The sequence below is a fragment of the Leptidea sinapis genome, chromosome 4, assembly GCF_905404315.1.
Source record: "Leptidea sinapis chromosome 4, ilLepSina1.1, whole genome shotgun sequence".
NCBI classification, from domain to species: Eukaryota; Metazoa; Arthropoda; class Insecta; order Lepidoptera; family Pieridae; genus Leptidea; species Leptidea sinapis.
In genome coordinates, this window is record NC_066268.1 from 7,918,135 (window position 1) to 8,031,995 (window position 113,861).

Consider the following 113,861-nt stretch of genomic DNA (forward strand, 5'->3'; position numbering starts at 1 on the left):
ATAGAGACGTAAAGGACTTGGCTTGGGAACAAATAATATGCAGAATGGTTTTTAATAACTCTTAACTTCTTATTAACACTTACGTGTGCTTTAACAAGCGACTCTATTCGTACCGGTCGTAAAAAAATCCGAACAAAAAAACCGGACGTTTGCGCTAGTCTCGCGGAATTCCGAATCTAAATTCCTGATCAGGAAACCTAATCCGGTTTCCGAACGTTTGCGACCAGCCGCAAGCAGTTTTCGTCAACTGGATTATGTTTTTCTTCTATGTGCAACAAAACACCACATGTCAATTCATTAATTTCGGTTACTCGATTCTGGACAAAGGTATTGAGTATTTGAGTGAGTTTTGTAATGTACTTAACCAATCTATAATAAAGTTTGAGATGGTATAAAAATAAACAGCATCGAATTTTAAACTGAATGATGCAATAATAATTTTATCTAATTTGGCACCAATCACATCACACGGGGACTACTAATATCCTAAACACAGGGAAACTTAGGAGTTAGAGCACAGCCATGTACTAGTAGATTGTTGTCATAATGTACATACCTACTCTCCAGCAATATAGAAAATTTCTGGAAAGGCACCAGCTATATGTCTGTTTCACATAAACCTACTGTCTGTATGTGCATATTTTATTTAAAAAGTCCTAGCAATAAAATCTTCGCACCTACTTGTCTAAATGCATTTACCAAACTTAAATAAGTAGAATTCTTCATAATGTTTGTTCCTTAAGGTTGTGATGTATAATGTTGTGTAGTAGGTATTATGAGTATGTAGTAACTTGTACATTTTTGAGACAAAATAAAATATTTGTATTTGTAATCAATACACCACAAAGTTCTAATTTGGGAATACAAATCGTTTTCACTGGCGCCACTCGACTCTGCACAATGCAATCTAACCTGAACCGATTTATTGCATATAGATCATACATATGCACAGGTACAAATGGCGACAACAGTAGTTACTTGGCGTATAGATTTCTGTAACTTTTCATGATACATTCATTACGTCTATGGCTATAGGCCTCGCCACCCCTGTTTATAAGATCTACTTTTAGTGACGTCATGGCCTCGAGTAGATTCTTTGTGCAGTCATGGCCTTTGACACAACACTTTATGCATAATTATAAATACATACATGCAAAGTCATGTATGTATTTTCTAAGTCTTTATTTGCTAAGTGACCGTCTGTCCATTCTTATTCACTTTTTGTTCGTTAAGAGAAACGTTATTTACTTGAAACCAATTGACCACCCTAGAAATTGCTTCATCCACCTTGTCAAAATACAATTGCCTGCGATTAACTTTAAAAAGTAAAGATGTGTCACCAGCAAACAATACAAGTTCATGATTGTCAATATGAGGTTATTAATAGAAATAAGAAAGGGTAATTTAATTAATCATCTCGGCTTTCACATGGTTACCATCACATAGGACGATGACATCAGCAATATCATTGTGCAGATTTATTGCTTTATACTAAATTCTAGACACATTGAATAAATGAAAATACTAGTAATCATAACATTTTATTGCCGTTTATATTTATATAATTACACAACAGTTTCTATTCCCAGTATCTTAATACAATATTCCTAAATTTTATTTAAATTCCAAACACCGCCGGTAAATATATAGCCCCACGCATACACTAATACAAGCCGAACGGCTGCCATTATGATATTTGCCATCGTCTGTGACAGATCAGTTTGCGTCGCAATAAAATATTTTAAGAATGCCGTCGAGCGTTGTAATAATGTCTAAAAACAATACTATAAAAGTATTTGTGGATATATGGTTATTTAAGTGGGAAAAAATTGTGTATCTGGTATACCCCGTAACCGCACAAACACTAGCATAAAGGTGCTTCACTTGCTAATAACACGGCACGGAGTCCTTCTTTTTCTACTAGTCCGTGTTTAAATTTAGATATTTTCTCAATTACAAATTATAACAATGGCTTCTATTTTATGTTTATTCATTAGCTAGTAATTATTTAGTTTAGCAATCTACCAATATTCTTTAATATAAACGTGCCAATACTGGAAGTGACAAAGCTTGATTTGCTTTTGCTTATTCCACTCAAGTGTAAGACACTTAGTCCTACTTGGTGGCGCTTCTAGCTCTTTAACCCGACTTATTTTTACGATTGCTCAGAACTTCGCGTCTGAACGCTAAATGAGAGTCGTTCAACAGTCCCAAGGGTTTACCGAGTCACCTATTAAGAGAACAGTCCCGTTGAGAGAAGGCTTGGTTCTGGAAGAAGGCGATAAACTAAGCCACAACTAAGAGACAAGCATTGAATGACCGCAAACATCGTAAAAAACTGGAAGAAGTAATTAACGTGGAAATTAGTAGACAGAAGCAAGCTCTTTCAAGGTATCATGGACTCAAAAAGACTGGGATGAAGTACAGCTACACTTAACTCTAATGAAGCCAGCATATCACAAATAATCTTATTTCAATAACATTGTTTTAATATGATATTTGTCTTTACTTATTTATAAATGAAAACTAAGTGTCAACAGTGGTACCCTGTCTCCGTGCGTTTATATATCTTTCCTTTTTATATATATTTTTTCAGTTTTGTTAATATTCAGTTCTATAAAAAACTATCTTGATTCAGCCTCTGAAATTCATCTTTATAGAAGGATAAATCACAATTACGTTATAAATAAAGTATTTGTATAAAAGTTTTAACAAAAATCAATCTACTTAAAAAAAACTATTCCAAAACAATATGATATGCACTAAAACAGTTAAAAAACCAAAAAAAGTTAAAAAATAATTGCGTATCCTTCTACAGCTGAACAATCAACTTATTTTTTGAATTGTAATCGGTGTCCTCCCGCCGCGGCCTCATTTCGCCTCATTACGTCGCACGATCGACACAAGCACATCTCACCTATCGACGACGACTCCGAAAATAACAATTTAATTGTAACTACATTATATTGTCCTAATAATTTGATTGACTTTAAGTTAGTCTAACTAATTTGTCAGAAAATATATAGAGACCTACTAACCGTGCTGTTCATATGAGACAGCGCCGTTTTAAATGAAACAAACAAAGTCGGGGAGTAACGCCTATCTCAACAGAGGAAATCTGTCATAATTGCAGTCATTAAAACAATCATCTGTCGTTGAGTCGTGAACCGTATTATTTGTTTTACGTGCTATGGTAGCTATTATTAGTAGTTAGCTTATTCAAATTTGTTTGCAAAATATTTTTAACAAGTTTCTTATAAAAAATGTGATTAAATATATTATATTTGAATATTTACAATAAGAAATACACATAACGACCACGGGAAACTATCTCGTAGCGTCAAGTAATCTCCTCATATCTAAGATGTCGTACTTTCATGCAAAATCCTTAGCTTGTAATGTTTTCCTTTGCATCTTTTTTACCCAAAGCTTTTTGAATTTCCGCAAAAGTCTTCCCCTTAGTTTCAGGAAGAAATATTGCAATAACCACCGCAATGATGACGCAATTGGTTCCGTAAAACCAATAAGTAGGCGCGGGTCCGAGAGCATTAGTCATTGTAGAGAAATATTTTGTTATAAAGAACATAGCTATTTGGCAGAAAGTGAGGCCAATTGAAACCCCAAAAGCTCTTGCTTGGCCTTCAAATAATTCTGTTGTAGCCGGCCATACTATTGCTCCAATGCCTGAAAATAAATACGAGAGTTTAAGAAAATTAATAACTACGGTTTTACGTAATTGGTTGACAAATAACACTAATCTATATATATAAAAGAAAGTCGTGTTAGTTACACCATTTATAACTCAAGAACGGCTAGACCATTTTTTCTGTTGTTTGATTTTTTGGGTTACTCTTAGTCCGGAATAGGATAATAAGTAATAAAATATCGAAAAAATCACAAAAAAATATTATTATAAAAACATTTATTTTCTCATACATTTTCATGACATCTCGAGAATAGAAAGAATTCAATGAAGTTTTTTGTTAGTTTCACGCTACATGAGTAATAAAATTAAACTGACAGTGCACGTCATGTTATTCAAGTTGACTGGTGACAATGACGTAATATAACATTCTATACATAAGATGTATAGAATGTCATTGGGTGGGTGTGTTTGTTTCGAGTTTTTATTAGCTTATTGTGCCATCTTTCCCGACATAGACGTAATACAACTAGGATTCGAAACATTGCGAATTGGACTGACGAAGAATAAGAAATTGCAGGTAAAAAGCACCGCGTTAGTATGGGCTCGAAGTTGTGTTTCTGAATCACAAGAGCAAAGCGAGGCAGCCAGTAAACCTCAGAGATCAACAACTAGATAATTTTCGACGCACAAGAAGAAATTTATGAAGTACTGATTTGAATTGAACTGCTTCTATTGAGTAGTGTACTAATTTAAGTAAAGATTTGGAATATTTTCCAAAAAATTAAACAATAAGACAATATGGGACTCCTCTAGCAATGTAAAAACAAGTAATTTAACATGTACTAGAATAAGTAATTATTGTAAAATTGCAAACCTGATGCACCAAAACATGCAAGGATTATTTGGTAAAGAACTTGAACTGGAGTTATTTATGGATCATATAGATATACATATTTTATGTTTAACAGAGCACTGGCTCAGAAAATATGAGCTCATCTTTAACTTCAGTGGTCATCAGGTGGCAAGTGCGTTTTGCAGAGAAAAGGCTACACGTGGACACTACATTCAAAGAACGTGAAGATATTGTAGGCCTCCCTGTTGAACGTACTATTGAAATAGCCTGTGCAGAGCTCGATCCCGCCATTGTTGTTAGTATATACAGACCCCCAGATGCAGTATATGAATTATTTGAAAGTGTATTGGAGGAGATTTTATTAAAATTATGTAAGTAGAAGAAGTATATCATGATATGTGGTGATTTTAATATTAATTTATTAGGAAAATCCACCACCAGTATTAGATTCAGATCTTTGTTCAAATCATATGATTTAACCAATATTTTCTTAAGAGCCTACTAGAGTAACCGGCACATCCAAAAGTTGTATTGATAATATATTTTCAAATTATAAACCCATTTCTCAGGCAATAATAAACCAACTGAGTTCAGACCACTTTGGCCAGTTAGCCTCTTTTAATATTGAGGTCAATAAATGTTCTAAAATTAAAAAGTTTACGTTTGTTCCTGTGAATAATAGGCGCATGGAGAAATATAGAGGTAATGTGTCAGGTAAACTCTCAAATATGGATTTATTGAAACATAATATTAATCCTAATGAAATGTATGATATGTTATTTAAAATAATTTAAACAGAGTTTGCTTCTATATTTACTTCTAAGACAGTCAAATCAGGTGGTCTCTTGTCATTTAATGATTGGGCAACAGCTGGCATTTATAGGAGCAAACAAAGGCTATATGAACTATATAGTGAGAGATCATTATATAATCATGATGCATCTTTTCTCGAGTCTGATAAAAAATACTCTAAATTATTTAAATGTGTTTGTTCTATTGCAAAGTCTAAAAAATATAGATCGACCATGGGAAATGGATTTTCTAGATTCAGACCACAAACTTTCAAGAATTGGCCTTGAGATTTGTTAATGGTCATGGCGAATGCAAGACGGATCGGAAATTAAAGATTTGCGGGCTAACTCGACATTCAAAATGTTCATGAAGTAGTTGCTGCAGAGAGTCGTTGTTCCTCCATGGTGCCCATGAAATATAATTGTTAAAATTTATGGTGTGCACCTTCGAGATATTGCAATGATCCAATTCGATGGTGAAACTGTCCTTGTACCTACAAAATCAAAAGCAAAGTCCGTATTACTGATTTGTAAAGACTTATTTTTAGAATTAGCATACATAATACATAGGAATAAGTATAGTAGGTATGTTATTCTTCTACTGTTTTGTGTGTAAGAATATAATTTAATTAATACCCTGAATATCGGATTAAATCGTCGTTCTTAGACAATGTCTGCCCCAAATGAGGACATTTGGAAACAAACATTGTATGTTTGAGTGTTTGCTAGAAAATGTCGTGAGTGTGAGAAAGTGTCGGTAGTTTCCCACTAAGGCAGCACAATCCTGGCATATCTCCGGAAAATACTTGCAAACAACGTCCATCGACCCAATGTGTACGCTAGTGTGCAAGCAGTAATCAGTACTGCAATCGTATCGAAACGCTGCTGGATTCAAATCAGTACTTCATAAATTTCTTCTTGTGCGTCGAAAATTATCTAGTTGTTGATCTCTGAGGTTTACTGGCTGCCTCGCTTTGCTCTTGTGATTCAGAAACACAACTTCGAGCCCATACTAACGCGGTGATTTTTACCTGCAATTTCTTGTTCTTCGTCAGTCCAATTCGCAATGTTTCGAATCCTAGTTGTATTACGTCTATGCCGGGAAAGATGGCACAATAAGCTAATAAAAACACGAAACAAACACACCCACCCAATGAAATTCATTTCAGGCTACATTACTCATGTAGCGTGAAACTAACAAAAAACTTCATTGAATTCTTTCTATTCTCGAGATGTCATGAAATGTCAATCCATAGAAAATGTATGAGAAAATAAATGTTCTTATAATAATATTTTTTCGATATTTTATTACTTATTATCCTATTCCGGACTAAGAGTAACCCAAAAAATCAAACAACAGAAAAAATGGTCTAGCCGTTCTTGTGTTATAAATGGTGTAACTAACACGACTTTCCTTTATATATAGATAAGAGATTTCCACGTATATAGTCACTCATCACGATATCTCTGGAACCATAAGGCATAGAGACTTGAAATTTGGTAGGAATATTCCTTTCGTCGAGTAGAGGTCAGCTAAGAACGGATTTTACGAAATTCCATCGGCGAGAACTTTTTTTTAACAGAACAACGTCTGTCGGGTCCGCCAGTAAAATATATAGCGCCAAAAATTTCTGAAAAACTTATCATTTACCACCTTGGTACAAAAACGACACTTATGAATGTCAAAGGTTTTCTTTTTTTTACACTTACCACAACTTCAGAAAAGGTTGAACTTCATTTAGAAGAAGTGGCAAGAAACTTCTTACCATCTTTTAAATAGATCATTTACAGCTTCATTTCAATTAAAATATATGTAAAGTAACAAAAATATTCAACCGTCATATACTCAATGCCTTTCAAAAAGTCAAAAATAGTAAATGTAAATTAATACATAAAACAAGTAATTGAGTTAGTTATTGAGTACAGTAAATGAATCAATCCATACACACAATAAATAAATATAGGTATAATGTGAGTAATTTTATTAGCGATTACAAAAACAATAACTGTTTTTTTAAAAGGAAGCTTCTTATCTTTAATTATTTTAATACCCATCATTTCATCCACTGAAACCCATCACTAATTTTCAATAAAATAATAATTAACAGCAAGCAACCCACACTCATTAGTGATAAACAGAATCAATAAAAACTTACCAGCACTATAGCAGACGACAACCAATATTAAAGAGATAATTGGCAAATAATTCATAAAACCAGTGATCTGGTCACCTGGAGTAATCGTTTGAAAGAAACTGCCCAAGGCGAACTAAAACAAGGAAACACAATACCTGATCTTAATGAGGTACGAACAACCTGAGAGTTGAACAAAGCATACAAGATCTTATAACGATACGTCACTAGAACGGTTAGCTCAGTTAGAGCACCGGCACGTAACGCCAGAGGTCGTAGGTTCGAGTCCCGCAACGTTCATAAAATTTTGTTTTTCAAATTTTATTTGAGTATTAGTCCTAGAAGTGAGGGTTCTCACGTTAAAAAACATAACAAATTGTTTAGATTTACAAGAGCGAAATCTCCAGTCAATTTTCTAATATGGAAATATTGGGGTTGAGCAGGTTATCAACTGTAAAGTAGATCCTGTACACGAAGCCACAACCTGAGAGTTGAACAAAGCATACAAGATTTCATGACGATACGTCACTCGAACGGTTAGCTCAGTTGCTTAGAGCACTGGCACAGAACGCCAGAGGTCGTGGGTTCGAGTCCCGCATCGATCATAAAATGTTGTTTTTCCTTTTTTTTTGTGAGTAACCCTAGTTTTTAAAACAGAGATATTATTAAGTTTAATTGTTTTCAAAAAACAAAAGCTGAACGAACGAAACTGGATTGGAGTTTCGTCGTCGTTCGGTTGTCGTCTGTCAAGCAGTTCTATTTTATCTGAGAGTTAAATATTATGATCCAGTAAATTTCAATGTTGTTCTCGTCAATTTTTAATACATCAAAGGTCTAAACATAATAATTTTTCGAAATATCAAATTACCAAATCACGTTCTTCTCTTACGTCTCTTGCAAGTTATATCCATCTACTCCATTATACTTACTACTCTACTACTATATTCTACTACTATACTCTACTCTACTACTCCAATATTATTACTCGCTTGATTTGATACCTTGGATTTATGAAGTAAAATTGCAACTTTATGCATTCATTGAAATAGATTTGTTAAAAAAAGTCTATTTTAAGTTACAGTTTATTATGTATTTAACTATTCCAATATTTCCAATAATCTTTTAATTTTTATATTAACTTTCAATGAAGGTTAAGAATCAAATATATTTATTAATTTATTTTCAAACTTACCATTCCTGCACACATTCCAGCTAACGACACCAATAAAATAGTCTTTCTCCCGAACGTAGACATAATAAAAGTTACAAATAGGCTTGACACTACTTGTATAGCACCTATGATAGCTGAAGCCACTTCCGGCATAACATTAGTGTTAGTTGAAATTAATATAGTTTGTAAGTAAACCGACACAGAATTAAAGCCGACAAATTGTGTGCCTCCAAACAAAAGAAGGGTGATTAGTAAAGCTTTTACGAATATTTTGTCTTTGAAACAAGCCATTTTGTCAAAGGTTTTATCGATTGTTAGTTCGTAGTCTGCCAGTTCTTGTTTTGCTTGTGTATCTGATTCGCGGAGAAGTGTCAGAATTTTTAAGGAATCTCCGGTTTTTCCTGAAATGCATAAAAATATTTTTTTACTGTCCTTACTGTTATATATTAATCACGATTCAGTTAAATTAAAGTGCATTAGGTTGATTGGCATAAGCCGTATTACTATTGCTAGAGATATATATTTCCACAGATATCTTTCGAATTTTATTTCCACATGACGTATATTGAATTACGGTTGGAAACTAATAAAAAAAAAATAATAACTTTCAAACACCCTGAAAATATTGACATATTATATTTAAATATTACGTTCTTGAAAATTATTGATGAAACAATTTAAGAAAAAAAACCTTTGTCATAACCCAATTTGGTGAGCTTGGGTACCAATTAGGAATCTGTTAAAACAATTGCTTTTTCCATATAATAACTCTCTAACTAAAAAAATATAATTTCATTGGTATAGTCATAGATTGTTGACCTGTTTCCACAGTTATGATCGCAAATATACTGAAATTCCACACTTTTGTGTGGAGTGTTTGGAACACTTAAAAACTAACTCACTACTCCCTTACTCCCAGAAGAATTAGGATATGTTTAACGTAGCTGTGTCTTTTCTAGTACATATTTAGATTTCTCTCTAAGACTCTTCAACATCAGTTTGACCTTAAAATCATTAATAAAATTAATAAAAAATTGGATAGAAAGGGATAAGCCTTTGGATGGGCCCGTTCATCTGGTGAGCCCTTGCATCAAAAACATACACCTACGTACGTGACACATGCTCTTTAATTAAGTTACCAATAGCAGCTTACGGCAACACCATTCTTCAACTTGCGTGTTCCAGTCCTTAACTAGAAAGCTGCTCGCAGATTTTGACGACGATTTTGCTTCGATTTCGGATTGGCGATTTGCCGCTTAAAGAATCTGAAGGCACGGTTATATTTCCTCTTTTTAAATTTGCACTTCAGATCCCGACTTTGTACTCGAGGTACCTTAAATGTGATGTATCGCTCGGTCGAGATATGTACGTCGCCGTTAGAAAACACAAGAGCGGCTACGCCTTTTAAGGGTGGTGGTGGTCAGCGTTCAAATTGGAGTGGATTCCCCTGATGTTGCAAAAGTCATCATTAAGCGTGGAGCATAGTGCCGTGGTATTGCTGCCTCGATTGTCTTCGACATGTGCGGTTCTGTACTCTCCTCAGAATAGGACAGGGGGCCCAATCGAGGATGCTCGGTGAGGGATTCTATAACTCTGGTAAAGCGGGTACCCTACCCGCTGACATATTCTGGTGAATCTCCAGTCATCGATACTATGCATGCGAAACATACTTTTGTATTCTATGCCAGTGTAGTAATTAATCCGGACGAGTCTAGCCCGTTTGTGCTGACGTCATAAGACGGTAGCGTCACTCTCCCACTTCTAAAAGCCCTTAGCCGCCTATTACGACATCCTTGGGCCTGGGACTCCCAGATTCCTTTATGCCCCGGGGAAGCGCAGGGCAGACACTCGTCACGCTACAAATACACGAAAGAACATAATACAGAAAAGAACAGGACAGCTTCAAAAAGTTAACTTACCATCAGAATGAAGATAATATGGGCTTTCTGGTATAAAAATGACTGGTACAGTCACTAATATAATTAGTCCAAGTAAAATGTAACTCAAAACGTGGTATGAAACATTTGGACCAATTGCTAAAGATATCACTATTCCCAAAGATGAAAATACTTGAAGTAAAGTACCGAGAGCTCCTCGTTGGTCCTTCTGGAAAGACATAACAATATGTTTTTAGTACGATTAAAATAATTGTTTTTTTGGAATTTTTAATATTATTATAAGGTTTACCAAACCTCTGCTGTGGATTCGTCTGTATTTCTGACAGCATCCTGATTCTCACAACGCGCAATAAATACAAAAGAAATACTTTGTCTTAAATTAAAAAAGCGGTCATGAACAAATCCGTTATTCGATGAGTTACGGACTAGGGTATAATGACATAAGATTATAATATAGTTTTTAAATACTTTCGTAAGAGACCAATTATGACCATTTTTGTTCTTCGCTTGATTGTTATTGTGGCAATATTAAAACACACACAACAGTAATAGGCTTACAGTTTGTTTCCATTTGAATACGATTTCTTATAAATACCTTTGTGGGGTAGAGGAACTACTACATAAATAGAAATTCCACATCTTAGGCATGGAGCGATCACCTCCTGACTAATATATGTTTTTTTTTAAATTGGAATAGGTACATATTATGGAAATATATGGAATTTTTAAGTTGTTCAACATTGTTGAAAAGTAATTCGCCATTATATCTATAACATATGACATTTCAATTCAAAATCATTCTTGCTTTTCGTTTGCTATGCCAAAGAAGTGAATTTGCATAAACACTAGCTAGCAAACGAAAAGCAAGAATGATTTTTTTCACTAACAATTATTACTTAACTAAGTCAATATATAATTTTTATTTATTGAAATCTACTTACACTCGCTATTTCTGCTGCATAAATTGGCACAACGACAAGAACAAAGCAATCTGCCATAAACATAACACTTCTTCCGAGAATGACCATCCATAGTTCTGTAGCGCAGATTAGAAGTATTGCTGTCAACAATTTTGGTATTGACACTGCTAGGATACAATATTTTCTTCCTATAAAGTCTATTAAGTATCCTCCCACAAAGTTTGCTGTAATCATAAAACAAAAACAAATTTTCGGTTGTGAATAATTAAAATTTATTCACTAAGACTTAATTCGAAAACACATTTTATGGAAAAGGAGTATGTAATACAAGTGAACGGTTCACCTAATGTCGATTTACTTACTACTTACTATATAACATCGCCTTGTCTGACTCCCTAATTTAAGTTCGCTTGTATTTTTATTCTTAGATACCACAGCATTGACCCAAGCCTGATAGCTCTCCTGCTTCAGCGAGAGTCCATTTTGCAAGAGGGGTCAAACTAAAGTTGAGACCTAATACCGATGGGCTTCGAAAATAACCCAATGAATAGTTCTATACCTTGCAGTACCACATCAGCAACAGTCAGCAGCGGCACATGGATCGTCCAGCGAAAAACGGTCATCGCAGATCAACCGCGAACCTACTCGTCTTTTTTTTATGAAAATAAGTGACGAGACGAGCTTTTAGCTGATGGTTATTGATACGCCCTGTCCATTACAATGCAGTGCCGCTCAGGATTCTTGAAAAGCCCAAAAATTCTGAGTGGCACTAGAATTGCGCTCGTCACAGACATAAGATGTTAAGTCTCATTTGGCCAGTAATTTCACTAGCTACGGCGCCCTTCAGACCGAAAAATAGTAAAGTTTACACGTTACTGCTTCCTGGCAGAAATAGGCGCCGTTGTGGTACCCATAATCTAGCCGGCATCCTGTACTGTGTTCCGTATTTTCATAAAAAAAAAATTAACAAGTAAGGCTGTATGGGCTCGAACCCTTTGTATGTCCTAATAATGGACGAAGAAAACAAACCAAATAAACGAATGTCACAAATGTCAGAAAATTTCTGAAAACTTATTTTATATTTATAACAAAAGTTTAACAAAAGTGTATAAATAAAAAAATTATACACTTGAAGATTTACAAAAAATAATACTGAGAAATATTTTTTTAAAACCATAACATTATAACGGTTTAAAATATTGTTTCAATTGACGTTTTTTATTAAGCGTTACTTCCGTCGGAAAAAAATTCTAAGTTAGTTAGTTAGCCGCGCCTAAAGAAGTTTTGCCCTGTACTTTCCCCGGGGTCGTAAGAAGAATAGGGGAGTCCCAGGCCCATGGGTGTCGTAAAAGGCGACTAAGGGCTTTTTAGAAGTGGGAGAGTCACGCTGCCGTCTTATGACGTCAGCACAATCGGGCCAGACTCGTCCGGGTTAATTACCACACTCGCACAGAATACCGGCGTGAAGTAGCGGCCCAGTGCCGCTATGTTTCGCATAGGTTAGTATCGAGGACCGGAAGCTATCCCTCCCCTCCCCCCTCCCCCCAACAAAATATGAGAGCGGTCTTAAAAAAGAAATTACCCCAGGAGGGTACCGGCTCAACCAGAGCCGGAGAATCCCTCCCCGAGAACTCTCGCTCGGCCTGCCCTTCGTATTCTGGGGAGGGCACAAATTCAAATTCAAAATCCAATTCAAATATTTTTATTCAAAATAGGATTTATAATCACTTATTGAACGTCAAAATCTACCACCCATTCAAAAGAGACTGCCTCAGACCTGAGAAGAATGGGCGCAAGAAACTCAGCGGGCTTTTTTTTTATGTAAAATATGGATTACAATGTAATATCGTACAAGAAACATTTATAATTAAAGAGCCTGAGGGTGTTCGCTTTAATCCCAGTCCGTGGTGTCATTAAGAAAATCGTTAATGCTATATTAACCTTTCCCACACAAACGTTTTACAACACTTCTTTTAAATTTTGTAACACATTTGTTTTGTACATTTTCTGGGATCATATTGTAGAAGCATATACATCGCCCAACAAAAGACTTACTAACTCAACCCAACCGAGTAGTAGGCATAACAAGTTTATGTTTGTTCCTCGTGTTAACAATATGAATGTCACAGTTTCAAGAAAATTCCTCAATGTGCTTATGAACATACAAAACATTGTCAAAAATGTATTGAGAAGCAACAGTCAAAATGTTTATTTCTTAAAATTTTTCTCTTAATGATTCTTTACGTTATAACCTAGGTTTATAAATCGCGCGAATAGCCCTCTTCTGCAGCACAAAGGTAGTATTAATATCGGCCGCACTGCCCCATAACAATATACCATAGGACATAATACTATGAAAATAACTAAAGTATACTAATCTCGCCGTATCTATGTCAGTTACCTGTCTGATTTTCTTAACCGCATATGCTGCAGAACTAAGCCTATTCACCAATCCTTCAATATGGGGGCCCCACTGCAATTTGGAATCAAGGGTAATGCCAAGAAATATAGCAGATTCCACTGGTTTTACCACCTCTCCATTCAATAAAATATTCGCATCTACATTTTTGACATTTGGCGCGGTGAATTTAATATATTTGGTTTTATGATTATTTAACAATAAGTTATTGGCGCTAAACCAGTACACGATGTCAGATAGAGCATTGTTTACTTCGTCATATCAAACTTGGCTTCGTTTCACTTTGAATATAAGTGAAGTGTCATCCGCAAACAATACCACCTTGTGTTTTTTTTCTACAAGGTTAGGTAGATCATTTATATAAATTAGGAAGAGGAAGGGTCCAAGAATAGACCCTTGTGGTACCCCCATACCGAGAGGAGTCCTAGGAGATCTCCTGCCATTCACCTCGACCCTCTGAATCCTATTATTTAAATATGAGATCAGAAGATCGAGTGCAGATCCTCTTATACCATAGTGGCATAGCTTCCTGACCAGCGTTGAATGTTGAACACAATCAAAAGCCTTAGATAAATCACAGAAGTTACCAAGTGCATTCTGTGATTCCTCCCAGGCCTCAAAAATATTCCTGATGAGTTCAACACCTGCATCCGTAGTCGAGCGTCCCCTAGTAAAGCCAAATTGTTTTATATGAAGTAACTTATAAGTGTTAAAGTGAGTAAGCTAATGGCTTAAAATTATTTTTTCAAAAATTTTACTAAGGGTCGGCAACACCGAAACAGGGTGATAGTTATTCGGGTCAGAAGTGAGTCCCGATTTAAATATTGGTGTAATTTTACTATACTTTAGAAGGTCAGGAAACACGCCATGTTCAATACAGCTATTAAAAACTAGTGCTAGATATGGTGCTATGACGTCAATAACAGAACTTATTATTTTTACAGATATGCCCCATATATCAGCAGTTTTTTTTTTTCTAAGGATCTGAAAGTTTTAATTATTTCTGCTGGGCTAACAACACTGAATTTGAAATTTTGTTTACATTCCTTAACATTTTCCAAAAGAAGTGACTCGGCAACACTGGCGGAGGAGACAAGGGTGCTTGAGATGGAAACTAGAATGTCAGAAAAAAAATTCTCAAAAGCAGATGCTACTTCCTGCTCAGAGTGGATTTTTGTATTGTTTATTATTAGATTATATTCAAACTTGCAGTCTTTCGCTCTTCCAGATTCCCAGTTAATAACTTTCCAAGTAATTTTTATTTTATTTGAAGCATTTTTAATTATTTCTCTAATATGCATTGACTTAGCAATAGTACATACTTTCTTAAATAATTTTGAATAATTTTTCACATATACAAGGAAAGATGCATCATGATTACATGATGATCTCTCACTATATAGTTCATATAACCGTTGTCTGCTCCTATGAATACCAGCTGTTGACCAGTTGTTAAATGAGAAGAGACCACCCGAGTTGACTGTCTTTGAAGTAAATATAGAAGCAAACTCTGTTTTTATTATTTTAAATAACTTACCATACATCTCATTTGGAGTACTGTTATAATTCAAATACAAGTTTGAGAGTTTTTCTGAAACATTGCCTCAATATTTCTCCATTCGTCTATTGTTTACCGGAACAAACATAAACTTTTTAGCTGAAGTACATTTGTTCCCTTCAATATTAAAAGAGGCTAGTTGACCAAAGTAGTCTGAGCTCAGTTTACTAATTATTGATTGAGAAATAGGTTTATAATAAGTAAAAATATTATCAATACAGCTTTTAGAGGTGCTGGTTACTCTAGTAGGTTCTAAGAAAATATTTGATAAATTATATGATTTAAACAAACATTTGAATCTAATACTTGTGGTGGATTTTTCTAATAAGTTAATATTAAAGTCACCACAAATCATAATATATTTCTTAGATTCTGATAATTTTGATAGAACCTCCTCCAATACACTTTCAAATAATTCATATTCTGCATCTGGGGGTCTGTATATACTAGCACCAATGGCGCGCTCGAGCTCTGCACAGGCTATTTCAATGGTACGTTCAACAGAGAGGCCCACAATATCTTTACGGTCTTTGAATTTAAATGATATACTTATAAGTATAAGAGAGCTGCCACGTGTTGCCTTTTCTCTGCTAAACACACTTGCCAACCGATGACCACTGGAGTTAAAAATGAGCTCATATTTTCTAAGCCAGTGTTCAGTAAGATATAAGATATCAATATTTTCATGGTTCATTAGTAACTCCAGTTCCAGTTCTTTACCTAGCAATCCTTGCATATTTTGGTGCATCAGGCTTATAACTTTACAATTATTATGTTTACTATTACTTGTACATTGTGTATTTATATTGTTAGAGGAGTCCCCTATTGTCTTATAAGCGTATATCTCGCACAGAACCGCGCATGACCGAGGACGAGGACAAGGCAGTAACACCACGGCACCCCGCTCCACGCTCAACGTGGACTTTTTTAATATCAGGGGAATTCACTCCAATTTAAACGCCGTTCACCACCACCTTGAGACGGTGAGCCGTTCTTGTGTTTCCTTACGGAGACGCAGATATCTCGTCCTAGCGATACGTCATATTTAACATACCCCGGGTACAATTGAGCAAAATTTTTTTGCCTCATGCCGGGGTATGTGTGTACGTTAGGGAGGATATCTGCTGTCGCCGTCTCGGCAATTTTGAGGGTAGGGCCCTGTCTACTTTCTGGCTGCGCGTAGATTTAGAGGACCGCGTCCGCATCTATGCGTGTGTCTACAGGTCCCATAGTGGTAACGCAGAAACCGATCATCTCATGGGCTGCGTTGCTTGCGTGCTTGCACAGATCCCCTCCGCTGAAATCGTAGTCTTGGGTGATTTCAACGGGCACAATGCCGAATGGCTTGGATCACTCACCACAGACTACGCAGGGCGATCTGTGCATAATTTTGCATTGGCGTATGGTCTGTCCCCATTGGTTGAGTTGCCAACGCAGCTCCCGGATGTGGATAGCCACATGCCGTCCTTATTGGATCTTCTGCTGACTTCACATCCCGATGGTTACCAGGTCTTTGTCGACGCCCCTCTCGGAACGTACGACCATTGCCTGGTCAGGAGTGTAGTGCCTATCCGACGCCAACGTCGCATACCACCAGCGACCGCCGCGTTTGGCACTACAAGTCAGCAGATTGGGATAGGATGCGTTCCTTTTATTCATACTAACCTTGGGGCAAGGTTTGTTTCCCTTCGGATGATCCTAGTGCCTGCGCCGTTGCAGTAGCCGATGTGATACTACAGGGCATGGATATTTTTATACCATTGCTCTGTAGTACCCATCGGTGGCAGATCACAGCCCTGGTTCGATGCGTCAGTTAAAGCAGCATCTGACTGCAAAAAACATCGAACATCAGACGTATCGAACTTGGGTTGCGGCGCTGTGCACAAAGGATCCGACCTGCAAAGTTCTTAAGAGGAAATATAACCATGCCTCCAGATATTTAAGCGGCAAATCACCCGTGTGAAATTGAAGCACGTTGTCAAAATCGGCAAGCAGCTTTCCATTTACCCGACCGGAACACGCAAGTTCTGGTCGTTGTCGAAAGCTGCTCCTGGTAACTTCAACCAGCCGTCCCTGCCGCCGTTGCACATGAGAAATGACACCCTGGCCCATACGGCAAAAGTGAAAACTGATCTCTTGTGCGCTCTTTTTGCCTCCAACTCGACTCTTGACGACGACGGAAAAACACCGCCACCAACCCGCGGTGTCAGAGCTCTATGCCTGAAGTACAGTTCAGACAGAAAACTGTTAGCCGAGCTCTGTTTTCGTTGGACGTCAGGATGTCTAGTGGGCCGGATGGCATTTCTCCAATAGTGCTTAGAACGTGAGCCCCTGAGTTGACGCCGATGCTAACGCGTTTATTCCGGCAATCTTTTTCAAAAGGCGTAGTCCCTGACTCGTGGAAGTCAGCCCTTGTTCATCCGATCCAAAAAAAAGGAGACAGTTTGGATCCGGCAAACTACAGGCCTATTGCTATTACCTCCCTGCTCTCTAAAATCATGAAGAGCATAATCAGCCGCCAGCTCTCGGTATATCTAAAGGGTCACCAGTTGATCAACAACCGACAGTACGGCTTTCGCCATGGTCGATCGGCAGGTGATCTTCTGGTATACCTAACACACGAAAGCAAGGGGGAAGGCCTGGCAGTTAGCCTGGATATAGCGAAGCCCTTTGATCGTGAATGGCACAAGGCACTCCTCTCAAAACTTCCATCATTTGGGCTTCCCGAGAACTTGTGCAAGTGGACTTCCCGAAGCCCGTAAATGCTGCAGTGCCCCAAGGCTGTGTGCTATCTCCCACGCTATTTCTTCTGCATATCAATGATATGTTGGACACCTCCAACATACATTGCTATGCAGACGACAGCACGGGCGATGCCATATACACGGACCAACCAGGTCTCTCTCGGGAAATCGTCGAGTAGTGCCGGGACAAACTTGTGTCTTCTATCGAGGTCGCGGAATGGCCCAAAAAACCCCATTTGTCGTATCACCGCTCTTCGACAGCACTTCCCTTAAAGCCTCGCCTAGTATCGGAATACTGGGTCTCGAAATCTCGAATGATTGCCAATTTCGTGGCCATCTGGAGGGCAAAGCCAAATTGGCTTCGAAGAAGCTGGGCGTCATTAATAGAGCACGGCAATACTTCAAGCCGGCCCACATTCTAGCGCTCTACAAAGCGCAGGTCCGGCCACACATGGAGTATTACTGTCATCTCTGGTCTGGCGCACCCCAGTATCAGCTCGATTCATTCGACCGCGTCTAACGTAGTGCATCTCGAAATGTCGGGGACCCAGTGCTCTGTGAATGTCTGGATCACTTGGCGTTGCGTAGAAATGTCGCTTCATTGTGTGTTTTATACCGCATTTATCACGGGGAGTGTTCCGAAGAGCTGTTTAACCGGATTCCTGCCGCCGAATTCCACCTTCTCACGACATGCCACAAGTTAGGATATCATCCCCACCATCTGAATGTGTGGCGGTCTTCCACAGTGCTGTTTTCAAGGAGTTTTCTCCCACCTACCACAAAACTGTGGAATGAACTTCCTTGTGCGGTGTTTCCGGGACGATACGACATGGGTACCTTCAAAAAAAGCGCGTACATCTTCCTTAAAGGCCGGCAACGTACCCGTGAATCCTCTGGCAAGAGATTGTGGGCGGCGGTGATCACTTAACAACAGGTGACCCGTACGCTCGTTTGTCCTCCTATTCCATAAAAAAATATGTAATTGTTCACGTTCTTGTAAGCTGTTCACATTACACAAAATACAATATTGCCCGATTTTTTGGTAATTAAAAACGTATTTAATAAAAATTTGTATAATAAAATGTAGTAGTCAAGTCTGCAGTATATGCAGCAATGCAACTTACACCCAGCAGCTAAAATAAACCCCAATGAAACGACCCATGAAGCCTCAGCATCCGTCAAAGGTCGTGAGAGTGGCGTTTTCTCTGGATCTTGTAGTTTGACCAGCATGGGTGATGACCATGCCAGACTGACGCCGGTTGCCAATACATTGAGATTCACTGAAAACAAAATATTTTAATGTAAGTCAGTTTCTTATAGTAATTGTAACGAAATAAAAAACAGAAATTACTAGATTAGCTTAAACAGAAACCACAAGATTAGCCTTAAGTTTCAATGGATATTTTATGATAAACAGGAGTATTTGATGATAGCAGCTGGGATACGAATAAAAGTATTTTATTTATATTAAAGGTATGCATAATAGGTGTATTATATTAAATTTTTAGTTATTTGATACTTTTCAATTTTTGAAGTCGATTTTTTAAACGTAGTTTTATTTATTTTTAATTTATTAGAGTCAGTTAATAATAATAATTTATAATCATCCTGAATGAAAACACCTAAAAAAGCCGTACACAAAAACAATTATATCATCCACATAGACAAAAAATTTCATAAAATGAAAACTACTGGGCCAAACTTAGTTTAGTTTAGTCCTAGTTACTAAATGGCATTTATTCTGCATCGAAATAAAGAAGAATTATGTAAATCGGACCATAAATCTCAGAGTGATTGGTCAAAAAATACCGATTGAATTGAGAACCTCCTCCTTCTTGAAGTCGATTAAAAAGCGTTTTAAATATGAAATACTGAATAAAAAGTACCTAATAAAATGTACTTATAAATATATATTAATACATTTTATGCATCAACCTCGTGATCGTGATAGGTCTTTGAAATATTGAGCGGTGGTTGGCAGTTCAAGATGGCGGCGTAGATCTACTTTTCAACAGTGCTACAAAGCCCAGACCCTGACGTGGTCGCTAACTAAGGGCCTTATGAAACAGCTCATGGTTGCTAAGAGGGCAATGGAGAGGGCTTTGCTCGGAGTTTCCCTGCGAGATCGAATCTGAAATGAGAAGATCCGTAGTAGAACCAAAGTTACCGACAAAGGCCAAATGATAGCAAAACTGAAGTGGTACTGGGCAGGACACATAGTTCGATGGACAGATGGCCGTTGGGGCAGTTAACAGCCGAAGACGCAGTGTTGGTAGGCCCCCCACAAGATGGCCGGCGCGACGGTCTGGTCAAGATCACCGGAATACGTTGGATGAGGCTATTTCAGGACCGATCGTCGTGGAAAACTTTGGGGGAGGCCTTTGTCCAACAGTGGACGTCTTCCGGCTGATGATTGATTGATGATGAAGCCCAGTGGCCAAGCGATTGAATTTATTATAAACCCTTTATCTACGCCGACGAAGTCGGGGGCATCAGTTATTATATTATAAAATTGGATTATTAACTAATTTTAATGTCCAAATAGTTGAGCAAATATCATAATCTTTGAATAGTGTAATAAACAGTTATATATAAATAAAATGATTACTAGTGTGATAGATAGGCTAAGCCTTACTACTTTGTATAACTAATGTTATCAAGATAACACATAAGTACGTAAAAATAAACCACAGTTGCATTTCCTTATAACTATACCAGTTTTATTCAGTAAGAACCTTTAAAAATTTAATAACAACTACACAAACAATTGCTTTGATAAAATAATGTGATAAAATTAACAAGAAAACAGCTTATGACTGGATTAAAAGCACCACGCGGTGAGAACGTGCGTTGCGGTGAGGGATTGACAACCAACCACTTAACTAACTCGAGTTTCCGAGCGCATTTCGGTGTTATGTTTTCGTACCAAAAGTACAAAATTACTTTTAAGGGTTCCGTATGCAGATGGCAAAAAACGGAACCTTATAGATTCGTCATGTGTGTCTGTCTGTCGGAGACGATACGACATACCTTCGTACTGATACGGGTACCTTCAAACAAAACGCGTACACCTTCCTTAAAGGCCGGCAACGCTCCTGTGCTTCCTTTGGTGTTTATTGCAACAGAATGTGGGCGACGGTGATCACTTAACACCAGGTGACCCGTACGCTTATCAAGTGTACCGTGTACAAACAAATAACTATCAAAAGCTTTCCAGTGACCGCTTAAACGAAAATGTTCTTATAATATTCATACTTATTTCTGGTGAGTGGTTTCATTTTTCCTTCAAACAATGGCAAAGGGATAGACTGAAAATGGAAATAAAGGAAAGATACAGCCAACGCAGGAAAATTGAAAACTACAAAATATACCAAGCAGAATCTTGGCAAATTATATGTAAAAGTAGAGGAGTAGAAAAATACACATAAGTTTTATTGATTAATTATTAAGTCCTGTATGACTTAATAATTAATCAATGTGTTAATAAAATAAATGTGTTCTGCGTCAGATTTTCTAACGTTACACGAAAATATTTGTATGAAGCTACCATACCTAACCCAAATTTAGTTGTCTGTTACCAGCAAAACAACTGTGCTTTGTTGACGACATTATAGTACGCTAAACAATGCTTTTTAAGATCATAGAGTATAGACTTTTTCAAAGATTCAATAAAGTACTTATTTAACTGATTGTGGCTGTATAAATGATTGATTAATTAAGCCATAAATAAATATTGCTTTTTGAAGCTAAGCTTTTACACGTAGGTTCGGGCCGCTTTGTTGTATACCGTTTTTAATTTTTATTTTATTTTAATTTTTTTGGAAAACTTACAGCTAGGTTAAAAAATATAAGTGACATACATAGTTACAGAAGGACAATTAAAAGTTTTCACAGATAGGAATGGATATATGATGTAAGCTAGCTTAGCGAAAGTCTCTAAGAAAAAACCGATTCACTCGATTGAATGAAACGTACAGTCATTGATAGATTGACAGATGACGGCTATAATCATAAAAAAATAATCATAAATAAGACGAAAAAACTGAAATGTCGAATTATAGACTCATTCGCAAATATGTCGGTCTCAGTGAGTCATACATCTTTGTGCCGTTTGGTGTCGAGACACTTGGCCCGTGGAGCCCAGAGGCGTGGAGAATGTACAAAGTACTATCTTCGCGCCTTAATAAGGCAACTGGAAACCGTAGCGCTGGCAGCTATTTCGGCCAACGGAACAGCCTAGCTATCTATCGCGGAAATGCTGCCAGTATTCTTGATACGCTTCCACGTAATGATAGTTTTAAATTTATGTAGTTATAGTATTGTAAATTTAATTATAAGATTTGTTTTGTTTGAATAAATACTTTTTACACTTAGATAGATATAGAGTTTAGTATGTAATCAGTACAACTAAACAGAAAACATCATTAATATTGCATAAATTATGTAGACGGAAGATTGTAACCGAGGTTTTGGTTATCGTATTTAATCTTCAGCTCCACAAATACTCATCTTAGACAAACAGATTAAATTATTTAACAATGATAAGGTGGTTCGAAAATAAAGATTATGCGCAGCTTTAGGTATTATAAAGTCTTATAATAAATCCTTTTACGGTCCCGGGATAAAAGAGAACGAGAGGTACTTTTACTGCTGTGTTACTATGAAGGGAGTTCCGGAGTTATTATCAGTTTTAGGCAGAGATCTTTAAGAGCGTAGGTACTATTATTACCAGTGGGAGGCTCCTTTGCAGATGATGCCGGCTGGATTATGGGTACCACAACGGCCCTATTTCTGTCGTGAAGCAGTAATGTCTGAGCATTACTGTGTTTCGGTCTGAAGGGCGCCCTAGCTATTGAAATTGCTGGACAAATGAGACCTAACGCCTTATATCCCAAGGTGACGAGCGCAGTTGTAGTGCCATTCTATTATTGTAATGATTGGGAGAAGAGGTAATTTAAATAAAAAAAAATTACAAAAACTATACAGTGACTTAAATAGCTTAAAAATAGAAAATCTTATAATATTCACATTTCCATACATGCCTGATTTGCCACAGGAAAACAAAATAAGATATAATTTGAACAATATGTTAACCCTATTGTCTCATTCTAATTATTTGACATGTAATGATAATAAATTATCTAGTAAAATACAGAGAATAGACATAAATAATATAATTAATTATAAAAAATGTAATATATTGACATCTAATAGGTTACACCTATCTAATTTCTATAAAAGACAGATAGCAAAATCGCTATCATATTATTTATTTTATAACACAGCCAAGTATTTGGCAATCCCGTCTACTGCTTCTTTTGAGCAGGTTAGTTGTAAGTTGATAAGGACTGCTCCTATTGAGCAATGTGATAACTTTTTGGACTCCGCTTCTATTGAGGAGAGTAATAATTTAATAACCACTGCTTCTATTGAGCAGAGTATTAATGTAAGTAAAGATTTGGAATATTTTCCAAAAAATTACAATAAGGGACTCCTCTAGCAGTGTAAAAACAAGAAATTTAACATGTACTAGAATAAGTGATAATTGTAAAATTGCAAATCTGATGCACCAAAACATGCAAGGATTATTTGGTAAAGAACTTGAACTGGAGAGCTCATCTTTAACTTCAGTGGTCATTAGGTGGCAAGTGCGTTTTGCAGAGAAAAGGCTACACGTGGTGGTTCTCTCATACTTGTAAGTAAATTATTTCAATTCAATGAACGCGAAGGTATTGTAGGCCTCTCTGTTGAACGTACCATTGAAATAGCCTGTGCAGAGCTCGAGCGCGCCATTGGTGCTAGTATATACAGACCCCCAGATGCAGTATATGAATTATTTGAAAGTGTATTGGAGAAGGTTTTATTAAAATTATGTAAGTCGAAGAAGTATATCATGATATGTGGTGATTTGAATTTTAATTTGTAAGAAAAATCCACCACCAGTATTAGATTCAGATCTTTGTTCAAATCATATGATTTAACCAATATTTTCTTAAGAGCCTACTAGAGTAACCGGCACATCCAAAAAATGTATTGATAACACATTTTCCAATTATAAACCCATTTCTCAGGCAATAATAAACAAACTGAGTTCAGACCACTTTGGTCAGTTAGCCTCTTTTAATATTGAGGTCAAAAAATGTACCTACTAAAATTAAAAAGTTTATGTTTCTTCCCGTGAATAATAGGCGAATGGAGAAATATAGAGGTAATGTGTCAGTTAAACTCTCAAATTTGGATTTATTGAAATATAATATTAATCCCAATGAAATGTATGTATGTATATATGTTATTTTAAATAATTAAATCAGAGTTTGCTTCTATATTTACTTCTAAGACAGTCAAATCAGGTGGTCTCTTGTCATTTAATGATTGGGCAACAGCTGGCATTTATAGGAGCAAACAAAGGCTATATGAACTATATAGTGAGAGATCAGTATATAATCATGGTGCATCTTTTCTCGAGTATGTTAAAAAATACTCTAAATTATTTAAAAGTGTTTGTTCTATTGCAAAGTCTATGCATGTCATATTATGGGTACCACAACGGCCCCTATTTCTGCCGTGAAGCAGTAATGTGTGAGCATTACTGTGTTTCGGTCTGAAGGGCGCCGTAGCTATTTAAATTGCTGGACAAATGAGACCTAACGCCTTAAATCCCAAGGTGACGAGCGCAGTTGTAGTGCCATTCTATTATTGTAATGATTGGGAGAAGAGGTAATTTAAATAAAAAAAAAATTACAAAAACTATACAGTGACTTAAATAGCTTAAAAATAGAAAATCTTATAATATTCACATTTCCATACATGCCTGATTTGCCACAGGAAAACAAAATAAGATATAATTTGAACAATATGTTAACCCTATTGTCTCATTCTAATTATTTGACATGTAATGATAATAAATTATCTAGTAAAATACAGAGAATAGACATAAATAATATAATTAATTATAAAAAATGTAATATATTGACATCTAATAGGTTACACCTATCTAATTTCTATAAAAGACAGATAGCAAAATCGCTATCATATTATTTATTTTATAACACCGCCAAGTATTTGGCAATCCCGTCTACTTACTGCTTCTTTTGAGCAGGTTAGTTGTAAGTTGATAAGGACTGCTTCTATTGAGCAGTGTGATAACTTTTTGGACTCCGCTTCTATTGAGGAGAGTAATAATTTAATAACCACTGCTTCTATTGAGCAGAGTATTAATGTAGGTAAAGATTTGGAATATTTTCCAAAAAATTAAAGAATAAGACAATAAGGGACTCCTCTAGCAGTGTAAAAACAAGTAATTTAACATGTACTAGAATAAGTGATAATTGTAAAATTGCAAATCTGATGCACCAAAACATGCAAGGATTATTTGGTAAAGAACTTGAACTGGAGTTATTTATGAATCATAAAGATATACATAGATTATGTTTAACAGAGCACTGGCTCAGAAAATATGAGCTCATCTTTAACTTCAGTGGTCATCAGGTGGCAAGTGCGTTTTGCAGAGAAAAGGCTACACGTGGTGGTTCTCTCATACTTGTAAGTAAATTATTTCAATTCAAAGAACGCGAAGGTATTGTAGGCCTCTCTGTTGAACGTACCATTGAAATAGCCTGTGCAGAGCTCGAGCGCGCCATTGGTGCTAGTATATACAGACCCCCAGATGCAGTATATGAATTATTTTAAAGTGTATTGGAGGAGGTTTTATTAAAATTGTGTAAGTCGAAGTAGTATATCATGATATGTGGTGATTTGAATTTTAATTTGTAAGAAAAATCCACCACCAGTATTAGATTCAGATCTTTGTTCAAATCATATGATTTAACCAATATTTTCTTAAGAGCCTACTAGAGTAACCGGCACATCCAAAAAATGTATTGATAACACATTTTCCAATTATAAACCCATTTCTCAGGCAATAATAAACAAACTGAGTTCAGACCACTTTGGTCAGTTAGCCTCTTTTAATATTGAGGTCAAAAAATGTACCTACTAAAATTAAAAAGTTTATGTTTCTTCCCGTGAATAATAGGCGAATGGAGAAATATAGAGGTAATGTGTCAGTTAAACTCTCAAATTTGGATTTATTGAATTATAATATTAATCCCAATGAAATGTATGTATGTATATATGTTATTTAAAATAATTAAAACAGAGTTTGCTTCTATATTTACTTCTAAGACAGTCAAATCAGGTGGTCTCTTGTCATTTAATGATTGGGCAACAGCTGGCATTTACAGGAGCAAACAAAGGCTATATTATAATCATGATGCATCTTTTCTCGAGTATGTTAAAAAATACTCTAAATTATTTAAAAGTGTTTGTTCTATTGCAAAGTCTATGCATGTCATATTGCATATGTCTATATAAGTCTCTGATAATTAAAAATACACCGAATAAAATAAAGATGACTTGGAATGTGTTTAACTGGGAATCTGGAAGAGTGAAAGACCGCAACATTGAATACAATCTATCAATAAACAATACTATAATTCAATTTCAGCAGGAAGTTGCTTCTGCTTTTAAGAATTTTTTTTCGACATTCCAGTTTCTATCACCAGCACTCTTGTTTCCTCCACCAGTGTTGCTGAGTCACTTCTTCTGGAAAATGTTAGAGAATGCCAACAAAATTTAAATTTTAGTTTTGTTAGACCTGGAGAAATAATTATAACTTTTAATTCTCTTGACATGAAAAAAACTGTCGTCCTGTGTTGGTTTTGCCGACACTTAGTAAAATTTTTGAAAAAATAATTTTAAGCCTAATGCTTACTTACTTTAACTCTCATAAGTTACTTCATTTGAAACAATTTGGCTTTACTAGGGGACGTTCAACAAAGGACGCAGGTTTTGAGCTAATCAAGAATATTTTTGATGCCTGGGAGGAATCTCAGAATGCACTTGGCATCTTCTGTGATTTATCTAAGGCTTTTGACTGTGTTTAACATTCAACGCTGGTCAGGAAGCTATACCACCATGGCATAAAAGGAACTGCGCCCGATCTTCTAACTTCATATCTAAACAATAGAATTCAGAAAGTTGACGTGAATGGCAGGAGATCTCCAGGACTCCTCTCAGTATGGAGGTACCACAAGGGTCTATTCTTGGACCGTTCCTCTTCCTTACCTACATAAATGATATTCCTAATCTTATAGAGGAAAAACATAAGGTAGTATTGTTTGCGGACGACACTTCACTAATTTTCAAAGTGAAAAGAAACCTAGCTATGTATGACGAAGTGAACAATATTCTATCTGACATCGTGTACTGGTTTAGCGCTAATAACCTATTGTTAAATAGCAAGAATACTAAATACATTAAATTTACCGTACCAAATGTCAAAAATGTAGATGCAAGTGTTTTGTTAAACGGAGAGGTGATAGAACCGGTGGAATCTGCTATATTTCTTGGCTTAACTCTAGATTCAAAATTACAATGGGGCCCCCATATTGAAGGATTGGCGAGCAGACTTAGTTCTGCAGCATACGCGGTGAAAAAGATTAGACAATTAACTTATTATTATGTCCTATGGTATATTGCTATGGGGCAACGCTGCCGATATTAATACAATATTTGTGCTGCAGAAGAGGGCTATTCGGGCTATTTATAACCTAGGTCCTAAAGAATAATTGAGAGAAACATTCAAAGAAATTAACATCTTGACTGTTGCTTCTCAATATATTCTTGATAATGTAATGTAACATACATTATACATAGGCACATAAGTGAATTTACTAGAAACTGTCATAACCATAATGTTAACACCAGGAACAGACATAAACTTATAATGCCTACTTTTCGGCTAAGTCGTGTTAGTAAGTCTTTTGTGGGGCGATGTATATGCTATATGCTTTTATAACAAGATCCCAGAAAATGTTCAAAACAAAAGTATCACGTTATTCAAAAGAATTATTAAGAAACGTTTCTGTGGTAAAGGTTACTATAACATAAATGACTTTCTTAATGATACCATAGATTGGGAATGGAGTGACCGCCCTCAGGCTATTAAATAATAAGATTAATGGTACAATATTACTTTGTAAACATATTTTTTTGATGAAAAAAAAGCCCGCTGAGTTTGTTGCGCCCGTTCTTCTCAGGTCTGAGGCATTCAATTTGGAATGGGTGGAAGTTTTTGACTTTCAATAAGTGATGTAACATCCAATTTTGAATAAAAATATTTGAATTTGAATTCAGAATTTTTGGGGTTTTTCAAGAATCATGAGCGGCACTGCATTGTAATGGGCAGGGCGTATCAATTACCATAAGCTGAATGACCTGCTCCTCTTGTCCCTTATTATCATAAAAAAAAACTTAGTCTAAAAAACAAAAATTAACCAGTAAGTAGTTATTTAACGAATCTAGTCAGGATGGTGCACTACTTATAAAGATTAATATTAACAAACACCACTGTAACTTTAGCGATATAGCATAGAGTCTTAGATCATCTATACGTCTAGAAATCTATTTATAGACAGTGATCATATTTTATTTGTCTAGACAGACTGTGACAACTGTGAAAACATCAAATAAAAATTGAGGTTAACAGTTACCCTCTTGTTAGAACAAAGCACGCACACAATTTTGTATAACAAAGTGACATATAAATCACGAGTGTATGACGTAGCATGTCACGCACACTAAAGTAATAAACCTGGCCTATTTTCATCGGTTTTGTAGCAACAAGAGGCTCTATTTAAACATATCTAATATCTAAAATTTTCATTTCGCGGTGTTTGTAGTTAAACTCCTTCGAAACGGCTTGACGGATTCTCATGAAATTTTGAGTGCATATTGGGTAGGTCTGAGAATCGGACAACATCTATTTTTCATCCCCCTAAATGTTAAGGGTAGTCCACGCCAATTTTTTTTTTTATTTTTTTTTTACATTTTTTTTTAAATTTGTTTGATTATGAGAAAAATACATAAAACTTCAAATTTTCACCCATCTACGATCAACAGATACTTTTGTATCGCGATTTTAATATCGGCAATACAACGTTTGCTAGGTCAGCTAGTAAATTATATAAGTTTAGAATATAATTTCTTTGTCAGTCTCCGTTTGAAGATCTAAATAGACTTTATTTCCTTGTTATTTGAATAACAATTAAATAGAACATTAAATTTGTTATGTCTTTGTAAGGCTAGTTACACCGGCCTGACGTAATTCTATGTAAATGACAGAATATATCCATGAACATATATAGCCTTGAAATGTCAAGGCATGTGCGATAGCGGGCCGTTTCGTAAAGAAAATAAACAAATATATAAAAAAAATCTTATATTACTACATTTAACGCAATAATTTTTGCAATAAAAAAATTTAAAAATATAAAAATAATTTTAATTACCAACATAATGCTGACTAGACACCATTTTGATTCTTGAATGTTCATATTGTTATTACTTATAAGGTTTCTGTTAACTTTATGAACCAAAACAACCTTTTAATTAGATATTATTATCATAATACAAGAAAAAAAATTTGAAATAAAATGAAAATGAATTTATTCGGAAGAAAAACTTTACCACACATGAATACAAATTCTAGCTTAATCTTAAAAACAAAAGCAAAAAAGAATACAAAAAGAAAACGGTCCGTGTGGCTCTGGTCTTCCAAAACTCGAGTCTACTGGCGTTTATTTCATTGATAATCCGTGAGGCGAATGCCTCCTCCAGAGAATGGCAGTAATCTAACGATACACAATAATACAATGTTAACACGCGGAACAAACGTAAAATAAATAGAGCACGGCAATATTTCAAGCCGGCCCACATTCTAGCGCTCTACAAAGCGCAGGTCCGGCCTCACATGGAGTATTGCTGTCATCTCTGGTCTGGCGCACCCCAGTATCAGCTCGATCCATTTGACCGCGTGCAACGCAGAGCAGCTCGAATTGTCGGGAACCCAGTACTCTGTGAACGGCTGGATCATTTGGCGTTGCGTAGAGACGTCGCTTCATTGTGTGTTTTCTACCGCATCTATCACGGGGAGTGTTCCGAAGAGCTGTTCAACCTGATTCCTGCCGCCGAATTCCACCTTCGCACGACACGCCACAAGTTAGGATTTCATCCCCACCATCTGGATGTGTGGCGGTCCTCCACAGTGCGGTTTTCAAGGAGCTTTCTTCCTCGTACCACGAAGCTGTGGAATGAGCTTCCGTGTGCGGTGTTTCCGGGACGATACGATATGGGTACCTTCAAGAAAAGCGCGTACACCTTCCTTAAAGGCCGGCAACGCTCTTGTGATTCCTCTGGTGTTGCAGGAGAGTGTGGGCGGCGGTGATCACTTAACACCAGGTGACCCGTACGCTCGTTTGTCCTCCTATTCCATAAAAAAAAAAAAAACTTCTTATGCCCGGTTAAATCGAGTTTTACCTTGATTTTTATTGCGCGATGTATATGCTTTTACAACATGAAAAGTTGATAATAACGATTCAAAACCGCTCAGTTTAAGTCTATTTAAATTAAATTTATCTGACTTTGAATCATAGACTTGATTTATTTTATTATTTATTTATTTACTGAGAATATAAAATACATTTTGATCAATATATATTGTCCTACAAAGGCGTCTAGACGGTTTGACTGGGGACTTTTATTTTCCACAAGCCGATTGTTAGTAACTACAATGCACAAGTGGAGTAAGCTATTCCTAACGAAACGAACTCTAGGAGCGCGGATAAGAAATTATATTACTTTTAGCAAATAAATCAAATCAAATCAAAATCAGTTTAGTCACGTAAGTCACGGAAATGACACTTAGAAATGTCAAAAAATAAATAAAATATTTTTCTAATTGAATCTACCGCTACTTCGTAAAGGGTTGAGCTAATGAGAAGAAGTAGCAAGAAACTCATTGCCACTCTTTTATATCAAGATTTACATTTAAGTACATTGATTTACAAATCATTTCAAATTACAATATAATATGTAAAATGTAAAATGATGCAACAGACACACTCAAACGTCAAATAGTCAATGTGTTACACGAGTAAGTCAAAAAAAGTAAATGTAAATTAATAAAAAAGTTATTGATTACAGTAGCTGCATCATCCACATACACCATAAATAAATAAAGGTATTCTGTGAGAATAATTATTAATAATTCTAATGTAAATATGAAATATCTAGTAATAAATGTAATTGAACACAGAGTTATTATTTATTTAGAGCAATGGTAACGCCGACCCTCAGAAATCCATCAAAAATCAAAAGAATAATATATATTTAAGTCATTTTTAAATATTATACTCAATTATTTAAACTAACCCTTTAGGATAATCCGTTAAAAAATTGCGTTTAGAACTAACCTCTATTTTGAGCAATTTACGCACACAAAGTGTCATACAAATCGCGAGTGTAAGACGTAGCTTGTCACGCACACCAGACTAATAATCTAGGTCTGTTTTTATCGATTATCTGACAGCAAGAGACTCTATCTAGACGCATAAATTATCTAGGTCAAAAGGTGTCACACAGTTTGCTTGTAAATTTTAACTTGATTCTAGATTTCACAAGATTCAATTCGACAAACAGAAGCAAAGACAAATCCCGTTAGAAATATTCGTCCACCTACTGAACTACTTAACGTTTGACATATAAATTTTCTACCTTCACATAGTTTAAAGAAACAAATCCTTAAGTGAAGCAAATTCGGCCCAGTTATCACGTCATTAAAAGCATAATATTCAGAGCATCTGCCTTACCTAAGGCATTTTTTTAAGAAAATAAGGTACGAGACTCAGTACTACTCGTAGGACGTTCCGCTGATGGTAATTGATACGCTCTCCCCATTACAATGCAGTGCCACTCAGGATTCTTGATAAAGCCAAAAATTCTGAACGGCACTACAGCTGCGATCGTCACCTTGAGACATAAGATGTTAGGTCTCATTTGCCCAGTAATTTCACTAGCTATGGCGCCCTTCAGACCGAAATACACATTACTGTTGTTTTACCCATAATGTGCCGGTATCCTGTGCAAAGGAGCCTCCCACTGGCTTATGTTAGAATATAAATGATTAACATGAGCCTTTGTAGAACCATTATAAAAGTCTTGCGACACTGAAGACACGAATTGTCACACAATTGTTGTTAAGGTAGCCTTAAAGCATTTTAATATATTTTAAAATTATCGTTTTAATCTTTTTTATTTTTTTCAAGAAATTCGCACCTATTCGAACCCGGTTATAATATGGAACTTGCAACAGGGCCGTAATATCGGCAGCTCATAAGCTGATCACTATGTAGAATATATGATGTATGAATTTAGATTTACTTTTTTGACTTACTCGTGTAAAGCATTCACAATTCGACGTTTGAGTATCTTTGTTGCATCACTTTACATAAATATATTGTAATTGAAATGATTTGTAAAACGATAAAAATGTTAATGTTGATTTACAAGAGTGCCAATGAGTTTCTTGCCACTTCTTCTCATTAACTCAAACCTTTACAAAGTGGCGGTAAATGCACTAATGAAAAATAACTTTTTGACATTCATAAGTGTCATTTCCGTGATCTACATGAATAAAATGATTTTTATTTGACTTGATTTGATTAATACCGAATGTAACTGCGAAGTTAAAATATATGTAAAGCCATATTTAATTTCACTTACCAGATAAAACGATGGCATATTGCCGTAATAACGCTGATGATATTTGTATTTTCATTGTGTATTTTCCCAAATAATAATTAATACAATCACATTTATTACGAAGACACTATAGACGCGGGAACATTTACTCGACGGTTGTTCAAATTATCTTTCTGTGACAAAACTGAATATATTACGACCGAGTACAGAGCTGAAGATTCGATATCACCGGTGTTACCAACACAAGAAATCATCTTAGCCTTCGCCACATATAGAAACGAGATTGTTTTACTGATAACTGAAAGCTATCACAGTTCACAAGTATTTTATAGATTTTAATATAAAATGGTGTATGTTTTATGGCTTAAGTAATTTGGTAGTTTTCTGAATTAAGAATATCGAAATGGCCGGTTTGTATGATATCGTTAACTCGAATGGACATACAAATTTGGTCTCTTTACCGATGTCTTGTCTGTGGGAAGTAAGCACACTCACCGACCAATCACAGCGCGCCAGCTCATTCCACAAATATATAAATGTTCGGTTATAGATTCGTAGATTTCACAAGCAGATCATGCTACACGATATTTAGTTTGGTCAAAATCTTTAGTTCACCGACTCTCTAAATATATTCTTATCTGGTTCCTCACAGCAGCCGTGTTTCTTGATGTCGCGAAAGGTATACAAATATACAGACACATACATACATCACCGCACTCGCCGGCGAGTGCGATGTATCTTCAAACCTACAGTTCAACGGACTAATAATATTTGATTAATTGTTAGTGCAAAATTTCAAACGTGCTAATTCTAATTCCACCAAAAAAAAACTTGAAGTTTAAAAGAAACCATCAAAAATACTTCTTCAATTGTAATAGCTTTTTATCAGTAAAAAACATATGGCTTTTTTGTATTAAGACAAGGCCATAGATAATTTTTTATGTTGGTAACACTGGCATACCGAACCTTCAACTCTGTCGTCATAAATTAAGTCAAAGATAGATAATTTGAACAACTGTTTCTAGTTATATATGTGTACTATCCATGACAACAGCGGAGTAAATATTCTCGTGTCTCTGTGTGATTGTAATTAATTTGTGAAAATACACAAAGTAAATACATATTAGGAGGGGGGGCTCCTTTGTACAGGATACCGGCTAGATTATGGATACCACAACAGCGCCTATTTCTGCCGTGAAGCAGAAATGTGTAAGCATTACTGTGTTTCAGTCTGAAGGCCGCCGTAGCTAGTGAAATTACTGGGCAAATTAGACTTAACATTTGCGCAATTGTAGTGCTACTATTTAATTTTTGTTTTTTTATTCAAGAATCCAGAGCGGCACTGCATTGTAATGAGAGATCGTATCATTACCATCAGCTGAACGTCCTGCACGTCTCGTCCCTTATTTTCATGAAAAAAAAATTATAAACTTCTTTTCAAGAAATAAATCGACAGTTGCAGTTATTTTTTTATTGAGATGTTTTTCTAAAAAATGCGTAAATATTAATATACTTATTTGTTACAGATTGTAGGTACTTCCCAGTGTAAATTAATTTTTATCGGATATATTACGTGAATGTTACTGTAGAAAAACGGGTTTAAGGTAATCCGGCAACCGATCATCTTATGAAGGTGTGAATTTTACTAATTATCAAACACTATTTGCTTTTGTTAAGCAATTCCTGAATGAATTATAGGTATTGTTGTTTCATTTTGAACATTTCTGTTCGCCAAACACTGCCACCTAGTGGCATGCCGGGGAATCTATTAGATACGAGAGACTGCAAACAATGACAAACAAATGCAATACTTATTTAAAATTCTTCGCTAGCACAGATGGCGCTAGATGTAAGAAATGTGTGTAAAATATTATCACGTGTATAAATATTACCAGTTCACCTCTGATATGCCAACACGTCCCGCGCACCCGTAGAAGCCACTTGATGTTTTGGCCCCAAACCCGTCGCCGGCCACTTGAAACATGATACCAACTTGTGTGTATATTACTCGAGGTATCATTATGCGGTTTATGATAGGGGTTGCTAGATAAACAAGCTTGGTTAATGTAAATAAAAACGTCATTTATGATAGATTGGTGCTGTGAATGATGCCGCTCCTTCAGAGTTGTATGAGAAATTCAAAGTCAGAATAAAATTATAGCGATCTATATATGACAGATTACCAGTCTCTCTACAAATGTAAATATGTGTGGGTGTTATTTTTATTCTGAGGAGATAGAATTCCGTATCTTAAGTTGGTGATGGCGATGATCAACTAGATTGGAATAGGTTCGTAAATACTTACTAAAAACCGTCATCGTATATTTCTTCAGACCCCACGGAAATGGCGCATGACGAGATACACGGGGAAGAATCTAGCCTTTAGGATCTACATACACAATCTTATAGTACCTTTGCAGCATATTCGCTCCTTGCTTCCCAAGTCACTGCATAACGAAACAGTAAACTTATAAGATTTTTAAGATTTACATTCTTGAACCGAGCGATTACATACCTGGGGCATTTTGAAATATGAGCTCCATATTTTTAATTACATGCAGCTTTCTGGAAAGTCCAAATGATCAAACCAATTCAGGTGTCGCATTCGTGACCCGAAGCTATCTGGGTTAGGAAGTAAGTAACCTTTCCATGGTTAAACCATCCATGATGCAATTTTGGCTATACATCAGCAGATCCTTTACACTTGAAGTGCTCCAGCGTTCTTCGCATCGTTGCAAACACTTCAGTTTTATTTATTTACAAGTTGTGCTGGAATCTTTGAAGTTTCTGGATTCAGATGGTTTGTGTTGGAACATTGTATTGCGCAACGATCTTCAGCCAGGGTTATGACAGGGTCAACTTTGCCCGAGATGTGATACTAATCGCCAAGTCATATGTAAAGTTCGATATCGAGTGGAAGATCGTATTTTCATAGTCCATCATAGATGGTGTTCTATTGAAGGGGGCCTAAGACAGAATCTTAGGCAAACCTTCGTTGAAATTGGAATGGATCAGACTCCGTCTCATGACCCTTTTTTTACCAAATAGCTCAAAGCCAAGTACAACGGGACATTCAATACAGTTGGCTCGTTATCATCATAATTATCCCAGGCTGATAAAAAGGCATTTTTGATTTAAGTCACAGTATTCCTTGGTTGCTCCTTTCCACTTAGCACCACAGATTGCACTAACATTGTTTTCAGATCGACCCCTACGGAGGCCTTATTGGTTATATCCCAGTTTTGGTTCTAATATGGCATCGATTCTTTCAAAAATGCCGCATTTAGATGATTGTGTTGACACGATTTACTCTACATAATATTATGTTGAATTTTCCTTCTTGTAGGAAACTACACTTAAAAGTTTGAAACGATCGCTTCTTAATATCAAGTATTATGCTGCTAGAAACGCAGTCATTTCAACTACTTTCTTCAACCTATAAACTTTTTTAATGACATAATCTTAGTGTGTTCTCTATGATAGATATTTGTTTATAATCTTATAATTATGATTATTTAATCCATAAAATTGTGTGTTATTTGTTAGCAAAATTCACCATGATTGTTTTATTAATTTAATTTTGAGATTAATATAATTTAGCCTCTTTATTTAGTTCGTTAAGTGTTATTGTAATTTACTTAATGCTGTAATTTTTATATGGATTATAGTCATATGGAAGTAATATTGGAGCCACCAAATAGCACCATTGGATTCGAAATAGTTTGAGAATGGTCGTTTATATAAAGATTATAAAGCAGTGGTCCTAAAATACTGTCTTGGGGCACGCCAAATGTTGATTTCCGGGGGGTCTGATAAATATTTATTTTGGTTGTTGTTATAAGATGTATTTTAGTTATTTCTGTTGATTATTGTCTACCATATAAATAAAATTAAGTACAATGTTTCTTAAGATATGTCTCTATTGAACAGTATTAAATGGTAAAAGTAGTCTAAAGATCTGGTCATGTCCATAATATTATAATATTGCTGCCACTAGTTTTTTTTATTTAAAAAGATAGTCATTACCGTTTCCAAATAACATAAATTGCTTAATTAATAGAATTATTTTTCCTAAGGCCTACATGCTCCTTAGTCAAAGTGTATATCGAAAACTTTTTGATAGAATTGGAATCAAGGCGATAGGCCTTTTAAAATGCGTATCTAGTTTGTCTTTTTTTTTAAATAGTAATTATCATCGAAAGTTTCATGATATCTGGCTATATAAAATATTCGATACATAGGTTCACGATTTAACTTAATACTGACTCTATTGTAGTAGCGATATTTTATTACTTTGGTATTTAAATCATCGTATTCAAGACAATTTGTGTTTTAAACAATAAAGTAATTGTAACCAGGATGTCATCGTTGCATGTTGGGTTCTTTCTCATCCCTAATTCTAATTTAAAAAAAAACATAGGACATTGACCTGAAATATAACAGTGTATAGATTTATTATTTCATCGAACATAATCGACAACAATTATTATTGAACAAATGAAAATATTAGTAAACATAAAATTTTATTATATTGTATAGTTTTTAAAATATTGCCAAATTTTGTCTAAATTTACATATAATTTTCTCAGTTTCAATTCATAATAATGACTTCCAGTTAATTTAATCTAAATTTTGAGAATGTTATAAAACGTTTCTGTTCTTTGGGATTGATTCAAATAATTTTTAAATGAGAGTTCTTCAACAGTAAAGACAGACAGTTCAACAAAGGATTTGGATCATGAGATCAGTTCCGTTAAGAAAAGGCCTGGCTCTGGAAGAAGCCGATAAACTGAAACAGGGGATGAATCAATTTATGTCGAGAATAGCTGTAAGCTTATGCTAATCAATAAAAAACCGCAAATAGTAATAATAATATTAATTTATTTTGACACACACATAAAACATTTAACATTGCATAGGAACAAACATATTATTATAATTAAACAGAACAATTATAACTAAAACTAAATCTTCATGAACAAGCTCAAAGCAGTTAGAAATGTGAAAACTAAGTGATGGACGGTCACGAGGAAATTTATCATTGCGAACATCACGCAGTCGGCTTATAGACCAGTGCTGAAGCCTTTGAAAATAATAAAATGTGAAAAAAAAGTAGGATGAAACCCATTGGATACGGAATAGAATATAACAAAAATGTAAGGAAAAATAAAATAACGGGCGATCAGAGGTCGGAAAGTGGATAAAAATAACAAACCAAGAACTCGGTTTATTGAATTTTTCACATAAAAATTTTGAGGTTATGTCAGAAAATTGTAAACACAAATCTTTTTATAACCTACAACTTTGCCATTTGACTTTTTTCACCCCCCGCTGTGCCACTTCCCGACCTCAGATCGCCCATAATTTATTTTTCCTTTTATATTTGTTATATTCCCTTCCAATTCCAATGGGTTTCATCCAACTATTATTTTTTTTTGGTTTAAAAAATTATCAACACTGGTCTATTATGGCCAATAGATATTTGATCATCATCGAGTTGTCAGGCGTAACTACTCTCGAAATAAGGTGTCATGGACTCAAGAACTCTGATGTGATTAACATTTTACTGTTCTCCAATGAATGTCCAAGGATATCACAGAATGCCAAAGACGTAAGTCGACAAATTTCGGCAAATGCAACACAGTAGTGAAGAGATTTTATTTGCTAAAATTTCTATAAAATTAAACTATTTTGTAGTTTTTATTGTGTTATTATTCAGTGTTTATTTTAACTTATCGTGCAGGTACATTACTAGTCGCTCCAACTTTTACATTATTTCATGCAATTTTTTTTTAAATATTAGATCATTTATACGTCTAGATAGACTATGACTGCTGTGGAAACGTCGAATAAAATGGACATTATAGTTGACATCTGTTTTGAGAAATGCACGCACACTAACACAAAGTGTCATACAATTCGCGAGTGTAACACGTAGCTTGTCACGCACACTAAAGTTTAAACCTGGCCTGTTTTTATCGGTTGTGTAACAGGAAGAGACCTCTATCTAGACGCATAAATTATCTTAGTTCAAAATGTTTTAGTAAAACTAACGAAATAAATATCGAACCTGATTGTCAAATTTTCTGTATAAATAGCAGTCATTAAGACAAATCTGTCATTCAGTCATACAGTTATTTTATTTGGTTTACGCTCGAGAACTTAAATGCTATGGTAGGACTTATTCACAAAATAATATTTGCAAAGTAGTTTTGACACTTCAACAAATAAATAAAGAAGGGTCGATTGTTTTTCTGCGCATATGCGCAAAAGATGTGGATGGGCAGTACCAACAGCATCTTGAAGAAGATTCCGAGAAAGTTTGACAGCGTTTACGTAGGTTATTGCTGCAATATTTCTAACGGAATCGTGCAGCAATGTATCATAATTAATTATAGATTTATAATAAGTATTTACAAAGAAAACAAGCTGTATTACAAGCAAATATGAGTCATGATACTTGAAATAAAGATTATTATTATTATAATAAAGCTCTCAGCACAAATTATATAACTAATATAAAACGTATAGGATTCAATGTACTGCCAAAAACACTATTTTATTTGAATGTCATGATTTTATACAAACTCTTAAGCCGTAATGTTCTGTTTTGTGTCTTTTTTACCCAAAGCTTTTTGAATTTCTGCAAAAGTCTTCCCCTTGGTTTCAGGAAGAAATATTGCAATCACCACCGCAATGATGACGCAATTGGTTCCGAAAAACCAATAAGTAGACGCGGGACCGAAAGCGTTTGTCATTGTGGAGAAATATTTCGTTGTCAGAAACATGATTAACTGGGTGAAAGTGAGGCCAATTGAAACGCCAAAAGCTCTTGCTTGGCCTTCAAATAATTCTGTCGTAGCCGGCCATACTACTGATCCAATGCCTGAAAAAGTTTCGGAAGAAAAATATAGCGTCATAAATTCCTGAAAAACTTATAATTTAATGTCTTGGTATCCTTTAATGTTAGTAACGTTAATTATTTTTATGGTGACAAGAAAACTATTCTTTAACCGCTCTAAACCCCAACACTTCTATTAAATAATCTAAAGATCGAATCAGAAATGAGGAGATCCGTAGGAGAACCAAAGTCACTGACATAGCCGAAATGACGGCAAAACTGAAGTGACAGTGGGCAGGGCACATATTTCGACGGACAAATGGCCGGTGGGGCAGTAAAGTCCTCGAATGGCGACCACGTACCGGAAGACGCAGTGTTGGTAAGCGCCCCACAAGATGGACAGACGATCTGGTCAAGATCGCATAAATCAATATTCATCATTGCGGCATTCTTTTAACTATGTTAGAAGCGCCTGTGTTAGAAGACTCCGCTGTTCCATAAGCATATTCTAACTACTAAGAAGTAAGAAATATGATGTATATATGTGTGCGTTGGGTGTGTGTTAGTGATAAGTAAGTTGTGAGAGTTGTAATGAGGTGTGTGTGAGTCAGTGTGTATGTGATCAAATGAATAAATATTTTATATGTGTATTGTTTGTGCCTCTATAATAAAATGGTTCTTAATACTGTTAAATTAAAATATTAGTGCTAAAATCTCTTCAATAAGGGAGTGAATTTATCCAACTTACAAGCATTTTTTTTTTAATAATTATAAAGTTGTTTTGAATGGATATATATTTCCTTATTTACCCCGTTTTAAAGCATGGCTGAGAGCTTTCTGTACCAGCGAGCGGTTGGCCAATACGACTTTCGTTTTGAATTTTGGCAATATAAATTTAATTCAAAATATATGTAATTGTGCGTTGACTATTATTTTTAAAGCAACATGTCTCAGTATTTGAAAGATCCATCCATGTTTTCTTATTCTTCCAGTGACGTGCTCAATGTGTTGGTACCAGTTAAGATTTTGATCAATAATGACACCTTGGTATTTTATCTGTGAACCTTTTTAAAAATAAGACATGTGTAGTTATTATTTATTTCACAAGAATGTATTTTGATATACAAATTTATTTGGTTTTGAACGTTTGCTTAAACATATACAATTAGTTTTAGCTGTGTTTAAGCTAAGAAAATTGTCTTTAAGCCGATCAGAAATTTTTTGCTTTGTTTCAGACCAAGTCTTCTCGTGAAAGCCAACAGCAGTGTCATCGCCGTAGCAAAAGATTTTTTCCGTTTGTGACTTTAAAGTTACAGAGATCATTAACCAAAAATAATTTTGGGCCCAATACGCTTCCCTGGACTACGCCAAATGAAACATCTGCGTCGCCACTATAGAATGACATTTTAATCCATTGTTTTCTACTACATAGGTAGTCATTAAATTCATTTAAGACATGCTCCTCGTATACCAATTTTTTGTAACTTGGACACAAGGATTGGGACAGAAACAGTGTCGAAGGTTTTTTTTATATTTATGAATACAGTCAGACACTTGCTACTTTCGTCTACATTCTGAGTTATAAGCGAGTTAAGTGCTGTAACTGTATATTCGGTGGCCAATCAACGCAATCTAAACTCAAACTGTGTACTTAGTTGTAATATTTTAACTTTATTAAGAAAATTTACGAGTCTTGAATTATTTATTTTTTTAAGGACTTTAGATATGGGTCGTAAAACCGAAATAGATCTGTAATTATTGACAATATCTCTTGTGCTTCCCTAGTGTACTGTAGTAATAATAACTGTTGCAACGCGGCTGAAAAAATGCTAGTTTTGAAATAATGGTTAGTGTGAGTAATGGTGATACAAGTATAAACTTCACAGCCAGTATTTTTTTTTAAATCTACCCGTGATATTCCCCATCCTGTGATGCTATCGGATTTTAAGTTATTCAAAATTCTTTTCACTACCTTTGGATCAATAACTAATATCGTACAGTACAGGATCGTACAATAGGGAAAGGTTAGCATTTATAGGTTACCAATGTTCACAAAGTACTTATTTACAAAATTCACTGATGTATTTGGAGACTTTATAATAGTTAATAATTCTGTACTTTGATTTTTTACTTTATTTGTGAAAGTTATATATTATGTATTTTTCCACAGTAACTTACGGTTTCTTAATGATTGAGTTAGAACTCATACATCCTTTTTAATTTTTTAATAAGATTATTCCCGGGGTAAACCATGGCTTGGTTACGCATTTGCTATTTAGAATTATGCTAGCTTTACAGTAAGCTTTAACAGCATCAGCTAGTTTCAAAATGAGAAGATCAGTAAGTCAATAAGGATCATCACAGAATATTAATTCAATGACATTCTTTTCTTGTACTACTCTTTTCTTGTATTACTCTTGTAATACTTTAGAGCTTTTTCATAATGTATAGTAGTAATGTTATTAACAGATTCCTCATTTTTATTTTGGATAGTAATAAAAATATTGTGCAGTAATCAGTTATTATTGTTGTTTCTACTGATTTTCGAGATACAGTGATCCAGGTAGTTTCGTTCCCTAGTATTAAGATAGGCTTCAGTTTCTTTGGATTAAATATTGATGTTTATATCTCCAGCTAAAATTAAATTATTTTGTGGCTGTGATATTGTATCTAAATGTGTTCTGAGTGGGTCAATGACGCTTTCAATGTTTGTGTATGACGGAGATACGTATGACAATATTATCAGGAACATTAATTTATAAACAAGATGCTTGAGTAAGCTATATTTCTTGACTTTTTTTTTATTCTTCTGACATGTATAATATATGAGGTATACTCGTAATTATCGACTGCATAATTTGCGTAAGTAAGTTTGTAACTAAAATCTGGAAAGTATGACAGTGATATTGAAAGAAGAGTGAATGCAGGAAACATGGTGAATGGAGCTTTGCACTCCTTCATGAACAGGCAGAAGGTATCTAATAAGGCTCGTTTGGCTTTGCATGAGGTGGTGGTGATTCCAACACTCATGTACGGAAGTGAAAGTTGGGTATAGCAGAAGAAACATGAAAGCAGAATAAATGCAGTTGAGATGAGAGCGTTGAAGTATGACAGGAGTACCACTGAGTGACAGGATAAAAAATAGTGAGATAAGGAGACGTTGTGGCCTGAACGATGTTGTGACAAAAATTAAGAATGGTATGCTGAGATGGTTTGGCCATTGACGAAGAAAGAGTAAAAGGTCAGTGTGAATGAAAGTGTTGGAAGGGGTTGAACTAGGCGGACGTTTCAAGATCAAATCACGGACGTCTTGAAAAAAGGCCAGGTCAAGAGTACCCTTAACCGAAAAGGATGTATGAAAGGAATAATTAAAGTGGATGAAGCGAAACAAGTATGTAAGGATCGTAGCAAGTGGAAAGAAGTGGTCATCGCCTACCCCTACGGGAAAGAGGCGTGATTATATGTTTGTATGTATGTATAATTTGCACATTAAACATTCACAACCCACAGTTTTGAGTAATAATTAGAATCAGATAAGAACTTACCAGCACAATAACAGATGACAACCAACAATAAAGACACAATTGGCAAATAATTCATAAAACCAGTGATTTGGCCATCTAGGGAACTTGTTTGAAAGAAACCGCCCAAGCCAAACTGAAACAAAGAAAAACGATACTTGTTCATACTTAAATTCTCCAGTAGATTCTTAATCTATATATATAAAACAAAGTCGTGTTAGTTACACCATTTATAACTCAAGAACCAATTTTTCTGTTGTTTGTTTTTTTGGATTTTTCTTTGTCCAGAATAGGATAATAAGTAATAAAATATTAAAAAAAAATACGAAAAAATATTAATATAAAAAAGAATCATTTTTTTCTGATACATTTTGTATCGATTGACATTTTGATGACAACTTGAGAATAGAAAGAATTCAATGAAGTTTTTTGTTAGTTTCACGCTACATGAGTAATAAAATACAACTGACAGTGCACGTCATGTTATTCAAGTTGACTGGTTAAGTGGTTGGTGTGTTTGTTTCGAGTGTGCGAGTGAATATTAGCTTATTGTGCCGATATTATCATTAACAATGTCACGACTAAGACGATCAAATTATTCCTGACAAAGACGTAATGCAACTAATTCGAATGCAAGATTCGAAACATTGCGAATGAAAGGACTAAAGAAAAGAACCGTGGGTAAGGATCGACGTCGTGCTATGAATCACAAGAGCAAAGCGTAGCAAGCAGCCCGTAAAACGGATCGGCTGGCAATTCGAAATCGTCCAGTAAAACCTCAGAGATCAACAACTTATAGATAATTTTCGACGCACAAGAAGAAATTTATGAAGTACTGATTTGAATCGAGCAGCGTTTCGATACGATTGCAGTACTTATACTGTGCTGTAGTACTGCTTGCATACTAGCTTTCGCATTGGGCCGATGGACGTTGTTTGCGAGTATTCTGCGGAGAAACGCATTGTGCTGCTTAGTGAACATTTTGCATGTCGAGTTAGCCTGCAAATCTTTAATTTCCGATCTGTGTCGCATTCGCCCTGACCAAGGGCGAATAAAATCTTAAGGCCAATCCTTGAAAGTTTGTGGTCTGAATCAAGACTATCCATTTCCCATGTTCAATCTATATACATATAAGAGATTTCCACGTATATTATATACTCATCACGATAGCTCTGGAACCACTAGAGCTAAAGACTTGAAATTTGGTAGGAATATTCTTTTCAACGAGTAGAGGTCAGCTAAGAACAGAGGTCATGAACAGTACAACGTCTGTCGGGTCAGCTAGTATATGATGAACTTGAATTGTTTCGTTATTCGGTAGATTTGTCGTGGCAGGTATCGTCATGCTCGCTTAAATGCCTCTGCTTGTGGCGGCGACGTGGGGCGGGTCGTTCCCTTCCCTAAAATATGGTCGACGGAGGCGATGGCTGGTCCATGCGTCATGCTCATGAACGGGTGCTACTCGTGGGGGCTGAATGATCTTGTTACCGGGAGGTCTGCTTGATGTGTTTTTTTATTATTATTCTTTCCTTTAAAGTAAAAGTTATTATATATTTTATTTTATGAAATGCTCACATAATGCATACGCGGTTAAAAAAATTAGACAATTAACTGACATAGATACGGCGCGACTAGTATACTTTAGTTATTTCCATAGTATTATGTCCTATGGTATATTGCTATGGGGCAACGCTGTTGATATTAATACAATATTTGTGTACCTAGGTCCTAGAGAATCATTGAGAACAAAATTCAAAGAAATTAACATCTTGACTGTTGCTTCTCAATATATTCTTGATAATGTAATGTATGTTCATAGGCACATAAGTGAATTTGCCAGAAACTGTCATAACCATAATGTTAACACCAGGAACAGACATAAATTGATGATGCCTACTACTCGGCTTAGTCGAGTTAGTAAGTCTTTTGTGGGGCGATGTATATGCTTTTACAGCAAGATCCCAGAAAATGTTCAAAACAAAGGTGTTACGTTATTCAAAAGAATTGTTAAAAAACGTTTGTGTGGTAAAGGTTACTATAACATAAATGACTTTCTTAATGATACCACAGATTGGGAATGGAGCGACCGCCCTCAGGCTATTAAATAATAAGTTTAATTGTACAATGTTACTTTGTAAATGTTACTTTAATTGTAAAACATATTTTTGATGAAAAAAAAAAGCCCGCTGAGTTTGTTGCGCCCATTCTTCTCAGGCCTGAGGCATTCACTTTGGAATGGGTGGTAGTTTTTTTTGACTTTCAATAAGTGATTTCACATCCTATTTTGAATAAAAATATTTTAATTTGAATTTGAATGCCTCTATTTATTTACGGTATGTGTGGATTGATGCATCTACTATACTCAATAACTCTTGTGTTTATAAGTATTAATTTACTTTTTTTTCTTTTTTTTTTGACTTACTCATGTAAGCCTTTCAGTTTTTGACTTTTGAGTATTTTTGTTGCGTCACTTTGCATATATTGTAATTGAAATGATTTGTAAAACAACTAAAATGTAAATCTTGACTTAAAAGAGGTGGCAATGAGTTTCTTGCTACTTCTTCTCATTAGCTCAACCCTTTACAAAGTAGCGGTAAATTCAATAAGAAACAATATTTATATATTTTTTTTTGACATTCATAAGTGTCATTTTTGTGACCTACATGAATAAAGTGTTTTTGAATTTGAATAAATTAAGCTTATTAATGATGATATTAAGAATTTCGAAAACTCTTAACAACGAAGTATTTCTTTAATTAACGCAATTGTTAAATATTTAAATAAAACACATTTTTATGTAAAATAAAAATAAAAAATGTAACTTTTACGCAAAAAAACACAGTTACAATTACACATGTCTTAATCATTTTAAAAGTGTTTCATTTAAATCTTAAAAACATTTCATTTAAATCTAAATGAAACTAAAATGGGGTTTCTTGACGTGTTCTCTGCAACAATAATTCTACTATACTCGTATACATGCAGGGTCGTGCATAATATATAGGCAATTATGCAGTCATTTAAGGCGGTTATTTTATAACCAAACTTCTATTGAAGACCTTAAATTTTTCCTTACTAGATACCTATGGTAAGTAATCTTTGCATATCCCAAAGCTCAACTAAGACTTGTAAGATTCGCTGAACTTGGCCCCATGTACTACTCACCTGACAGACGTTGTTCTGTCCATAAAAAAAATATGATGAGAATTCGGGATTAATGTACTCTAAAGCCATTGCAAATGTGTTTTATTAATAAATAAAAAAAAAAGAAACAAAAACGTGTTATTTTATAATGTAATAAGTACTGTAAATGTATATATGTGTAAATGATAAGGATTAATATCGAATAAACATAAGAAAATAATAATAAAATGTGAAAACAGCTCTTACATTACCGCTTTATAACTACAAATTTTTTTTTAGTTTTAAAATAGATATAGTATGTTATCCTTAAGAGAAGAAGACATATACCATTGCGGACTTTTCTGAAGACGTATATAAGATACACAATAATTCCACCATACATTATTTTGTTATATCTCAAAGAGCTTAGACAACGTTTTCGTTGAAAGCTAATTTTTTCCAACATCTCCAACAACTATCGTTAATGTATACACAAGTATATACAAAAACTTAACAAATTATGTACTAAAACCTTCCTCGACAACCACGCTATCCACTCATGAAAACAGCATGAAAATTGGTGCAGTAACTTTTGAGTTTATGCGAACAGACAGACAGATAGATTAAACATCACTTAAGGCTTGTACGTAACGATTATGTTTTCCTAAACAATATAGTTTCTGAACTTCCATTTTCCTCCACGTTTCTATTAAATTACATTGTATATATTTAACTACTCCAATTAATAATCGTTTAATTTTTTTAATGAAAATAAAGGACGAGACGAGCAGCACGTTCAGCTGATGGTAATTAATACGCCCTGCCCATTACAATGCAGAGCCACTCACGATTCTTGGAAAACCCAAAAATTCTGAGCGGCACTACAACTGCGCTCGTCACCTTTAGATGTAAGATGTTAAGTCTCATTTGCCCAGTAATTTCACTAGCTACGGCGCCCTTCAGACCAAAACACAGTAATGTTTACACATAACTGATTCACGGCAGAAAGAAGCGCCGTTGTGGTACCCATAATCTAGCCGGCATCCTGTGCAAAGGAGCCACTGGTTAACTTTTATGTTACCTTTCATCAAAGGTAGTTGAACATTACAAATCAAAAATATTAATTAATTTATATTCAAACTTACCATTCCTACACACATTCCAGCTAACGACACCAACAAAATCGTCTTTCTCCCGAACGAAGAAATAATCAAGGTTACAAATAGGCTTGACACTACTTGTATAGCACCTATGATAGCTGAAGCCACTCCCGGCACAACATTAGTGTTTGTTGAAATTAATATAGTTTGTAAGTAAAACGATACAGCATTATAGCCTACTAATTGTGTGCCTCCATACAAAACTAGTGCAATTAGTAAAGCTTTCACGAATATTTTGTCTTTAAGACAAGCAATTTTGTCAAAGTTTTTATCGATTGTTAGGTCATAGTCTGCCACTTCTTGTTTTGCTTGTGTCTCGGATCCGCGGAGTAGAGACAGAATTTTTAAAGAATCATCGGTTTTTCCTGAAATATATAAAAATATTTTTTAGTTTCTCATATTGTTATTGTTAATTCACGAAACTTTAAAGTGCCCTTTATGCCATTCATTGTTTTACTAGTTATTGCTAGCAGAGAATTAACAGTTAATTATCTTTCATATATTATTTTACATAAATTTAAACACCTTCATAATTAAACTAGTGAAGTTTCAATATCAAAATTTACACGAGAATTTTGTAAATACAGGTTTATTATCTACAAGTACTATGAGATACGACTGGAAATGAATTTTTAAAATGAATAATAATTACATTCAAACAACCTGTAGATATAGTTATTAACATATTTGTTCATTAAATAATTCAAGAAGGAATTTCTTTTTGGGAATCATCTAGCTTCGTTGAGTTGACTTAGATATATCACCTGTGATCTAATATTTGTCATTTATAGTATCTTCTTATTTACATTTCTATGGAAGACCATATCAAAAATAGACTTTTAATATCAGTTTAATCTAAACATCAGGTGAATGTGAAAGTTGGATAGGATGGAATCGGAACGTACGGTATTTTACTGTGGGGTCATGCTGCTGACATTGATATAGTGTTTGCTCTGCAAAAGAGAGCTGTTCGTGCTATATATCAGCTTGGTTATAGACAGTCTCTCAAAGAAAATTTTAAAGAAATAAATAACATTACGACTTTTCATTGTCAGAACATTTATGAAAATTTAATATACGTTCATAAAAATCGTCACCTTTTTGCTCTTAATAGTGATTTTCATTATTATAACACTAGAAATAAGGGATTGCTTGTAACTAATTCTAGTAGGCTTCATAAGATGCATAATAGCTTTAAGGGTAAATGTATACACTTTTATAATAAAGTCCCAGCCACTGTTCAGGCATTATCTATAAATAAATTTAAAATAAAAATAAATGGCTCTGTCATAAATCCTATTGTATATTTTTATTGAAAAGAGCGCAAAAAAAGAATACTGGGAGAGTTTCTTGCGCCGCTTCTTCTCTCTCAGAGCGCCATTTGTTTCCGAAGCGGTAGTAGTATCTAGTATATTAGAAATGACATCAAAAAGAATTCTAAAGGAATCAATCAATTCTGAGAAAATAAATGCCTTTTATCCCCCGTTCGATGTGATGGTCATTAGTTTCTTGCGCCCGTTCTAATATTCGAATGGGTGGAAGCTATTGACGTTCAATAAGTGATTTTAAATCCTATTTTCAATTTGAATATGAATCTGGTGATCCTTACTTCTCACTGCCCTTTTTTTGATGGCTAATCAAACAATTTATCAGTATCATCGCACACATTCGCCACGCTACAAATACACAAAACAAGAAGTACAGCAACAGTTTCAAAGAGTGAACTCACCATCAAAATGAAGATAATATGGGCTTTCTGGTATAAAAATGCCTGGTAACATCGCTAATATAATTAGTCCAAGTAAAATGTAACTTAATTCGTGATATGATACAATTGGACCAATTGCTAAAGATATTAATATTCCTATAGATGAAAATAGTTGGAGCAGAGTACCGAGAGCACCTCTTTGGTTTTTCTGTAAATAAAATATTACAATATACTATTTAAATTAACCTAATACTTTTTAAGTTTATTGAAGCGAAAACTTCTTTAGCGGCGTTAAGCACCTTTCTTGGGATGTGTACAATATGTTAAACTCGCGTCAGTGAACCCGGGACCTGATCGAAAATTCGTAAGACAGTCGTTGGATGGATGAAAATTGATTTTTCTGAGAGATAAATATTTTAATGTAAAATAATTGTTATTAGTTCTGAAGTGTTACATGTTATGTAATATAAATATCATTTTTGTGTACGATAGGGCAATAAACGAATATTGTATTTAACCACACAATTACTAGTTCCTTTATTCTGATTAATAAATAAATTCATGCGAAATTATTCGTTGACCATTGCAAAATATTCAAAAATGCACAACGCTTTTTGAAAATAAGGGACAAGACGAGCAGGACGTTCAGTTGATGGTAATTAATACGCCATAATAATTAATTATAATTATAATGCAGTGCCACTCAGGATTCTTGAAAAACCCAAATATTCGGACCGGCACTACAATTGCGCTCGTCACCTTGAGACAAGATGTTAAGTATCATTTGCCCAGTAATATCACTAGATACGGCGCCCTTCAGGCTAAAACACAATCATGTTTACACATTACTGCTTCACAGCAGAAATAGGTGTCGTTGTGGTACCCATAATCTAGCTGGCCTCCTGTGCAAAGAAGCCTGCCACTGATGAGAAATGTTCAATTTTCACTTCTGCCGGCACTCTCAGAGTGAAACTCGTATTTTATTTTTATTAAGGTTACGTATTTGAAGGATTATTAAAGAGAATCCGCTGTGCGTCCGTAATAATAGACAATTATGGGATTACAGTTTCTTTCCATTCGTATACGGATTTTTAAAATACCTTTGTAGGGGGAAAGTACTAATTCATGTAACTTGAATGAGAAGTTTTTCAGGGTAATAATATCAGCAGACAAATGCCATCTGATATCCCGTCCAAATACGAAATCTCACGCACATCACATTGAACTATGGCATTCTATAATCGTGTGCTCGAAATTTTTACTCGCATAGTCACTTACGGCAGTTCCAAATATACCTACTTTATACAGATAAAGATAAATTACTACCTTCTACTGTCAGTAATTAGCTGTCAATAATCTAAAGCTGTCCCAATATACCCGATAAGTCATTCTTATCACCTTATATTGGGACGCGTGAATTGCAATTTCCATACAAAGTACTATCGCTCGTAAGCTATACGTCGTCCCAATGATGTACGGATAAGGTGAGTTACCATCGATAACTTTATTGGGAGAGAAAAGTTAACGATAGTTACGATTTTTATCTCAAATAAGAGATAGACTGAATATTGGGAACGGCCGTTAGTGGAACCATCGGCTATTGCTGTGTGAAACTTAATTTTCAGACAATAATAGAGCATCGCGTTCAGTAATACCTATGCATACATAGACCGAGATTCGTCTTTGTATGTGAACACAGCGGAAGAAAAAGTTTAGAGTTCGTTATACTTTGCTATCCATATAGAGAGACACACAAATAATAAAATAATTAACATGTTATAAAACTAATTTAATAAATAAAAAAGTGTGTGCGTGTAATCTTTACGCGTGATTGAAGTAAAACTTAATTATAATTAATTTTAGGAATAATTAACAGCTACATATATACACTTTTTTTGCATAACTGAAAGCTCATAGACAAAATAATATATTATTTTCGTTTGGCCCACCTATATCCAGTAAGTAAATATATAACAAATATTCTTAATATGTTGAAAGACAAGAAGATTTAATTAATACTATTAAATATATACTTACATTAATTAAAACCGTGTTATTAATAAATAATTGAATAAAATAATTAATATCACACATATCAATATAACGTTGTTATTGAATATTAACGAATATGGCTCTGTCCGATGCCGAAAGATCTCTTGCCTGTCCGATGGACGAAGAAAAATTAACGAATGTCGCAGACTGAGAACTTTTAAATTAACCATAATTAAAATAAAAAATAACTTTAAAATGAACCATTAAATTATAATGGTTAACAATTGTTTCAATTGACTTTTTTCTGCCGGAAGTACACACGTTACTTCCATATTCTGGGTTACCCTCAAGTCACGCCTAAGGAAGTTTTGCTACAAAATTCAATCTTTTAACATTATTTCGATTAGTGCGTTATGAAAACAGGACGAACAGGTAATACTGACGAAACCTGGTAAAATTTAAAATCCGTACTCAGTGGGGCATGCATCTATGTTTGACGATATTATTTTATTTTTATTTCAAGAACTGCAAAACAGAAATGTCCAGGTAATTACAAATTTGCAAAATACGGGGATGTCGGAGTATTCGAGTTTGTATTGTATTAAAAATGAGACAAATGTATCTATATAAAAATAGTTGTTAACTGTAATGCTACAACCGTACTGAGGCGATTCGGCTTAGGTTTGCATTGTCATATAGGTCTTAGGGTATGTATATCAAGCAAGTCGTCATGATATGATAAAAATTTAATTTATTTTGGAATTTGGTCTAGTTTGCTATGCCAGTGAAGTAAAATTTTAGTTAACTGTATAGCTATTACATATAATATTATCTTATACAAATGATTTAAGTTTTCTTTAGTGTTCATTCCGCCAATATTTGTCTTTAAAACAATTCGACACGTGTTTCGCCTCTACACGAGGCATCCTCAGGACGTGCCGTCTCGCCAAAATCTGGCACGAGTCTAATTTTTTTTTTTTAATATTATCCTAAGCTAAACTGTATTGTTAAATTTATCTAATTCTACTTACACTCGCTATTTCCGCTGCATAAATTGGCACGATGAGAAAAACCAACATGTCCGACATCAACATAACACTTCTTCCGAGAAGGACCATCCATAGTTCTGTAGCGAATATTAGAAGTATTGCTGATAACAATTTTGGTATTGACACTGCTACAATGCAAAATTTTCTTCCTATTATGTCTATAATGTATCCTGACGCAAAATTTGCTGAAACGTAAAAAAAATTGTTTACCTAAATAAATATTAAAAGAGGGAGTTTGAGAGGTTGTAGCTGGTAATCTCTGGATATATTAAAAAGATTAAAAAAAAATCTCGATCGAAATTTCCAGTTTCTCCCGAACTTTTTGTGGCAAGTGGCAAATAGTTGTTAGTTTACCACTCTGCAGTTGTTAACTGTTTTTCAATCCTCTAAAACAATTTTCTTGTAATGCCCTATCCTTCGGAAAATTGATACCTCTCTCTCTCTTCGCAACTCCTTGGAAGGAAACACCCACTGAGCAGACTGTCTTAGTTTCGGGATCATAACAGTAATCCAACTTATATCACCCGTAAGTTTGTCGAACAAAGCATTTGAGTCACCTCCGTTAAATCTTTCAACCATTTCACGGCAACAATTTTCACGACGGAGTTTTTGGGACTCTGTAAAATTATGCGATCCACTGGGCACAAAGCTTCGTGGAGGACTTTGATTTATGATAGAATCTGAATCCACTAGGTCACATACATCAAAACACTGATGTTAACTTCGAACTTAACTATGAACGTGCTTCTGATGAAGGGCGTCGTAATTAGTAATATTACTGCGCTATTGAGACTTAGGGGCTGTTTCACAATGTCCAAATAAGTTCCTGATAGGCTACTCGCTACATACCTATCGAATAAAGACATCATTTGCGTTTCACAATGTATATGACTTAGTGTCATCTAGCAAGTAAGGGCCATTTAAGTTTCTAGGATGGATGTAGTAGCAGATATTATGATATCTGCTACTACATGGTCCGACAGAGTGACAAGCATTTGACAAGATAATGTAGATTTATACAATGGTAGGGGAGCTAAAGAGACTAAATAGGGAATTACTCGAGCGTCGTGGGCACCTATTGAATTGTGTAGGTTAGATGCTAAAAAGAATAATGTTTAAATGATGTGTTACGTGTGTACAAAAATGTAAAAAAGCAGTCACAAAGAAATACTCAAGCGCTTCACATAATGATAGTGTCGACGAGTTACTGATAACGGAAAAAATAATTATATTAATCTGCCGGTTTGCATGGGGGTGGCCAAACGAAGGGGTAGAAAATAGGAAAAAAATCTTTAACGTCGCTGCATTGAGAGGACATGTTAATATACAGACGGTTCATCTTAATGTCCTTTTCGTCCTGACCTGATAATATTATGACAATTGTGTGAAGGAATTACCTTAACCTGACGGTTTGAAATTTTTGGTTTGGAACTTTGTGACTTGTCGATTTCCTAATGTAACGCTCAAATTGTTAGATTATTGAAATGCACTGCATAATTATAATTAACTTACCTACCTTACCTCAATCTGACGCGCTCGATTTGTTCTAAGGATCTTTTACTTTTTACCAATCTGATCGGTTACTCTAGACGTTCGACCCTATATACAGGTGCAAGTTTGTCCCACTTATGTTATTCTGACGCAGTCGAATAAAGCCCAAAATCTCCGCTTGGGCTCCTCTACTATTATGTTTGGCACATAGTTTGTTTATGTTATGACTTACTGACAATTATGAAAGGCTAATACCAATTGATTAATTGACATTCTCAAATTTCGTTACACGGAAGCTGAATACAATTATGTGATGATTCATTTTATTTTGAAAATAGTACTGAATAATAGTAGTAGTGAAGTGCTATTTAGAAATCTTAATATATATAAATTACGTGACACGTTGTTTGTCCGCGATGGACTCCTAATCTAATGAACGGATTTAAATGGGGATTACTTCATGGAGTTCAGTTTAGTCCAACTTGAGAGATTTAGTTTTAATTTCGATTTGGGACCCATAATTATTCTTATTTCCAATTTTTTTTTTGTATAGACATATTTTCTGTGATAGAATTTATTGACGCACGGTTTGACAGTTCTGCTGTGAAGCAATTTCATTAAAACATCAGGGAGCATTTTTTACGAAATAATTGAATGTCAAATTCCTATAGGAATTAAGTAGTTTGTACTGTTTTATAAAACAGATTTTTTTTATTATCTACAGAACAACGTCTGTCGGAGCAGCTAGTATATATATAAGTAGAAAACTGTCAAATATGCAATAAAATTTTCATTAAAAGCCATTAAGCCTGTGTTACGTTATTTCGTGAAAGAGTTTTTTTAAAATTTTCATTTCGTCAAACGGAACTATTAAGTGCGAGGTTGCCAGACCGATCAAACAGATATTTCATCTAGAAATAAAATAAAGTGATTGTGAAACGCAATCTGTTAAAACTAAAACTTTTACGTAGCCATTAATTTATCTAGCCTATGACAATCTACTACTTTACTTGGACATTGTGAAACAGCCCATTATTATCCCTCATGTTTGGGACGTAATTGCAATACTGTTCAGAATATTGGGCTCAATAGCGGCACTGTAATTTAATGGGCAGGGTTAAATACTTATCATTTACATCGTCACTTTTGCTCATTAAATAAAAATTTATATATGATACATCCAAAATTTCTATAACTGTCCATTATAAAAATAACTGGCTGCAGAGTTTCGAGCTCTTAACTATCCTACATTGCCATACTTTATCAGAAAATCATAAAGAACTGTTATAACAATAAGTATAAGAACTTGTAGCAGACAAGTATGCAGTATATTTTAGAATCCAACTCACACCCGGCTGCTAGAAGGAATCCCAAAGACACGACCCATGAACCCTCAGCATCCGTCAAAGGTCGTGAGAGTGGCGTTTTCTCTGGATCTTGTAGTTTGACCAGCATGGGTGATGGCCATCCCAGACTGACGCCGGTTGCCAAAACATTGAGATTAACTGAAAACAAAACATTTCAATGTAAGTAGGCTGACTTATAGGCTGATCATATCCGTAACTACAGTCAAACTCAGAAATAACCTTTGATGTTTGAGCTAACAAACTAAAAATATTTAAATATTAAAGAAAATTAAAACCTTGGATCATTATACAGTTTTGTCTAGTAAAACTGTGACAGATGTGAAAACGTAATAAAACAATGTATATATATTTATATAGAACAATGCACGCACACTAACACAAAGTTAAAAATTAATCGCGAGTGTTGAGAGAGAGAAGACCTTATGTAGAGTAATGGAGGCTCTCCTCACGCATCAGAAATATTTCAAAACTATGGAAGACTGCTTTAGTGCTACTACTCTAAGAAAGGACACTCAGATCCATCCATATACCGCCCCATTGCCATTACATCCAAAGTTATGAAGTCGATTACAAACTGTCAGCTTATGGCCTACCTACAGGAGCACCAGCTGATCAGCGAACGCTAGTATGGTTTTCTTCAAAATCAGTCAGCTCGTAATCTTCTTGAATATCTTTTTTTAAAGGTACCCATGTCGTATCTTCCCGGAAATACCGCACAAGGAAGCTCATTCCACAGCTTTGCAGTATGTGGAAGAAAGTTCCTTGAAAACTGAACTGGTCAGATCCAGATGGTGGGAATGATATCCTTATTTGTGACGTGCCATGCGAATGCGTTTCCCCCCATTAACAAATTAGGGAGGGGGGAGGGTAGACTTTTATTTTGGTTTTTCTTGAAAACTGTGTATTACGTTGTAATAAGAGTGGTAGCACTTTAATCGTGGACCAAAGCTCTATCAACTACAATTCATTAAAATTGGTTAGGTTAAGTTATGTTAGAACAGTTAAATTTCATTCAATGATGTCTTTTTTCTCTCTAATCCGATAATCGGACGACTAATTAAATTCATTCGTCCAGTTGCCGGACGAATAGCAACAGCCTAATAATAAATTGTTTGTCCAGTACCCGTATTAATAATTATAAATTGTTCGTACGGTACCCGTATTAATAGACTCAGCCTTTGTTTTTTTTTATGGAATAGGAGGACAAACGAGCGTTCTCTTGCAACACCAGAGGAATCACAGGAGCGTTGCCGGCCTTTGTTAATTTGTTATGATCAGTATTAATTTAGATTGCAAATGATATAATCTACCAGAATAAAATAAAATACCGGTTTGTAGCGGGATAGTGTATAAAATATAGAGAATTTAAGGATCTATTTTTGTAGAATGGAAGATATTTTGCATTTTGTTGCGAGTCCAACCAAGCGTAGGCGAAGTGGTTCAACGAGCAGCAGCAGCTCCTCGAGTTCGTCAGCCGTAGGCAATAAAGAGCCTTCTAAAAAGCGATCACGCCTAGCCAAGCATCACCATAAGAAATCTAAGCGCACCCACCGTCACGATCCCAGGATGGATAAGCTGATTCAGGATATGGGTGAGCTATAAAATGTTCTTTCGAATTTTATAAGTGTGAATTCGTGTAATTTTGTTACAACTGATCGCGATGACGTGTTTATATACTCATGGAGAGCTATATAACAATCAATCTATCATCGAAGACCTAGTTTCTGATATTGGAAGTCTGAATACACGTGGAGACTTTACTTTTAACATTATAACGACCTTAAAGGCCCCAGTTGTACCAAATACCTCCAAAAATGATTTGGAGATGCTGGTCGATGTACAGCGGCTAGGTAGTACCAGGTAGTCAGATGTAAGATACGCTGACGCACAAAAACATATAACCATACTCCAGGTTTCATAGACTTGGAAACAAACGACGAGGTAAAAACATGTGACACCTTACGTCACCTAGCCAGTGCTGAAAGAGCCTATGCAGCGGTAACATACTGCGTATTAAAACAAAAGGAAGCCATGCAAGAAAGCATTCGTTGCCTTCTTTCTTGGGCTAAGGATACGGAAATTAGTAATGTTAATTTGAGTGAAAAGATTGATGAGCTTTTCCACAAAGATGAATTGTTGGTAAAAGTATAATTAAATCGTATTCCCCTTTCAATTACACATATATTTTTGAGGCTGAACGCTTTATGACTAATTTGGAAAAAGCGGGAGGAGTTCGAAAGGCTTTTTGGCCTCCAAAAACTGAGGGCTATTCCCAAAGTAAATCCAATTGTTTCAATAACCACCCCTCGCGGGGGCTCGGCCTACGGAGACAAACAGTTCCATCGCGTGGCACTCAGCATTACTTTCCCGAATCAGGTGTACCAGTAGCCAGAAATGTCGGTAACAACCCGCCCACACGGGGTGGATATAATCATGCCTACTATTCAAGTAGAGGTCAATCCGCAAATGTACCAGAACATCAACCTTCTAGAGGCTCAATCGTGAAGGATACCAAGGACACACAAATGCTCCCAAATATACAAAGTTGCGTCAGAAGCGATACATACAATGACTCGAAGCCATTTACGAGCGGGTCAATTAGCGTACACTCAGAATGGAAATAAATGGTCGCACCAGAAATAGTTTTTAAAATTTATTCATGGGTATCGCATACCATTTTTTTTTCAAACCCAAGTGTGTTATCCCAATGTATAAAGAGGCCCATTTCACACTCCAATCATGAAGGAAATGTCATTTATTATAGAAAACATGAAAAAGCCCTGCTTTTTATATTATAGTATTAAAAGTAGCAACAAACACCAGGCTTCATATCTCCATTATTTCTGGTGCCAAAACCGGACGGGTCAGCCTCTTCAACTTAAAAGCGCTAAACGACTATGTATTGGCAAAACCGTTCCGATGGATAAATATGTACAGGATCACAGATAATTTTTTTTACAACCCCATGACTGGCTATGCAAGATAGACTTATCAAAAATCCCCCTTATATATATCATATTCTTACAAAATTTCCCAACTTGAAACAGTTGACGCAGCTACACTACTGGGAATTCATTTAGACTCACATTTGACATGGAAGCCATATCTTCAGAAATTAAAAAGCAAAATGTCTTCTTTTACTTATGTTCTTTACCAACTAAAACTCGTAACAGATTTCAAATCATCCCTTGCTGCTTATTATGCATATGCACATTCTAGATTATCATATGGAATATTAAGATGGGGAAACTATAGTGAAATAAAAGATATATTTATTCAACAGAAAAAATGTATCAGAATTTTAGAAAATATTCAGCAGATGGATTCATGTAGACCATATTTTATTAAACACTAAATTTTAACTCTTACTTCAATTTACATCCTAGAAGCATGTAAATGTGTTTAAAAACATTCAACACTACCAAATAACAAGCGAAATAATAGAAATTTAAACAAATTTAAAAATCCCCAAACAAGTATGTCATTAGTGTCATCAAGCCCTCACCACTTGGCAATAAATATTTATAATCACATCCCAAACGATATTAAAAATAAAGACAAGCCTTCCCTATTTAAAAGACATCTTAAAAATTTCTTAGTTTCAAAATGCTTCTACGATTTACCTGAATTTCTTAATTACACTAACTGTGAGAATTAGTTATAATATGGTCTGTATTTTTAATATCATAAGAATGGTTAAAATGTATGACTTATTTATTTTATGTATAACATTGCTGTGCCCTTGCAGGGCGCCTTATATAGCGCATTATATCTATCCATTAATGTACCTATCACCCTATTGTAAAATGTGACTTGCAATAAAATATTTTGATTTGATTTGACTTGTCCCAGGCCTATTTTCATTTGAACATAAAAAAGTCACATCGGCGCTTTCTACGCCTTATATACCAATACCTTATAAACCAAGAGCTCTTAGAAATGACATGCCTACAGTTCGGGTTAAGCACAGCTCCCGACCTTCTCGACATTTACAAATTGGGTGGCCCAAATGTTGCGAGAACGATGGAAGATACGAATAGTGGCGTATCTCGACGATTATCTTCTTGCAAATCAAAATGTGCACGTGCTTCGCGAGCATGTAAAACTAACATTAACAATCTGTCTTGAACCCCCAAAAAATCATAATATATTAAGGGGTACTATGGGATCCCTGGGACAACTTCAAATCTTTGTCAAGAGAAAAAAAAACCACTGGGTCACAACTAGTCCAATTTCTATTGGACCTATGTTTGATGCGCAAATTATCATATAATACGATCCTTTAACACAAATCGGTGATCTCAACACTCCGTAACACCGAATTATCACACATTTAAGTTCATTCAAAATAAATTGCACTAAGGGCTGCAAAACCTATCAGACAGTTTGGGACGTAAGTAGATTTTTGACTTATCTAAAGAACTACTCAATAGACTTAAATAGTACATTTCAAATTTCGCGGAATACAGCTATTTTATTATTATTATATTCAGCCAGGCGCATACATGATCTAAATCTTCTCACAATAGATGCTGATCACTAGATATTAGATCCCATGATAGTGTTATATTCTGGCCACAGTTTGGTTCAAAAACTGACAGCAGTAACTATACTCAATCTGGTTGGAAAATATATGCCAATAATGAAAATTGTAATCTTAATCCAATATTTTGGATCAACAAGACTACATCAGTTTTGCAGGATAGACGTTGCACTGCAAAATCATTTAATTTATTTATTACAACTCGGGGGAAAGCCAAACCCGCCTCACGCACTATTATAGCTGGCTGGGTAAAGACTTTGTTTAAGGAGACAAATATTGTAGCAAGCAGAGGAAGCGTTCGAGCCGCTGTAGCTTCCATACTTTGGCTGGAAAATAATTCCCTTGAGGATATATTAGCCAGAGGTAATTGGCGATCGGCTAATACATTCCAAAAGTATTATAGACGAGAAATAATGAAAAATAACCATTCAGAAAATATCACACAATTATTTGATTCGATTAATTGATTAAAAGAAATGTTAAATATTCTATGAGATTATAAAATGTTCCAATTATGAAATAAAATATATTTCTTTAGTATCACATTGGCGTTTGCATTTTCAGTCTTTCCGTTTTTAAATTTTAAATAAAGAAATATAAAGATAAAATTGAGAAATAAGCAGAACTTGCGAGCGTTGATTTGTAAGTGCTGCATATGTTACCTACACTATAAGCACTTGGATTGTATACCAGGCAGAATTAATGGGGTTTCTGCTAGCTACCAATGCAATCGTGGCCATTAGAATACTCTCTGATAGCAAATCGGTATAACAAAACCTTAAAAGTAAGGTAGTCAATTCTAGCCTTTAACGTGAATGCCACTCAGCATTATATGAGGTGGCAGACAAAAACAACATCCTAACACTTCAGTGGATCAAGGGTCACAGTGGGATCAGGGGCAACGAGGCAGATAATTGGCTAGATGGGCTTCTGAGACCCAACCGGTTGGACTAGAACCTTTACTGCCTGTGCCACATAACTGGTTAAGGAACCACATAAATAAAAAGATAAAGGCACTACATCAACAATACTGGGATAGCCTTGAGGAGTGCAGGCAAGCTGAAGCAGCTTTATCCTGCGCCGACTTGTGTTTTACCAGGGCAATCTTACAACAACATTTTACAAGATTAACATTATGTGCGGCCACAGGGCATGGTAATTTTAACCGGCATCTTTTTAATATAGGTGTCACAGTCAGCCCCCTGCCTGCCTCATACCCCCTGCCTCATACCTGGGGGCAGAAAAAAAGTCGATCACGTTCTGCTGGAGTGCAGAGAGGTGGCAAACTACGCGGCGAAGCACCTTGACTCACCAAGCGCCCTTCGGGAAGTCTTCGGAAACGTTAAAATTTAGGTGACTTCTTGGAGAAGCTTGGCTAGTGGATGTAGTCTCTACCACCATCGCATGCAAAATAGGTGCATATGACGTCAAGTTGCGCAAACCGCCCGTGTGAAGAAGAAGAAGAAGCACCTGGATTCTTATACATAACACCGGAACAGCACAGGACTGCATCCATATCGCCTTATTGCCTAGTTAAATATTACTACACGGCCACTTTTACTCTGAACCTCTGGAAGGTAACGCCCCCTCTCGGTCCCATTTCAACCCCTTGCGCTCGTCCTGTTACGTCAATACGGTTTGCAGTTTCATTAGCGTTAGGTACGTGATATTTTCATGCTATCACTCGTTTGTTTTTGAAGTTTTCATTGCTACGATTTAACTTTTGCTGTCGATAGTTCTGTAGTTTCTGTTGTTCTGTATAGGTATAATAGTACCTACTGTCATAAAATACTTTTGTACCTAACCCAGATTTTCATTGAATTTTCATCATTAATATAATAATTATCAGAATCACAACACAGCACATAATTTTATTTGTGTAATAGTTATGTAGTTTCTGTTGTTCTGTGTGGCTATAATAGTACTGCCAGAAAAATAAATACTTTTTTACCTAACCCAGATTCTTTCATTGATTTTTCATCATGATTATAATAACAATCAGAATCACAACACAACACCTTAACATCAATCAATAATACTGAAAAAATAAATAGTTGTTTATCTAATATATAAAATTCTCATGTCGCGGTGTTTGTAGTTAAACTCCTTCAAAACGGCTTGGCCGATTCTCATGAAGTTTTGAGTGTATATTGGGTAGGTCTGAGAATCGGACAACATCTATTTTTCATCCCCCTAAATATTAAGGGTGGTCCACGCCAATTTTTTTTTAATTTTTTTGACATTTTTTTTTAAATTTGTTTGATTATGAGTCAACATTACAAGATACATACAACTTCAAATTTTCACCCATTTACGATCAACAATTACTTTTGTATCGCGATTTTAATATCGGCAATGCAACGTTTGCTGGGTCAGCTAGTTAGATATAATAATAGCCTAGTGATGCTTGTTTTGTTCACCGTAACAACGTGACGATTTGACGTCATTGACATCTGGTCTAGAGATAACGACTAACGTAACCGAATTGTAAATAGTAAAAAAACACTAAATCATTGCAAAGTTAAACTAAACATAGTTATCCTTATAATTTTAATATTCATATATTTGTGATAACGCTAAAAAATACATAATCTAAATAGTGTTCGGTGACGCTTCAGTCCCGGACTACTATGACGTTATAGGGAATGAAATAGCGAGTTTCTGGGAAGCCGTCCGTAATTCTAATAATAGGATGATTAAAGTCGTCGCTGAGGCATCCCTTGACAATGTATTTTACAAGTCGACAATCTACAATCGACAACGCTAATAGAAACCTATTCAAATACAAATATTATGGCAATGACGTAACAATAACGCCAAGTTTACATCGTTTAAAATGATACAATAGAAATGTAATCAATTCTACAATGTTGATTGCTACCACAGACTAAAATCGCTTCATCTCATATTTAATCGTAGCCAAGTTACAGTTTTGACAACTTGCTAACGAAACACTATCTAAGTTTTTGTGCGACAACCTAGCGTTCGCCGAGACCCAGTAGAAAACGATATAAAAATGGCGTCATTGACGTTTATTTGATCCAGCTGTGTTGAGACGGAGAAGTGTTTTGTCTGATAGTTGTTATGGTAACTTATGTAGGATTTTATTTACCATTTCGCATTTAAAATGCATAATATGTTACCGGCAATCTGTATAATCAGGTATTTATTGTATACAATACCTAGGCAATGTATAGAATACCTAAAATGTGTAGGTAATGCATGAAATATTATTTATTTTAAACTTTGCTTTGGTATTCTACACAGTACCGAATTCGCAGCCGGTAATTTATGTAAAAGACAAGATCAAAAGTTACATGATTAGAGTTTCGTATCAGAATATGAGAAATCATTGAGTTCTGTACTCGAGTGCTGTGTTTATTCCGAAGACAGTACAGATGCTCATTCGTGTACAATGTGCAATAGACCTATAAAGCTATCTATCTATCTATCGTGCTTCCCCGGAAAAAATATTGCAGGTCTAAAATTGCTTGCCCTTTATGTGCAAAGAACGCCATAGTTCCAAAGATAATTTTATAGAGCAAGCTCAAAAAATGGTTAAAACTTCTGAAAAAATATCCCTCCCTAAGCGTTGGGTACTACTGTACGAATTCCTGTTCCAGAAGGCGATAGAGGTTGCAGTGCTGCTCGCAATATACAAGCTATAGTAATACAAAAAACCGATGATAATCATTATTAACTTGGCACCAAACAAGGTATTGTCAAGACATTGTATTCAAGACGATAGATACAGTTTGTCATCAAGAATTACTTAAAATGGAAGATTACCCTAGTCTAGAAACAACTTGCCGTACAGTTGCGACTTTGCAATCTACAGGGACAGGTCAGGGATTTGTCAAATCTAGTTTCAAAAAATACTGTGATAGTAAAAAGAGTTCTTGTCTTAAAAGTAAGATTTTAAAATAGTGTTATTGAAGTTGGTTGTTTTTTTTGTTAAAAAAAATTGATTACTAACAGTAATCAAAAGCTCTATCCTTAGTCACTTTAATCGGTTTAGCCGGTGGAACGGCAGGTATTGTTTCACTTTGTGTAATGTTCAATCAATCCCTAGAACTTGTATTTATTTCCTAGGTAAAGTATGTAATGGATAATGAATCCATAATATTTCATACATTGCCTGAATAACTCAGGTATTATATATATTGCCTAGGTATTGTATATAATGCCTGAATTATACATATTGCCGGTAACACGTACATGACTTTAGGCACAGTACACATATGTACGGAAACTAAGCCTTGTTCATAAAATTCACACATCAAAAAAGTCTAAGCAACATGCATGATATTACAAATTTACCATTTATATTAATTAATTTTTAAGTCTTTTTACTCAAAGTGCATAGGTATGTAAACTTTTTTGTTATTGATGACATACTGGCTAGTTGTTAAAAAAAATTCGATTATGTTTTGTTTTTTTCATAAAATATAATGAAAGGGAATTTGTTTGAATTTAAGTGCGTTTTTATTGCTACGTTTAGTCTTAATTTTATAATTTTAGCAACCATTTAAATAAAATTAGCGACAAAATTTAATTGTTAGATATTCTTTACGACATGGAGCGACGTCATTTGACAGCAAATCAAATGCAAAGATCTGTAGGGATGTTGCAAGCGGGAAGTAATCAATCTCAGGTATCTCGGCATTTTGGCATTCATAGAAGTGTGATTTGTCCTCTTTGCTAGCGCTACAATAATACAAGGGAACCTGCTGAACAGCATTCAGGCCGTAAAAGGAGTACAACCACTCGGCAAGACCAGTGATACAATACGACTGACTGCAAGACGCCAGCCGATGTTAACCGCTCGAAAGATTAGTTTGAGGCTATAAAATTCAAGTGTGTTGATGTAAGTCCCCAAACTGTGTGAAATCGACTGAATGAGTACGGCCTACGAGCTCGATGCCCACCGATACGTCACGGGAATCACGCTTGTCGAAATGAATGGTGTAGAGAAGGCAGAACATGGACCAAGGAACAATGGGATAAAATTATAATTTCCGATGAGTCGCGATTCGGGTTCAGGCCTGATACAAGAAGGGTGCGAGTGCATTGTCGGCCCGGAAATACTGAAAGGCTCAGGTGCATTCAGGAAGTTCATCCATACAGCGACTCAACAGTTATGGTAGGGGCGGGGAATATGAAGAACAGGCGAACTGAGCTCGTTTTTGTAAATAGAAACATTAACGCTGAGAATTACGTTGAGGATATTCTCAGACTTTATGTCCATCCATTTGCACAAGCGTTTGGCTCCGATTTTACGTTAATGCATGACAATGCGCGTTCACTTACAGCTCGGTGAACCAGTCAATACTTGGCAACGGAGAACGTCCTGGTATTGCCCTGGCCTGCACAATCGCCAGACCTCAACCCCATCGAGCACATGAAACATGCTCCAGAGACGAGTTTTGAAGGACTTGGACGGAGTGACAATAACCCAACAGCTGAAGGATTTGCTACAATTCCATTGGGAGCGAATACCGCAAGATGACATAAACATTCTCATTAATTCAATGAATAAAATCGTTGCCGACAAGTTTTGAATAGCAGAGGAGGCCATACTTTGTATTAAATTATCCTATTGTTTCACAATAAATTCATTTTCTATAGAAATTTCATTTTGTTAAAAAAATTTTTAGTGTACCTTAGTTTCTGCAGTATATTCTAATATTGTTAATTTCTGTTATTAAAAGAACTTATAAAGACAAGTTATTTTTACATCATAGGACCCTAAAAATATTATTTAAAAAAAAATACAACGTTATAATGTGAAAAACCATCCTTAAATATAAATTTGTATATATTGCTTAGTCTTTTTTGATGTGTGTACTTACCTATATGTGCGTACACTCCATTGAAGCAATAGGGTTCTCAGGTTATTTTTCTAATCGACTTTAAAAAAGGAGCTTTGGAACAAAGTTCCTTATGGGGCGTTGTAGAGCGTAAAAAAGTAAAAATCGTAAGATTTTTATGTATAGTGTATGTATGATAGCTATGCAGTGTATAATACAATATTATAGTCTACATGATGACTGTTATGTAATGGTTCACAACATTTTATTGAATGTTTTTCTTGGAATTTTTTTTTTTAATTTTCGTTGAACAATTTTAATTGAAATACTGACGGGAAGCTTTGAAATATGTGTTTTTAAACTTTGTCCGTTGAAGTTTCACTTCTACCACAGTCTTAAGAAACTCTTCCCTACAGTCATCCCACGAACATGTCTAGTCGGGGCAATTATTGTTTTCGTGAGTGTCAATAACGAATATGACATCTATTTTGAGATCCGAGATGGCGGATGTGACTTTTACAACAAAATCAAATTGGGTATTATTTTTGAGATTTTCGGGAGTGTCGGTGAATACACAATTTTATTTTAGTCTTCGTTTCTTTTAAGTCCAGAATTATCGGCTTCAACACCCTCGAGAACCATGAAAACAACAGCCATGATAAAAAAGTTTATAATTTCATGTAGCTCCAACTTGGATTTACATTCGGACACCACTATCTATTTCAGCACTCTCGAAAATCATGATAATTTTTTGAAGCCGCCATCTTGAATTTTCATTTTGGAAGGACTAGCTGGTATTGGTTTCAACACTCACGAAAACTATGACAAAACACATATAGGTAAGCATTTTTGTCCAAAATAAATAAATATAAAAAACATCCTAGAAAACCATTAAACCACACTCACAAAAGAATGATAATAAATATTGCAGTCGCCATCTTAGTGTACATTGTGAATTATGTTCACGAATTTATTATAATCGATCTCACGGACTTATAATTCGAATACCTACTAATTATAATAATAATGTAACAATAAATCATTCTACTATACTGTACTACTTTATAGTTTAAAACCGAAAACTGGCGTTTTGATGGAGCCGAGTTCAAATAGCCGTATACCACGCAATACGCTGGCATTTTTAAAAAGATCGCGGAAACAAATAACAACGTGACACTCGACTCGTTGAAAACAGCTTAGGGCTTCGTCGATGCGCATGTTTGTGTGAGTGTGGCATTACGAACGTTTGTAGGGAGTTTCTGTACTGGTACATATGTCTACTGTGCTTTAGGTATGATTTTTAAAAGTACGCTCACCATAGACTAAAATATAGATGTTTTCTGAAGGTATTGGAGAATGAGCGATTGACTCAGTCGTGTCAACTTGGCTAGCAAGTTAACGTTTTCTACAATCGCTTACTCCGAATCGTTGTCGTTTGGAGAAAGTCAATCGATACAAAGCGTTTGTCACTTGGCTAGGCCTGCAGATAATGTAAAATGACTATTCATTTTTTTAAGTGACTTTCATCATTTTATTTTAAATAACTAGCTGACCCAGCAAACGTTGTATTGCCGATATTAAAACCGCGATACAAAAGTAACTGTTGATCGTAGATGGGTGAAAATTTGAATTTGTATGTATTTTTTAATACTGACTCATAATCAAACAAATTTTAAAAAAATTAAAAAAAAATCGTGTGGACCACCCTTAACATTTAGGGGGATGAGAAATAGATGTTGTCCGATTCTCAAACCTACCCAATATTCACTCAGAATTTCATGAGAATCGGTCAAGCCATTTCGGAGGAGTTCAATGTTTAACACCATGACACGAGAATTTTATATATTAGGTTATCTTTATATATATTTAATTATTTTTATAATATTTTGACTACTTACTTACATGTTAAGATCTTTTATATGGGTCCCTGACCTGCAATAAAATGATTTTATTTAAACCTTATTTTTTTGTAATTTTTATCTAATGCCATGTTCTTTTGTGTGTAACATCAGCGCCAGCCCTGATATTGTTAAGTAGATTGAAAGATATCAATCATAAGATATAATTTTATCTAGTGCAATACCAGACGCTTTTCTTTATCATTAGTAATACTTTAATTAATTTTGACGTCATCAAATTAATCAATTCATAGGTTCCAGCGACAGTGAAGCTCCAGCATTATGAAGAAGAGCTTAAGAAGCCTTATAATTACATTTACCGTACTTTTTATTAAATCTCTATACTTTTAGAGATAAGCGAACTTTCTAACGAAACAAAGAAATTCTGTTGATTAGATCGGTACAAAACTCATAGGACAAATCTAAATATTGCATGAAAATCAAACTCATATCAAAACAAAATAAAAATTGGCATCTGTAGATACTTTAAGTATTAATATTTTAAATTACATAATGTTTAATAACAGTTAAATTATTAATTTTTATTTATTTTTAAAATTCCATTTTAAAAATAATCCTCAAACAAAAACACTATTTCAACAATGCACAGTATATACCTACATACACATTGATCTTTTCACTATATCCAATTTCACTTACAAGATATACACAGCACTAATGTTGGACAATACAGCTACAAATATACTACTACGTGGGCAACACTGCAAATGTTTAGAACTGGCCAGTTAAAAACATTGCTTATGAAAACTTTTATTGAATTTCAATTTAAGAAACTCTTTGATAACCTAATGTAGTATATTGCATTCATTTGTCATTTGTTTTTGTGAATTGGCGGCAAATCTAAAACTCTTGTTACACATGAAAATGAACCTTACGCGAGAAAATTTTCGGTCAATGATTTATTATGACTTTCGTTATGGGCTTACTCAACAAGAAGGCTATTATAGGCTGCGATTAGCATTTCAAAATGAATCCCCACCTCGTGCCACTATTTACAATTGGTTTAACGAGTTCAAGCGTGGACGTAGCAATCTCAATGATGATCCGCGTGAGCAGCGACTACTGAAGATAACATCAGTGCTGTGCGACGCATGATAGAGGAAAATAAGAGAGTGACATATCAGCAGATACGGGCAAGCCTAGGCGTTGGTATGAGTCAAGTTCAAAAACTATTACAACAACATTTAGGAGTCAGGAAGCTTTGTACCAGATGGATTCCCCATACTTTAACCGACGACTAGAAACACCTTCGCATAGTCTGGTGTCGCCATATGTTAGATAGGTTCAACGGCGGTGACTCAAATGCTGTATTTGACAGTGATGAAAGCTAGATATATTGGTACGAACCCGAAACCAAAAGACAATCAGCTCAGTGGGTGTTTCCTTTCGCGGATCGGCCAACTAAGGTAAAGAAAGGTAGGTCTAGGAAAAAAGATAATTGCCTCATTCTTTCGTCGGAAAGGTCGTTTCGCGACAGTTGTGCTAGAAGATGGTAGGACAGTTACTGCAGACTGGTATGTCAATCGCTGTTTGCCTGTTGTATTGGAAAAAGTTCGACAGCAGCGCCCTCGAAGCAGTATCCTCCTTCATCATGACAATGCCTCAGCGCACACCGCAAAACGGACTGTTGAATATTTGACTATGGCAGGTGTCGAGATAATGAGTCATCCACCATACAGTCCTGACTTGGCGCCCTGTGACTTTTATTTATTTCCAAGAACTAAAGATAAAATTCGAGGTATTCGCTTTACGAGCCCTGAAGATGTGGTGAAAGCGTTGGAAAATGCCATAGAAGAGACCCCTAAGGAAGAGTGGGCCCACTGCTTTTCTCAGTAGTATATCGAATGCGACGATGTGTAGAGAGGAACGGAGATTTCTTCAAAAAATACAGTACAATCTTTCTACATTTAGCCGTTTTTCATTTTCTAAACATTTTCAGTGTTACCTAGGTATAAGCATCTCGGTGTCGCGAATTCACGAGATTTCATCCATCGGAAAAGTGTCTAACTATGTATTATGTTTATTTTTTAATCATTTATTTATCGTGTGCGCCAGTCATGAGCATGTTATTGAAGCGAACCCATAATATTTTCCCCTATCAAAAAACCATCTTCCACAAGATAGAAGATCAGTTCTCTGGTAGTAGATCCACCTGCAAGATCTACTCTACAATTCATAACCTGCTCAATCCCATTAATTGCTTAGTACGAAATTGACATAAGAATTATCGCTCCTTCAAATTTAATTTGTACAATTAATCACAGAAGTGAAGGCTATATTTAAAAAATAACAAGTTGTTAAGTGACTATGTTTCACAAGATATCTGAATGATAAAAAAGACCGATCGACAAAAGTTGTATAAGATTAAAAAATCATTCATGACGAGACAGAAATTCGATTGCAATTATCAGATAATGTATCTGACCAGACGATTTATAGATCACATGCGTAGTTGAAAATTTTTGTAATGTTCTATATATTATATTAGAATATTCCTCCAATTATTGATGTGTTTGTTCGTATTTAATGCACTGCCACACAGTTCATCCATTTGCGATGAAATTTTGCAATATTTACTGATGATGATGAGGTTTTGTTGTTGTTGGTTTGGTTTTCTTTCAAATATTGTTTTAGGATATGTAGTAAAAAACCAGTCTCTGCGCATGAAGATTTATTTAACTATTAGCTATATAATCTGGCCCTGAATTAATGGACTTTGTAGCTTGGGTATTTGTGTGACGTGCACACAGCAGGACTGTTTTGAAGACAAACTTATTATAGAATTAAGTAATAATGAATACCTACAATTACGAAAACAACTTGTAGATAGTAAAATATATCTTCATGCAACAGAAAAATTATACGACTCTTTCAATTCAGTTACAACCAGGTTACAACGCATCAAAATTTTACTATATTTCGAGACGACGCGACGCCTGTGCCCGCTTGGGTTGTTTTGTTCCAGACAAAGTTATTTCGCTCAAGGTCACTCGTGGCGAGTGTCGGTAGCAAGTCTTTTTTAACATTTGGCTTGGCACCGTATTCAAACCTATCAATAGATAGCACATACAAATAGTTGTATTTTATTAATATTAAAGGTAGTAGAACCCGCTTAAACCTATCACGCTTGATACAATTTCTCAGATAATATGCCACTTTAAGCCAGTCCCGCAACTTAAGACATGTTTTCATTAAATTTTTAAAGCTTAATACTATTCGTCGAACGCCTGAAATTGCAGGGTTTTCCTGGATATTCTTTTTTTTATGGAATAGGAGGACAAACGAGCGTACGGGTCACCTGGAGTTAAGTGATCACCGCCGCCCACATTCTCTTGCAACACCAGAGAAATCACAGGAGCGTTGCCGGCCTTTAAGGAAGGAGTATGCGCTTTTTTTGAAGGTACCCATGTCGTATGGTCGCGGAAATACCGTATAAGGAAGCTCATTCCACAGCTTTGTAGTACGTGGAAGAAAGCTCCTTGAAAAGCGCACTGTGGAGGACCGCCATACATCCAGAAGGTGGGGATGATATCCTAACTTGTGGCGTGTCGTGCGAAGGCGGAATTCGGCGGCAGGAATCAGGTTAAACAGCTTTTCGGAACACTCCCCGTGATAAATGCGGTACCCATAATCTAGCCGGCATCCTGTGCAAAGGAGCCTCCCACTGGTAAACGTTTATCTAACAGTAATGACGATGCAACAATTAAAATAGACTGTATTACTTTTATTAGCTTGATATTAATGTCTTTTTGTTTGTTCAGTTGTTCTTTAGGCTTTTGTTTACAATTACAAAGATTTAAATATTTTATCCGCAACTACTATTAATACGTCTAGATAGAGTCTCTTGCTGTTAGACAACCGATAGTAACCATTGGGAGGCTCCTTTGCACAGGTTGCCGGATTATGGATCAACGCCGCCTATTTCTGCCGTGAGGTTTATGTGTAAACATTACTATGTTTCGGCCTGAAGGGCGCTGTAGCTAGTAAAATTACTGGCCAATTAAGACTTAACATCTTATGTCTCAAGATGACGAGCGCAATTTTAGTGCCGCTCAGAATTCTTGGGTTTTTCAAGAATCCCGAGTGGCACTGCATTGTAATGGGCGGGTCGTATCAATTACCATCAGTTCAACGTCCTGCTCGTCTTGTCTCTTATATTCATAAGAAACAGTCCGAATAATACATTAGTGTGCCTGACAAGCTATGTTTTACACTCGCGATTTGTATGAAACTTTGTGTTAGTGTGCGTCAATTGAACAAAATAGAGGTTAGTTACAATTTTTTTCGACATTAGACACAGCTGTCATATTTCATGAAGACGTTTCAAAACTATGAGTCATAATTTTCTTATTTTGTTATACTTCAACTGAGGTCAGTTTTACTGCAGCCGATTATTAGAAAAATGCATAGTACATTGCACAAAGGGTAAGAAAGTTGCTTTTTGTTTCCAACGAGGAAAATAAATTAATTTAATTTTAGCAAATAAATTGTAATATCAATATTACTCATTGAACGAAGCGTATGTTTGACAGTACTTAAATTAACATCAAATAGATGAAAATTATATATAATCCACAAAATTATTTCGCAAATTGAAAAATGGAATAATTTTATCAAATTAATGTATTAACATCAGTCCTCGATAAATCTGACCTTTTAAATTGGATCAAAATCGCGCCTAAATTATGCTAATAAATAGCGTGTAAAGAATTAAAAATATTCTATTAAATTAACAAATAATAAAATAATTGATGTTAATTTTATTTTCAACCTTTTAAAAAATCTTTAACCGATTTATCTAATATTAGGAAATTTTCGAACACAAAAGCAATTAAAAAAATGCAAATTGAGTGGAAGTTTAAAAAACTAAAAAAACACGCTTTTTTAATTAAACCAATCTAAAACATGTATAAAAAGCGTTTTTTAGTTTTCTTTTAACTACTGTTTATTATTATATTATTTCGATCAAGGGTATCGCGACCATCACAAATACATCAAAAATCTAAAGAGGAATATTAATTTTTTTTTTCAATATACTCGATTATAAGTAAGAGGTTTCCCGTTACGATTATGGGCACTCCGTCAACATGGCACTATCAGCAAGACCGAAATATCGGTAGCTCATAAGTAGTACAAATCACTATGTAGGATATCTCGAACCTATTTAAGTATAGTTTAAAATATTTAAATTTTTTAAATACATATTCAGCCATATTTAATTTCACTTACCAGATAAAACGATGGCATATTGCCGTAATAATGCTGGTGATATTTGTATTTTCATTTTGTATATTCCCTAATAATAATAATTATAATCACATTTATTACAATGACACTATAGACGCGGGAACATTTACTTGACGGTTGTTCAAATTATCTTTCTTTGACAAGACTGAATATATTACGACCGAGTACAGAGCTGAAGATTCGATATCACCGGTGTTACCAACACAAGTATTATGTTCCTAAGGCCTTGGCCACATACAGAATTTTTTTACGATTTTTTACTGATAACTGACAGCTATCACAATTTATATAGATATATGGATTGAATATGAGGTGCTTAGATTAAGAATTGGTCTCCGCCGCGCTCCAACTAGATACCGCAGGCGTAGTCACAAGGTGCGGCAACTAATACTACGCCCAAGTGGGAGTACTCGAGGCAGTCTCTAACAATGTGTGACGTAATTGACGTGCCACGTTCTGTTAAACTTTGCTAATAATTGAAGCTAAAATGCCGGGTTGCGTAGTAAAACTTTGTAAAAGTAATACTACAAGATATAAGAAAGACACTGGGATCACATATCATTCGTAAGTATTTTGTATTTTATTGGAACGAAGGAAAAAAATGAAAATACGGAAAAAATTAAGACTAAAAGTTGTAACGACACTTTTTTATATAATATAAATAATTGACAAGTAACAAGTATTGACATTTGACACATTTCTGACAAATTACATTGATTGTTTATTTTATTTATTTAGAGGATTGGTAACAAGGCCAAATCAAACAAATTCAAATCATATTAAATAGGTTTATAACTGCAAAATTACCTTTTTGATGTTATTGCAGATAAACTTCTTTGACCAATCTTTGGCTATAACACGCTGCGTGCGCACAACGACATAAAATTTGTCAGAAAATTTCTGACGTGCAAACCAAACCAAAAGAATTAATGAATGTCGCAAGACATTAATTAATTTTTTCTTCGTCCATTATTAGGACAGGCAAAGGGTTCAGGCCAATACAGCCGTATTCCTTAATATTCAATAATTTATTTCACGATTTTTACATTATAGTTCTATCTACAAACCTAGAATAGCACGACGAGTAAATAGTTTTAACGATTTGTTTTGTTAAGCCAAAGAAGTATAACTTCTTGCCAGCATACATAAGTATGCACACACTTTTTTTTATTGTAGACAATGGAATTTAGTGGAAACTGTCCATTTTTTTTATAAAATCAGTAAAATGAATATTTTTATAATAAGGAACTTCGTTCCTATCCGGTGTCCCACGACACCACACGGTTTTTTTATTTCAATGTAGAATTATACGAAGCGTATTTTACAAAAAAAATATTTAACAAAAAAGCAACCGAGTTCAAAAACACTATTCCAAAACAATAGATATAATATGCACTCAAAAGTATAAAAATAATTGCCTATTTTTATACAATCTAATTAATTAATCTTATATTACGATTATTGTTATTTTTGGAATCAGTGTCGTGTGTGTCACGCGGCGGCCCCGCACTCGCCTCTCGCCTCCTAACGGTCGCGCGTGCGACTCAAGCACATCTCACCTATAACTACAGGGTGGACCAAAAGTCCGTTTATAATTGGAATGATGATTTAAAAAAAACTAATTACAGTAGATCAAAATTGTTTTTTGTTTTCGATAGTTAACAAAAGGGGAATTTATTTCTTAAAAATCACATCATCCATATGCAATCCTTCATTATTCTGGCATTGCTGCAATCTAGAGCAGAAATTTTCGATAACAGCTTTACATGTTTCTGTTTAGATGTTTTGGATTTCTGTGCGAATACGATCCTTTCATTCGTCAAGAATTACTGGGTTGGTTGGCTGGAATGCAGGGGCTTTTGATCACCATGACATAGTGTCACTCCAATAACGACAATTTTGTCTATTAACATGCCCATTTAGGTGGAAGTGTGCCTCGTTGAGAAAAAAATGTTTTTAAAACTGGTGAATCGCTCTACCATTTCGTTCGCAAACTGCAACCTAGTGGAATGGTCCTGAGGCCTTAATTCCTGCACCATTTGGATTTTATAGGAATGTAGACTTAAATCTTTCTTGAGAATGTGGTTTAATTCATCATTATCTTGGCACGTTAAGGAGTTGAAAGTCCAGGTTGGTCACGAACAGACGATTTTACTCGCGCCACGTTTTCGGGTTCTCTCGACGTTCTAGGCCGGCCAGATAGAGGTAAATCCATTGTTGAACTCGTCTTCTCAAACTTGAGTACCCATTTTTTAATTAACACATCTGATGGAGCTTGATGTTTGTGTCGTATCTTGTAATGATTGCAAAACTTTCGTTGAGCTAAGGTCGCAGAATCGTTGTTTGATAGTACTCACGTACACAAAACGCACGTTGACTACCGCTAAACGACGCAATGGTACTAAATTCCCATTGGCTGCTCTTGCAATGCGTAACCCCTCCACCCCCCTCTGCCGCCGCTGCTAGACGCGGCAACTGATTCAAATGTTAACGGACTTTTGGACCAACCTGTATATATGAAGTTAAATACCTACCTGGGATGACACCGACTATAAAAATAACAATAATCGTAACTAGATTATTCGTATCGTAATTATTTTTTTATAGAAGTTAGTGCACATTATATTATCTATTGTTTTGGAATAATAGTGTTTTTAAAAGTCAGTTATTTTTTTGGTTAATTTTATTTATATTTTTAATTCTAAGTGAATTTGAAGTACACTAACTAATAATTTGCCTAAACATGTGTAAATCTACTAAACCTCGCAATGCAGCAATGAACGTAAGCGCATTGCAATTTGATTACAGAAACAGACAGAAATTCTGCCACAGATCGCACCCTTACTGTATGTCGTTAAGGAGTTCCATTGATCATCATATTTGACTACGACAATTACTTGACCGTAAACGACGTAACGGTAGGTGACTCAAATATCTGGATAGCACAAACGAGATTCGGCCAAGTATCGTTAATTTGCTCCTAAGAATTGAAGAGTTCCGGTACTTTGTCATGGATCCCGCAATCAGAACCTAACCAAACTCTGACCAAACTTTCTTTTAAATTTATCCTTTCCAACAAAAAAAGAAGTATTATCGAAATTAGTAATTCGTAAATGTGTCTCGCACATACTTGTAGCAAATTAAAGACTTTTATGGTTTTCTCATGGTTGCCATTGACAGATCTGGTCCAAATTGCAATGAAACTATACGGGAAGCACCAGCTTTCAAATAAAAAAAGAATAATGAAAATCGGTTCACCCAGTCGAAAGTTCTGAGGTAACAAACGTAAAAAAAAGACCATACTGATGAATTGAGAACCTCCTCCTTTTTAGAAGTCGGTAACTATTTGAAAGGTGCCATTGAGTGTCAAGATGCCACGCACACAAGCATCTAATAGTTGCCGTAATAAAAAATCTATTGTTCTTAGGTGGTGCGGTATCAAGTTGGAGCGCAGCGGAGACCAATCCTTAATCTAAGATTTTTGTATTAATTTGTAAACGCAAATGAGAAATGCCCCTTACTTTTTAAATAGTTTTTGTAAATTGAACAATAATATGTAAATACAGTAATGCAACAAGGTGCCCGCATTGTGTTTTCGGGTTCATATCACGTACTACCTACCGACGTTTATAATGTGGTTTGTAAGGACGGCAATACTCTTGTGTTTGGGTTTCGGTGTTAAATACCAAGAGATGACTCAGGTGTGTGCTCATTTGTCCTCCTCCTTTCATATATATATGAACTGTCATGTATATATAATATATGCAATGTGTCCCTGGTAATAAAACTTTAGGAGTAGCAACTATAAACTATTTCATCGACGAAAATACCCCATAGAGGCGGTCAATTCCAAAATGGCGGTTTCAGTTCTACGTCGTGTAGGGGCTCAATGTTGGTCTTATTTTAAAGGCAAAGATGTAGAGTAACTTATACTATAAAAATAAGCTGGCAAATAACTGTTTTTTTTGTGATTGCTGGTGGGAGAAATATTATTTATTACAGTGTTTGAGCGCATCTGGGCGGTTTATTTACAAATTGTGCAAAAACTACATTTTTAACCCATAATTTTTTCTACTTTAAGAATAATGTTCGAGTTGCTTAACATATTGATATACGAATGGCTGCTCTTGGTTAAATAATTTATGAGTTATTGTTGATAAAATAGACCCCTTTACGTACGGGCGCTAGCGAAGGTACGCGACAGAGCTCCTTGTTGTGTTGTGTGTGCAGACTGGTAGGGTTTTGCAATTGACCCCCTATATGGGGTATTTTCGTCGATGAAATAGTTTACAGTTACTACTCCTAAAGTTTTATTAGAACTACATGCCGGGACACATTATTTAAATATACATGACGGGGTAAGACCGGTCACACGGTCGGTATCCTCGTGGTTGTCCATTATTAAGGGCGTTATTTTTAAATAAAGGACGAGACGAGCCGGACGTTCAGCTCATGGTAATTGATACGCCCTGCCCATTACAATGAAGTGCCGCTTAAGATTCTTGAAAGATCCAAAAATTCCGAGCGGCACTCCAACTGCGCTCATCTCCTTGAGACATAAGATATTACGTCTCATTTGCCCAGTAATTTCACTAGCTTTACTCTTTAGACTGAATCAAAATAATGGTTACACATTACTGCTTCATGACAGAAATAGGCATTGTTGTAGGACCCACATCATAGCCTGCATCCTGTGCACAGAAGCCTCGCACTGGTATTACGACAGCAAGTAAAATGCAGTCTAACAAACACACGGCTTAATCAGCAACAAACATTAAAATCATAAAGTAAGATTACGTAATAAGAACATGATGTTTCCAGCATGCGCGGTGAGTCAAAGAATAACTGAATTGTTACATAGTAAATAAATAACTTTATTCAATAAAACTTGATTTACCTACCTACATATTACCTACCTACCTTCAGCAATATTGTTTCGAGAAGGTAAAGGTCTACACGTGTAAAGTAAATGTACCTACGACTTGTTGCTATGCTCTACTTTGGCTGACAAAGAATAAATCTATAGGGTGAGCACCCACACCCTCAGCATCTCATGCGACACAACCGCCTCTCTCGATAGTTCTTCCCTTACTGCCTGCTCAGTGCCCAGCGTCCGCTCACGCCTGCACTCGAACCGCACCCCGATTACACCAGAGCTAAGATGAATACCGAATCATCTTCGTACTCGTTTCTTCTGTAACTGTAACGTTCTTGACTACGACATACATATGAGATTTCAATCTAGGCTCACGATATTTCCGAAGTCATCAAGCCCAAAGATTTTTTATTTATTTAATTTTTTATTTTATTTACCACACATTGCAACTATCATTACAGGAAACCTAATGCGACAGTTACAAACAAACAAGAATAATATATGCAAACAACAAAATAAATCAATGTTAAACTAATCATACAATAGCAATTAATAATGAACCAAACATTACATTAAAAATAATATATCACACCAGAAAATACTAAAAACTTGAACATACAACTATTTACCATAACATACTACATATTACAATACCCCGGGAGTTCACTCCACGTATACCCAAAAATGTCCACTTTGTTGTGGATTTCATTTAAAGGGAGAAGGGCTCTAGTTAATGGCGACTTTACCGGCAAATTTGTTCTTGTCTTGAAATGTGGTAGGAATATTGCATTTGTCGAGTAGAGGTAATGAGGGTCGTTTTCACCAGGAAATAATGCAAGTTTTATACAAAACTCATAGAAATTAGAATACTTGATAAAAAAAAACATGATTCTTAGTACTAAACATAGATATAATTTATACTTCTAGATAGAGACACTTGCTGCTAGACAACCGATGAAAACAGGCCAGATTTATTACTTTAGTGTACGTGACAAACTTCGTCTCGCGATTTGTATGACACTTTGTGTTAGTGTGCGTGTCAACTTCAATTTTTTTCGACGATTTCATATCTAACACAGTCCATCTAGATACTAGTATAGAAATGATCTAAGGATCTCAGCATGCATTTCAATTGTCTGAAACATTCTTTCGTTCACAGTGTGTTGCCAACAAGTCTAAAACACATCTGTGTTTACATTTAGGTCTTTGACATGTTCGAAACAGTGACATTGACAGCGTTCTAACCAACAAAAAACAGATGTGTTTTAAACATGACGTATTGTTTGTTTAATACCACAGTGTCCGATGACGAAGGTCTTCAACCAGTGTGTGGTGCTAGTAATGACTTACGGTGACTACGCTGACGTGGTATTAAACCTACTATAGGCCTGATGAGAAATTCGCTCAGAGGGCAATGGCGCGGGCTATGCTTGTAGTTTCCCTGCGAGATCAAATCAGAAATGAGGAGATTCGTAGGAGAACCACAGTCACTGACATAGCCCAAATGATTGAAAAACTAACGTGGAAGTAGGCAGGGGATATAGTTAGACGGACAGAAGCCCGGTACCCCACCGTTAAGGTGCTAGAATTGCAACCACGTACCGGAAGACGCAGTGTTGGTTGGCCCCCCACAAGATGGACCGACGATCTGGTCAAGATCGCCGGAATACGTTTGTTAAAGGCAGCGCAGGACCGATCGTGATGGCGATCTTTGGGGGAGGCCTTTGTCCAGAAGTGGACGTCTTCTGGCTGATTATGATGTTGACTATATCCATGCTTGTTGGGTAAAGTTGTAAAGTTTTACCGGACAAACAGCATTATTTTACGAGTAAAAAGAAGAAGAAGAATTGAGTAGTCAAAGAAACAAACTTTTTTTTTATGGAATAGGAGGACAAATGAGCATACGGTACCTGTTGTTAGCTGATTACCACCGCCCACAATCTCTTGCAATACCAGAGGAATCACAGAAGCGTTGCCGGCCTTTAAGGAAGGTGTACGCGCTTTTTTTGAAGTTACTCATGTCGTATCGTCCCGGAAACACCGCACAAGGAAGTTCATACCACAGCTTTATTGGCAATATTTATCTCCGCTCACATTAAGATATTCTTTCAATACATTTATAATCGTCTCTCCAACTTCAGTAATTCATTGACTAATGTTTGCCATCGATACCTGAAACCATTTGGTACAAGAAGAATGCGTGAAGACACTATGGTCTTCTTGGATATCTCGGTAGATAAAAAGCCTTAGTGGGGTCCACATATTGCCTAACTAGCAGATAAACTTAGCTCTGCGGCATATGCCGTTAGAAAGATTAGAGAGTACACGAAGGTTGCAACCGCTAGATTAGTGTACTTCAGTTATTTCCACAGCATCATGACTTACGGTATTTTACTGTGGGGTCATGCTGCTGACATTGATATAGTGTTTGCTCTGCAAAAGAGAGCTGTTCGTGCTATATATCAGCTTGGTTATAGACAGTCTCTCAAAGAAAAATTTAAAGAAGTAAATATTATGACTGCTCATTGTGAGTACATTTATGAAAATTTCATCTACATTCACAAAAAACGTCACCTTTTTGCTCTTAATAGTGATTTTCATTATTATAACACTAAAAATAAGGGATTGCTTGTAACTAATTCTACTAGGCTTCATAAGAAACATAATAGCTTTAAGGTTAAATTTATACACTGTAATAATAAAGTCCTAGGTTTAAAATATTTTCATTTTTTAAATACATATTCAGCTTTATTTAATTTCACTTACCAGATAAAACGATTGCATATTGCCGTAATAACGCTGCTGATATTTGTATCTTCATTGTGTATTTTCACAAATAATTATTATAATCACATTTATTACGAAGACGCGGTAACATTTACTTGGCGGTTCTTCAAATAATCTTTTTTTGACAAATTCTGAATATATAACGACAGACAGAGCTGAAGATTCGATATCGCCAGCATTAACGTTGTCCTCATACAGAAAAACGATTTTTTTTTACTGATAAGTGACAGCTATCACAACTCACAAGTACTTATAGATTTTAATAAACTGATTAAACACTTGACATGCTAATAGTTACCACGCGTAAATCGAGTCAAGTTTCAGTAAGCACCTTTATCTACTGCAACCTATTGATAACTTGATTGCAACAGTTTTCTTTTTTCTTATTGGTAATGGAGTATTTAATTTTGGTGAGTTGTCATGAACAATTTAACATATATGTTAGTTCCCTACTTGCTAATTCAACTAACCTAACTAAATTCTTCACTATGTAGATTTCTCCTCCGGATCCACCGGCTCGAAACGGCGTCTAGGAGCTAGCTCTTCAGACAAAAAACAATTACCAATACGGATCTGGCTTCTGCCTCTATCCAAAAAGTATATAGTGACCCATCTTTATTTATTTATTGAAAAGACCAACAGCATAAATATTACAAATTAGTCTTAAAAATTAGTGTACATATAATAGCCAATTACAGGTCTCTCTATATAAACAAAAATCAACTAATGAGTTTTCAACTTAAATTACTTTAACTTATAAACAAAAAAATCGACTTAAATGAATTTCCACTTAATTTACTTTAACATAATAATATGTATAGTTTAAACATTAAAAGAATAATATGATGCGTTTGAATGCGAATTTAATATATACATCTATTATTATATTATGTTATAATCGGTTATAGTGTTTATTTTATGTTTGGATGTGTATGTGTGCGTGTAGTGTGTGTGTATATGTGCGTGTGTTAATGTACCTATTTGTTCGTTTTATATTGCTCCAGTAACATTTTTTGTATCTGGTGTATTCATTAATATTTTAATAATTTCTGTTTTGAAGCTATTTTTACTGCGATTATGAATGTCGACATTCGAAAAAACTTCGTTGTAATGCTTACAAATTCTGTTAATGGGAGAATTTTTACCATAGTTCGTAGTGTAAAATGATAATGAAAAAAGAGGCGTATTTCTCGTTCGTTTTAGTGGTACAATGAAGTTAATACTAGCAAGTAATGTTGGGGAGTCCAGAAGATTAGTTATTATATTAAATAAGAACATTGTATCTAATAACGTTCGTCTGTCTACTAGTGAAATTATATTATGATGCATGCAGCCATCTTTGTAGTTGGAAAAAATTTTATGACGAAAGTTAAGGTGCCTGATAAATTTAGCTTGAATCTTTTCAAGTTTTTCAATATATGTTATATAATGGGGCGACCAGATACAACTAGCGTACTCTAAGACACTACGCACGTATGCATAGTAAACAGATTTAATACATGCAAGGTCAATAAAAGGTTTTCAGGTACGTATCACAAAACCTAAGCTCTTGAACGCTTTATTCGCAACGTAATCAATATGCTCAGACATAGTTAGCTTGCTGTCAAAAATAACACCTAAATCCCTAACAGCACCTACTTTATTAATAGGAATTCCATTTAGCGAGTATGTAAATTGTATCTTATTTACCTTACGACTAAACGATATCTGTTGACATTTAGGTGCATTAACTGAAATAAAATTGTTTTTATAATACTCAGATAGATTATTAAGAGTAATTTGTAATTCAATGCAGTCATTATGATTGTGTACTTTGAAAAATATTTTTTTATCATCTGCGTATAAAAGATGGTTGCATGGATTAAAATATCTGTATATATCATAAATATATGCGTTGTAAAGCAATAGTCCCAGGTGCGATCCCTGTGGAATACCTGATGGAATTTTCACAAAATCCGATCTGTACCCACCTACAATCACTGCCTGAGATCGATTAGACAGGTATGATTTAATCAATCTTGACAGATCCCCATGTATACCTAGACTTTCTAATTTGGCTAGCAAGATGATGTGGTCTACGCGATCGAAGGCTTTTTCGAAATCAGTGTAAACCACATCAACTTGACCATCATTTTCCATATTTTTAAGGACAAACTGTCTAAATTCAGCTAAGTTCGTCAGGGTTGACTTATGTTTAAGAAAACCGTGCTGTGAATGACTTACTCCATTCATAACTGCGGGATAAATTTGATCGTAGACAAGTTTTTCAAATATTTTACTAAATGTATTAAGCATTGAGATAGGTCTATAATTATCAATTTTGAATTTCGAATTTTTTTATGAATAGGTATGACATTAGCCTCTTTCCATTTAGATGGAAATATGCCCTCTGATAGATCTGTCATAAATATATTTGAGAGGTTTAACTTACGCTCTGGCACAATTATGAATAAAGATAGGAGGAATATTATCGGGTCCGCTGGATTTATTAATATTAATCGTTTTGAGTAATTGTAATAATTTATTTTTACAGACACCAGCCTTACCAATTGCATATGCGTCATTACATTTGGGTAATTGAAGACTGTCAAGGTTATAGTTTGAGGCGGGTTCGACAAAAACACTTTTAAAAAAAGTAATAAAACCATTACATATATCCGGGCCGTTGTTAAAGACTTGGGTGTTCAATGATAATGTCTTCGGGTAATTAGATTTTCGTCTCATGAGTTTCACGTAACGCCACATGTTTTTAGGACAAGTTTTAATATCTTTTTGAATTTTAGTTATAAATTTGTTATAAAGTTCACATTCCAAATTTTTCGATCTAGCTCGAAGTAAAGAAAACTCAATATAGTCTAGTGGATTGTTAAATCTTTTCCACTTAGCATGCATTTTAGATTTTTCTCTGATAATTTTATTGAGTGTATTATTGTACCAAATGGGATAGTGATTGTTCTTATTTATTTTATATTTAGGTACCATCAGGCTGATGCATGTATAAATTTCATCATAAAAACATTTTAATGCGCAATCTACCGTGTCACATGATTCAAAAATATTATGCCAATTAAGATTGTTTAGGTAATCTATAATTTTATCATAACTACATTTTTTAAAATTATACTTCTCTATTGAATTTTCTTCCATGAAATTAAGTGATATATTTGAAGCATCAATTATTAGACATGGATGCGCTGAATCCTCACTGACTAATGAGATCAACGAACGAGTGGTGGAGGCAGAAAAGTTACTAAATACAAGATCTAAATTATTATTATATGAATTTTTAATAAAGTTTCCTTGTTCTAAACCTAATAAATTAAATTCATCTAGTAATAATTGCCCTGCATTTTGAATTTCTACAGAACCCTTCTTAAAAAATTGGCCCTAGACAGTTATCCCAATTAATATACGGCAAGTTGAAATCACCTACGATCAAAAAATTATCATTTTTATGTGAATTCATGACATATGTGATACTGGAAGTAACATTTTCTAAAGTATGAGGTAAGTTATCATTAGGTGGCGCATATATTACTGCGATATGTAAGTTCGCACCAACTGAAACACACTTTAATAATTAAACAGTAAACACCACTAGATACATGACTAGTTTTAGTTCACGTGTCGCGTACCGAAGAAGACGCTACTTCAGGCTTCTGCTGCCTTATCCTCCACAGGCACAAAATCGCTAATATCTGTCCTGATGGAATAAAAAAAGTGTTTGTGTACTTATGTATGCACGCAAGAAGTTATACTTCTTTGGCCTAACAAAGCAAAAATCCTTAAAATTATTTATTCCTCGTGCTATTCTACGTTTGTAGAAAGAACAATATTGTAAAAATCTTGCAACGATGGCTTTGACAATTAATTATTTAATATCGAATACGGCTGTACGGGCTTGAACCCTTTGCCTATCGTAATAATGGACAAAGAAACAAAAAAAATAACGAATGACGCAAACGTCGGAAAATTTTAGGAACCAACTTCACCCTGTTACTTTTGTGCTACAGTGATGCGCGCGCATCTTAAAATTTCACTCTCATAATTCAATTATTTCAATGACGCGCCTAAAGAAGTATAACATCAATCAGGAAGAAATAAAATTTCAATTAAGTATATTCAGATCAGGTTAAGATGCTAATAAATTTCTAGATAACCCAGTTTTAGCAGCTAATAAATATACAGCATGAGCTGTTCGAATTTATGTTGTGAAATTCCTACCTTACTCAATATTTTGCTTCATATGGTAATTGGTTTGATTAATAAAACAAAATTAAATTATTCAATATAAAGTAAATTAAATTTCCTATCGTTCAGTATATAAATATTAAGTCTAGAACCTATAACACTTATTCACATAAAGGTTGTGAATGTACCGTCACTAACGCGTGCAATCTCTGTTCATCGTCAATTTCGTTCGTGTCGTTCTGCAGGAATATCTCAAATTATTACTATGAAGCATGTAAATTTCAGTTTGATTAAAGGAAAGAACTGATAAAGTTGATTATACAACCATAAACACTTATAAACAAAACCAATTGTTTTCTTTGAAAATCCTCGTTTATTCCAAAATACCTATAACTGTTTTTCAACTTTAGCCGAAAAAAAAAACTGTGTAAAATAAAATAAAGCTACAAATCAAATATTTTTGCACTTATATATAATACATTGTTTCACTAGCATTCAGTTCACTGAAATCACCGTAACTATAAGCATTCTTGTGCTTCACGTAAAATAATACGCATAGATAACGCGCCGCGCGCGCGTTTATGCGCGCGGTAATTGGGCTACTTTCAACAATCAGGAGCGCGGATAAATAATAGGTGAATTACAAATAGCTGCCCGTTGCTTTCGCAACGGAAGGTTATATCTCAATAAAATGTTTAATATGAGAATAATCATGGCATAAACAGAGGCGTCTGCTAATTCAATTATCATCCAATTGCCATATTGAAACATGCAGGGCAAGTCTGTCAGCCAAGCGACATCCCATTCTACACGCACGCACGCACGCCAAGAAAGGGAAGTTATTAGTAGGATAAGATATCTGAATTGATAGGAACGGCTGATTGCAAAAGTTGCACAAGATTTAATAACATTTAAATCGTGACAGAAATTTGATTGGAGATATCAGATGATAATATAGATATGATGATAGACATATAGATTAGTGTATATTTGTTTAAAATTCTATTTTTATATCATAATATTATGTTTCAAACTTATAGTAAGTATGTGTTTGTTCGTATTTAATGCACTGTCATACAGTTCATCGGATTGCGATGAAACTTTCCAATCTTAAGTGATGAGGGTGGTGAAGTTTTGTATAATTAAGTGTCCGGTGGTGAAATTCAAAACACTCCGTGATAGTAGGTACCTAAATATGTAGTAAATATAGCAAGAACCCACCATCTCTCCGCAAAGACAGGGTCAAGCAGTTCTAAGTGTTTTTCCTTACAAGATGGCGCCCCCGACTTTTCCTGCATGGATTTGGATGCAATTTATTGAATTAGTATTATATTGTATTTTAGCGCTCAGTATTTCAATTTATTTTACTCTGAACGAACACAATGAAACGAACACTACCACGCGAAGCTTGCCATCATACATCAGTGAAAACCAAATTCATATAAGCTGCCATTCCTGAGATTAGCTTGAACAGACACAGATATTGAAATAAAATTAAATAAAACTATATTTTGGTCTCGTTAACTTAAGCATAATTTAGTAGGTATCTAAATTGTTTATTTGAAAAAAAAAACACAATAGAACAGGGCTCCCTTACGATTATAATATTATAAGTATTAGTATGTATAGTCTAATATTGTAACAACTAAAGAACTTGTAAAAGTAACTAAACAAAAAACTATCGCGAGAAGTTAAGATTTAGCTAGGATCTATCTTTCGCTTATCATTAAAAAAAACGTTTTAAAAACCGACTTCAAAAAGTGAATAGTGTAAAATAACTTAGTAACAATTTAATGTAAGGTAAATGTTTGCAGAAGATGTGTATTAAATAAAAAAATTATTAAGTTATTTTTTAACCTTTTAGTGTCAGTTAATAACAATAATATATAATGAACCTAAATAACTCCTAAAAAAGCCGTACACTAAAAAACAATTTAAATCATCCACTTTGATAAAAAATTTCAAAAAATGAAAACTACTGGGCCAAACTGTGTAATTGTGTATTTTTATGAGACCAAATAGCATCTATTCCACATCGAACTAAAGAAGAATTACGTAAATCGGATCCTAGATCTCAGCGTTATCGGTGTACATGCCTCCTTTTTGAAGTCGGTTAAAAGAAATGAGAGAGTTGCAGCAAATTAAAGAATATCCGAAGCACCTATAGAAAAAACAATAGATATTCAACTTTTTGTTACAAGGCGGGCAGAGTTGACATGTTTCACATTACACAAAATTCAGAAGTTCTACTGTAATAAGCCTTAAACACAAATAAACCGACATCTATTGAATACGATAGTGTTCTCCTTGTCCAGTGGCATTATTACAAAAATCAGAAACACTGTTGGACAAAGCTATTAATAATAAAATTTTTATAAAAGAATATTTTATTAAATCAGCAAGGAAGTCTAATTAACGTGTTAGTTGATTAAATAATCACTAAAGTATTTTAATATAATCACTAAAATACTGAATTATAAATCAGTTTTATTATTTATATCTTGATTATTTATTTACTAGTTTACTAGTCCCTTGTCTTGCTTGGTGTCTTGCTTAACTGACCTGAATAGCTTTTGATCCCGACCGCCTAGAAACTCAACCTTTATCCCGTCAGTGGCTAAGCTGCCACAAAGCGCGTGGCGCCCATGCCAGTCTTAAGCCACCGCGCATGTCTCAGGACTTTGATTTTTTTTTGTAGGCTGTCTTGTGTCCCAGGGCTTAAAAATGATCAGGAATTCCCAAACCCTATTTGTAACTCAACATGTTATCACTCGAAAATAATGGTATCAAAAACAAAGGTTTCCCTTCAGAAGTACAAAAAGTCATACCCTCACAAAGTTGAATAGACTGTGATATAGTTTTGTTATGTAGTCATTTTTAAATAAATATCATTTATTATTTTGAATGATCGAGTCAGTTTCTGCTTTTAAATAAATAGGCCTTAAACCACTCGGTAGCTTTTAAATTATCTCTTATGTACCTTAAATTTGTGATTCAACATAAGATACATAATAGCTTTAAGGGTAAATGTATACATTTTTATAATAAAGTCCCAGCCACTGTTCAGGCATTATCTATAAATAAATTTAAATGATTTATTAAAAAATGGCTGTATCGTAAATCCTACTACTTCACAGCAGAATATCTAAGTGATCCGACAGCCTGGGACTATTTATGATTATTTTATAGCAATAGCAATGACAGTACAATATTGTATATTTTATTAAAAAGAGCGCAAAAAGGAATGCTGGGAGAGTCTCTTGAGCCGCTTCTTCTCTGTCAGAGTGCCATATTTTGTTTCTGAAGCGGTAGTACTATCAAGTAGATAGAGTAGTAACATCAAAAACAATTGTAAAGGAATCAACTTTGAGAAAATAAATGCATTTTTTGCCTTTTTAACATTTGCTTCCTGTAACCAAATGCCACCTAACTAAAGTACATGAAATTGAGACCAAAGAGGATGAAAACACTATGAAATAAGAGACGGGGCTGCCTAAGTAAAAAAGAAATTTAATTTAATAGGAAATGTGCAGTCATTTGATATAAGTTTTAAATAGCAGCAATTGTAGAAATGCAATTGGCTATAGTATAGTGCATATCGGAACATACCCACAATCGAATGAATCGCTTTTTTCATAGAGAGTTTCGCTAGGCGCATGTTAATACTACGTAATAAGAGGCGGGAATGCAAAAGTAAAAATTGAAATTTACTTTAATATGAAACGTGCAGTGATATGATATAAGTTTGAAATAGTAATAATTACAGTGTGGCGATTAGCGACGAATTATCATCCGGCTAACTTTGGAAGCGAACAGTAGCGGCGCTTCTTTTAAGTTTACCCTGATGCTACTATGGCGCTACCCTATTTTAATGCATTTTGACGGACACTTTATCATATACACAGATGATTGCCCTTGACTCCATAGACAAAACTAAAGAAATGATAAGAAATATCCAAACTTCATTGTAGAAAAAAGAACACTACAGTTACAGAAAGTTTCAGTTAGTTATAGAAATTAATGTACAGTCAAGAGATGCGTTGTCGGCCTTTAAGGTGAGAGAGAATGCTCTAAGCTTGAAAATCTCTAATTCTTATCGCTTCGAGAATATTTTACATTACAGCCCGATAAGAATCTGCAATTTTTTATACAATAATTATAATAATCTACGTAATATAAGATAATCAATGTGAGTGACTGAACAGTCATTATATTTATTTATTTAAATTTTCTTTCAGTGATTGTTCATAATCAAGCATACAATATCATGAATAGTAACTGTAATGCAGAGCCAAAATAAAACTGAATTTCAAAATAAACCGTGCCACTCACACACTGGTATTGCGGATGTTCATTAGCTGTCAGATGGCTGCATGGCTCTGCGCCTTTCCATTTATTGGTAACCAAAGAGTATAATAATATATATGGTAACAAAATTAGCAAACATAGCTGTCAATTCTTCATAAACGTCAAATTCAAAGCAAAATAGCAACAAATTTTAAAATTACAAAACAAACTTTATAACGTATTTATACGTAATATATAAGTGTAAATAAAAGTACGGACTCAAGAGAGTCTCAAGACAATTATTGTAAAAATTAAAAAATAATACATTCATAGACCATTCCTATACTAATACCTTTCAACTAATTTTATTGCGATACTAACATGTCTAAAGTAGCTAATGTTAACTCTAGTTTTGCCTACGAGATACTTATGTACCTAAATTCTTTTTATTTAGGCATGTTTTTTGTATGTGAAGTTGCTATGGGTATTTTGAAAGCCATTAATGTATCATATCCGGGTAACACGCTGCTAACAGAAGCCAGTATATTTATAGTATTGTGTTTAGTTGAAGTTCTACGCATATTCTTAGGAAGAAGGGGAAATTTAGTTAGCAAGAGTAAGTATTAAATATTTGTATGAACTTATGAAGTTAAATGTATTGATATTTCGTGGACCTTACTATAAAACATAAGCCATACATTGACTTAAACTGCCTTACAGTCTCTTTTATAATGAAAAACTAGCCGTAAAATATATATCAGTGTTGCAGCTGTCTTGTGTCTGCCAAAGAAGTACTTGTTGTCCTTGTACTTGAGTCACATACCCCATGTCTTGGAGAGGTGTGACAGCTTCTACTTGTGATCACTTACTATCTGGTGACACACAGGATTATCTCAGTATTCCATTTAAAGTAAGGGATTATAGCAATACTGCAATTACATTTGGGGCATACTCAGGCTATGAATACACACTTTTAAGGCCCATATTCATTTTTCAAGAGGAGATAACTTGCAATCCCTTTAGTGTTGCTCAAACAGTTATGTAATTTTTGGCTTTCTTTGCAATATTTTGTAGTAGGTATAAGCTATACCATGGAATCACTTAAGTAGCTGCATAGTTTGACATTCTGTATAAGAAATTATTCATCACTTATTGACATAAAGAATCATAATTTATAATTCATTCCCTTAACCCTTTTTTCCAGAGATTCCTGTTTTCTTCTCGGTAGTACTAACAATACCTTGTGCAGTTGGTGTTTGCTATTTCCTAATTTACCAGACATACATCCTAAGGCTCGAATATATCTGGTGTGCTGTGATGTTGATCTTTCATGCATTAGAGTTAGCTTTTGCCATCCTTTTCATTTTCACTGTATGTAAAAATCATCAATACACCTAGGCTACAGCAAAAAGTACCTCCTTGCCAATAAAATATTGATTGCCAATAAACTAGACTGCTATATACAAAATATATGCTAGAACCAAAATATATATTTTTAAAAAGATATTAAAAGGAGGATGCTTTTCATTATTTTAGAGTTGTTTAATATTACCTTACTTAATATAATATTATTTTATAAGATTTGTTGTGCAAAAATAATCCAATACATACATTTTTGAGTTTGAATACAATACCAACTAACAATGGCGATTATAGATACCATAAAATATTATTACGTAATATATGATATTATTACAACAATGCCCATCTGAACTCTGAACAAATGTTTGAACAGAATGATAAAAAGTATACGAATGAGACTTGTCACCAATTTTAGCTTTTATCAGGATCTTATGTGTCAATGCTTACAGCTAGCATAACAGACATCACCATTATATAAAATGTGTTTGACAATATTGAATTGAGCACAACATAATTGCAATAGTCAAATTTTACACCATTATATTTACATGTTATAGACACCTGTATAAACTTAAACATTATAAAGGAATTTATTTTCTCAAAATTTATTCATTTGGAATTATTTTTCATGTCATTTCAAACACTACCACTAATTACTTATTAAAATAATGAATTAAAAATATTTAGTGTTAATTCCTCTAAGTATTGTTAGTTTGCACTATTATGCAAGCTGTATAATCTTTATAATTAACTTATATTATATTTATGAAAAGAGTACAAAAAAAGAATGCTGGGAGAGTTTCTTGCGCCGCTTCTTCTCTCTCAGAGCGCCATTTGTTTCCGAAGCGGTAGTAGTATCTAGTAATATACTAGATGCTACTACCGCTTTGATTTTTAATAAGAAATGACATCAAAAAGAATTCTAAAGGAATCAATTTTCAGAAAAGAAATGCCTTTTTATGCCATTACCTGCAAAATGATAAAAGGTTCTTCATGTAATTAGACTGAATTTTTTTTTTAAGCTGGGTGCAGTCAAATGCACTTCAAAGATTATATTTGACTATATTTTTAAATTGACTTTTGTTCTACAAATTTAATTTGTACCAAAATTTAAGGATGATGTGGGATTGAAAACTGCAGCTATTGGGTTATGTCCCTGCGCTCTTACCAACTAAGTCAACCATATGTATCATAATAATATGATAAAATTGTGTCCCTTGAGTTGTTGTGTTTGGATTATTTAGCACTACAAATTTAATTTGATAAATAATGTAATAATAATAAGCTTCTTAAATTGTAATAATTAACATTTGTCCATGATCTAGTCCATGAGTATAATTGAATTAAATAGCTTGTAAGTATTAGTGTATATTTTGTGAAGTATAATGGATTTCTAGTTAAAATGTGTGTTATTTTAATATTGTACAGTTGATATAGAAATTATGTCCTATGGTCTACTATGGAATGTCATATTTTTTTTCTTTTTAAGGCAATTTGAGTGCTATCCAATCTAAGATTAATAATGTTGTACAGTTATAGTGTTAAGTAGTTTTTTTGTCTATGGTTGCCTTTATACTAATATATAAAATTTTAGAGCAAACATGAGCCTGATGTTATGATTGCAAATCTTTAATATGACAAAGTGCTAACTATGCAGATTTCTAAGAAGATACGGGCTATGGATGCATCAGTGCCTTTTTCAGCCAAGCATAAGTTGAATTTTAATTATAACGGCGCCATAGCTAGTGAAAATATGAGGCTAATGAGACTTAATATCTTATATCTAAACATGATGTGCAAAATTCTTGTGTTGCTCAAAATTTTGGTTTCCCTAGAATGTTGAAGGGTATTGCATTATAATTGGCAGGTCATATTGCTTACTATCCGGTGAACATCTTGTTTGTGTTGTCAGTTTTTATCATAAAAAAATTAATATTCCTCTAATCATTATGGAACTTAATCATAATGCCACACATTTAAATGTTATGGATTTTTATAATATACAGTATAACTGGCATTTCAAACACCTGTAAGTGATGAATTTATTCTATTTAAATAAAGAAGACCACAGAGTTTGTTGTGCCAGTTCTCATCAGGTCTGAGGCATATATTTTGGAATATTCAATAAGTGATTTTAAATCCTCCTTTGAATTTCAATTGTCATAAAGTTTACTTGCTGGAGAAGACCTGCAGCTTAACTGATTCATAGTTTTATGTTAAATCAGTTATTAATTAGTGTCAGTGAAAGGAAGTATATTATTATGTAATTCAAAACATGGCCAAAATACCTATGTTAAGTGATGGAATGAAAAAATTACCATAACAATTAGTATGGTAGATGGTTTTCAGTAGGAAATACTCAAATTTCATAGTAGACCTTTGGATTATTACCATCCTGTTTGCTGGTGTTATTAATAAAATATCAAGCTTTAAATTACTATTTTTATTAACTACCTCTAAAACTTAATTATAGTAAAATATTACTCAGTAGGTGGTTTTATATGCTCTGGGATCGATTGACATTCAACCTTTGTAACTTTAAGTGCACATCCTTCGGGTAAATTCCTCTGGATATATTCTAGATAGGTATCACAAGTTGAACCAGTCAATCTCTGTAAGTGAACAAATCTAAAATATGTCCTAATTTCATACTGTACTCTATGTTTCTTGTAAATATGGACACATCTGAGTAATGTGTGTCTTTCTTTTTCGGCTTTTCTTGGACTCCAACTGAAAAGCATTAAATTTGTTAATTCTTAACTCAACCAATTATAACTATTTTTTTTGGAAAGGGAGGGCAAATGAGTGTACGGGTTGGTCACCTTGTGTTAAGTGATCACCACCACCCATAGTCTCTTGCAACACCAGAGGAATCAAGGAGTGTTGCTGTCTTTTAAGGAAGGTGTATACACTTTTTTTTAAGGTATGAGATACCCTAAAATATTATTACATAATATATTATATTAACACAACTTATCCGTCTGAACTTCAAATCTTTGAACATGATGATAAAAAGTAGCCAAGTAAGACTTCTCACCGCTTTTATCAGGCTTCTCACAAATCTCTAAAAAATGTTTTATTACATCTCAATAAAGAATTCCAAATAAGTTCACGTTCATTAGGCTTTTTCAGTGAGTTTATGTGACTTCCAAATATGGATGTTTTTTGTTGTGTACCTAACTTTTATCAAATGGATCAATATTGTTTTATGGTCCACTTTTTCAATGATTATGTTTTTATCCATAAAAGAGTGAGGTGCATCTTTGATATTAAAAATCCTAGATGCTTTGTGCTACTCTTACTGACATTAGGGCCATAAGTCATGTAGCAGTTTTCATTGCATATTATTTTGTTTGTAATAAAATTATAAAATGTTTATTTTTTAAATTTAGCATCAAAACCAGCCAGATTAAATAATACGGCCAAAGAAGTTAAAACATACTGTATGTGAAAATACTTTTTCCCCAAACCTATGGTTAATATAAATGCCATGGTTTTCCCTTTTACAGATCAAAATGTAAGCTTTCAGAGAGAAATGCATCATATAATTTTGATTAAGTTCTAATCCAAAAATTATGAGATGAGAGTCATTATAGAGAAAATATCTGGAATAAATATATTTATTTACGATAGCGAGTGACAATAACATAACATTGCAACAACACTTGGTTAGTGTCATTAAGCTATATCAGTTTGTAAAGGGGCTTTGACATGGGGAGAAGAACTGATTAACTCCCAGCCAATCTTTTAAATCATATAACTTAGCCTACTAGTTCTGTATACAATTTTAGGTGGCTTGGGCAGAATGAGACAAAAACCATGCATCATTATCCTTTTTATAATCTATAATACTATAGTAAGTGTTCTTTCAAGGAAGTTTGTGCTCAGTAAGTACTAGTACATCTTCTGGTATTTATTGTAAAATCAAATATGAACAACCTATGAAGGAGCCTATTATTCTACCTAACTTTAATAAACTTCACATACAGTTTACACTCTTTCAAATCATGTACTTGTGATAGAAGTTGTATGAATTCTACTGAACTTAGATGGTTGGCTGTTGAGATTAAGTAGTCCTGTCAAAATAAATAACCTATACCTAGTTTCTCTTAAAATGTAGTGTACATTATTCTTATTAACACTACTGCATTTATTATTACACCAGGAACAAATTACTAGACTAATTCCGGTTAATAAGTCTTTATGATTTTACAAGATCCCAGAAAATTTTCAAAACAAATGTATGAATTGTTAAAAAATATTTGTGGTAAAGGTAACTATAACATAAATGACTTTCTTGATACCACTGATAGGGAATGGTGTGAACACCGTCAGGATATTTAAATTATGAATTTGATTCTATCGAAATTTTATGTAAATAAAAGAACCACGCTGAGTTTCTAGCGCCCGTTCTCAGTTCAGGGGCATTCATTTCCGAAGGGGTAGTAGTTTTTCACTTTCAATAAATGATTTCATATCATATTTTGAATAAAAATATTTGAATTACCTTTTAGTAACTTCAATTCCTAAATGTGAAGCGGCAGCTATACAAAACCATGAGTAACTCAGCAAAACAGCAGGATCAATCCCTCTCATTTCAAGTTCTACTTTTTTATACAATTTATCTAACTCCAATTCATTCAGCAATGAAGTATTTATATCAACAGGTTTTATAGGGTTATTTGTAAGGGAAGATACTCGCCGAACACTTTGGAATTTCGACAAAAGGACACTTCGAACGACTGGTGAGGTTCGGCAAATTTGCTGAAAATATAATCTTGGTTATAAAATGTACATTCTACTTACGTTTAAAACTTTTAGGACATACATACTTTGAAAATATTCATCTTTATAGTTAATTGAGAACTATTTATTAAAGTATTTATTATTTAGTTGTTTTTTCTTATTTTTATTTTTTGTTTGGTTGTTTTTCTGCTCCTCCTGTCATGTGTCAAGTAGTTTTTGGCTCGCACGTTCCATGCATTCGCCGCTTCAATATTTTTTGTATGGAAGAAGCGGACAAAAGACTAAAGAAGTATGTTTTAAAACAGTAGGTTTTTTGTGTCTTTTGCATGCTTAAATGTATACATTTAGAATATACTAGCGTATAGACAACTCGACTGCCCAATGCTGCCGTCATAAGAAAAAAAGGCGCATCTAACATTTTTCTCAAAATTGAGTTCATGTAGTAGACCAGTAGATTCGGAATCAGTAAAAAAAGGCTCATCTACTGATATATTTTTATTTTTTATCTATTACAACTAGAAGTCCGTTAAACGCACTGCGAAATAGGGCACTTCTGTAGTATCGTGGGTGGTATCACTAATATGAAAAACAGCTTCTGGTCTTTATGACGTTGAAAAAACGCATTTACTTAGAAACGTCTTAGTCTCTTACGAAATATTAAATTGATCCTACAATAAAAAAACGTTTCTGGATTATACTAAGAAAAAAAGACACTTCTGAGTAGATACGTCTTTTCATCGTATTATAAAGAAAAATAGTTCGACGCAAGTGGCAGATACGTTGTTTTTACTTAGTACCCGGTGTTTGTGCGGGAGGGAGCGGGACAACGTCACGTTTGCACATGCTAAATAATATATAATTTACCTTATGTACGAAGCTATCCTATTTTATATTTGTATAAACTTTTAATTTATTTACTTGCTTATTTATTATATTATGCATTAAAGTCAATGTATTTCTCTGAGTTAATTTTATTTATACTAATTATTGTATATTTTGTAACAATCTGTGTAAGGTTGGAGATTTATCTCAAATTTTTTCGTTTATCTTAAAATTATTTCGTAAAATAATAATAACTCAATGATAAACGCCATAGTTCAAACCATTTTTTCTGCTTTATGGCAAGAAGCCCTGCCCTATGAGGTCGTAAAATGAGTGACATAGGATGCTATTTCAGAGCATTTTTCAATTTCAATAGAGATTTGAACATTTTGAGAATTTTCATCATGCAGTTGCGAGCACTCATAGAACAAACAACAATATTAAAGTGATGAATCTCAACGATTTTTATCAATTCGAGGACTGTTCTTCTTCTTATAAATTTCAGAACTCTTCTCCTCGAGCTTACAGTGATATGTGTGACGTAACATTTTACAAAGGCATTCGTTATAGGACTGACTTCACTAGTGAAAACGAATACTCTCTTGACTTTTTAAGTTTAAATATATAAAAAGCGGAATACCACCACGAAAAGTGAATACAAAATGCTTAGGTATCCCACATGAAAGTAAGGCAATGATCATACGACAACTGACTGCTTTCATGTCATAGAAAACCATTTTGGTATAATCTATCTACTGATAGCGAAAGTATTGATTCATCATGAAGTAGACAGATTTAAAACTAAGTAAATGTGGTTATGATTGTTTTCAGATTTAAGTGTTACTCTCTTTTAAAGCTATAAAGTAGATAGTTATATATTTGATTTTTTTATGCTACAATATTTCCTTGTATTGAGCTCTCACCAAAGCGCAAAGCAAAATATAAGAAACTTGCTAGATAGCTATGGAGAGAATTATGCTGAATTTAAGAAAAATCAAACAGAGTATGAATCAAAGTCATCAGAAGTCGAACTAAGATATAAAATGTTACAATGAGAATACGGAATCAAAAATGGTAATGGACAGGACATACAACCATAGTGTTTTAGGTTCTCTTCAAATAGAAAAAGGAAACGAAGCAGACAAATTTGGAGATTGGAAGACGAGATAAAGATGATAGCAGCAAGACTATGGACAAGGAAAGCTCTAAACCGAGAAGAGTGGAAAGAAATAGAGGATGCTATTACCAATGTTGTGCAAACAGACGAAGTTGTCGATGTCATCGACTCAGCAGAGTCGTTAACTTAAGTTTGTTATTTGGAAATATCCTTTATATATCTGAATAAAGGCTATTATTATCATTTCTTTCTTGTCTTAATTGTAGTTTGTATAAAATGTTATGATTTTTTTAGATATTTTTGCTTAAATAATCATAATTCTGACGTGGCTCAACAAGCAAAAATTAGCTATTACACTGTGCTATTATGTTTGATTATGTGTCAAAATTGTACCAAAACATAATTTTAACTAATTGAGAGCGTCATAATGAACCCCAATGTTTCTTTTATTACTTTAAATGTTTGGAATAACTACTTAATTTTCTGATCTCCTTTATGATATATTTGAACATATTATTTTTATTTATCGTTTTTAAAATTAATGATTTTGATATAACGAGATAAGCTTATATTCGTGTTAAAGTTTCTTAATTAAATGATAAGAACTTTTCTACTAAGTTTTACTAGAAAGGTCTGTTTCAAAAATTTGTCACAGACCTTCTTCATAAAATAATAATTAATGCCATTTCCTACATTACATTTCTGTTTTATTATAATTATTTTATTAAAAAAAAAAAAAAGATCTGAGGTTTGATTTGCTAGGCAAGATATACTATTAATAATTTTCCCTCATCAGTTTATCAGGCATAATACTAAGTTGAAAAGCTAGTTTGTCGGTATAAATGTCTTTTGGTTTAGGAAATAGTCGTAATATTACTATTATTTGGTATAGAAGGCGTTTCCTATATTGCTAAGTTTAAAAGGCGTATCTAGCCAGAAGCGTCTTTTCAATTTAGTATAATGATTTTTTCAATATTTTTTCTCTACACCACATGGTTCCACTGATATCGTGATGAGCCAATATATATAGATTAACCCCCTTATTCATAATGGTCCGCTAACTTAAAACAGCCGCTTAGGAGTGTATTCATAATGGTCCGCTAACTTTAAACAGCCGCTAAGGAGTGTTTTTTCTCATTCTGACTTAGGTCAATAGAAGAAGACAGAGTGCGAATTAGCAATGCTTTAAGTTAGCAGACTATTATGAATAAGGGGGAAAGCATTTATTCAAACGTTGCATAGATACTTTTGTAAACGTAAAATAAGCTAATAATAAACATTGAGACAAAAATGGCCATTCCCTACCGTACGTAGGATAAAATAGGAAAAATACACACATTATAAATCTGTGTGTCATAACGTTCTTAGATAAAACTAGATGCAAACCATAATACAAACGTTATTACCGATACACATAATGACTGCACGCAAATAAGTTTTCCTTCCTGCAAAACAACTTTCAATTTCTTCGTAACGATGAACTTCTAACCAATAAATACCTTCACTATGCGGAAATGATATTATCTTTATCTTTTTTTTTTATGAAAATAATGGACGAGACGAGCAGGACTTACAGCTGATGGTAAGTGATACACCCTGCCCATTACAATGCAGTGCCGCTCAGGATTCTTGAAAAATCACAAAAGTTCTGAGCGGCACTACAACTGTGCTCGTCACCTTGAGACATAAGATGTTAAGTCTCATTTGCCCAGTAATTTCATTAGCTACGGCGACCTTCAGACCGAAACTCAGTAATGCTTACAGATTTACGATTTTCGGCAGATATAGGCGCCGTTGTGGTACCCATAATGTAGCCGCCATGCTGTGCAAAGGAGCCTCCCACTGTACACTTTATGTATAAATATATTATAAGTATATTAATTTAGACGATTACCTGGAAGACACGGCGTGTCTAGTTTACTTTAAAAAAAAATCATTTAGATAATTTATACGTCTAGATAGCGCCCCTTGCTGCTAGACAACCGACGAAAACAGCCCAGGTTTATTACTTTAGTGTGCGTGACAAACAAAGCAAAAAATAAGTACATCTCTAACGGAGAAACAGTATGATAAAAAAGAAAAGCGAATTTATTGATACTGTAACCTTTTGATTTTCAATTCGTAAAGAGTTAGCTCCCACATTAGCTCCTTAGAATTTTGACTATCAGAACACTTATCTTTTTCCCGCAGAGACAACAGAACACCACTTGCTTCTATCCCTACAAACCTCATGCGCTCGCTCTACATTCATTGCTAATATCATATAGGCTCGCCGGTTTCGGGTTCGACCTTTCCTTTTTTCAATACGTCCGCAATTGTATATTTAAATATACAAATTGAATCCAGGGACTTATTTGAAGTCTTTTTGACATCTAAGACATAAAATTTAGCCAAGCGAAAAATAATTTATTGATAGATTTTCGTACATACTTTATTTTTCCGGATGTTTACGAATTAAATGGCGCGTCTTATGCGCAGTTTTTACGTATTCTAGAAAATATAGTAGAATCTGTAAAGTATTTTTTTTAACTAATGATCAAATAATAATAACATATGAATTAGTCATTACATAAAAAAACGAATATAAATTCTTATTAATTAGGTAGTTTATTATTCAGTAAACTATAATAATTTTTACTATGCAATTTTTTATGAAAATAAAAGACGAGACGAGCAGGACGTTCAGCTGTTGGTTATTGATACGCCCTGCCCATTACAATGCAGTGCCGTACAGGATTGTTGAAAAACCCAAACATTCTGAGCCGCACTATAAATGCGCTCGTCACCTTGAGACATAAGCTATCAATTCTCATTTGCCCAGTAATTTCAGTTGAAGAAACATACCTAGTTTTACAAATCATGCGTTATGCGGACGGTTGGGTTAGTTGGTAAGAGCATTGGGACGTAACTTAAGATTAAAGTAATTAGTGAAACGAGTTCAAATCCTGCATTGTCCCTAAATCTAAAAAGTATTTTATTTAAATCTTCATTTACGATCTATCATAAAATCAATTGCAAACTACTTACCATTCAAGCAAAAAGGAAAGTTTCCACTCCAGTAGAGAGAGTTGCGGAAAATGTAATGCACTACCTATTCCACGCAACCACATCACTTCCTGACCACGGTAAAGGCACACGTATCTATGCAATAATCCGATGTAATTAAAAAAATCTAAAATTCAAAATGAGAACGCGGCCAAATTTGACGTTTTCGAAGCTAGATGAGGAGACGGGCGCGATGTTGGACAAGATGTTCGAAAAAAAAGATTGCATGGTCGAGATAAATCCTGGCCGGGTGATTCTACCGGCTGACTATATGACGATAGGTCAAGATATTTTGGATATGGAAGTTCTGGACAGCGATGTTTGGATGTGCTCTTATCCACGTACTGGTATGTACAGATATTTTTTACTGATTTAATGTAAGGATCATTGGGGACCCAGTGTTCTGTTAACGGTTGGATCACTTAGCGTTGCGAAGAAGCGTCGCTTTATTGTGTGTCTTCTACCGCATTTATTTATCATGGGGAGTGTTCCGAAGAGCTGTTTCACCTAATTCCTGCCGCTGAATTCCACATGGGCACGACAAGCCACAAATTAGGATATCATCCCCAGTATCTGGATGTGTGGCGGTCCTCCACAGTGCGGTTTTCAAGGATCTTTCTTCCACGTACTACAAAGCTGTGGAATGAGCTTCCTTGTGCGGTGTTTCCGGGACGATACGATATGGGCACCTTCAAAAAAAGCGCGTACATCTTCCTTAAAGGACATCAACGCTCCTTTGATTCCTCTGCTATTGCAAGAGAATGTGGGCGACGGTGATCACTTAACACCAGGTGATCCGTATGCTCGTTTGTCCTCCTTTTTCCATAGCATTTCGTTAGAAAATTAATTCAAACTCTGTCTGTATTATATTGCAACTAACCACCGAATATAGGTAACGACTACATAAATATTTTGCTTTTCGAAGTTTAGTACGTACTGGTATGAACAGAGCTTTTTTGATAAAGGCCGGCAACGCTCCTGTGATTCCTCTGGTGTTACGGGAGATTGTGGGTGACGGTGATCACTTAATAACAGGTGACCCGTACGCTCGTTTGTCCTCCTATACCATAAAAAAAAAACCTTTTTTGACATAAAAATATATACTTAAAGAAATATTACTATATTTATTAACTAGGTTATATATACATACTAGCTAGTCTAAAATAATAAATTGAGAGCAAGTTTTTTGTTCGGTTATACTGCGAAAACTACTGAACAGATCGCAATAATACTTTTACCATACTTCATGTATAATATGCAGCGTATTTCGGAGAATGCTTTAGTATATGATATGTTGGTGATTACTTAACCGGAATCTATATTTTTTTGACGTAGCAATCCCTACTAATATTATAAATAATAATAATTATATTATATTTTTTGCAAAAAAATACATAGTACTTATACAATGGTGTTTAAATATTATAATAATGAGCTTACATGTTTTGCTAGTATTATTCCTAGCATGCAAATATTTAACTACAATCAATATCAGAATTTCGTTTCAAAATTTCCTTAACACTATAAAAATTATAAGCATTTAGCCAACTATATAGCTTATTATTAAGTAATCTAGAATTTAAATTTTTAATGTGCGAGTAAGTTAGTTTGTTACGCCTAAACCACCAAACCGATTTTGATAAAATTTAGTTCAGAGATAGACTAGAGCTTCAAAAAGGACAAGGCTACCTTTTATTGTAAAAAAGTAATAGGAGGTGTTGAAATAGGGGATAGCAGTTTGTATGGAAATTCGTCATTATCGTAGATAAACCCATGAATTATTGTATTTAGGCACTTGATAAGAAATAATTTATAAACATTTGAAACTTTGACCTACATAGGGACGAAATATGATAATAAAGTTCACAGGGAAATACTATTAAAGAGACTTTCCACAATGACAAGGGATATGCGCTGTATCATAGAATGTGTATGTGTTTTATTTGAAAAGTATCCTAAAAAAAAATTGCCCAATGTAACTATTCAGCGCCAACGGAGTCGCGAGTAAAAGCTATTACAGTCGATATAAATGATTCAGTCAAACTGAGATGAGTGGTACTTAATTTATATATACCAAAACAAACAAAATGTACACCGGCTCAGCTAGTAAGTAAATATATACGTATTTAAAATTATCTATAATAAATAATATTTAAAACTAGATGTGAATTATTGAGTCGTTGCGGAAAGTAACCTGCGGCATTTTCATTAAGTCGCGTAGTTATTTAATATTTTAAATTATCTCTTAAACAAAAAATAAATAAAATTTAAACACCTTAAAAAAGCAATGAAATAAGATAACATCCTGTAAAAAATAATTTGATGACGACTTAATAATTATTACGCAATTTTTATTTTCCGCTCTTTTCGCCATTTGCCAACGCCATAAATATCAGCCTCCAGTGTGATTTTAGAGAAAAAAGAGGACAAATCGTACGTTCACGGTGTAAGAATACCACTAACCACTATGCATACTTTCTTGTAATTACAGGATTGTTGTCAATCTTATAGTATGTAAGAGTTTTTTAGTGTAATGTCCTTTTGTCCTGTTGCTCGTAACAAAACGTGAAAATGATCGAAGCGACCGTATTATTGTTATATAAATGTGATGCGTATTCTCGTTACAAGATCGAACGGCAATTGAAGGATTGTTGGGTGAAGCCTATTCTGCAATATATTGACGTTTGGTGGAGTTGACAGCCATAGATAACACTTTTAATAGTATTAGATAGATTTAAGATTTGGTAAAACTGCTTTGATCCAGTTAACTTTCTAAATGTTAGGAGAATACAAATCTAGAGCATAACGAGGGTAGGATAGGAACTTAACGTCAATGATTTTGAAATTACTAGAATAGCACCGCCGAAAACACTGCGCAAGGAAACTCTATCGACAGTTCGCTTGTATCTGGACAAACACATTCGTACGTGCGATAGTGAAATTCAGAATAAGGAATTAAGCGGTTTTGCAGAACACTCCGTTTGTAAAATGGGGTTAAGACACAATGAAGCGAAATTTTAACGCAACGCCATAATATCCACCTGTTCCCAAGATACAAGATCCTGTTTTGCACCAGACCAGAGATGAGACCAATACTCCATATGAGGCTGGATCTGAATTGTTAGTCCCCCAGTTTCGTCAAAGCGGGGGCGTGCATACTATACAGGCAATTAGGCAGGGGCGTGCATGTCAAATAGGCAACTAGGCAGTGCTTACTTCATTATGAACTTAGATAAATATAGCACTAATGTTAACGTTAATTTAGTTTAATTTGGTTCCGTTATTTAGTACCAAACTTCTATTGAATACCCAATCATAAAATTTTTCCTTACGATAGATACTATATTTAGTACCTAGCGTAGCAATACGGTGAGCAATCTTTGCTTATTTCAAAGATAAAATACGACTAGTTAGACCTACACTGCCTACCTTGCTAGAAAACAAATGCATACGCCTGCAATTAGGCAATTCCTACCTAACTACTACTAGTGTTAAAGTTTATTTAATTCCGTTATTATACAGGTTGGACCAAAAGTCCAAACTTGTATAACCAAAATTCTATTGAAAACCCACTTTGAAGTTCAAACCAATTTCGCTAGGTAAGGTGTTTTTTGGTGCCTCTCCATACATTTTTGATATTATAATAGACGCATATATGCACACTAAGAAATATTCTAGAAATAATGATAATCATAATGTTAGCAAAAGGAATAATCATGAACTTGTTATTCATACTATTTGGTTATATCGAGTTATTAAGTCTTTTGTATTGAGCAAATTATATATCTACATTTACAAGAGGACTCCATAAAATCAACAAAACACACGTTCTGCAAAATTTATAACAACTTCAGTGTGGTAAAGGTAGCATATATCACTTTCTAATTATTAATGATACCACACCATGGGAAAGGAGCGACCGCCCCCAAATAGTCTGTAAATAAATAAATGTTACTTTAATATAATTCTTTTTTTAATCTTTTCAGCTCCGAATAATATATCTTTTTCAATAGTGAAGCTAATTAATAAATGATTTTAAAATTATAATTTGTACAAAAATATTTGAGTATGATTCTAATATGCGTATGAATTACATTATATTGGCAACTAGTAATAATTTTATTTTCGTTTGGACTTGTTTTAGGATCCACATGGGCTCAAGAAATGGTTTGGTTGGTTGGTCACGATTTGGACTACGAAGGTGCGAAGTCTTTGCAACAAGTACGTTTTATTGACGTTTCACCTCTAACTTCTTTGTTTTAAATAAATGCTGATTTTTTATGGAGGAAAGGATAAACGAGCGTACAGGTCAACTGATTTTAAGTGATCACCGCCGCCCACTTTCTCTTAAAACACCAGAGGAATAACAGGAGCGTTACCGGCCTTATAAAAAAGTGTGCGTGCTTTGTTTGAGGGTACCCATGTTGTATCATCATGGAAACACCACATGTGGAAGCTCATTTCACAGCTTGGTTGGACGTCGAAGAAAGTTATTTGAAACCGCATTGTGTAGGAACGCCGCACATCCAGATGGTGGGGATGGTTTGTGGCGTGCGAAGGTGGAGTTCGGTGGCAGGAATCAGGCCAAACAGCTCTTCAGAACACTCCCCGTGATAAATGCGGCAGCATTCAATTTTACTCATACTTTTATAATCCAAGCAATATGGAGTTTTTATAGTAGAACTGAAAGACACTTAAAGAGAATAGACCGTAGATATAAACTATTACTTTGAACTTTTTACGTGGCGTCCATGACGTGATAAAAATTAACCAATCACATCGCTTCCCGCGTAAAAAGAATGATGGAATTACTACTAAGTTCTATCATATTTATTGTGATGTGTAGAGTGGTGTTAATAGAAGAAGCAATAACTCTCTTGATTTGGTGGCATTATACACAATAACGTCATATGTTTCAATATTTATATTTATTAAGTAAACTATTTTAATTGTACTCACCGGCATAGGTAATGTTACAGTGAGCTTTGGTTTGAGCTAAACTGTTCGATTTTTACATTTATAACCGAACAATTCGGTATTTTTGTCAATTTCCGTCTCACAGAGCTCACTTGAGCGCTGCGCAGTTTAAAAGAAAATCTTAGTGGCTGAGTTATTACACGCTTTTTATTAGCTTCACCTGTATGTATGTTTGTAACCGACTAATTCGTAGATTTATCGTGGACCGATGAGAATATTATATTAATTTGATAAAATTATTCCACTTTTCAATTTGCAAAATCAAATTTTTGTTAACTTATATAATTTTTTCATCTATCGTCGATAAGGCAGGAATTAATGTTCATTTTAAATTTCAACCATTATCTTTTCAACCTAAGCGTGTTTTTTTTAGTTTTTTATACTATTTTTATTATTGGTCTATTCTCTCTAAATCTCTTTGGTAGTACATATTCAACCTGAGAGCAATAACAAGTTAAAATAATGCAAATTTTACTTGCATTCAAATAAAAGTGAGGCGGCCTCACCACTCCTAATCACGTGAGCCTCCTTGACCGTTTGCCTCCTCTTATATAAAAAAACATTAATTAATTATTGTATTCGGAAATTGTACGAATTTATACCGAATTTGTAAGACTGAGGCCTTGTCTCACCGTATAGTTAAATGAGAATTTAAAAATGATGTTTTATCATTTCTTGTATCACTTCTGTCACAGATTCGTTGCCCTCTAGTAGAGCTGTCATGTATTATGGTGGATGGTCATGCTGAATGGCACGACGAATCTGTCAAGGGTACGTCTGTAGACCTCGTGAAGTACCGTCTACCACATCCTAGATATATTCGGAGTCATCTACCTTGGGATCTGCTGCCGATTGATATCGTTAATGAAGATGGCATGGCAAAGCCTAAGGTAAGCATCTGAATTTCCTCTTCTATAAATTTTACCAGTTTTCTATCATATGTCTTCAAACAATTCATTCGTTTTTACACCGTTTCAGTCTCTTAAACAGCTCATACCATCAACTAATCTAAAGACCTGTTATTTCTTTTAGTGTTGCTATGTTTTATAATATAAAGGCTACGTCGGCAAGTGTGTTAACATCAACACAGACAGCTCTGTCCGCCATAGCCTCAAACAGAACGGCCTTTAGACTTGTAGGCAACTGCTGGAATATAATACTTTCGGAGATATAAACAGTTACACTTCGATGGGTCGTAGGACATGCGGGGATCGTAGGCAATTAAAGCGCTGACGAATTTGCAAGATGTGGTGCCAAAATCACTCAATTTGCCCCTGAACACTTCTGTGGAGGAGTCTTGTTAAATCAACCCTTATTACATCATGTTTACAAGAGAATAGTAAACTTTGGAATACTCCCTTTGGAAAAATAAACCCGAAGTAAAGTTATTACAAATTAAAAAAAATTGTCTTTTATCTTACCGTTGTCACTACAGATACTCTAATTGCGTCTTATTCGTTTTGCGAAAGAATTTGTAATAGTAACAAAGATTTGCTTGCAAAATTTTAAAAATAAAATGAAAAAACCAAATGAGGCTATTAATAATATAGCCTCCGATGATGATCTTAAGGAGTTGAAATTCTCTGATTTCTTGAAAAGTATTGACGTATTGACCCAATAAAAACTTAAAAAAATCTTGTAATTCGTAAACATATTTTTGAAATAATATTCATTGGTTCTATTTTATAGGAATACGGAAATCTCACTTTTATAAAGTATTCAATATATTATTATTATTATTAATGTTTTTTCATCATTGACATTTACGGCCGTTTTCAATAACCTATCTATCCTTAATTTAACTTACTAGAGGTAGACAAATCTATCCTTTTACGCTTACTACATTTCAATAACCTATTGACAGACAGCATTTGACTATATATATAATATATATATAACTATATTGGACATAACTATGGATAATATCTTGTCATTAAACAGTGACAGTAATGTATCCGTAAAAGATACGGTATTGAGAACGGCCGTTAGTGGACGAACTTAAGGCGTTTTGTTTGTATCCAGGTAATTTATACATCGCGGAACCCAAAAGACATGGTAGTTTCATATTATCACTACTGTACATTGGTGCATGGTCTCAAGGGCAGTTTTGAAGACTTCTGTGACTTGTTCATGAGAGATAGAGCACCATTTGGACCTGTATGGAACCATATTCTAGGTGAGATATTTGTTTTTTTTTATATGTGAAATATCATAATTTTAGTAAATGCAAAGTTTATTTTATAGCAATAGGTTATAATATGTGTGTGATTATTTCCTGACAAATAGCATTCAACACTTTATATTCTAGGCTACATATTTTACTTGTATTTATACCTATCTAATTATTTAAGCATTTGACATACTTTTTTGGAAATTATAAAACAAAGCACCCAAATTGGATCGGGCTTCACTGTGGGCTTAAAGTCGACAAACTGACCATAAAAACGTTTAACCCGTAACTCACTCCTGTAAGGAGTATTACTGCAGTTATTACGTTACGTTTACATTCTAACTAGAAACAAATATAATAAACTTCGTTACTTACTGTGAAAATTACGAAATCCCCTCAAATCGTTCAACTATATATAATTTTTGTAAAAATCAATATTCCAAAAAGTATCATTATCGTTTGTGCAAAATTTTAGTCGATCCCTAGCAGCTTAGGCTCTGTGTCGATGAAACATTCAGAACGTTTTCGAAAGTTTCACGTTTTCAGGGAAACTCACTGAGTTTGACTTAAAAGGCCACGAAACGTATGTTTAGTTAAACGTAAAATTCTGTTAATATTGTCTGGGTTGCAATCTTTTGAAAAAAAATTAACAAATTGTTGTTTTAAAGTGATGTCCCTCACTTCTGGAATTGATTATACAAATTAAAGTAAGCAAAATTTATGAACAATACGGGACTTCAACCCGCATCAACCTTAGAAATGAACAAGACATGCCAAGATTTACGATCCATTTGTCACTCGTACGGTTGGCTCAAATGGTAAGAGCGCCCGGACGGAAAAAATTGTTACAAATTTAATGTTATAGAAAAAAAGTTTTTCTGTAATAGGGAATTCTGGAAACTAAAACCTCAGAAGAGTCTTATCAGGACTAATTTAAAAAGCGAAACCCACAAAAATCCAAACATGATTTTAAAGCTACGGTGCTATTTTCTATAAGGTTCGATATACAATTGAAAATATATATAAACATCCTCGGAATGTAAGTAAGGATACGCACTGACCTCAGCAGTAATGAATGACACACTAAGTTAATATGTATATCTTGTACTTAAGGTTTTTGTCATAATAATAAACTAATAATATGTCTAGAATACGCAGGTCCAACAAAAAGAGAACGTCAAAATGGAGCCTATTGTCTTTAGCGTACACATCACCCCTAAGTAGGTACCCAAGAAGTACGTACGAGTAGATCGTAGTGTGCTATTTATCAATGTGCAACGCGTCCATTGCAGCTGCAAACAGTTTAATCGCACTGATTAAATAATACTTTATTAGCGTAGTACATATTTCTTTACAGGGTTTGAGCAAGTAAACCTTCTGTTTAACTAGCCTACTTACTGCTTTAATCACCTTTTCCTTACGAACACTACGTGGACGGCCAGATCTTTTTCTGTCACAAATAGAGAGGTCTTGTTGTACCCTGTACACAAACAATTGACTAATAACAAGCGGTTGGAGAGTTTTAAAAATTGCATTGGGCTCCATACCAACTTTGTGTAATGCAATCACAGTGATTGGGTCCTCTTTATCACCCCACTCCATTTCAATATCGCAAAATATTATTCAATGTATTGGCGCCAAAATGAGAAAACTCAATGAACAATCATATCAAAATAACCAATTCCAAATTCGAATTCAAATGTAATATTTTAATAATTGTAACAGTATCTATGGCCAGACTAAATATATTCTGTGCTAACATCTAAAATGAAATCTAAAGCCAAAATTAATTATAAATTAGTCATTTGCCACAACCTCATAATACATGAGGTAAGTGCTGAGATGTTTTAAAGTACTTAAATAATTTTTCACAGGTTTTTGGAAAAGGCGTCACGACCCAAATATACTGTTCATAAAGTTTGAGGAGATGAAGCGCGACCTACCAATGGTCGTACGGAAGACAGCCGACTTTCTGGGCAAGATTATGACCGATGAGCAAGTCGATAAGCTTTGTGATCATCTATCATTCCAAAATATGAAACAGAACCGAGCTGTTAACTTGGATGCGATACTAGAAAAGTCTTTCGGCAAAAGCTATTTAGAAGGAACTCCACTGAGATTCATCAGAAAAGGTGAGATTGGAGATTGGAAGAACTATATGTCTGATGATCTTTCTAGAAGATTCGACGATTGGGCTCACTCACATCTGAAGGGGACTGAATTAAGTTTTGAGTAATATTTTAAAGTAAATTCATACAGCTTGTAACTTTTAGTGACACTTTAGATGTATGGTTTATAGAGGACTCCTACAGAAAGCGATATTAATGAATTTAACTAATAAGAAATGGCAAGTGGTTTAAGTGAACGCGAAGGCGAAACGATCATTTCAAAATAAAGCAAGAACCAAATAAATATATATAAAATATTTGAGTCAAATTCTGTACCTAAATTTAAAATACCAGTCTTTTTAAAGGATTTTTAGAAGAAGACCTTAACAAATCATGTTCAATCTTTATCAGATTAATTTAACGGAGAAAGAATAAGGATAAGACTAAATTATTAACCTCTTAACGTAGTATATTATTCGAATTTTGATAATGTAATACATTTGTAGTAAATCTTTAAATCTTGTTGCCGGGAGTTCATAGAAATAAAACAAAATCAATGTATGTCATTAATTTATAAAAATTGCAGATTTCTTATTATTTTTACCAATGCCTTGCGTTTGATAACAGCTGCGTCCCCCATACCACAAAATTGTGCGTTTAGTGATGAGCTATTCCCATTATACAGATTACGATAATAATTAGGCGGCTATTCTCAGACGCATCGTAACCATCTTACCAAACCACGACGAGAAAACAATAGTTGTAATATTTTATTAACTCAAAAATGCTTGTCCAATGCAACATCTATATTCACATATCAGCATATTCACATATTTATTCAATACGAAACAAAATAAATAAATTAAACAATATTGTAAATTCAATGTAGTTTTATTTTCACAATAGTGTACTGACAATAATGTGGTAAATTTCCCACTCTATATCAAAGCTGAAGATCACATTGATTATACATTAATACGAAGGTTAGGAATAATTTGACAATTTCAACGATAATGCCAGATGATGGTAATTGATCTCTGCCTTTCTTGCTCCTAGCAAGTTAGCTACTCTAAAAAAAATGGTGACATTAAAATCCTATTCTTTGCAAATATACAATAGCAAAGATTTGATTCTATCGATTCCTATAATATGAATTTTAAAATTTTCTAACAATTGTAAAAGATTTATTTTAAATATTTGATAGGTTTATTGTCGATGTTTGATCTACACTTATACAAATAACCCAAATCTATATTTGGGAGTAAAAATCTTCTATAAATTCAAAATGCTTTGTAGTAACAATTATTGTAGTAAAATAGTCTGTAGTAGCATATGCACAATTACAATGTGTAAATAAAATTTTATAAAATAAAAAACAAAATATAAATACTGTTTTGGTATCATATCATTCAATTAAGATCTATTCATAGATTGATATTTTAAACGTAAATACAAGATATTCAATTAGAATACAAGTTTTTTTATAAATCTAATTTAGTTACGGACGATACTCTTTACGAAGTTTTTTCCGCAGTAATGAGAATTCATGAATGACTATTTTAAGACTTTTAAAAAGTATTTTGTTTACATGATTAGATACTCGAGTATTTAAAAAATTACACTAAGCAACATATCGCTTAAGACGATATCCACATACATCGAACGACGACGAAAGCAAGCTAAGGGAACGTAAGAGAATGTAATATTTAAAGTTTTTATGTGTAAAGGGCCTTAATTTTAGGACTTATCATCTAGTAATAATTGAAAAAAACAGCTTGAAAAATACAAAAATGCCCACCTCATAAACTCATTTTAAACAATATTCTAAGATATTCAGATTCCGTTTGGATATAGCGAAGGCCTTTGATCGTTTATGGCACAAGGCGCTTCTCTTAATACTTCCATTATTTGGGCTTTCCGAGAGTTTATGCAAGTGTACTTCCAGCACTGGGTGCGGCATACAGGTTGTTGTCGACGGTTATTGCTCGAGCACGAAGCCTGTGAACGCGGAGTGCCCCAAGGCTGTGTGCTATCTCCTATACTGTTTCTTCTGTATATCAATGCTATGTTGGACACCTCCAACAGACATGAATAGAGACTTGGTGTAAGAGCTATAGAGTGAAAGAGAAGTTTTATCTGGTTTCGCATGCCGCCGTTCTTTGTTTATAACCAAATATATTATATAAATAATATTCAACCATAGCTTTCCTAGTAAGTACAACAACAAGAAAATTTTTCACATCCAGCTCACTGAGTGCATCACATATAGATAATAAAGTGTATAAAATTAAGCATCTTTAATCTCAACAAGACTAGATAATCTTCCATGACAATTTCGTATTATTTATAGTTAATATTATATATCTGCTGTAATATACGACTATTTTTTGTTATAGCTTGTGGTTTTAATACCTATACATAAAAGTGTAACTAATAACATATAAAGGATGCGTCCCATGTCCGAAACAAAAAGAAAATAAAGAAGTTGTGAAATTATTAGAATATTTAAAAATAATCTATTCAGCTAATGAGCTCTATTATCAATGGATAATAGAGAAAGAATAAACACATGGTTGGTTTGGTACGGCCGGACCATCGCATGGACCGATGGGCGCTTCGCACCAATTGGTCCGTCGTGCTTGGTATGTTCCGGATGGTAATAATAATAATTTTGTGCGATGGTCCATCGAATATAACACTTCAAAAAAGTCTAAGCAACATGCATGATATCACAAGTTTACCATTTATATTAATTAATTTCTAAGTCTTTATTCACTCAAAGTGCATAGATATGTAAACTTTTTTGTTATTGATGATATACTGGCTAGTTATAAAAAAAATCGATTGTGTTTTGTTTTTTTCATAAAATTAAATGAAAGGGAATTTGTTTAAATTTAAGTGCGTTTTTATTGCAACGTTTAGTCTTGATTTTATAATTTTATCAACCATTTAAATATAGTTAGCGACAAAATTGAATTGTTAGATATTCTTTACGTCATGGAGCGACGTCATTTGACGGCAAATGAATGTCAAATAGCTGTAGGGATGTTGCAAGCGGGTAGTAAACAATCTCAGGTATCTCGGCATTGTGGCATTCATAGAAGTATTATTTGTCGTCTTTGGCAGCGCTACAATAATACAAGGGAACCTGCTGAACAGCATTCAGGCCGTAAAAGGAGTACAACCACTCGGCAAGACCGGTACATACAACTGACTGCAAGACGCCAGCCGATGTTAACCGCTCGAGAGATAAGTTTGAGGCTACAAAATTCAAGTGTGTTGATGTAAGTCCCCAAACTATGCGAAATCGACTGCATTAGTACGGCCTATGAGCTCGTAGTCCCAATTAGGTGCCCACCGATACGTCACGGGAATCGCGCTCGTCGAAATGAGTGGTGTAGAGAACGCAGTACATGGACCCAGGAAAATGGGATAAAATTATGTTTTATGATGAGTCGCGATTCGGGTTTAGGCCTGATACAAGAAGGGTACATGTGTACCATCATCATCATCATCATCAGCCGGAAAACGTACACTGCTGGACAAATGCCTCCCTAAAAATTTCCACGACGATCGGTCCTGCGCTGCCCTCATCAAACTTATTCCGGCGATCTTGTCCAGATCGTCGGTCCATCTTGTGGGGGGCCTCCCAACACTGCATCTTACGGTACGTGCTCGCGAGTGTACCGTCGGCCCGGAAATACTGAAAGGCTCAGGTGCATTCAGGAAGTTCATCCATACAGCGGCTCAACAGTTATGGTATGGGCGGGTATTATGAAGAACAGGCGAACTGAGCTCGTTTTTGTAAATGGAAACATGAACTCATGAATGAACAACATGAATTACGTTGAGGATATTCTCAGACCTTATGTCCATCCATTTGCACAAACCTTTGGCTCTGATTTTACGTTAATGCATGACAATGCGGGCTCACATACAGCTCGGCGAACCAGTCAATACTTGGCAACGGAGAACGTCCGGGTGTTTCCCTGGCCTGCACTATCGCCAGACCTCAACCCCATCGAGCACATAGGACATGCTCCAGAGACGTGTTTTGCAGGACTTGGGCGGAGTGACAACAACTGAAGGATTTGCTACAATTCCATTGGGAGCGATAACCGCAAGATGACATAAACAGTCTCATTAATTCAATGAATAATCGTTGCCGACAATTTCTGAATAGCAGAGGAGGCCATACTTTGTATTAAATTATCCTATTCTTTCACAATAAATTAATTTTCTTTAGAAATTTCATTTTGTTAAAAAAATTATTAGTTGCTTAATGTACTTAAGGGTCTGCAGTATATTTAGTATTGTTAATTTCTGTTTTTAAAAGAACTTATAAAAAACTTACAACAGCTGCTATTTTTACATCAAAGGACCCTAAAAATACTATTTTAAAATAAAATACAACGTTATAATGTGAAAAAACCATCCTAAAATTAAAATTAGTACATGTTGCTTAAACTTTTTTAATGTGTGTAATTTCCTACCAGCGTCCGATGGTTCGGCCGAACCAAATACGATCATGTGTTTAGGCTCAAGGCGGTCGGTCAACAGTTACTACTCGTTAGAGTACCAAATAATGTTCTGTGGTAATTGCTCACTGGCTTAACCGAGTACTCGTGTTATAATAGTTTTGGCAAATTTTGATTTTATCAATTTCTTCATATTATTTTTGGGACTAATTCTTTTTTTTCTTCGCAAAAGCGAGTGGCATTAGCTCACAGTGTAATAAGAAACGCTACACTCATCAAAGCAGGTAGCAAGCACATTAAAATACACCATTTTTAAATAGCTCAATTGCTTATTCTAATATTAATTATTAGAAATCGAATTACGAACGCTAACATTTTATTAAAATATGCT

The 113,861-nt window shown here is 34.6% G+C and overlaps 5 protein-coding genes across 7 annotated transcripts; 2 read left to right on the forward strand and 3 right to left on the reverse strand.

Annotated features, from left to right (window-relative positions):
- Positions 1-1,528: 1,528 nt before the first annotated feature.
- LOC126979747 (facilitated trehalose transporter Tret1-like) lies at positions 1,529-72,655 on the reverse strand. Of its 2 annotated transcripts, none has more exons than XM_050829260.1 (7): positions 72,487-72,655; positions 19,257-19,412; positions 11,433-11,635; positions 10,513-10,699; positions 8,615-8,994; positions 7,447-7,558; positions 1,529-3,684 (listed from the first exon to the last, which is right to left on the reverse strand). In XM_050829260.1, exons 1-7 carry the CDS (start codon positions 72,539-72,541, stop codon positions 3,389-3,391), a joined length of 1,389 nt encoding a protein of 462 aa, XP_050685217.1. In that variant the 5' UTR covers positions 72,542-72,655; the 3' UTR covers positions 1,529-3,388. The 2 variants fall into 2 exon arrangements, with proteins under 2 accessions (XP_050685217.1, XP_050685216.1); XM_050829259.1 differs by lacking the exon at positions 72,487-72,655 and adding an exon at positions 32,755-32,922.
- LOC126979748 (facilitated trehalose transporter Tret1-like) lies at positions 37,595-80,246 on the reverse strand. Of its 2 annotated transcripts, none has more exons than XM_050829261.1 (7): positions 80,147-80,246; positions 54,968-55,123; positions 52,110-52,312; positions 49,108-49,294; positions 47,364-47,743; positions 43,120-43,231; positions 37,595-39,619 (listed from the first exon to the last, which is right to left on the reverse strand). In XM_050829261.1, the coding sequence occupies exons 1-7, from the start codon at positions 80,199-80,201 to the stop codon at positions 39,324-39,326; spliced, it is 1,389 nt and encodes a 462-aa protein (XP_050685218.1). In that variant the 5' UTR covers positions 80,202-80,246; the 3' UTR covers positions 37,595-39,323. The 2 variants fall into 2 exon arrangements, with proteins under 2 accessions (XP_050685218.1, XP_050685219.1); XM_050829262.1 differs by lacking the exon at positions 80,147-80,246 and adding an exon at positions 73,312-73,361.
- An 8,640-nt stretch (positions 80,247-88,886) lies between these two features.
- Positions 88,887-92,441, forward strand: LOC126979844 (transmembrane protein 216-like). The gene is made up of 2 exons (XM_050829407.1): positions 88,887-89,261; positions 89,850-92,441. The coding sequence occupies exons 1-2, from the start codon at positions 89,027-89,029 to the stop codon at positions 90,041-90,043; spliced, it is 429 nt and encodes a 142-aa protein (XP_050685364.1). The 5' UTR covers positions 88,887-89,026; the 3' UTR covers positions 90,044-92,441.
- Positions 92,436-94,980, reverse strand: LOC126979833 (28S ribosomal protein S10, mitochondrial). Its single transcript, XM_050829396.1, has 3 exons — positions 94,840-94,980; positions 94,515-94,771; positions 92,436-92,737 (listed from the first exon to the last, which is right to left on the reverse strand). The coding sequence occupies exons 1-3, from the start codon at positions 94,852-94,854 to the stop codon at positions 92,488-92,490; spliced, it is 522 nt and encodes a 173-aa protein (XP_050685353.1). The 5' UTR covers positions 94,855-94,980; the 3' UTR covers positions 92,436-92,487.
- A 4,896-nt stretch (positions 94,981-99,876) lies between these two features.
- Positions 99,877-109,215, forward strand: LOC126979782 (luciferin sulfotransferase). Its single transcript, XM_050829315.1, has 5 exons — positions 99,877-100,084; positions 103,882-103,958; positions 105,410-105,604; positions 106,737-106,890; positions 108,759-109,215. The coding sequence occupies exons 1-5, from the start codon at positions 99,877-99,879 to the stop codon at positions 109,118-109,120; spliced, it is 996 nt and encodes a 331-aa protein (XP_050685272.1). The 3' UTR covers positions 109,121-109,215.
- The last annotated feature ends 4,646 nt before the right edge of the window (positions 109,216-113,861 follow it).

Coding starts and splice junctions, on each gene's coding strand:
- LOC126979747 (XM_050829260.1), bottom strand. CDS start 72,541: ATGAAAATACAAATATCACCAGCATTATTACGGCAATATGCCATCGTT. Junction 19,413..72,486: donor ATATGCCATCGTTTTATCTG/GTAAGTGAAATT, acceptor TTTTGTTTTCAG/TGAATCTCAATGTATTGGCA. Junction 3,685..7,446: donor TGTCGTCTGCTATAGTGCTG/GTAAGTTTTTAT, acceptor ATTTATTTTCAG/GCATTGGAGCAATAGTATGG.
- LOC126979748 (XM_050829261.1), bottom strand. CDS start 80,201: ATGAAGATACAAATATCAGCAGCGTTATTACGGCAATATGCAATCGTT. Junction 55,124..80,146: donor ATATGCAATCGTTTTATCTG/GTAAGTGAAATT, acceptor TTTTGTTTTCAG/TTAATCTCAATGTTTTGGCA. Junction 39,620..43,119: donor TGTCATCTGTTATTGTGCTG/GTAAGTTCTTAT, acceptor AAACTTTTTCAG/GCATTGGATCAGTAGTATGG.
- LOC126979844 (XM_050829407.1), top strand. CDS start 89,027: ATGTCTAAAGTAGCTAATGTTAACTCTAGTTTTGCCTACGAGATACTT. Junction 89,262..89,849: donor GGGAAATTTAGTTAGCAAGA/GTAAGTATTAAA, acceptor CCTTTTTTCCAG/AGATTCCTGTTTTCTTCTCG.
- LOC126979833 (XM_050829396.1), bottom strand. Junction 92,738..94,514: donor GGAATTGAAGTTACTAAAAG/GTAATTCAAATA, acceptor AATGCTTTTCAG/TTGGAGTCCAAGAAAAGCCG.
- LOC126979782 (XM_050829315.1), top strand. CDS start 99,877: ATGAGAACGCGGCCAAATTTGACGTTTTCGAAGCTAGATGAGGAGACG. Junction 105,605..106,736: donor ATGGCATGGCAAAGCCTAAG/GTAAGCATCTGA, acceptor GTTTGTATCCAG/GTAATTTATACATCGCGGAA. Junction 106,891..108,758: donor TGTATGGAACCATATTCTAG/GTGAGATATTTG, acceptor AATTTTTCACAG/GTTTTTGGAAAAGGCGTCAC.